At 40.5% G+C, this 144,179-nt stretch overlaps 1 protein-coding gene, 1 long non-coding RNA gene and 1 pseudogene across 12 annotated transcripts; 1 reads left to right on the top strand and 2 right to left on the bottom strand.

The window, feature by feature from the left end:
• Positions 1–61,814: 61,814 nt before the first annotated feature.
• LOC150007101 (heme oxygenase 1 pseudogene) lies at positions 61,815–63,158 on the bottom strand (annotated as a pseudogene).
• Positions 63,159–78,501: 15,343 nt separating this feature from the next.
• ADGRF1 (adhesion G protein-coupled receptor F1) lies at positions 78,502–125,284 on the top strand. Of its 11 annotated transcripts, none has more exons than XM_090282547.1 (19): positions 78,521–79,024; positions 82,101–82,368; positions 82,571–82,659; positions 84,765–84,843; positions 94,937–95,034; positions 97,406–97,463; positions 100,124–100,267; positions 101,032–101,205; positions 102,837–102,937; positions 103,698–103,756; positions 104,822–104,973; positions 108,756–108,919; positions 110,558–110,746; positions 113,600–114,973; positions 116,622–116,663; positions 117,634–117,693; positions 123,220–123,286; positions 124,520–124,594; positions 125,139–125,284. In XM_090282547.1, the coding sequence occupies exons 5-18, from the start codon at positions 94,966–94,968 to the stop codon at positions 124,591–124,593; spliced, it is 2,727 nt and encodes a 908-aa protein (XP_090138673.1). In that variant the 5' UTR covers positions 78,521–79,024; positions 82,101–82,368; positions 82,571–82,659; positions 84,765–84,843; positions 94,937–94,965; the 3' UTR covers position 124,594; positions 125,139–125,284. The 11 variants fall into 11 exon arrangements, with proteins under 11 accessions (XP_090138678.1, XP_090138679.1, XP_090138675.1 ...); XM_090282544.1 differs by having other exon boundaries at positions 94,878–95,034; XM_090282545.1 differs by having other exon boundaries at positions 82,101–82,394; positions 94,878–95,034.
• Positions 125,285–140,068: 14,784 nt separating this feature from the next.
• On the bottom strand, positions 140,069–143,591 carry LOC150007099 (uncharacterized). The gene is made up of 3 exons (XR_016511784.1): positions 143,533–143,591; positions 141,226–141,289; positions 140,069–140,168 (listed from the first exon to the last, which is right to left on the bottom strand). It is a non-coding gene; the product is annotated as an uncharacterized LOC150007099 (long non-coding RNA).
• Positions 143,592–144,179: the final 588 nt, after the last annotated feature.

The raw sequence follows: 144,179 nt of genomic DNA, 5'->3' as shown, positions 1-144,179 counted from the left end.
AGGGGGGAAAAGTGAAATAGTTTCATTTACAAACCATTTAAGTTTTTTTGACATGCCATGCTTAGCATCCATTACCCATTTTCCCTTCTCTTTGTGCTATCCTCAGAATTCCTCCTGATTGAGAAGCTAACTTTAATCTTCTGCTTTGTTTCAAGGACTGCATTAGATTAATGTCTTTTCCTTTCATTTGGGAATGACTGATTAGCAAGCAGAAATTAAATTAAAAAATTTAACTTCTCTGTACAGTGGATTTTCTCAAGCCTGCTAGACCTTGCTGGCAATATGAATAGGATCTCCAATAAAACCTGCACTTGGGGCTATGGTGTGCTAGCCAGAAAGACAAAACGTGGTTTGGACAAGCACTAAATAACAGGTACCAGGTGTTATAAATCTGTTCCTTTTTCCCCCTGCAGGGTGAGACTTCAGTGCTCTTGAATTCCAGGGTCTTGGAAAGAGGACAAGAAATTTCCGAAGTCAGAGAGACAAAAGAACTTGATAGAATGCTTCTGATGATTGTAGCATTCATTTTAAAGATTGGGAGGATGAGATGCAAAGTTAACTATGGGTGAAGCCTGCAGGTTTATACAGATCTGCTTAGATTTCCCTGTGAGTAGTTTTTTTAAATGCACCATCCTCTGAATACAAGCACTGGTCTGTACAATCCAGTTTCATTCAGCCTGTTCTGACTTCCAATTAACTCCTTCTTACAGGGTGTTCCCTCGAGTGTTCCCCCAATGCCACCGTTTGTTCCTTTCTGACCTCTGTTTTCTTCCATCATTTTTTCCTCCTGTCTTTTATTTTCCTTCTCTTTGGTTGCTTTTGTTTATTAGAAGCACTAATATTTAATTCAGGCAGAGGCCTGAATAAAGAGCAGGGTAATAGACTGGGTTCGTGATAATGATGTTGCTGCTGCTGCTGCTAACGCTTGCATCCTCACTATTCCTTCCAGCATGCGAAGTTCTCCAATTTCATTTTCTCCCTCCATCCTCACAATTCTGGAGATGAGGTCGGTATTATTATTATTTTTTAATCCTCACACAAGGATATGTTTATTGACGACAGAGAGAGAGAGAGAGACAGAGACAGAGTCATTGATATGAGAGAAAAACACCTGATTTGCTATCTCCCGGATGCCCCTGGAACTGGGATAGAATCCACAGCCTTTTTGTGTACAGGATGATGCTCCAATCAACTGAGCCACCTCGCCAGGGCTAGGTTGGTATTATTTTTGTCATCTTATATGGAAACCATGGCTTGGGTAAGTTGACTGATGTGCCCCTTTGGGAAAGGAGATGAAATCAGGTTTCAAAGGTATGTTTTAGACTCTGAGCCCGCGACTGTATTGCTTCTCTGGAGTGCTATATTGAATAGAGGCTGCATCAAAAGATACCTAGCTCCCAGGTAGGACAAGGGGATTAAATTATCACAAAGATTTGGGTAAAAGTAATGGGGAAACAAATGTTGACAGGTCAATAAAACATGGAAATAGTTCACAAAAGGAAGTTGTGTAAACTCCCCCATAATAGAGGATTTATTAGAAGCAGTAGGTTCCCATGTAATTCCTGAAGCATTCCAGAATGTCTTTCTAGAAGACAGTGTGGCAATATGTATCAAAAACGTTAGACATGACTAATGGTAATTCCGGGTTAGTTAATCAGTATCTTCTGTCAGTTTCTTCATCTGTAAATAATAGGGTTTGGGGGAGGATTAAATAAAGTAATCTGAGTACCCTGGCACAGAGAGTACACTGAATAAATATTGCCGATGTTTAATGATGATAATGTTTTCACTTGTACAAGGAAATAGCAAGCTCAGGTACTTAGTGATAAACACATTCTTAGCTTTGTTTTTATAAACAAGAGTGAAAAGTTGGAACAACCTAATGTCTATCAATAGAGAATTGGTAGAACAGGGCCTGCTGGTACATCTGGGTGCTAGATTATTAGACATTTATTTAAAATATTATAAAACAACCCTGACCAGTGTGGCTCAGTTAGGGTAATAGAGCGTTGTCCCTCAAAGCAAAAGGTCACCGGGTCAATTCCTGGTCAGGGCATGTGCCTGGGTTGTGGGTTCGGTCCTGGTTGAGGCACAAACGAGAGGCAACTGACTGATGTGTTTCTCTCTCACATTGATGTTTCTCTTCCTCTCTTTCTCCCTTGCTTCCCCTTTCTCTACAAAGTAAATAAAGAAAATCTTTTTAAAAAGATTATGATACCAAAGAAACCTCATAGACAACAGTATGGTTATTAACAGAGGGAAATGGGAGTGGGGGGAGGCAAGAGAATGTAAAGGGGGAATAAAAGGTGATGGAAAGAGACATGACCTGGGATGGTGAACACACAACGCAATGTACAAATTATGTATTATAGAATTGTACACCTTAAGCCTATATAATTTTATAAACCAATGTCATCCCAATAAATTCAATTTTAAAAAAGGATGCTAAGAGAAATAAAATAGAAAAAAATCATACAATATGGTGTTACCTGATAAGATGTTTGTGATTTATTGTATTTAAAAAGCAAGTTCTAAATTAAGGACAGTATAATTATTTTTGGTTAAAGTATATATATATATATATATATATATATATATATAGAGAGAGAGAGAGAGAGAGAGAGAGAGAGAGAGAGAGAGATGGATAGACATCTGAATGTGTTTATACCACTATATGAACAACAATTGGACTGGGGAGAGAATTATGAATGCTTTAAATTTTCTAATTTAAATGTTTTTCTAACAATGAACATGGAGTTTATGTGAAAAAACTTATTTTTATTTTTTAAATTCCTCCTCTTCCTTAATATTTCAGATCTGTGCTGCAGGGCACTAGAAAGAGACAACGTTCGCTAAACCCTTGGTTAACAAGTCTTTTCTGAGTATCCACTCTACAACAGACCCCGATCCTGGCACTGGATATAGAAGCAAACAAGATAGACAAAACTGCCCTCAAAGAGCTTGCATTTCAAAGGAAAACCCCAAGTAAATACATAAGGAAGGGGGAGTAGACCCCACATCCAGATGAGTTGGGCATACTTCTACACCTACTCTGCCACGCACCCTGCAGTCTGAGGTCCAACGTCAGTTATTAGGATAAGGGTTGCTTATCTCTTGTTAAAGTGCACAGTCTCCTTAGGAGTGCCATAGTGGTGACTTATGCCTTAGTGAGTCATTTTCTGAGACCAGATTATCTGACCCTGAAGGGGGAAAGAGGAAGGAGTGAAAGTACACTGACGGGAGATGGGGGGCGTGGGGAGGAATCTGATTTCACAGCCCTTCCGCCTTCAGAAAAGAAGCACCCTGAAGATGGGCAGGGCGGGGCTGGTGTGCCTTTGACATTAAAGTGGAGAGTGGGCCTGAGAGTGGGGTCAAACTTCGTGCACTTTTTTAGGTTTCCACCAACTGATGTCGGTTCTAGCAACTTTCCCAAAGATCGGAAAACAAATGTCACCTTCGCTTCTCTCTCTCCCTTTCCCCGTACTTCACCTTCTGTTGTTCAGAAGTGATTCATTTTTTAAAGTGAAGCTTAAACATTACCTGTGCCATAAGGCTTGATAAGTATTTATTAGGTGAATTGAATGAGTGAACACATGCATGTAAAATTTGCTGTGCGTAGGGGCTGCTCAGTCATCTACACTGAGATTTCATTCAATAGCAAATTGCCACGGCAATGGCCAGATGGGATCCCTTGCCATCATTGCCCTCCATTTGGGCCCTCACCTATGGGCCAGCGCACCTTGAAAAAGGCGGAGCCTGGAGCTGAACGATTGGAGCCAGGGGACTGGTGTTTAGCTAGATAGTGAAAGTGAGAATCTAGCTTTCAATCTAACTGAGTGGGTGGAGCCAGTACTGTGGTAATGGTAGGATACTCTTGTATAGATCAAAAGAATCTTTGACTTTTCTGAGGGAAGGGGAGAGCCAGGAGAAAACAAAATTTGCTTGGATGGCAAAAATTTCAAATACCAGCCCTGGCAGGTAGCTCGGACAGTTAGAGCATTGCTCCAATACACTCAGGTTTCTGGTTTGATCCCCGGTCAGGACACATATAAGTATTAACCAATGAATGCATCAATAAGTAGAACAACAAATCAATGTTTATCTTTCCCTCTCCTTTCTTCTTTTAATCATTCAGCATTTTTTGTGTATGAACTGTGTTCCTGGCACTGATCTAGGCCTTTGGAATAATGAACAGATGCAAACCTCTGCACATATTCTAGTTGGAGGAGAAACTATAATACATTAAGAAAATTACATGCTACGTCAGAAGGTGATGACTTCTGTGAAAAAAATCAAGTGGAGGTGAGGGGGAGATTGTGCGGGAGGCATAGCATTTTAATTTTAAACAGGGTTTGCAGGGTGGGCTACACCGAGAAAGTGACATTTGACCTAAGGGTTGAGGGAAATTCGGGGCAGAGCCCTTGTGAGATTTGTGCAAGGGCCTTCCGAGCACAGGAGGCTGACTCTAGCCAAGGTCCTTGGGGACAGTGTGGTTAGTGCGTCTGAGGAATGTGAGCAGGGGGCTGAGGCTCAGGCTGGAGCACAGAATGCACTGGAAAGAAGTTGGAGGTGGGGGGCTCAGATGAGGCAGGAGGGCAGGGCTTGTGGGGTACAATGAGGGCTTTGACTTTGAGGCAGAGGGGAATATTTAGATAATTTAGGCAAAGTAGGGACATGCATCCTTTGTTTTAAAAAATCCTAAAGAGCAAAGGAAGATCACTTAGAAGGGTACTCCAATAATTCAGGCCAGAGATGCTGATGCTCGGGCCAGGGTGGTGACCTTAGAGAGGGTGAGTGGTCAGATTCTGGATGTATTATGAAAGTACGGCTAATAGGGTTGGATGTGGAGTAAAATTTTTAAAAATCTCAATATGATACACATGTGCTTGCTTGGTTGGTTATACTGAAGCATAGTAGAGAGAATGCACACTGTCCCTGGCTGGTGTGGCTCAGGTGGTTGGAGCATTGTCCCGTGAATCGAAAGGTTGTGGGTTCGACTCCTGGTCAGGGCACATGTCTAGCTTGCAAGTTCGGTCCCTGTCAGGGAGCATAGAGGAGGCAGCCGGTTGGTGTTTCTCTCTTGTATTGATGTTTCTCTCTCTCTAAAAGCAATGAGAAAAATGTCTTCAGGTAAGGATAAAAAATAATAAACTGTTCATAATAGTTACCTGGAAGGCAGGGAAGGAGAGGAGGAGAGGTGAGCTTGGACTTTATAGGTGTGCATTTCAATACGGTTTGTCTTGTAGCAAATTACACTATTGCTTTTTGCAGTTTGAAAGAAAAAAACCAATAACTTATTCATACAAAGATTATCCCAGGTGCTCCTTTGACTTGCCCTCGTCTGTGTTTAAATATTGTTGGGGCTCACTGAGTCACTTGGCCCTGGTCCATCCCCCGATGCCTAAAGCAAGGCTTTGGCTGTCCACGTTGGGGTTTTTTCACCATTGCCAAGTGCTTGGCACTGCAGTAGTGTGTACCCTTTGGCCCCACATATGTTAAACACAAGTAAAGAGAAGAAAATATTATTCTTTAACATTTTTGCTCTCTCTGAGCGCACTGGGAGCTACAGGGCACTCCCTCAGGCAATTTGGTTGGTTTTATGTCAGTGGCTACACAGTTGCTCTTTGTAAAAAAAATTTGCTATTTAATGTCATTCTAGATAAAGGGAAATTAACATTTTACATTGTTAACATACAGGTTACCGTTATTTGTCTGTTTGTTTATTTATTTATTTATTTATTGTCTTACTATTACAGTTGTCCCACTCCTTCCCCCATTGCTTCCCCCCACCCCACCACACCCTCTCCCATCATGTTTTTTTAAATTGTACTTATTTTGTTTACCACTTATCCCCTTTATTCCCCCGTCCCCCACAATCACTACACTCTTGTCCATGTCCATGTGTCCTGTTTCCTTTTTGCTCCATCCCTTCACCCCTAACCACTCCCTGCCCCCTTAGCTGTCATCCTGCTATGAGTCTGTCTCTGTTTTGCTTGTTAGTTCAGTTTGTTCATTAGATTCCACGTATGAGTGAAATCATCACAGTTGCTTCTCATCTGGTGTCATTAACACAGAAAAAAGAATGAAGCACGATGCTCCCCAGCCTCTAAGCCAAGAGATGGGGGGGATGGGCTGCCAATGCCTTTTTCCCTTGAAATTTCTTTTTCCTTTCTCTCTCTTTTGAGCATTGCAGGTCTGATGAAGCAGAGATGATGACACAGGAGAGAGCTGCAGCTTTGTCCTGCGACTGCCCTCCACAGACATTCCTGTTCACAGAGTTATTATCATGGTGAAATGAAGGAATGCTTTCTGAGTGCAAGGAATTCTGTGCCCTTTGCTAATACTATTCCATGGCTGTGAGGGTGGAAGGTCAAGGAAGGCCAGGGTGCTATCCACGTTCTGCATAAAAATACCTCCAATGTGCTTCAAAATATCTGTCACCCACACAGAGAAACTTGTACCTCCTCACTGAGGAGCCTTGGAAAGGAGGACAGGAAAATGACTGCTGAGGAGGACTTCCTCTCACCTGTCTGCCCCAACAGCAATCCTAGAGGGGGAAGGTCCTTGTCTTCTAGGCCAAAATCTCGTATTTTGCATTTTGGCATCAGATTTTGCCTTGTGTTCTGCTTCCTCTGCCAAGTGCGACCTTGAAGGAAGCACTCAATGCCACTTCCCCATGATCCCAAGATTCTTCCTGGTATGGGCACATCATACCCTGGGGACAGTTCCAACTGCCCTTGTCAGGTGTGGCCTGGTCTCCATCACATTTGGTACACCCTCCCAGGTGCCACTCTGTTGTTGTCACTCTTCCAGTGTCTGGCTTAGGGTTCCCGACCGAGGTACTTTAGCACAGTGGTTCTCAACCTTCCTAATGCCGCGACCCTTAATACAGTTCCTCATGTTGTGGTGACCCCCAACCATAAAATTATTTTCATTGCTACTTCATAACTGTAATTTTGGTACTCTTATGGATTGTAATGTAAATATGTGATATGCAGGATGCATTTTCATTGTTACAAATTGAACATAATTAAAGCATAGTAATTAATCACAAAAACAATATGTAATTATATATGTGTTTTCCGATGGTCTTAGGCGACCCCTGTGAAAGGGTCATTTGACTCCCAAAGGAGTCGAGACTCACAGGTTGAGAACCGCTGCTTTAGCATGATTCTTTTCTCCAGCAGTAGAAACTCAGTTTGTGATGAATCAAAACATTTCATTCTATGATTGTAAATGACTTCTATTTATATTTGTGTGCCTTTTCAAAGAGGTTCCAGTTACTGGTTCTGAGGCAAGCGTTTTGGAAATCCTCAGAACTGTGTGTCTTCAGACTGGAGTTGACAGAGCAAGTTGCCTTTGCTCACCCTGAATTGTCTATGAAACCTGTAGCAGTGTGCTCTTTTCCTTTTTCCTTTCTCTCTTTCCACACATACAAAGTCAGTTGTGGCCAAATCCCTAAAAGCCACATTTCCTCAACTTCTCTGATGTGTGATGAGACTCCTAATTTCAACCCTCAGCTCTCTTTTGATGTTACTTCTGTTTTTATTTATTTTTTTCTTATTAATTGTAAACATTAAGAGAAACCAAAGGGCGGGTTCCTTCTCCCATCCAATCTGAGGGCATAATTCCCCTGTATAAAAAATAAAATTAAGCTGTGTTCCTAAAAACTTGCGAGTTTGAGTACTCAGGTACCCTCTCACACTGCCTTGGTTTATCCACTGATGAACTTTGAACTGTGCCCTGGGGCACACTTTATTTTATTTATTTATTTTTTAAAGTATATTTTATTGATTATGTTGTTACAGTAGTCCCAATTTTTCTTCCCTTTGCTCCTTTCTGCCCAGTAACCCCGTTCCCTCCAGCAATCCCACCTCCCTTAGTTCATGTCCATGGGTCATGCATGTAAGTTTTTTCCTATATTATTCTTAACTTCCCCCTGTCTATTTTGTGCCAAACAATTATACTTCTTTTTCCCGGCACCATTTCCTCATCTCTCCCCCCTCCCCCTCCCAGCTGATAACCCTCCAAATGATCCCCATACCTATGATTCTTTTCCTATTCTGGTTTGCTTAGTTGGATTTTGTTTTTATTTTTTAGATTCAGTTGTTGACAGTTGTGAGTCTTTTGTCATTTTAATATCCATAATTTTGATCTTTTTCTTAAGTAAGTCCTTTTGACATTTCATATAATAATAGCTTGGTGATGATGAACTCCTTAAGCTTTACCTTGTCTGGGAAGCACTTTATCTGCCCTTCCATTCTAAATGATAGCTTTGCTGGATAGAGTAATCTTGATTGTAAGTCCTTGCTTTTCATAGATTGAATACTTCTTGCCAGTCCCTTCTTGCCTGCAAAGTTCCTTTTGAGAAACCAGTTGATAGTCTTATAGGCACCCCTTTGTAGGAAACTCTCTGCTTTTCTCTTGCTGCTTTTAAGATTCTCTCTTTATCTTGAACCTTTGGCATTTTAATTATGATGTGTCTTGGTGTGGTCCTCTTTGGGCCTAGCTTGTTTGGGACTTCCTGTGCTTCCTGGACTTGTATGTCTATTTCCTTCACCAAATTTGGAAATTTTTCCTTCATTATTTTCTCACATAAACTTTTGATTTCTTGCTCTCTCTCTTCCCCTTCTGGCACCCCCATGATTCGGTTGTTGGCACATTTAAAGTTGTCCCAGAGGTTCCTAAGCCTCTCCTCATTTTTTTTTCAATTCTTGTTTCCTCATTCTGTACTGGTTGACTGTTTTTTTCTTCCTTATGTTCCAAATCATTGATTTGAACCTGGTTTCCTTCCCTTCACCATTGGTTTTGTGTGGATTTTCCTTCATTTCATTTAGCATAGCCTTCACTTCTTCCCTTATGTGTTTGCCCTACTTAAGCATATCTGTCAAGTCTGTGAGCATCTTTATCAGCAGTGTTTGGAATTCTGCATCTGTTAGGTTGTCTATCTCCTTGTCACTTAGTTCTCCCACTGGAACCTTGATCCATCCCCTCTTCTGGCCATATGTTTCTGTCTCCTCATCCTGACAGGCTCCTGTGTTTGTTTGCCTCTGTGTCTTAGGTAGAGCTGCTGCTCCTGTTACACTGTAAGGGGTGGAGCCTTAGGTATTCCTTAGTACAGGGCGACCTGTGTCACCACGTTGTGGTGCTGCATGTGAGGGAGGGATCAGAGAGGAAACAATGCCACTTGCTCAGCACTTTCCCCTTTTCCAGGTACTTCGCCCACTTTTGTATGGGACTGGTGCCTATCTAGTTGTTGCTCTGGCCATCGTTCCTAGAGTGGGTGGGTCTGCAGATGTTCTAGGACTGTGAGGGCTCTTTAAGTGGTCTCTGCTGAGAGACAGGCAGTTTCTTCCTATGCCCCAATCCCCACTGGTTTGCACAGTCAAAATAATGAGATTTTATTTTCCCTGGCACCGGGACAATGACCTCTGTGGTCTGGTCTGGTGCTGGGAGCACTCCCTAGGTGTCTCTTCCAACTTCTTAAAATGTGTGACTGCACTTTCCACCAGCCTGCCACTGCCGCTGCTGATGCCACCACCACACCGTGTCCTCTCTGCCCCAGCTCTGCCCTTCCTACCTCTCTGGTTGAGTATTTCTTCTTTATATCTTTGTTTGTTGGACTTCCATGCAGCTCAGTTTTCTGGAACTTCTTGTTGTCTCTAGTTTTGAGGTAGCTGTATTCTCTCTTAGTTGTGGAGGGAGATGCAGCATGTCTGTCTAGGCCTCCATCTTGGCTGGAAGGCCACACTTTATTTTGACTCCAGTGTTTACTTATTAATCAGTCTATTTTTATTTATCCAACTCTTATACCACATACCCCTGTGGTTCCTTCAGCTTACTGGGTTTTTTTTTTCCCCACACAAAATCTCAATTTAATAGACAGTGTTGAATCCAATGATTTGAGAATATATCTCTTTATATATCAGTGATTCTCAAGCTTTTTGGTCTCAGTTCTTCTTTACATTATTATGGTCTCCAAATAGCTTTTGTGTATATGAGTTATAACATACTGGTTATATGTGGGTATATATAGGTATATATTAGAACATGTGGGTATTAATATATCTATATTTACCATATTAGTAATTAAAATGATAATTTTAAATATACATGAACTTATTTTAAATATTAACTCATTAAATGTTAATAAAATATTTTATAAAAATAAATATATTTTAAAAACCAAAAAAATAGTAAAGAGTGACAATGTTTTGCATTTCCCAAATATTTTAAATGTCTGGCTTAGTAGAAGAAAAACATATTCTCATATTCTGCTTCTGCACTAAATCTGTTATGTTGTTTTTAGTCAAGGTATGTGAGAAAAATCCAGCCTCATATGTACAGCCTCATATGGGAAGGGAAGAATGTTTTAGTAGCCTTTTCAGACAATTGTGGAAATTCTTCTTTAATACTATATCAAAACTTGACAAGCAGAATATTCTTAAATGTTAGTTACAACATGGAATCTGAAACTATATCAATAAACCTTTCATACTCAGTTACACTAAAATCCACTAATTTTTAAAAACTCTTTGATTTATTTAGTTTTTCTATTGCAGTTGTCTAGCTTTTCCCCCCATTGTTCCCCCCCCAGCCCACCCCTTCTCCAACAGTCAATCCCCATATCGTTGTCCATGTCCATGTGTTATTTATACTAGTTCCTTTACTAAACCCTTCCCCTACTTAGCCCCCTTTTCTCCCTCCCCAACTTACTGGTTTTTAACCTTAACTCTGTAGTTAATCCTTTTAGTACTCCAGTTAGTAAAATGAGAATTGTTCCTTACTTGGTGGATATGTAGAAGATAGGTGTGAATTATAACATGTTATAATCCTCAGAACAAAGGGCCTACTAAAGTAAAAGTATCACTATGGTTATTATAATAAATATTAATAGGAATTTACATCACCAACATGAATATGCATAGCATATCCCCCACCAGTCTTTTAACTTTTGCTTGTAACCTTTAGCTGTACAGTTTTTCTGAACATCAACTTAATTCATACTCAGGTGGAAAAAACCCTGTAGGATCTAACTTGAATCCTGGCCCTGCCATTAATCTGTGTGAAGTCGGCCAGATTAATCACTCTTATTTTGCAAACTGTAGGTTTTACAATTCAGAACCCCAAATAAGAAGTTATTAGTGATCTGGATAACCAGGGTGAAAAAGAAGAATTAAAAATAGAGAGAGAGGGAAAGAGACTTTCACATGTAGAGAAATTTCACCTTTTGAGAGAAGAGATTTGAGGGCTAATACCCATATAGCTTCCATAATGTTAGGTAATTGTCAATTCATTACTCCTTTTTTTTTTTTTTTACAATATTGATAAGGATGGCATTAAGTAACTGTAAATTTATTTATAATATTTTTCTAAAAAATCATGCAAAAGAATTTAAATGGATGAAGATTATTTTTCTCATTTTAGAGACTTAGGAGTACAAAATGAAATTTTGAAAAAATCAGTCTTACCTGAAACTCATAAGTTCTCATCAAATAAAAGTCCTAAGTATAGAAGTTAAGAGCATGGGCTCTAAAGCCACAGTGCCTGGGTTCCAAGCCTGGCTATGCTGCTTGAGGGACCTTGGAGGAGTTGTTTAATGGCTGTTTTCTCACCTGTAAAATGGGTATGAGAACAGTAAGTAAGTCACAAGGCAGCTGAGAGGTTTTCATAACAATCTTTTTTTTTTAGCATGTCTTGCTTAGCAAACATTTTCTGTTTCTAAGAACTTAATTTCCACAACAACCCCAAGAGGGCTATCCATATAAGTAAATTAAGTCATGCACGTAAGCCCTAATGACTATGCCTGGCCAAACTAAGACTCAGCCAAGGCTACATAGTATTTTGTGTCCCCAAAGAGGGTGCAAAGTGAAATCAGCATGCCTTTGGAGCAAAATAAATAATTTAAAAGGAGGGAGGATATTTCAATATGAATCTGAATTATGAAGTGAGTTTATTTGAATTTGTCGACAAGCTTATGCTAAATGAGATCAGCTGGAGAGCTAAAATTGAAGGCTGTAATTAAAGGGTGAATTAAAAACAGTGCCAGCAGAGTAGGTGGTGCAGAGAGGCCTGGCCGAGTGCCAGACACACTAACTTTTGCTTCCCACCTTCCCAAATGTGACCTGAGAGGGCAATGGGTTACAATGGTGGAAAAGCAGAGAGTGACTCAGGGGTTTGTGGCCCATGTGTTTTATATGGAAAAGCAAAATGATGAAGGGGGATTGAAAACACTGGAGCAGTAACTTTCAAACTTTTAAGTTTTAGGACCCCTGTACTCTTAAAAAATCACCGAGGACCTCAAAGAGATTTTTTTTTTTAATGTGGCTATTTCTATTATATTTACCTTATTAAATATTAAAGCTTAGAACAATAAAAAATATTTATTATTTCTCTTAAAAATAATAAAAACCCACTCTGGCTGATGTGGCTCAGTGATTGGGCATGGGCCTCAAACCACAAGGTTGCAGGTTTGATTCCTGCTCAGGACACATGCCTGGGTTGTAGGCCAGGTCCCCAGTTAGGGGTGTGTGAGAGGCAACCAATCAATGCGTTTCTTGCACAAAGTTTCTCTCCCTTTCTTTCTCCTCCCCTTCTCCTCTCTATAAATAAATAAATAAATAAGTAAATAAAATCTTTAAAAAACTGAAATGATAAAAAAAAAAAATCCCCAAAGAAACAAACTACTAAATGGGAGAACATATTTGTCAATGATACATCTGATAAGGGGTTAATACCTAAAAGAAAGAAACAAACAATCCAATTAAAAAGTGGCAGAGGGCCATAGACACTTCTTCAAATAAGACATACAGATGGCCAATAGACATATGAAAAGATGCTCAATGTCACTAATAATCAGAGAGATGCAAACTAAAACTACAATGAGATATCATTTCATGCTTGTCAGAATGGCTATCATCAATAAATCAACAAACAACAAGTGTTGGCAAGGATGTGGAGAAAGGGGAACCCTAGTGCACTGTTGGTGGGAATGCAGACTGGTGCAACCACTGTGGAAATCAGTCTGGAGTTTCCTCAAAATATTAAAAATGGACCTGCATCAGGACCCAGTGATTTCACTTCTGGAGATTTATATGAAGAAACCTGAAACACTGATTCCAAAGAATATATGCACCCCTATGTTATTTGCAGTATTATTTACAGAAGTTAAGCTATGGAAGCAACTCAATGGCCTATCAATAGATGAGTGGATGAAAAAGCTGTAGTACATATATGCAATGGAATATTACGAAGCCATAAAAAATAATGAAATCTTACCATTTGCAACAGCATGGATAGACCTAGAGGGTATTATGTTCAGTGAAATCAGTCAGTCAGAGAAAGACAAATTGTGTTCGATTTCACTTATATGTGGAGTGTAAAAACCAAAACAAACAAACAAACTGAAACAGACTCATAGATAGAGAGAACTGGGGGTTGCCAGAGGGAGGAGGGTTGGGGGCTGGGTGAAAGAGGTGATGGGACTAAAAAGCACAAATTGATAGCTACAAAATAGTCATGGGGAAGTAAGTTAAGCATAGAAAATATAGTCAATAATATGGTGATAACTATGTATAGTGTCAGTTGGAGTAGTAGAAATATTGAGGGGAACACTAGTAAAGTATGTGATTGTCTAACCACTAAGCTGTACATTTGAAATCAATACACAATACAAAAAAAATTCCTTCTTAAAAAATTATAAAAACTTGTTTATTGATAGCATAAGTAACATGATTTTAAAGTGAAAATAGCTATATTTTCCAAAACAAAAAACTTAGTGAGAAGAGTGTTATTGTTTTACATTTTTACAAACCTCTTTACTGTGTGGTTTTTTAGTCAATAGCTGGATTCTTATATTCAGCTTCACAATTCAGTCTGTTGTGATGTATTTCTTTGGTTGAGAATCTAACTTTTTACAGATGCATTTAGTTGAAAAAGGCAGAAGTTATGGATATTCTTCTTTAATAATATGCCAGAATTTGACATGTGTTTGATACTTAAAGATTAGTTGCAATGTGAAATTTCAAACTCTGTCAATGAACTTTTTACACTCTGTACAAATGTGAGAGAATGAGAGTGAAAAGGGAAAATGATGTTCTTCTTCTTGTTCTTATTCTTCCTCTTATTATTATTGATAAAATAGTTTTGACTTCAAAATCACCCTGAAAAGATTTTTGGGGTCCATAGAGATTCATAGAACACATTTTGAGAACCATTGTCCTAGGTACATAATCTTCTCCTCTCTCTCTCTTTTCCCCCCCAGCTCTTGTGTTTGCATAGAATAAAGACTTGTTCAGATTATCTCAGAAAGGGAAGCTTTATTTTATGGATAGAAATGGCCTGAAGTTGACCTGTGTGATTCTCTCTGGCTCACTTTTATGGATTACACATTCTTTTCCTCATGACACTTTCATCTCCACTCTTTTCTCTCCTTTCTCATAATTTCCGCTTCCTCGGCTTCAAACTTAATAATGCTTCCTTTAGCCTCCTTCTTAACATTAAGATATTTTAGCCTAAGCTCCTATAGATAGTTGCACATTCTCTTGATGTTTTCAAGCTCAAATTTATAAGGGAAGAACCCTAATTGGTCATATTTTTGTGCCACTCATGGCATATTCAGCAGCAACACTGTGAATCAGCTGCCCTTGGACATGGTGCCCCTTCTGTACTAGGTGGAGTGGGTCACCTAGTACAAAGCATACTTCCCCTGTGTTCTTCTGACAGTTGCTGAGACTTTACCCCATTGTGGTCAAACTTGTACTTTCTTTTGAAACTCTTATGTATTCTCAGTATTCTCCGGGGGTTTCCCTTAAGACTCCAGCTTACTATGAAGTGAAGTGTAGCGATGAAACAAATACCCTATGAAGAGAGCTTATTGGATTGGAATCCTGTCCTGTCTTGGTTGCTTGCTGCCTATGTGACCTTGGGTAAATTATTTAACTTCTTAGTCCTAAAATCTAAAGTGAGAATGATAATTGTACCTACCCTTAGGGTTATTGTAGGATTTTGTGGTGTGGGGTGAGGGTAGGGGCTGGGGGACTCTATGTAAATCACTCTGCATAGAGTGGGTATCCACAGAAGTTATGATCATCCTTAAGTTTTTTTTTTTGTTTGTTTGTTTATTTTTGTTTTGCCCAGCATTGGAGAGACAGTTTTTCCAGAGAGGTTGGAGACCAGCTCCTGGGCCAGCTCACTAATACACCTCTTTTTCTCTTGTCCATGGCCTTGGCTGATTCAGGCAACTTTTCCTCATCACCAGATTTGCTTATTTGGAAACAGTCCCACCCTCAGTCACTTAAGCACTAGAAAGCGTAAGCCACTTCTTTATTTTCTCCTCAGTCTAATTCTTCTTCCTCAGCTTTCACATGTCTTCCTTCCCCTTTTCTGTTTTCTCACTCGCTTTCCCCTCTCAACATATACCCTTTTCCCTCTGTCTTTTCCTTAGAGTATATAATGAGCTGTTATAACAAGATACCACAAAATGTTGTCACTTAAAAGACGGAGAAGAATTTGTTTCACTCTGTTTAATTAGTCCAGAAGCAATGGTACAAGTGAAACCGAACAAGTGGGTTCAGCTGTCTGCTGCAACAAAAGCCAGACTTGTGAGACAGGTGCTGGTGAAAAGGGAAAAAGGTTTATTCAGGTGCCAAAACCTGGGAGAATGGTGCACTCCCATCTCAAAGACCAGCTCATCTCTCTGCTCAAGCCCATGGTTCTTACAGGGTTAGGGAAGGGAGGGCTTTTTTTTCTATCTAATTATCTTGTTAGTTTTTTAATATGCTTGAGCCCTGTACATTCATCTTTCTAGCCTTTGGCACAGTCAGTGTAAGAACCTCCCCCTGAGCCATCTTGGCCAATGGGGAAGGCTCCTGGGTGCTTCCTGAATGCCTTCCGCATCAGGGGCAGTGGGAAGCATGAGTTGCAGAACCTATCATCAGGAAGCTTAGAGGTGCTGCAGCCATAAGCCTGCCTCCTGACACTGGACACAATGCCCATACATCCAGGGGAACTGGCTGGGGTCTGCAGGGCAGCCCTGGGTCATGGCATGACTCTGTCCTCTGTGCAGCGTCTGTGTGGCCCAGCCCTCTGAGGTGGCCAGCCAGGCACACGTTCACCCTGCTGTCAGCAGCCCACATTCCAGATTATGTGCAGTAACAATTCTCCCCTTCAAAACTCTGGATCCTTGTAATTTTGCAAGTGTAAATGGATGGAAGTCTCACCTTCTGTAATCTCTTCCTACTGTCAAAGGATGTAGCCTTAGCTATCCCCAGATCCAGAGAGTCTTGCTATCTACTAAAGAAAGAAGGAGGTCAAGAATGAAGGGAAGCCTTTACGTGAGGGAGAAAGATTACTGCCTTCAGAGGGTGGCATACTTGGTGTCTAGAGGATGGCACTGCTGGACAAGCTAAGCTGGTGGACTGCTTCATATTTCAAGAGGCAGTGTTGCAGATGGGCTTCCAAAGTGAGACCTATTGTATAGGTAAGCAATCAAGTATTTAGTGAGTGGTATGCTTAGTAGTGCAGGGGGAATTGTAGTGAAATCAGAGACTGCAGAGACTAAAGGATCCCCATGATCTAATCCTGAGTGAGGCTTCGAATGGTGCACCCAACATAGAGATAAATTTGCCAAGGAAGCCACTGTCTGGGAAATGTGAAATTAAATAAAAAATAACGTTGTTACTTAGCTTTGGGAAGCACTGTCCCTTTTCGAAAGAGAAATTTTAAAGCTCTTTCAGGAGTGCAGGTCCAGTTTTCCTTTGCAGTTATCAACAGCAGCAGCAAGATCTGAGCCCCCCTTAGGCGGTGCCCACTTTTTCTGTGTGTGGTGGCTACGTCTTTAGTAAGACCGGGTCTCCCAGCTGGAATGGGTGTAAAAGCTCATCAGATAGATAGAGCTGCAATGAGCAAAGTTGTTAGTGTTTGCCCTAAGTATTGTACATATCATTTGACTTTTGATTTATGTCCTAAATGTAAAGGGGGTGTTCCTAAAACAGAAAGTTGGAAGGTCACCCAAAAACTATTTCAAAAGGACTTAATTTAAGCCTGCTTCAGAATGCTGTCCTAATTCAATGCAAGGCAGTAGGGAGTCCCTGGTCCCATCACAAATGTGTGTCCTGGCATATTTTCACCAGAACTTTTTTATTTTGTGGTTCATTTTCTCAGTCTTCCTTGTAGATTGGGGCCTCCAAGATGCATGCAGTTTCCACTGAATCTGTAGTGCCTGTCCTACCTTCTGGGAGTTTTCTGAAGTAAACGATGGTCCATTGTTGCTTTGAATACTGTAAGGAAGTCCAAACCTAGAGGTTATTTCTTTGAGTATAAAGTTTTGCTACCTCAATTGCATTCTCAGTTCTAATGGGGTTTGCCTCCACCCATCCAAAAAAAGTGTCTCCAAAAACTAATAAAACTTAACATTTCCTATGGTTTATGGTGTAAAATCAACGTGACACATCTCAAACAGGCATATCCCTTTATATTGTACTTCCTTTCCTCTTGGGGCACATTCTATCTTAGGATTGTTTTGAGGTCATACCTGTTAGGCTTGGATAATCTTCTGAATGGTCCTTTGTAAATAAGGGTCCTTCAAATGTGGTCTAATGAGATCCATTATAAGCATTCCTTCCATAATGGGTCCCTTCATGTAAGTGTTTAAAAATGGGGAATGTTAGAGCTTCAGGGAGTCAGATCATTCCATGAGTATTGATCTTCCAGACAGAATCAGGGTCAGTGCTAGAGTTTCACCGTTCATGGGTTCATTTCTCATCTTGTTCTGTGTGATGGGGTTTAAATTCTGACAAGCTAATATCGGGAATCAAAGCCTCAAGAAGTGGTGCCCCTCAGGTAGCTTGTCTTGCTGTGTTATCAGCAGTTTGGTTTCCCTGGCTTGTTTGGGAACTGCTTTTCTGGTATCTTGGGCTGCGCATTATGGCAATCTGGTTCAGTAGATTCATTGCCTCTGGAGATTTTAAAATCTCTTTTATACGTTTGATATCCTTATTCCCTGAAGTTAAGAGCCCTCTTTCTTTCCATATTGCCTCATGGGATGGACTACCATGCAGACACATTTAGAGTCAGTATAGATGTTAACCTTCTTTCCCTGGGATAATTCAAAGGCTCTGATGAGGGCCATCTGTTCAGCCTTCTGTGCTAACGTTCGTACAGCAAGGGCCTACACTTCTATTACCTTGTCTATGATGATTACCATGTACCTGGCTTGTTGCTGACCATTCTCCATGAAGCTGCTGCTCCCATCTCTATATAATTCAAGTCAGTTTCTGTCAGCAGCTGGTCCAATAGATCCAGTTTGCTAGAATAAACTTTGTTAATAATTTCTAAGCAATCATGTTGGAAATCTGAGCTTCCCTCTGCATCCAGGAATAGGGTGGCTGGGCTTAAGGTAGTGATTGTTTGTAAGGTACCATTTGGATTGTCTAATAAAATGGCTGGTATTTTCCCATGCACTCTGCATTCAACCAATACCCTCCTTTCTAATATTTCTTGGTGAGGATTTCTATCCTTTTTCTTTTTCTTTTTGAGTCCTGAGCAGTACTTTCTCTAATGGTCCTCCTCCCTGTGATAGGTGTATTGATTGTTGTCTCCTGGGTCTTCCCTTTCCCTTTTGGGTCCTGCCTCTCCTTCTGGTTTTCCCACCTGCTTTAATTTCCTTGTTTCCTGGGTATGGTAAACTTATCATATGTCCACCAGCTGGGAGGGATTCATTCCCAATGCCCTGTGTAAATGTTGGAGATTCCTTCCAATATCCAGGACACTTTGCCTGATAAAAGTCATTTTAGCATCTGGACATTTTTCTGGTGCCTATGGGTCAGCATCAGTATGCTTTCAATAGGACTGAAAAATATTCAGAAGAACCTTCATTTGAATGGCCTGTATCATATTCAGGTTTTGTTTTTTTTTACAGAAACTTTTCTTAAGCCCTTTCAATATGTACCTTTTATAATGTTCTAGGAAGGTGAGATTCCTGCCATTCAGGTCCCAGTTTGGGTTTGGCCAAACTGGGTGCCCTGCTAGGTCTTCAAGGGGGAGACCATTCCTTCATCATACAGGGGTGGGGCTGTTTCCCCTCTGGGTCCTATGTAATGGGTATCTAGCAGCAGGGTTGGTGGTGGGAGAAACCTTTCTCCTATTAATTCTGGGTCCCCCAGGTTCAGGGTGTTGAAGAGACACATCTCCTCATTTTCTTTTTCTTCCTGTGTCTTACTATAAGGGAGGGGATTTGAAGCCAATTTTTTTCTGTGTCTTTAGTTTGTTCCCTTTCTTTGCTAAATCCTTATTGTGTAAAGACAGAAATGCCTGGACATAAGGGATTTTGTCCCATTTCTCTGACTGTTGGCAAAATAATTCCAACTGCATGATGATGTAGTAATTTAGGGAACCATTTAGGGGACATTTTCCCCCATAGGCTGAAGTATGCATAGACCGAGCGATGTTGCAATAGAAAACCAATTCCTTCTTAGTCATTGGATTATAGCTGTACATGGACCAATCTGCTAAAATTTGGTTCAATGGATTCCCTTCAGGTGTTGAAACAGAACAACCCCTGATGACAAAAAATACACCCCCAAACCATAACCAGACAAGGTGGGAATATCTGAACAAAACTTGGATTCATAATTGCACTAGGCCAAATGAGCACTCATGAGTGCTCATAAGCAAGTCCTAGTGTCATAACTCCTGCCAAGTGATACTGCAAGTGGTCCTCACTGGACCCAAATGGCACAGAACCCAAGTGGCACAAAGCCCAAGTGGCATGAAGCCCAAATGGCACAAAGCCCAGTGGCACAAAGCCCAAAACTCAGGGATGTCTGGCTAATCAAAACTTTGCCAGCAGCTGTCCATGATCTCTCAGCTCCAACAATTTACAAAAGTTAGCAGTGTCCCAGACATTAATTTCACAAGGCCAGCTCATAAAAATCTTGCTGGCAGCTGCCAGAGGCACAAAGCCCAAGCAGTAGGAATGGAGGAGTCCTGCTGTGCATGCTAATCCGACTTACCCAGTCCTGGGGTATGTCTACTACCCCGAAACCTGTTTCCTTTCACCAGCCAAGCATTTCAGGAGGCTGACACCTTGAGGAGTGCAGGGAAATTCCCCAAGAAAATCTCTTAGCTGCTGCTGGGAGGTTCCCACAGTCCTGCTCCCTGGGTCGGCCTTCCACAGGCAGCTGGGATCCGAGCCTAGGCCTTCCGGAACTTACCAAGGCCCACGACCTCTTGGCTGGCTTGCCAAAAAACTGAAGATGAACAAATGGGTTTGGCTGCCTGCTGCAACAAAAGCCAGACTTATGAGACAGGTGCTGGTGCAAGAGGAAAGAAGTTTATTAAGGTGCCACATCTGTGAGAATATTGCACTTTTGTCTCAAAGACCATCTCATCTCTCTGCTTAAGCCCATGGTTCTTACAAGGATAGAGAGGAGAGGGCTTTTTTTTTTTTTCCTATCCATATATCTTGCTAGCTTTGGGGCCCTATCCATTTATCTTTCTAGCTTTCAGCTGGCTCAGTTTAAGAACCTCCCCCTGTGCCATCTTGGCCAATGGGGGAGACTTCTCAGCCCCCGCTGACTGTCTTTGGTATCAGGGTCAGTGGGGAGGGACCGGCTGTAAGACCCACCATCTGGAACCCTAGATATGTCACAGCCCTCAGCCCACCTCTCAGTGCTAGAAATGGTCCCTGTACATCAAGGGGAGCCCATTGGAGTCTGCATCCCTGGATTCCAGCATGCCTGCATCCTCTGCACAGCCCCAGTATCCTCTGCAGAGCCCCCATGCAGCCCACCCCTCCAAATGACTGTCTATGGTAACATGAGGAGTCTGTTCTCCACCAGGCTATTTGAAGAGCCAGATTTCCTCATGTTCTTCCATCTCCTAGGACATTATATTCATATGTGTGGTCAAAACTGTCTCACTCTGCACACCTACATATTCCAGAATACAAGAAGTGGAGGGAGAAGCAGCAGAAGATAAGCAAATATCTTTTTAAAAACTGTATTTTGGAAGTTGGTACATTGGTCAAAACTTAGTCACAAGGTTCAAGAAAATATGAGGGGTCATGTTCTCAGCTAAAACACAGAGGAGACCAGAGTCCTAGTCCTAAAGGGAAGAGGGGGTGAGTGAAAGACAATTTTTAGTTTCTGCCACAACCTCAGTGGAACTCAACAGGGCATGGAATTTAAGGTTTTTAGCAGCATATTTCCCAAACTTTATAGCAACTGAACATGCTACTTGTTCCTTCTGCCTGCAATACTTCCCCTACTCACCTTCCCACTTTTGGCTAATTCCTCCTTCTCCTTCAGATCTCAATCTAGAGGTCACATTCTTAACAGCTATGCTACCTACTAAGGCATCCCACAGCATTTATGACAACTCCTAAAATCATGCCCTTACTTCACTGCGGTACAATTGCTGGTTTGTCTCTCTTGCTCACTGGTCTGTAGATGGCGTCAGAGGTGGGACTTAGTTTTATTCGCCAATGTATTTCTAGCACTTAGCACAGTGCTGGAAGTTGACAAAGAATGATCATATAGAGTGTGTTTATAGCAAAGATCTAACAAAGGTCAAGCAAACATCTCCTGGATTACCAAAAATAGAAATGATAGCAGATGTTAGGTACTACTTAGCCAGTCTTATTCTAAGTGAGCACTGTCTATTATAACTCAATTATCATAACAAACATATGAGGTTGGTGCTATTCTCATTCCTATTTCATAAATAAGAAGACTAAACAACAGAGAGATTAAGAAAAATATTAACATGTCATTTGGACTCAGGCAGTAGGGGGGCCAGAGTCTACGTTCCCACCCACGGTGTTACTTGGCTCCTTGGATAACAGACCATAACAAACCACACACCCTACACACCTTCAGGACTCTATTGGAACGGGTTGAATTCAACCCCCTGTTCTTTGACAAATAGGTTTTCTTTTCCCATAGTAGTTTAGATTTCAGGGTTAATTAAGAGAAGGAATGTGGGACTTGGATGAACCCCTGTAATCTTACTGTCCAGTGTGCATATGAGATAGAGTGACCAACTCATTCCCATTTGCCTGGGACTTCCCCAGTTTTAGTACGGCATGTCCTATGTCCCAGACAACTTCTCGGTCCCTGGCTAATGGGCGTGATTAGTCACTGTAGTGTGAGGTTTCTGTGCATGAATCTGGAGTGTTCCTGCCACACCCAGGCCAGGTGGACCCCAGAGGGGTGGAGAAGAGTAATTCACCTGCAGTGGGTCTCCCACCTGGCCCTTTGCCCTCTTTCTGTGCCTGTGTTCAACTTTCTTACTGATCTTCTCAGGGCAGGTGGCCCCTGATGCCCTGCCCGTGAGAGGACTTGCCATAAGCCCACTGGCCTGGGAAGGCCTTGTCAGTCTCAGCAAGTTAAACCTTGTGACTACAAACAAGCCTGTTCCTTCTATGGAGACTAAAGGAGATAAGGGTGTGGGTTAGGCTGGAGATTGTTTCACTGAGGAAGTGTGACTATGCTTCAAGAATCCAGAATGAGGAAGAAACTCAAATTAATTCACTTGAAAAATATATTAGGTGAATATCAACATATTTATAAAGGTTTCTCTCTTCCTCTTCTATAATTATTCCAAATTTGCCACTCAATTTCTCCAGTTCTTTAGCTTATGCTCAAGGGGAAACATCATTTTAAGAGAAACATGGTATTTCAAATGGCCTCTTTTTATTACTCTATTTATATCAAGGACCAGAGTGATTCACATGGCCAATGCGACCATAAAATATTCATGAATTTCATTAAGTAATTATGATGTCACCACACTGCTGAAGTGTGAGTAGTGACCTCTTCTAACCAATTGTCAACATCTACTTTATGGATTCTCAACTCTCCCTTTAGCTTTAATCTTTGATCTGGGGCTAGAAAGTTATTATGAAATGAATCCAGATGGGAGCCTCAGGTTGAATAGTTGATTATTTTTGTATTCCAATTTGATAACATAGACATTTTTTTTCTATAATGAAATAGCTATTTCTATACTACTTCAATTCAGTGAAGTTCATCGAACAGGTATTACGAAAACAGTTTATAAAATTTTTAATGATTTATAAAATACAATGGCTTATATTCTAAGTAAATAAAACATACATTAACAATATAATCCCAAAGAAGCCAGTGTACAAGAAAGAAAATAACATTACATGCCACAGTGATCTTGATTCCTCACCCTCTCCAATTCAATATTTTTGTCAGGCACTGAAGAGGAATTTTAAGTGGCCTGATTATTAATTTGGGAATGATACAAAGCTGGGAAGCATGGCTAACAAAAAGTCAGAATCCAGATTCAAAGTAGTTTCATTAAGTTCTATGACAAGCACCTACAATTTATATGATATAATTTAACAAGGGAAAATTTTGCCTTTAGTTAGAAAAAATAAATAAAACAAGTAAATAAGGATAAAAAAGCATTTAAAAAAAAAAAAAGACAAGCTGAAATTAACTAATGAAGAGATAATACAACTCTGCCATACTGTTGCTCAAAATCCAATGTGACATTAGGAGAAATGTGGCCAGCACAAGGTGGGTGATAGGCCTGCTATTATTATTTTTTAGATCATTTTGTATTTAGAGACTTTAAAATTCTGGATGCTGCATTTTCAGAGGCACATAGACAAACTAAAATGAATTCAGGGGAGATTGAGTGTTAAGGACTTTGGAAACAATCATGTATGAAGAACATTTGATGGTACTAGGGCCGTTCTGCTGAAAACTAGAAGGCTTTTGAGAGACTTAAGAACTATTTTCAAATATTGAGATTAGTTGAGAACTCAGGCTCGACTTTGGGAGAAGGGAGCATCATTAGTTTTTCTATAACCTACCCCACAATTTCCTTTTTTCTTTGGAGACTACACTGGAAATAAAAGAAAGTTATTTTATTTTATGTATAAAGCTTAAGAAAACTTTGGTGTCATCTTGTAGCATCTCCTTCATATTCTTCCAGCTATTTCCTGTGACAAATCATAGCTTCCATAGCAAAACAGTCTCCCCACTTCATCTTCAGAAGTAGTTTTACTTACCAAATGAGTTTCATCCTTTCTGTATTTAGAATAAAGGTCTAAATGCCTTTAAAAATGACTCCTTGCCGAAGGAACCAACAAATCTGCTCTCTTTTCTTTCCCACACCCTCAAAGTTCTTCAACTTCTTGACTTGCTTATACTATCAGAGACCATGCTTTTAGTCATCTCAGCTCAAAACCAGAAAGTCACCTTTAAAGGATTTTAAAAATAATCTTTATTTATTGATGAGAGAGAGATTAATTTGTTGTCCCACTTATTCATGCACTCATTGGTTGTTTCTTGTACAAGCCGCGCTCTGGGGATGGAACCTGCAACCTTGGTGTAGTTGGATGATGCTCTAACCAGCTGAGCTACCTGGCCAGGGCTACACAAAGAAACCTGTAATAACTCATCTTCTCCCTCATACCTATGATATCATAAAGCTCCAAGTCCTGAGATGCAAGTAGGTTTTGTTCATCACACAGTGGCCTGGGCAACCCAAAAATATTGACTGGAAACTTGTGGTTTCTGTAATATGTGGCAATGATTTACGCATTATCAAAGGCTCCTATTATGAGCAAATCATAGATTGTGCACACGAGAGGGAGGCTAGGGAAAATTTGAGGGGGAGCTCCTCTCTTCTGACTCTATGTCAGAATGTCCCATCTGGTTTGTTATCTATGAAAGCTTCATCCTGGGAAGGGTCTGGAAGATGTGTAAAGAAAGTCAAACTCACAAAGCCATGAGCATGTCTCAAGATTTGAGTGTAGTTCCTAGGAGGTAGGGGTGGGTAAGCTGGATCCTCCCTAGAGTCCTTCCAAGTCTGAGAGATGTGACTGGGGAGCCTGGCACAGAGAACAGCTGCAGATGTGACAGGAAATTGTAGAACATGGGAATTCAGCACGAGACAAAAATGTCTTGTTTTGCTGTTCTCAGACTCCTGGGTCTCCAAGGGCTTAGGGCCAAATGTTGGAGACTGGGAAATTCAACGGAATGCTGTAGTATGTGTCTGCAGCTCTACTTATTCAGATTGAGGCTTAGATAATTGGTTTTTAACATTTATATTGTGAAAATTTTTTCTATAGGTCCATTGGGGTTAGAGAGTAACCAGATGTCATTCTTTGCTTCATTTCTCCCTCTGAGGGCTGAGGTACACTCCAGGACATTTGGAAGTGCATAAAGTTGGCTTCAGAGACATCGAAAGGTTTCTCCCTCCTCATTATAGGTGATCTACCTTGGGTATCTCAGCCAAAAAGTTATCTTTTCAACAGGCATGGTGAATTTGGTGCTGGCCCTCACACCTCCCTAAGGGTCTGTAAGAAGTTCCCAGACACTAGGAAGCCTGGCAGGAAACTCTGGGAGCTGAGTACATGTGTAACCCCTTGCTCCAAGTTCATGTGCTCCCAGCTCATGTGCTCCCAGCTTGTGGTTCAAGGACATAAGACCAAAGTTGTGGAGTCTGGAGAAATCTGGGTAATGCTGTGAAATGTGAGCTGCAGCCCCATCTTCCTCATCCTGCCTCAGATTATCTGCTCTGGATACCCATGTTGCTGGAACATTTCCCCCAAATGTGGGGAGTCTTCAGGGATGCTTCTCCATTCAGCCTCACTCCACCACTGACAGTGTGCTTTTCAGGAATTGTCAAGAAGGGCAGGTGAACTCCTACAACACTTTTGGCCCTGGGGGGTTCTATTTGGAGCAGCGGGCTAATCACTGAAGCTAAAGATTTTGAGGATCCATTATGGAACATTCACTAAGTCACATCTTCTTGGAGGTCCTCCTCATAGCTTCTAGTGACAGGACTGGCTTTTCTTTGATGGGAAATTCTTCGTGAGACTGGAAGTGAAGTTTGCCTTTGTTTTTCTGCTGGAGTCCTCTTTCCACCCAGGACCTCAGCTCTGACTTTTGTGGGTTTTTTTTTTTTCCTTTTCTGTTTAATCAGAAATTCTTTTAAAACGTATTTATTAATAGCGTTATTTAGTTCCTCATAGAGACAGATGTTACCGAAGCTGGAAAAGTCAGCATTCATGGTGCTCGTCACTACAAGAACCAATAAACAGAAACAAAGATTAAATCTTTATGGGCTCCTTATTCAAATGGCAAGTGATGTGAGAAGACAGTGGGTTATGTGCCCTAAAAGTCGGTCTTACATTTGATCTCAAACCGACCTTAGGGTTGTTCTTCTGGCACACAACACATCTAGCTATTACTTTTTACATGGCTTTAGAAATTTCAGGACCTGTGAGCCACAGTTTAATATCGGTAGTTAATGAATCCTTTCCGTATTGAGTGGCCTTATGCAAATGCTTCATGACTGTTCTACTAAATATTCAGGAAGCAGTATAATGCCTTTCTTATTGCTTCTCTACTATTAGAACTTTCCTTATCAAAGACCCAACTTTTAGTTTTCTCGAAGTCTGCAGTTGAATATTCAGGGTTGAATAGTGACAAGTCTAGAACAGGTGAGAAATGCATTATAAACGTTCCTTTAGCAGGCTCTTTCGCTGCTTGATAAGCCAGATTGTTTGTTTTAGCCACTTTAGTGTCCCTCTTTCTGACGCCTGGGACAGTGCTTAACTGCCACCTATAAAGGTACCTGGACAGCTTCTAATACTTCCAAAATTCCTGCTGCATGCTTGGCTTTTTTTGGAGGTTAATAGTCCTCTTTCCTTCCAGATGGAACTATGTGCATGCAAAATTTGGAAAGTGTACTTTGAGTCAGTGTACACATTCATTCTTTTTTTGTGCACTAATTCCAGTGCCCCTGTCAATGCAATCAGTTCAGCTTTCTGAGTAGAGGTTCCCTGCAGTAAGGCTGTGGCCTCTGCTATTCCTTCAAGAATCACAATCGCATACTCAGCCTTTCTGTTTCCTTTGTCCATAGAACTGCTTTCATCTACAAGTTAAGTACAGTCTGCCCCTTCTAAAGGATGGTCCTGTAAATCAATTTTGCTAGAATGAACTTCAATTATTTCAGCACAGTCATGAATTAGTGTGGCTGAGTTAGGCTCCTGGAGAAGGAAGGCAGGATTTAACTTACTTATAGTTTTGAGGGAGACATTGGGATTATCGAGAAGAATTGCTTGGTACCTGTTCATTCTTCCAGCAGTGAGCCACAAATTTCCTTTTTGCTCTAGTAAGCTCAACACTTGATAGGGTGCATAAATGGTGATAGGCTGTCCCAAGGAAAATGTTTCAGCTTCCTATAAAAGCTCACATGTGGCTGCTACTGCTCTCAAGCAGGCTGGCCACCCCTGGACAGTGTGATCTAGTTTTTTGGACAAGTATGCGATAGGTTGTGGAATGTCACAAAGCCTTTGGGTGAGGACTCTGAGGGCAATGCCCTGCCTTTCATGAACATACAATTGAAAGGGTGTTAGGAGGTTTGGAAATCCCAAGGCTGGTGCAGAAGCCAGATGCACCTTCAAGGACTCAAAAGCCTAGATGCACTCTTTCATCCACTCTAAAGGCTATATTTTGATCCTTTCAGAGATTCACACAGTGGCTTAGCAATGAGTCCAAAGTTTGGAATCTAAATGTGGCAGTAGCCTGCCATTACCAGGAATCGTCTTAACTGTTTCCTGGTATAGGGAACTCTCATTTGAATTACAGTTTTTTTTATGTTTCCAATAAGACTACTTTTGCCAGGTTCAAGCAGGAACCCAAAAAACCTTACTGCTTGTTGGCAAATCTGGGCCTTCTGTACTGATACTTTATAGCCACAAGATGCCAGGTGGTTCAAGGTGGCAATAGTGTTAGTTAAATGTTGCTGAAATAATGTCCTGGTAATTAAGAGGTCATCTACATATTGTAACAGAGTTTCTCCTTCTAGTTCTAGATCCTTTAAGTCCTGGCTCAGGGTCTTTTCCAAAATCATGGGGGAGTTTTTGAACCCTGTGGTAAGACTTTCCAGCAGAACTGAGTCTTGAGCCAAGATTCCAGATCCCGACATTCAAAAGCAAACAGTGATTGAAAGTCTTGTCTTGATCAACTGGAATGCAAATGAAAGCATCTTTTAAGTCCAATACTGAATACCAGAGGCTTTCCCTGGGTAACCTGTTCACCAAAGTATAAGGATTTGGGACAGTGGGGGTAGATATCCTGTATAATGTCACTTATGGCCCTTAAATCTTGTACAAATTGATACTCAGTTGAGGGGGTTTCTTAATGGGCAATATGGATGTGTTTTATGGGGAGCGGCAGGGCTGAATAAGTCTGTGTTCCTGACATTTCTGAATTATTGGGCCTCTTTCCGCAAGTGATAGTGTCTCTTATTGGGAGTTCCTGCCTTTGGTTTGAGGTCATCTTAACAGGGGAGGCTTGATGAGCCCTCCCTGGCTTTCCAGCAGCCCACGCAATGGGGTTTACCTGATTCTCAGTTTCTTGTGGCCATGGTTGCTTTTCCTCTTCTTCCTATGGTTTCATGAGAAGCTGCCAAACATGATCTGGAGGGACCTATTGATGGAGCAGTTGTTCTTTTGGAGAAAAAGTGATCTGAGCACAGAGTTTTGACAGCAAGTTCCTTCCCAGAAGAGGAATTTATGAGTTAAAACCATATCTCCCATAGCACATTCTAATGGTTTCAAGAAAAATTGACTTTCAGGACTTCCAGAAATTCCAGTTACAGTTACAGCCTGCTGCAGGGACTCAATTAGAGGTCTATTAACAATGGAATATGTTCCTCCAGTATCGATCAAAAAGTCTATAATTTGTCCTCCTACTGTTAGTGTTACCCAATGTTCATGGGGGTGACTTTAATAGGTTTTTGCAATGATAGAACTATGGGTCCCATCATTCATCATTGGAGCTTTTTTTTCTTTCCCAACATAACTCTTGAGTTCTCAGACTCTGACCTCCTTTTCCCTTGCTTGGGGTACTCATTTTTCCAGTGTCCATTTCCTTTGCAATATGAGCATTGATCAGTGGCAAGTATTTCAGATGGGGGTTGGGTGCCTCTTGCCTGATAATGGAATTTCCCTGAGGCTTGTTCCAAGAAAATAGTGGCCACTTGGGCATTTTCTGTTCTCTGTTATTATAAACATTGAAGACACTGTCTACTAATTGGGAAGGATTCATGCCTATTCCTCCCTCTAACTTCTGAAGTTTCTTTCTGGTGCCAGGTGCACTTTGAGGGATAAAGGTTATATTCACCGTTCTAATATTTTCAGGAGCTTGTGGATCCAAATCAGTATATTTCCTATAGGCCTGGTAGATTCTTTCAAGAGGTTCAGAGGGGTTCTTTGTGGGCTTTTATTGTAATATCTGTACTATATTCAAATTTCTCTGCTTAGGAACTCCTTTCTTTAGTCCTTTAAAGATGCACTTTTTATAATGCTCTAAGAGAGAAAGGCTATTCTTGTTAGGGTCCCAGATGGACTCAGTTAAAGGTATTGCCTTACTAGGGCCAGGTATCCCACCTGGATTTTCTTGGTGCAGTCTCTGAGGTTCTTCATTTATTTTATCCAATACCTCTACTCATCCTCTGTAAGTAAACTATTTAGTAAGGCCTTTATACTTGCCCAGTTGGATGGTGGGTGGCAAAAATTGATGCAATTAAGTCAATCATCTTAGTAGGATCATCTCCATAAGATGGATTTGAGCTTTTCCAGTTTAACAGATCTGGTGTAGGAAACAGACCATGTGCCCAATGATACCCACTGGGCTGACCCTCTGGCCCTACTCCCAAAGGAAGTCTTTGCAAAGTGTATTGCCTGTCCCTGGTAGGGGCTTTTTCTCCACCAAATTTGGTTCCCTGATGGTTTCAGGATGGAGAGACCAGTTCAGACTCACTTTCTTCAGCTCCCTCAGCTGAGTAAGGAGGAAGGTTCCCCAGAGCTACAGGGGCTGTGGGAATCTTGACCATGCTCACAGCAGCCGTGATATCCTGATCTTCCTGGTCCCTCTCTTCTAAGCTCCTGCTATTTGCCACAGGCAAATTCCCCTTTCTCTGGATCATTACTATATTTCTTTTAAATCCTGCATCTTTATTATATGAAGTCATAAAGGCTTATACATAAGGTATTTTATCCCATTTCCCTGACCTTTGACTAAACAACTCTAATTGCCATATAGCATTGGAATTTAAAGACTCATTCAGCAGACAGCACTCTTCTGAGTCCAGATTATATATAAACCAAGCAATATTACAATAAAAATTGTTTTCCTTTTAGTCATAGGGTTTATAAGCATAGGGTGACTGATCAGCCAAAATTTGCCCCAAAGGGCTGTTTCCTGGGAACAGAGGCTCTCCCCACCATTCTACCAGGCATCTCTGTCATAGCACACAAACCAAACCAAAAGGCACCTTAATTCCTGATGACTGATCAAAGTCCTAACCTGGGACTATAATCCTGAATCAGAAATTGCAGTGATTCAATTAAAAGTGAAGCCAATGGGGAGTGCAGAGAGTTGGAGGAGAGTCCCCAAATGAACTCACTGGACAGCTGTTAGAGAGTCTCCAAATTTACATTTCAGGGCCCCCAGTCCAGGCATCCAACAGGATTCCTTGCCAAATACCCAGACTTATCAGAGAGTCCCAAAGTTGTCTCTGAAGGACTCACTAAAATATGAAACAAAAAAAGCCAGCATTCATGCTTCCTGTCGCTACCAGAACCAATAAGTAGAGACAAGGATTGAATCTTTATGGGTGCCTATTCAGATGGCTGGTGATCTGAGGAGATGGCACCATCTGAAACACCATCTTACGTCTCATCTCAAACTGACCTTTTTTATAAGTAAAAAGAAAGTGTGGGTAAGGGGTTTGGAATTCAGGAAAAATTAGATAAGGGGCTTGAAATATAGGAAAAGTGTAATCAGATAAAAGTTGCAGTCAGAAAATTTTCTTAGCATCCTTTTATCTGCTAGCCAGTGATTATTTATGTGCATCCTGGGCAGCGGACATTCCCTCCCTGGAGTATAGTGGCTCAAATATGATCTTGATTGCTTGCAGTCCTCCCGGGGCACAAAGGTTGAATTGCTTGTGAGTCTCCTGGAATCACATGGGTCCAGTCATATATCCCAGCTTCTGAAACAATAGCTTTCTACGTGAATTAATTACTAAGCTTATTGATTATAATTTAAAGCTATAAATTTTTCAACTCTTGACTTCTCTCATATATTGGGTTGGTCAAAAAGTTTGTTTAGTTTTCTCTATAAAATAAAAGACACATTTTTTATTTTTACCAATAACTTTATTGATTTGGATATTTTGAGTATGTTGGCTATCTCCCACATGGTATAACATTGATTTTTCTTAATTAATGTTTTGATTTGATCACTATCAACTTCAGCTGGTCTCTCTGACCATGGAGCAATGTCCAGCCAGAAATCTCCAGCACAAAACTTCGCACATCACTTTTGTCACATTTGATCAGTCACAACACTTTCTCCATACATTGCACAAATCCTTTGTGTGTGTGTGTGTGTGTTTCAGTTGCATTTTACCTTTTTTTAAACAATAAAGCATAACATGCCAAAAATGTCACATATTTTCTTTCATTTTCAATATTAAAAAGGCTACACTGTGATGCATGCTGATATGACAGCTGTCACAATAAAATCTAACAAAATTGTTTTCAGTGAAAGACAATTAAGCACTATTAGAACCTTCTTATGAAAAACAACAAACTTTTCAGCCAACCCAATATATATTCATGCATGCCAGCCTAGTTTTTTCTAGGTGGCTTTATTGTTATGCCATTGACAAATTCAGTGTACACACAGTCAAGCTCATAAGCATTTCATGACCTCCAAAAGTTTCCTCCTGTAGGGAATCTGGCATGGAGGGGAACTCTTATAAGGCAATAATAATAATAACAACAACAACAACAATAACATAATGACAATAATTATTACTTATGTGCTTGCCTGGGGACAGTGAGTGTGCTAAGTTCTTGTTATGATTATCATCTGTAGTCCTTTACAACGAGGCTGTGAGCAGTATATTGGGTTGACCAAAATATTGTTTGTTGTTCTGTAAGATGGTTCGAGTAGTGCGTAGTTGCCTTTAACTTCATTCAAAACAATTTTGTTAGATTGTATCCTGACAGCTGTCATATCAGCATGCATTAAAAAAAAACAAACTTATCAAAATTGGTGAAATTTTGTGTTGTTTTATTATTGAAAATGGAGAGACTTTCGGCCAAGATGGAGGCCTAGACAGACATGCTGGGTCTCCCTCCATAACTAAGAAGGATTACAACTATCACAAAACTAGAGACAACCAAAAGTTCCAGAAAATCAAGCTGCATGGAAGTCCAACAAACAAAGATATAAAGAAGAAATACTCATCCAGACAGGTAGGAGGGGCGGACCCAGGGCAGAGAGGACGCGGTGTGGTGGTGGCAGCAATGGTGGCAGCGGCAGGTTTGTGGAAAGCCCACTCACACATTTTTAAAAGTGGGGAGGGACACTTGGGGAGCGTTCCTAGCTCCTGACCAGACCACTGCAACTCATGGTCCCAGTGCCAGGGAAAATTAAGCCTCATTGTTTCTGACTGTGCAAACCAGTGGGGGTTGGGGCAGAGGAAGAAACTGCCGGTCTCTCTTGAGAGTCCATTTGTTTAAAGGGCCTCACAGTCCTAGAATATCCACAGACCCACCCACCCTGGGAACAATGGCCAGGGTAACAACTAGGTAGGTGCCAGTCCCGTATGAAAGTGGGAGAAGTGCCTGGAAAAGGGGAAAGTGCTGAGCAAGTGGCATTGTTCCCTCTCTGATCCCTCTCCCACATACAGCGCCACAACGTGGTGAAACAGGTCACCCTGTACTGATGAATACCTAAGGCTCTGCCCCTTACAATGTAACAGGAGCAAGAACTCTACCTAAGACACAGAGGTAAAAATTATAGGAGCCTGTCAAGATGAAGAGACAGAGAACTATGGCCCAAAAGAGGGAACAGATCAAGGTTCCAGTGGGAGAACTAAGTGATGAGGAGATAGCCTACCTAACAGATGCAGAATTCCAAACATTGGTGATAAAGATGCTCACAGGCTTGATGGATATGCTTGAGTATGGCAAAAGCATAAGGAAAAAAGTGAAGGCTATGCTAAGTGAAATGAAGAAAAATCCACACAAAACCAATGGTGAAGGGAAGGAAATCGGGCTTCAAATCAATGATTTGGAACATAAGGAAGAAAAAAACAGTCAGCCAGTACAGAATGAGGGAACAAGAATTGAACAAAATGAGGAGAGGCTTAGGAACCTCTGGGACAACTTTAAACATGCCAACATCTGAATCATTGGGGTGCCATAAGGAGAACAGGAAGAGCAAGAAATTGAAAGCTTATGTGAAAAAATAATGAAGGAAAACTTCCCAAATCTGGTGAAAGAAATAGACATACAAGTCCAGGAAGCACAGAGAGCCCCCAAAAAACTAGACCCAAAGAGGACCACACAAAGACACATCATAATTAAAATGCCAAAGGTTCAAGATAAAGAGAGAATCTTAAAAGCAGCAAGAGAAAAGCAGAGAGTTTCCTACAAAGGGGTGCCTATAAGACTATCAGCTGGTTTCTCAAAAAAATACTTTGCAGGCAAGAAGGGACTGGCAAGAAGTATTCAATCTAATGAAAAGCAAGGACCTACAACCAAGATTACTCTATCCAGCAAAGCTATCATTTAGAATGGAAGGGTAGATAAAGTGCTTCCCAGACAAGGTAAAGATAAAAGAGTTCATTATCACCAAGACATTATTATATGAAATGTTAAATGGACTTACATAAGAAAAAGAAGATCAAAACTATGAACACTAAAATGACAACAAACTCACAACTATCGACAATTGAACCTAAAAAGTAAAAACAAAATCCAACTAAGCAAATGAGAATAGGAACAGAATTATAGGTACAGGGATCATTTGGAGGGTTATCAGCTGGAAGGGAGAAAGGGGAGAAATGGGGGAAATGGTGCGGAGATTAAGGAGCATAATTGGTTCGTACAAAATTGACAGGGAGAAGTTAAGAAAAATACAGGAAAGGGTAAAGCCAAAGAACTTATATGCACGACCCATGAACATGAACTAAGGGAGGTGGGATTGCTGGAGGAAGTGGGATATTGGGCAGAGGGGAGCAAAGGGGATAAAATTGGGACTACTGTAACAACATGATCAATAAAATATACTTAATAAATAAATAAATTAAAACTAAATGTAAATTAAAAAAAGAAAATGGAAGAAAATAAGCAACATTTTTAGCGTATTATGCTTTATTTTTTCAAGAACAGTAAACATTCAACTGAAACAACACAAAATTTTTTTTTTGCCATATATGGAAATGGTGCTGTGACTGAATAAATGTGTCGGAAGTGGTTTATAAAGTTTTGTAATGGAGATCTCTCTCTGGATGATGCTCCATGGTCGGGTAGACCAGTTAAAATTGATAGTGATCAAATCGAGACATTAATTGAGAACAATCAATGTTATACCATGTGGGAGATAGCCCAATACTCAAAATATTTAAATCAACAAAGTTATTGGTGAAAATGAAAAACGTGCCTTTTATGGAAAAAAACCCAAACAAACTTTTTGACCAAGCTAATACTATATAATATTAGCCTCATTTTTCTGATTAAAAAAACTAAGGCTTCAGTAGGATGAGGCACCTTTCTAGAGTCACAGAGCCATAAAATAACAAAGGGAGCGAGTACCTAAATATAGGTTATCTTTCCTTTAAGTACTATTCTATGTGTCCTGTTCTCCTGATCTTGCCTTTGATACTCAGCTATGAAAACACCAGAAATGATGAGTTTTTTTACACAAGTGATTTGAAATTTTAAGGGATAGAAATTTTAATCTTTTTTCTTAAGCAATTTTTTCATATCACTTACCTCAAAATTCATTGAAGAAAAGGTAGGAAATTCAGCAAATTAGAAGAAGGAAGGAAGAAAGGAAAGGAAGAGAAAGAAAGAAGGGAGAAAGAAGGGAAGAAGGAAGAGAGGAAGGGAAGGGAAAGAGTTAACACTAAACCACCAATATTTTGAGTTTATTTTTTCTGTAGTATATAACTAAGATCCGCTGTTTGAAGGATAAAGATCCAAGTAAAAATCTAAAAGCTTGAATCTTTATTTGAAACTCAAATAGCTTCCCTAACTGGCTGAGCATGTACAGCTTGTTTACAAATTCCAAAGAGGGCAAAGCTAAACAGGTTACAGGGACTAAGATTAGAAAACGTGTGTGAAATAGAGGTCTTGGGATCGGAATTATGCAAGCTGGCCTCATCTGGCTCAGGACTGTGAGCAGCTGAACGTCCTGAAAACACGTGTGGCTCTGGAATGCAGGTGGCGTCCTGGAGCTGGAGCTTGCACTGGCGCCTTGGCATTTCTTCCTAGGATCTCACAGTTCTGATCATCATACAAACAAAAATAGTGGCTATTGGTTGTTCCTGTCAGTGACAGAGGGAATCATAATTTAGGAAGTTAGATCCAGAATATAGCTAGAGAGAGAGGAGTCAAGATAGAACAGAAAATCTTAAACTACTTTATGATAAATCATTGGCTCCAGCCCTTTAGCAATGTCATTAGCAATGCACTTTGGGGGTTAGGTGGAAATGAGAACTAATAGGACTGACTGTTGTTGTTTTTTTCTTTTATAGTTTGCACAATATCTCTTCTCTGAGAAACTTTCACATTTTGGTGTAGAACTTAATGGACACTTTTGGCATCTGGTTATCTTCTATAATTTGTTTTATGAAATTTCATGTAAAAAACAGAACAATCTGTTTCTTAAATTTTCTGCAACTATAAATTCAATTACACCTAAAAACAATTTTTGAGAGCTCTTTTGTTTCCACCACTCTGTTAGACAATTGTGTAAGATTCTAAGAAAGCATACAACTTAAAAAAAAAAAAAGGATTTTATTTATTTATTTTTAGAGAAAGGGGAAGAGAAGGAGAAAGAGAAGGAGAGAAATATCGATGTGCAAGAGAAACATGATTGCCTGCCTGAAACATTGATCAAGAACACCCCCACTGGGAACCTGGCCAGATGACTTTTTGGTTTGCAGAACAATGCCAATCCACTGAGCCACACTGGTCAGGACACAATTTTATATTGACTTCAAAAAATATAGTCAAGGATGCAATACATAAAACAAATAATTAAATGTGTTATAGGTCTCAAAATTGCAAAGAATAGTTGTATTAGAGATAAGAGACATTGTGCCTCAGGACTTTCAATTTGATGGCCCCAAGGTGCATGTTTTTCAAACTGTGAACCTCTGACCCTTAGTGGGTTGTAAAATTAATTGAGTGAATTATGCTGTAGACAAAAAGTGGGCCACATACTAAACCTGACAAGCTCAGGGAGGGCAGCATGGAGGCCTTACAAACTCAGAGAACGAAGATAATCACATAGGATGGTCTCAAATTAAAACTTTCTAACTAAAAGCAGTTTATAGTGGGTAGTCATGCTCTAGGGCAGTATTTTTCCCTAACAAAGGTCAACTTTCACCTTTACAGAGCCTGTCTGTTGTCTTTTTGCATCTAAGATAACATACTTGTCCTGGCAGGGTGGGTGAGTTGGTTGGAGCATTGCCCCTAAACCAAAAGACTGAGGGTTCAATTCTCGGTCAGGGCACATACTTAGGTTGTAGATTTGATCCCTGGTCGAGGTGTGTATGTGAGGCAACCAATCTATGTTTTTGTCTCACATCAATGTTTTTCTCTCTCTGTGTCTCTCCCTTACTCTCTCTCTAAAAATTGAATAAAAAACAAAACAAAAAAAAGACATATCCTTTGTTGAGGGTTAAAAAAAAAAAACCTTTGGAATATCAAAGTAGTTTCTCCCCTCTAACCCCTCAAAGTGCAACCACCACACCAGAGCAGAAACCACAAATCACCTCTGTTATTATTATCATGTTAATTGTTATTAACTACCCTATGCCCACAAACATAAAAGAAGTATGTGTCTATTGGTTTCCTTTTTAGCCAATCCCAGGGATCCCCCTCCTTTGCTTTCTCCTGCCTCCCTAATCTATTACCAGTGAATCTCCTGTAAATCCTTTATGTCTTCCCCTTTGATTCTGATATATAAAATAAGTGATAAAACTGCCCTTTCCTGGAGCATTTTCTCAATTCATTGAGATTTTGCTTTCCAGCAATTGTCATCAGTTTGGCTCAAATAAACTCATGAAAATTCTTACAGGTTTGGACATTTATTATGGTGACAATGTCCACTTAAAAATATAGTAGAAAACATGAAAGTGCACTACATGTAGGAAGATTATCCATTATTTCCTGAATATTGACTTCAGTTATAAGCACACATGCAAGTTTATGTGATGGGTTCATTATAAGATGTAGTCCTTCTTATGGATTCAATTAAACAAGTTTCAAAGATGCCTCCATTAGCCAAAGCAATCTGAAACCCAGATCTTTATTGCTACCACTTATTAGATGCCTAAAAACTTCCAGGCCCATTAATAATAATGCTTAGAAAAACTTTTTAGAAAATTACCATGACAGGAGTTAGTCAGAAGTCTTCATTATAATAAGAGCTAACATTTACTGAACACTGTTCATCTGTTAGGCATTGTGCTAAGTATTTTTCATACATTATTCAATCTACTTCTCATAACAACCCTATGAGGTGGCTACTATTACCCTTTCTGTTTTTCAGATGATTAAGTTGAGGTTATAAGAGGTAAAGTAACTTGTACCAGGTGACTCAGCTAGTAGAACTCAGCTAGTTTGGTTGCAGAGACAAAATATTTCACCATCAGACGACATTATTTTTCAAGAACAAATCCCTAATAGAAAGGTTGATTTGTAAAACCTCCTTTTGTTGTCTAACTTTCTGGAAGTGTTCCTCAGTGAGCACTAGGATAATTCAACCCCTTTTGATACCTATAGAAAATTAATATGGGATGTTGCTGTAGTTATGGGTGTGGAAGGTGGGGTGATACTGGAAAAAGCTGATTCCTGATTTGACTCTAAGGAACCTGTTCTATTCACCCCCTATAGCTTCTGTCCAGAGAGGCTCAAATCCTTAGATTCTGAGGCCAATTTGTCTACCACACTGAATAGTGGGGTTTCTTCCACCAAGAATGAAGTTTTCTGCCTACCAGAAACCCTAAATTTGGGAGTTTCTGGAACTAGAATAAATTTCTCTAGGTCAGAGAGCAGAAAACTTTCTACAAAGGACCAGGTAGTAAATATTTTAAGCTTTGAAAACCATATGGACTCTGACACACTGTTTCACTTAACCACTGTACTGGGCAAATAATATGGCTAATACTTAAAACAAATGAGTGTGGTTGGATTTCACCTGTGGGCTGTGGTTTGCTAAGCCAAGTTCAGGAGACTAAAACTGACTCTTCTTTTATGGCCAGTTCAGGGAAAGAAAAGCATAATTTTGTTATTTTTTTTTTAAGTTTTATAGTCACATAATACTTTCACTGTGTGTCCTTATCTTCTAACATTCAAACGGCCTCCTACCAGCCATTCTGCAACAAGACCTAGTAATCTTCAGAGCATGGAGTATACCTGGGTTTTGTTTAAGAGATCCTTACATCTTTCTAGGCTCACCTGTCATCAGATCATAAAGTCTGGGAAGCTCTACCCATTCAATTCCAAAGAAAGGACCCCTGTGGGGCACTGTGTCCTTCAGGATCTCATCCTCATCTACTCAAGAACAGAACCTCAGAACAGTCCTCACCAAATGAAACCAACATCTTCTACAAATACCTGGTAGTAAAAATGACCGCGCATACCTAGTCACTGGTAAAATCCCTGTTAAATGAAGCCTGTGCTCTCGCACAGGAAGTTTCCTTAGACTAAGAGAGTCCTCTGCACCTCAAATCCCATCAACACCAGAGGGCTGCTGTTTGCATTTTCACTCTCTGTAATCCCATGCCTTTAACTTACAGTTTAGCTTCTAATTAAAAAGATGATAGCTATCCCAATATAGTGTTAAGCTTAAAAATAAGAATGCAAAATTTAGTTAATGTGACCTTATAGTTTGCTAAAATTGTGTATATTTATCTCCTTCCTTCCTTCCTTCCATCTTTTTTCTCTCTCTTACTGTCTCTTTCTCTTTCTTTCTTTCTTTCTTTCTTTCTTTCTTTCTTTCTTTCTTTCTTTCTTTCTTTCTTTCTTTCTCTTCCTCTCTCTTTTTTGTACTAATGTATTAATAATCTCCTACCATTTTCTGAGACGGTCTAGCCAAGGAACTGGAGGGTTCTTTTCTGACCTAATTAGAGGGTAGATGGGGAAATATGGCCTTGAAGGAGTGAAAGGTAAGCTAAATTGCTCTACCAGGACAGGAAACCTGGAAAGGCTGGGTGAAAGATCTGGGCACAGGGAGGCTGTTGCCAAAGTAAATGAAGTTGGGTAGAGTGTTGAGACGGACGCTGAGGCAAGGAGACATACTGAGGTGAGGACAATGACCGTGAGAGCTGCAGGTGAGCAAGGTGAGAACCCTTTTCCCTCTCCTCTTTAGTATCTTCAGGAACATTTTCAGGCTAATGCATTCTGGGGTTGAGTTTTTATTCTTTGAGTATATAAAGGAGCAAGTTAGCACAGAGTAAAGACAGATCTCCCTACCATGCGACAGTCATTATGTGCTTTCTTCTTTCTCTTTCTCTCCCATACACGCACAAGTTATGCCTACTTATGAGAACATTTTTTATAGGTATGTAATGGATGACAAAACGTAAAAATCTCAACAGTTGTTAATCTTTATTTTTATTTTTAATGCTACCCCTTTTTTAGTATTTTCTAAATTCTGTATAAGACACATATATTAATTTTATTCTCAGAAAAGTTAAAACAAATAACCCTTTATCAGTTATTTTCATCTTAGTATTCATATGGTCGGAGAAGAGAGGAAGAAAGTCTTTTGAGGACATTGAGCATTTGAGAAGAGCTACATGGGGGCGCTAGAAGGGGAAAATATGAGTCCAACATCTTCCCATACTCCATTTTTCCTGAGCGAAGGTTGGTTAAGAACAGCAGAGAAGTGTAAATATAGTACTGTATTTCCTTCCTGAAACCCCTCATGGGAAAAGACATGGAGTGGGTGTAGGAGACATGTCAGGCTGACGAGACTTTCCCACGTTCTGTGTTCAGAAGGAGAAAAGAGATTGCTTTATGTATTAGAAGGCGGAAAAATGGATATTTAAAATATCCACTTTTGCATTTTTGTTTTACCTTCTTTAAAAATATTATTAACATACATTTACATCCCCTAGCCTATACTGATTTTGGGTAGTCTAATTCTCTAAACCTCAAATTGGCATTTTACAAAGGATTTGGTTCATGGTTTCTCGTTTTCTTTTCTTTTTGAGAGGTGGAAATGTTAAATGAGAAGATGTTAGGAGAAAAGCAGAGGACAGACAGAGGGTCTGGGGTCCTTCATTAAGTTCAGTGAACATTTATTAAGGGCTTACTTGAGGCCAGCCACTGTTCAGGGGAGGGCAGGTCAAGGACTGAGGTGGAAACCCTATCCTTTGGGAGTGTTGTGTAATAAAGCGGTTCTCATCCTTAGGAGCATGTTAGAATCACCTGGGGATCTATTGAAAAACATTGATGCCAGAGCCCTAGCCCAGACCACCCGATCAGAATCTCAGGGATAGGGTCTGAATATCAGTATTTTAAAAAATCACATCAGGTGACGTGAATATACAGCGAAGACTGAGAACAGCAGTCTCAAAGCAAAGGCAGGGCAGGCAGGGAGTTGCAACGCACATACTGTGCTGTGAGAAGAATGTGTGTGTCCCAGGTGGGCATGGAAGATGAGAAAGATTAATTTTGCCTTGGGAAGGGAGGTTCCATGAAAGAGTCACAGAAGAAGGGACATTCAAGCTAAATCTTAAAGGTCAAATAGAAATTTATCAGATCAGACAAAGGGAATAGGGTGCATTCTATGCAAGGACATCAGCCAGTGCCAAGGCACGGAGGTATGAAATGTGGGGTGTATCCTGGAGCCACGTAGGGACATACAGGCAGTGTGTTAGTTTGCTAGGGCTGCAGTAACGTAACAGCACAACTGGGTGGCTTAAACAACGCAAGCTTCTTGTCTCCTATGCAGTGAGCGTGCAGCATGAAATGTGAGAAGGGGACCGGAGGCAGTGGATTGTTCTCTGGCGCTCCAGGCCGAAGATGTCAGCCTTGAAAGAAAGACTTGGTAAGACTTGGGGACCAACTGATATGCCAGATGGTAGTGGGAAAGGAGGACTGGATCAAAAAGAAACTCAGAATAGTAGTGTTTTGTGTGTGTGTGTGTGTGTGTGTGTGTGTGTGTGTGCTTTTAAACAGAAATGGAGAAACCCATCTTTCAAGGAGACGAATGAGCTCAGTTTCAGGTTTGGTGAATATGTGGGGATAGAGCACATCCAAGCGGAAACAGCAGCGGATGGCCTGGAGTTAGGGCTGGAGACCTTGGGAGGCAGCCAACCGCCGACAGAGAATGGTTGAAACTTTGAGATGTTCACAGCCCAGAGGCAACAGTAACAACGGCAAAAGGGGGAAAGGGGCCCCTCCCTTTTGCTCTCCTTGTACACGTCCCCTCTCCTGCCTGGTCAGTACACAGGGTCTAGTTCTGGAGGCCAGGAGGACATGGTGTCTTGGCTTCTACGGGGCCAGCTAGGACGGCTGTGACCACTGGAGGCGCTGGCTCTCTCAAAGGTGCCGCGGGCTCTGCGCCAGTGTTGGGGACCAGCAGAACAGGGCTGGCAGGTGTGCTGTCGCTGGAGGAAATAATGTGCCAAGAACATCTTAGAGTTTGTGATGAAGTTTGGGTTGCCATCAAACACATGGCCATTTAGTTTCCCCCAAAATCTACTTCAACATTCTGCTGGGTCTCCAAGAGAAGACAAGTATGGCCTCCAGAAGTGCTGGGTTCCCCGCAGGGACAGAATAACTTGGAGGCTTCCTTAGGAGTTTCCTATAAAAGCCATTCTACTGTTCCCCTCTTTTCCCAAAGTGGATTTAGCCTAAAGCCTGTGCGTCATAATTTAGGACATTAGCCCAGATATGCCCCCTGAATGACACGTGGTAAGAGTACTGGCTTAGCTATTAGGAGACTCGCACTCTAATTCCAAATCAGTTTCTGAGATTCAGCAAGTCACTTTACAGACATTGACAATGAAAACGGTAGACGATATCATCTCTGGAGCTTCTTGAAGCTCCAAAATTCCCCAGTTTTTGTGTCTTAATTGGAGCTCAGACCAAGAATATTTAGTGCTTGTTAAACACCCACCTGAAATTGGTGGGCCAGTCTGAAAGCTATATATTTCTCAGAATGTTGGGACATGTTGGTTCTTTTCATACTTTTTTGCCTCTTCTGGCCATAAAGCTGGTATTCTTCCCTGCTATCTCTGTCACTTAATGTCTACTCAGAGAACTATAATCAACAAAAACTGCTCAAGGCAAGCAGTTTTGGCTACATTGACTTCTCAGCAATGAAACCAAACAGTTGCTCTAAGGCTACGTGTGCCCTTCCTAGCCACTGCGTGGCACCATGGACAAGCTTCTCCCACAGCATTGGGCCCCAGCTGTAAGTTCATTCGAGTAACAAGCTGTCCTTTCCCCTGGCACTGGAGATTTTCCTGTTATGGCATGAACAGAAGGCATGGTCCGTTTCATTACTATTTGTTAATGAAAATGTTTTGAATCATTTATTTTATGACTTGTCCCCCAGAACTGGGTGGGGTGATGTTAAGTTAAGAGAAGGTCTTACAGGGCAAGTGAGGCCTCTTGCTAGTCATGGGAGGACTTAAAAATTTTTTTAAACAGAAAGTAGGTTCTATTTGCTTGACAAATTCTAAGTAGTCAAGGGACAACCATTTCATGTTCCCTCATTGAATTTTGGTTCTTGTGATGTGAACATGACATTAGAGGATAACAGACCCATTTTTGTAGGAGGAAGTACAATAATGAGAGTGAAATAATGTGCAAAGAACATCTTAGAGTTTGTGATGAAAGAGATAAAATTAGAACCTCAGGGGCCCAAACTTAACTCAAGATGGCATCTTCTTCATATGGGAATATATGCATTTGGTATCTTGTAGAAGATGCTGGGTACCTGGCTGCACCCTGGCTTTCAGCATGGTTTTCCTCCTAATATTTCATAGCTTCTCATTAAGTAAAGCAAAGGCGTGTCTCGAGAGACAGGTACTCGATAACGGAGTGTGGATATTTAAGGGTACAAGTACTTCCAAAGACCAGAAATAATACTATATTTTTAAAACTCTGAATTCCATTTTTCCTATTTCTTCATTTCTCCTAGACAGTAGATGGTTTCACTTCTGTATAACACTCCAACAAAAAAACAAGCCATAAAAGCGATTAGACCTAATTGTGAACGTATGAACACCATATCTTAAACATTATAAAGTTGTAAGAGGAAGATGGAGAAATATAGTGTTTCTTAATCCTGAGGTTAGATAGAAATTTGAGAACCCGAAACGTTTATTATTCTGCCTCAGGCAGGAGCACATGTAAACTAACTAAATTGTGCTAATTGTAGAGATCACAGACTGGTTATTTCCTAATTCCCTCAGAACAGCTTTGCAAGTAACCTTCATAGGCATTTTTTTTTTCGTTATCCATCCTAAATCTCCTTTTCTCTAATCAGAGCTATATAGTCTCCAAAAAATAATAAATATCTGGAAAGCATGATCTAATCATTCATCAGACTTATTTCTAAATTAAAGAGCACACATTTCTTAATATTTTTATAAATCTTCAAAAATATTTTTAGACATCAGTTTATTGTTAATTCCTAGAAATTTCTCATTTCATAACTTCCTTTAAATTGTGAAGATTCCTCTCGGGTCAGCTTCTGTATCACTCAGGGTATAAGGATACATTTGTATAAAGCCCTGACAGGCCCCCGCCCTTGTCAGACAGGGCTTTGTTGGCAACTTCACCTTTGGGAACAAGCCTCCTGGTAGCAGCAAGCCACAATCAGCCATAGAGGTGACAGAAAAGCCATAAAGAGCAGACAAAGGACCAACCAAATGCATTAGGCTTGGATCCAGTTAAAGAAGGAGCAACTTGCTCTCTCTACCTTCTTGGCTCCCAGGCAGTCACAGGGCTCAAAATACCATAAAATCAGCAATGATTTTTATAATAATGATCAGGGATCATTCAGAAAAGATGCTATTCACAAAGGATGTGAGCAGTACAATCTGTTTCAAGAATTGGAGAAGTGTGTTTCTTAACCTAGAATGTGTTTCAACCAAATTTATTCAAGTAAATTTAGTCTTGGCATAACAGAGGTAAATTGGATAGAAATTTTTACCCTTGTATACTGTCATAAAAATGTGAGCCAAGAGATTTTTCTGTTAGCAACTCAAACAATAAGGATAGTGGAGAACTAAGGGAAAGGACAAGTCTCTCTAGGTAAATAGGAGCTGCTGAGGAGGTAGGACTAGGTACGGGATAGGAAGGACCTGTCTGGCTACAGCCTTTTATTTTCCATGGAACTATATTTTGAGCACTCAGTTTGTAATATACAGCAACCTCTGGGTTAAAAATGGCACCGTGAGTGCTTGGACTGTGCGTAATAGTGTGGAGTAGGGGAAAGTTCAGACTGCCGTTTTGTGTCCCTTCATGGCCTCGATGGATATCTACACTTGTTTCCTGACTTGTAGCATAAGCCATCCTGTCTAGTGCCATGTACACCAGGGTTTGAAGGACAGGTGGGGAAAAATTCCAGAAAAGCCAATAGTTTGAAAGTTTACCTATATTCAGCAACTTACCTAGCTTGGATGACCAATTCACCTTTCTCTGTCAGGATCGCTTTTTGTTTGTTTGGTTTTCAATCAAATATGGAGCTTAGTCATCCCTTCCTGGAGGTCACAAACTTGAACTAATCTAAGCCTTGCAAAGTTCTGCAAAGTTCTTAATAAATTATTGATTCAACCTTCACTTGGATATTGATTGAGTGCCAACTACATGCCAGGTAATGCTAGACCCCCCCAAAAAATAGACCAAAATTCCTATCCTTAGAGAAATCAGCTTTATGGAGGATATACATAGTTTTTTGTATGTGCCGTATTTGTTCTGTCTCTAACCAACATGAAATCGTAGACAGTGAAATGTGAAGCAAGAACAGCAAACTGATGAGGACATAGGGCCCAACTGCACCAGGGGCCCCAGAGTGACGAGTGACCTCTTCCCCGATGGCTGTGCAGCAGAATTAGCTGTTAGAAGTACAGAATGCCAGGCCTCTCCAGGGGTGAGGTCCAGGCATCTATATTTTTAAAAAGCTCCCTAAGTGATTCTGATGTGGCCAATGCAGAAATTTTCCCAAATTTATGTTTGGAAATCACTGGTTCTCTTGATATTTGTATCTGTCAGCGTTCCAGCAGAAAACAAAAGGAACATTCATTCGGATAAATTGAGGAGTTTACAAAAGGATGATTTATAAATGTGTGGTCAGGCTGTTGCGAACCCCCAAAGGATGATGCAGAACCTTGAGGTCAGTTGCAGGGGGCAATCATCAACATGTCTAAGCTTGAAGGAGTGGGACCTCCAAATCTGGAGGAGAGGGCCTCTTAACAGGAGCTGTGGCCTTCCCTGGAGCGAAGCAGCCAGCTGGTTGCACCAAATCCAGTCAAAACCCAGAGGGCCAGGAATGATACAAATTGTATAGGCCAGGCTCCGAGTACATAGGGAAGGATGGGAAAAAAAGGTAGAGGGAAAAACCGGAGGAGCAAATGAAGATATTCAGCCCAAGGCCTTTTTCAGCTATGGGAACACATGAAAATACAATGGTGTCCAAAACTGATGTAAAATTATATTCCTAATATTTCATGACAAAATTGTTTTTATGAGCTGTCTGACTCTTAGACCCTTATTAACTCTACTTGGTACCCCCAAGACAATGAAATGAAAGGTTTTTGTTCTTGCTTTTGTTTTTTCAACAGCAATTAATATTTATTAAGTAGTCACATTCCATGTACTGTGATAATTGTATTTTTAATTTATGGACCAGCCCTTAAAAGTCGGAACTATTTTACAGAAAAGGAAGTCGATGCACACAGAGGTTAAGAAATTTCCCTTGGGTCACACAGGGTGTAAGAAGCCTAAAGCCATGATTTGAGGTCAGATCTATCTTATATCAAAGCCCATGCTGTTAACCTTTATGCTTTTTGTTCAGCCTCTCCAGGAAAATGTAGATCCCAGTCAATCTCAGTAACTTGTAAGGCTATGCTCTAATTTTGTCAAGAACAAGAAACCATAATTTCTTGTATTCTTGAATATTCTTGAAGATGGTCTCATACTCGTTCATTACTTATTGATACTTGTGTTTCCTGAATATTATGTATCTTTCCATTTATACTCAGGAAGCAACTTCGGCCTTGTGGATTGTGATTTTCTGCATTTATGACTCAGAGCCGAAGCACTAGGTAGGCAAGCTTCTCTGGGTTCTGCTGGTATTGCTGTGTTCAGAACACAGCTAGGCTAGGATGACCACCTGTTCCAGTGTGTCTTGGATGGAGGGGTTTCCCAGATTGTGAAACTTTCAGTGTTAAAACTGGACAGCCCCAGACAAAGCAGGATGGTGGGTGAGTGACAGTTGTTGTTATTAAAGATAGCTTTAGTTTTATAACGAGAGCCTCAGAATAAACTTAAAAACACATTTTTATTTCTTTTTATTTATTTATTTTTGTTGTTACAAAATAGTCACAGAGATGTCAAGTATAGCATAGGGATATACTCAATAATATTGTAATATGTATGTATGGTGTCAGATGGGTACTTGAATTATTGGGGGTATCACTTTGTACATTATATAATTGTCTAACCACTATATTATACACCTGAAACTAATAAAAAATAATACTGAATGTCAAATGTAATTGAAAAATAAAATTAAAAAAGAACAAAAAATGTAAAAACCCCACATTTAAAAAAATTAGAGTCTAATTTTTTTCCTCACACTTTTACTCTTCTTAGGTCCTGGTTAGATCTATTCCTGCAGTATCTTCGCTCCAGTTTCTGACCCTTCCTTAAGACAAATAAGCTGAGGCACAGAAGTCACATGATAGAACAGGGACAGGGCATTCACAGAAGGTTCAGCCCAGACAAGTCATTGTGGTGACCAAAGGTGGCAAGTGATGAGGATGTGAGTCCTCCACAAAATAGCCCCAATGCCCGTCTCTTATTATTTCAGTCCTAGACAAGTGATACTTGGTTAAAAGTGCATAGAGCTTATTGCATGATGCTGTCATGGCTTGTTTATTGCTTGTCTCCTTTGGTAGACACATTATTGAGGACAAGGGCCCAGCAGTCTCAGGATTTAGAACTGCACCTGCTTCATGGCAGCAGCTCAGTGACTTGTTGGGGGGCATCTGGGATACAAGGGGGAGGTAAATATACTCAAGAGTTGTTTCTAAACTTTCTCTGTTCATTATGAAACTTACAAAGCACTTGAGGCAGGGAATATTATCATTGAAACATCAAGGCACTTGAGGTGGGGGAGAAAGAGCAAGGTACCTCACATTACTGGAGAATTTCCTGCTGAGTCCATTTCCAATCTCATTCCTCAAAGACTGATCTCTCTTGGGGATTCTGCCAACTGTCCGAAACTGCACAGGCATCTGGGTACAGACGTAAGGTTGGCCCCAGGGCCTCGAGGTTAGCTGGCTTTCTGACACTCCCGTGGCCTTCACTCCCCCTGGTTGTTTGGGGGATACCAGATAACAAAAAAATGTTTATTATTTTTTTGTGAGGGGGCAAGAATTGTGTTCATTAAGATACCAGGGCTCTTTTTAGGAAAATTTTCAGAGATTTGTTCATCCTGTATGATATTATTAAAAGTAGAAAGAAGGAAGGAGGGTGGAGAAGGAACTAATACTTAGACAAAGCACTTATTTTGTGCCAGGCAGAGTGCTAGCTTTTACATGTCCTAGAGAATTTATTCTATGCCAAAAAATTATGAAATTAATTGCCATTTCCATTTACAATAAGGCTGAGATGTGGTTTCATAACTTACCCAGTCATATAGCTAGTAAGAGCCAGAGGTGGGATCTGAAACCAGGTCTGCTCAACTCTCAAACCTCAGTCCTTGTTTGCTAGCAGGCAGTCCTGAAGCATCACAGCTGCCTCCTGGTGGCCACCAAAATCTCTGCACTGGCTCCTGGATCACCAGGTCTCTTTCAGTTTCTGATGTTACCCAGATACTAAACATGACCAGAAAATATTGGGTTATTTCCAGAGAAAGCCTACGAGGCACACGGAGCTAACAGTGGGGGCTAAAAGGAAGACATGAAGAGTAGCAGAAACCATGGCTTTCGGACTGCCTTACATTATCTGGGGGAAGATACACCATTTATAAGTGTAAATAAAGTTTCTGGTTTAATTTCACCAGTATCAATTATTCACAGGAATGAACAGCTGCTGAGGATCTCTCCTCCCTGCAGGGTAAACAGCAGGCAATGTGCGGGACTGGTCTTGGTGTTTGGGTTCAGTCTTTTGAAGATCAGTGCCCTCTGGAGGTTGAAGTTAGAGAAGCAAATGCAGGAGAAAAGAAGAACAAAATATTCTGCACCTGCTCTTTCTTATCTAAGTCCCTGCCTCAAAGTACATTAGAACCAAGGCTGGGGAACACTGGAAGACCATTAAAAAAAAAAAAAGTGATCCTGTGCTTGACATATCATGGCACCACTGGGCAAGTGATAAGAAACTCACGTGATTCCTCAACTCTATGCCCATGGGGCTGTTTGGTGCTCCATGGTGGATCCTCCCATGTGTTCTATCCCGTTTACCTGTCTCAAGCTGATGGGGCTTGGGAAGAACCCTTCACCAAGGGGGTGAGAATCCCAGTGAAAAAGAAGTGCCACCTCACATGGAGGACTCAGTGTCACCATCTTTGTTTTCTTGGTTAAGATACGACAAGGCCCAGAAGGCAGATCTAGATCAGCCCTATGGATTTGCTCCTGCAGAAGCCAGAAGCTGGAAGCCGGAAGCCAGCAGTGCGGAAGGCACTGGGGAGAAACTGGTCTAACATTTGTTGAGCATGTACTGTGTGCCAGGCACTATTTTACTCACTGATTTCCCTAAGAAGAGGAGCACTATCCTTTGGTTTTCTTTAAGTCCTTGGCTGAGTTAATTTTAAATGACTGACCTGTCCCCTAAATAGGATGGCCCACAGTAGACAGAGCTGCTTCAGGTGAGAGCCAGCAGCAAGGGAATGAAGCAGGAACCCAGTCCCAGCAGGGTGAGCCTGGTGAAGCCTGTGCCTTGGGTAGGGCTGAAACGGAGGGGAGGGAACCCCAATCTCCAAGCCTCCTCCTTTTTCTTCCTAGCAAGATTGATTTGAGAAACTCAGACTTAGCATCAGGTCTAGAAAGTCTTTGTTACTAAGTCTCAATCACCGTCTTGTAGCCACAATTCTGATGACCAGATCCCTGTCTTGCTCGTGCGTCTGAGGCCTTGGTTTCTAACTGAAGCAAACAGTCGGTGTCCCCGCCCGTATCCTCTCAGCCAATCCCATGGCCGAGCTCACTGGTTCACCTGCATCCACCGGCACCTGTGTCCGCTTGCCTCTGGGCTTTCTCTGCAGCAGGAACCTACTCCTACCATGAAGTGCCAGGGAGTCGATGTTCACCTCTCTAGCAGCCTTCAACCAACAACCAATAGGACATTCAACATATCGCCTACACAAGGAAGGACAATGTTAAAGCCAGGACATTTGAAAGAGCATGCTCAGAAGTAATGCTTAGAAGGCTTGTTTCTTTAGAATGCCCACAGTTTTTGAAAGCACTTCAAAATCCAGTGCCAATTTCAGGTAATAGTTTTCTAAAAATTTTGGTGTGGTATGGGGCAAGATGGTATAGCCGTCTTTGAAATCTAGTGCTCAGTCTAAAGAGCTTCAAGCTCGGTTGGCTTAGCAGACTATAGTCCCTTCCATTCAATTCCCTGAATAGATTTTGTATTATCTCTTGCTGTGCAAAAATTTACCCCAAACTTGGTGCTTAAAACAATAATCGTTTATTATCTCTCACGGTAGTGAGAAATTCAGGAGTGGCTTCTCTGGGCTTCTCAGTACCTCTCAGCAGGTGGAAGTCACATGTTGGCCAGTGCCGCAGTCATTGGAAGGCTTACTGGGCCCGAGGATCCACTTCCAAGGTTGCTTGCTTACACACCTGGCTATAGGTGAGATTCTGGGGTCAGCTGCTCTTCATGTGAGCCTTTCTGCAGAGCTCCTTGACGTCATTATGGCAGGTGGCTTACTTCCCTCAGTGAGGTAGCAGTCCAGGAGGTTAAGGTGGAAGCTGCGATCCTTTTTCTTAGCCTCCAAAATCACATTTCTGCTCTAAGCTATTGGTCACATAAATCAGCCTTGGTTCAGTGTGAAGGGGGCTACATAATGGCAAGAAGAGCATGAGCTGAGGATCAATAGGGGCCGTCTTGGAGCCTGGTTACCGCAGGTTTCTAAGGAAAAGTTCATTCCATATAAGGTTTTAGGTGAGAAGAATAGCAGATTCAAATTACATTGGAAAATGCCTGTTGGTTGGACAACCCAAAATATTTTTTAAAAAAATTTAATTATGTGCTTTCCCATAAAGCTATTTATCACAATGATCTGTAACCTTTTTGTCCAATATTCTCTAACGCACGGGTTTGTGCTGATATCAAAGAGAAAACTCCTTAGAAACATATATGTTGAGTCACAACTGAGCAAAACAGAGAGTTTTGCTTCTGATGAGAACGAGTCAGCTCTTCGATGACTGGCTTTCTTCTCAAAATCTACAACCCATGGATTCTCAGAGATGTAGGTCAGGATCTTGAGCCCAAGTGTCAGGCTGGGGCATGGCCTGGATATTGCTACCTGAGGGTGTTTTTCTGGGCCAGGATGTGGCTGCACAGTGGAGCCCTTTGTGTGCTCAGGGCAGAGAGAGTCCACTGGCCTGATGGTTTCAGGGCTCGTTTCCTGAATGGGAAGGTTCCACCACCTGGTGGATGGATCTCTCCAAAACAAACAGGCCTCATGCCTCTAAGCCTTGAGCCCAGGGCTGAGGCCCCTTGCACTGGGAAACAGAGACAAAACATGGACTCGTCATCAGTGACATCAAATACCAGTGCTTCTAAGATGTTTTTATATTTATTAAGTTCCTGCTACCAGAAGTCAAGTTCCTACTGCAGAACAGGGAAAAAAACAAAACAAAACAAAAAACAAACAAACAAAAAAACACTCGAGAAGGCAGCACTGAAAGAAACCAGGTAATGTGAAATGGCAGAGTTGGTGCACTGAGATTTATTCTGTCTTTTTAAATCCTCACCCTAGGATATTTTATTATTGATTTTAGAGAGAAAAGAAGGGAGGTGGGGCAGAGGGAGAGAGAGAGACATCAATGAGAGACAGAAACATCAATCAGTTGCCTCCTGTACACCCCCCAACTGGGGCCTGAACCCGCAGCCTAGGTATGTGCCCTAACAGGGGATGAAACCCCAAACTTTTGGTGTATGGGATGACACTCCAACCAACTAGTCACCCAGCCAGAGCACGCTGAGCTTTATTTCTCAGTTTTGGAAGTAGCCTGAAAACTCTACTCTTATGGGAAATAGTCCTTTTAGCCACTCAAAAACAACAATAACAACAATAAGAAAAAACCCAACAGTGCTATGGTAACATGTTTTAACATATGATATAATGTGTGAAAATACATTACTTTTTACCTTTCTCACAACAACTTCGAGGTTGATATTATTTGCCTCTGGCCACTCTAACTAAAGTGGCAAGTCCCCTCCCTTCCCTCATCCTGCTTTCTTTCTTTCATCATAGAGCTTGCTGCTCTCTGACATTATATCCTTGTCTACATATTTGTCTAGTTTCTTATCACCTATCTCCCTTTCTAAAAGGTAAGGGCCATAAGGGCAGGGCTTTGATGTGTTTTGCTTTTTGCTACATTCTCAGAGCCTAGTAAATGCTCCATAAATAATCGCTGAAAAATAACTTTTGCATTGAGTCAGGCCTTAGAGTCCCAGTTTGATGCATTTTTCAGCATGTTGTGCTGCCTCTCTGTTTTCTGTATTAAGAACCCCAAAGCCCAGATTTTTGCAAACTGAGGCCACAAAGTTGCAAAGCTGGATAATGCAAGAGCTCACACTGGAACCCAGGTCTTCTGGTATTTAGTTACTGAACCTGGTTTTGCTGCCACGGACAACATAAGGATTTTGCCCCAGTTTATGAAGTTAATGCTTAGGTGAGAAACTGTCCTCTTACTTTTTTTTAAAACATCATTAAAAAAAAAATTTTTTTTTTAAAGATTTTATTTATTTCTTTATAGACAGGGGAAGGGAAGGAGAAAAAGAGGGTGAGAAACATCAAAGTGTAGTTGCCTCTCACATGCTCCCAACTGGGGACCTGGCCTGCAACCCAGGCATGTGGCCTGACTAGGAATTGAACCAGTGACCCTTTAGTTTGCAGACTGGCACTCAATCCCTGAGCCACATCAGCCAGGGCTCCTCTTGTTTTTTTCACCATGGTGGTTGGCCTCTTGGTCCATGGTTCTATAAATGCACTTTGGGTATAACTCAGCATTGCTAAATTCCTCCTTATGCCCATTGCACCTGCATTATCAGTAGGACCTACAAGGTAATAGCCTGAAAGCAGTTACACATAGCTGCTCAGATGTACATGTCTAAGTTTCTACATGGGAAGAGCTTACGACTAAAGCTCTAGCAAAACATTTGAATCAGTATAAGGGTTAAGTTCCATGGAAGTCCAGAACAGATCTCATTTGTCTTTATGTATTTTCAGGGTCATTTGACAATTCCTTATCCATCTTTGTTTGACTTGACCTAGGCCTTGCCGCTTTTGCTATTGTCTCTCCTGAGAGCTGAGAGTAGCTGTCAGGACTGAACATGCCTAGTAAACACCCAGAACCTCTGGTTGCCAAGTTGGGGAAGCCACAGCAATCACTTGCTTATGGTTATTTGCTTGTAGAGCCAAGAACAGCCAAAATACGTCAGCTGGAAATTGACCCTCATAAGCAAACAGACTGGTCCAGCTTGTATCTCTGAAACAGCTCATTGGAGGGGTCTGGTTCTATTGAGAAGAAACACATGTTTATAACCAAACAACTCAGTTCAGCATGTTCCTCCTGAAAACTGCCTTGGAGCCCACAAGCCTTTGACACTCTTGGTGGGTTTGTTGCCCTGGACCCACCATGTCCATCCCCGCTGGGGTGAGCTGCCTTCCCAGGCCCGCCCTCTGCTCTGCGCCTCGGGGCTGGACAGCACCAGCCCTGCCTGGGAAGCTGCTTGAGAACTGCGGTGATGACGCAGAAAACAGACGAGGAACTCTGTCCCCTGAATATATGGCATCAAGTAATTGTACCGTGCAATGTTTTCCAATAATTTGTCACATTTCCATGCTATTTTTTTCCTTTGGAAAGATAGCATAAAGGGCAAAGAGTCAATGGGAAGAGCATAAGTCTTGGAATGCGGATTCCAATCCTAGATCTGCCGTTTACTGATTGTGAGCCCGTGAGGGAGTCAGCTAACTTTTCAAAATAACCTTCTTTTTGTTTTGTTTTCATCTGTAATGCAGGTATAATAAATATCTAACAGAGCAGTTAATGTTCGCATAATGTGAGTATAGAAACTGACAGTGCCCAGGGTCTTCATACATGACAGTGAATATTAATATTATTTGTTAAGTATCTACCGTGTGTTTTATCATTAGGGTAGCCACAGTCTAGCAGAAAGGCACTGGAAAGGAAGCCGAGGGAAATCTTTGTCATTGCCAGTTTTTGTGTTCCTTGGACAAGTCTACCTGACTGGGCCTTAGTTTTTACATCTTAAAAAATAGACAAAGATGTCACTCTCCTCCTCACTTAAAAACCAATGAATTAGTATTTTGGAGAGCACACTGGACCAGACATGGTAGAGCAGTCCCTCTTTGTCTGCAGAGGACATGTTCCAAGATCCCCAGTGGATGTTTGAAACTGCAGATAGTACGGAACCCTATATATACTATTTTTTTTTCTATACATACATAACCATGATAGAGTTTAATTTATAAATTAGGCACAACAAGAGATTTAATAACAATCATAAAATAAAACAATTATAACAATATACTGTAATACAAGTTACAGAGTCTCTCCCCAGTTCTCTCGAAATGTCTTATTTTACTCTACCAACAGCGTACTTATGCTGGACAAAGGGACGATTCACCCCCTCAGTGGGACAGAGCAGGACGACTCAAAATTTCATCACGCCACTTCATTGCAATTTAAAACTTATGAATTGTTTATTTCTGAAATTTTCCATTTAATATTTTTGGACGGCGGTGGACCACAGGTAACTGAAAGTGCGGGAAGAGAAAGGGGTGGATGAGGGAGGACTGCTGTACTAGGTTTTTCTTGAAGTACAACCTCACTTCTCACAACCCTGGCTGGTTGCTCAGGTTCTATGTATGAGGAAGCTGAACCCCAATGAGATTCAGTAATTTGGCCAAACTCATGACTCTAGAGAGTGGCAGGGTTGGAACTTGAACGTCGATTTTTCAACATCTGTTTATACATCATTTGTAAACTGAGATATTGTATTAAAACTTAATTAGTGCACTTCCTGTTATTATTTCTGTCAAGTGCTGACTATGTTATAAATACAAGGCCAGATGATTGGGATGCATAGAAAATAAAAAACAATCCCTGACATTGAGGGGCTGATCAACTCTTAGGGGTCTTTTGTTCTTTGGCATATAAAAATTGCATTCCCATTTTATTCCTAAAATAGAAATAATGTTCTGGTTTAAAAAAAAGACATTTAATCATGGACATGGACAATGGGGTGGGGATTGACTGTGGGAGAGGGGGTGGGCTGGGTTGGGGGAGAAGCAATGTCGGAAAGAGTGGGACAACTGTAATAGAAAAACAATTAAAAAAAACCAAAAAGACATTTAAAAAATATAATTAGTATTTCATTCGGAGAAGGAGAAAGGAAGATGATGGGCGACTCCAAAGTGTGTAGATCACGTGAAATAATGACTAAAAAATAAGCTTGGACAATAAAAGACATGCTTGAAATAGAAGAATTGTTATTATTATATTTATTATTATTAGACACCACTGCTGCATCTAAGGTGCTACAATTTTTGCATCGAGACTGAAAGGTTATGTGTACGCTGGAAGACAGTCTGTGAGACATGCTGAGTAAGGGTTAGAACGAGAGGAGCCACTGTGGTTCAGAGAAGGACATATGCGGGGTAAGGTTTGCAGGTTGCCTGAAACTCAGAGCTTTCTAAATTCAAACAAAAGACCCTGGAGAGGATTCATCCTTAGTGTTTCCAGTGTACACCTGATGTGTTTGAAGGGTCCTTAAATCATGGAAGGGTGGGGTTGGGTATTACCTTTACAGACAAGGAAATTTAAGTTTCTTGATGTGTTCAGAACTAGACAGGAAGGGTGAGGTATAGAAAGGAAGGATGAGGTAGAGACCAGGTATTTCCAAGTTTGGTTAACAGAAATGAAAAGAAACCATAGTTTAAAACCAAGTCCTCCCTTTCTCTCCTGGCAATATTACTTCAAACAAGTTGCATTTAACAGTTCAAGGCCTCATTTTCCTCATCTGTAAAAGGGTGAAGAACAGAACATCAGTGAGAGTATAAGGTTGGTATGGGGGGAAAAGTGAAATAGCAGAAGCAAGGATATACCTGGTAGAGAACTGTGTTTCTTTTTACCCATCCTTGTCAGATGTGATAATGAATTTAACCCCTTCCTTTCCCAGCTGAAGCCAATAAAGTGGCCACATTTTGCAGGCCAGAAGGAAGGATTTTCTTTTTCTCTTAACTAGAATGAAAGTGTGAACTGTTTCAAAGGAAGGGCTGGTGGACTTTATTTATCTTTGTATTCTCATTAACTGTCACAGTGCCTAGAACTTAGAAGGCACTCCAAAAATATTTATGAAGCTGAAAATATCACCAGGTTGTTAATAAAACTTTAGGTGTCCCCTCTCACTTACCCCTCCCATCTTGATGTTAGAAGAAATATCAAACCAACAGAGTTGAGAGAGTTCACTTTTGGTCAAGTAGCATCGATTGAGCCAGCCCTTATAAAGATAAAAACTATGAACTCTGAACAAAACATATTTAAAAAACCCAATTACTTGAAGGGACTAGAGAGTGAATAAAAGCTCAGGAATACTGGGAAAGAATTGATTCATGGATCATGGACACTGTGTACATTTCCCCCTCCCCTCTTTTTTTACAGCTTTCAGTCTGAGGGTAGGCCCCAATCTGTGGCTTGTGGGGGTGGATAAAGCCAGTGGAAAGTGGTATCTCCAAAAGACAATTCAGGGCAACCCAAACTGCTGGAAAAGGGAAGGAAAATCCTGAAAAGGAAAAAATCAGAGAAGGAAAGCTCCAAATTCTTTCTAAACTCTGCCTAAATCTCTGATTGGTTTCTGAATCATGAATGCGTAAGAAATTAACAACAATAACAAAAAAATCAATACTTTTCAGAGGAACATAACAGAACCCAAAGTTTGTATAACATATTTTTTCACAATGTCTGGGATATAATTCAGAATGAATTGATATGTAAAGAGACAGAAAAACACCATCTATACATAAGAAAAAACCAAAAGTTACATTATTATAATATGGACTTTATAATGTATGTAGAAGTAATAGATGAGTATATTAGAACTATAGCATAAATGATGTGGGTATCTATGTATCACATGCAGTAATACAATATGAACTCTAAATTGTCTGTGAAATATTAAGATTGTATATTGTAATTTCCAGAGCAAGCATTAAAAACATAATGCAGTAGGTATGGCTAAAAATTTAATAAATACATTAAAAGAGAAGTCCAAATTATCTTCATTTGATTCAGAGAGAAATCCCACTACAGATTTTTAGGCCCACCCAAAGCAGTCTCAGATTATAACCACAGAATGAAAGGGTAGCCGATCCAGATGTGAGCATCCAGAAGGGCTACCCAGTGACCACTTTAGCCTTAATGAGAACAAGAAGAAAAGAAATAGAATTCAGAAGGGACCTCCCCGATTTAGGGATGGGAGCAAGAGTGGGGGGACACATAAACAGAAAAGGGCCGGTACTGGAGTGGAAGAATGGGAAACAAGCCAGAAGCTCAGGAGGCTGGATGTTATTAAGCCTACTTCCTGCAGCTGGTTGCCCAGGACTGAGAAGAAGCTGGTAAGGCTGAGGGTTGAGAGTGCCCGCCACCACCAACCACATTCAACGTTTTAGACTGATTTGGATAAACAAGTGGCTAAGCATGTTGCTAATTACACTTCCAAGATATTACAGAAGGAAGGAAAAGAGCAAAACAATGGTTGTCCTGTTTCAACCCGGTGTTTTGCACTTGTTTTGGTGCGTCACAAAGCAGGGGAAGTTGCATAACTAATTGCCATCAATCCTCAGTTTGTTCACCTACCACCTACTCCCTTAGGAAGTCGGTGTTGACTAAGTCAAAATCAAGAGCTGTGAGGGAATGAAGGTGCCTGAAAAGTCCCTTCTGTCAGCCCCAAATCCACGTTAATTTTTCTAAAGAAAAACTTGAAAAGACTGAAGAAATTTTAGGGATACCAATTAAGTTGGGAACTCCAAATCATCTACGAACACCATGGAAAAACATCTTCATGCAGTTTTCCGGAACCTGCGTATCTGACTCAGTCTCAAAGGCAAAGTTCCGATTCAGCCCCTGTGGGAGGAGAAATTGCTAGAAGGAGTAAGAACATATCAGTTTCCAAGAGGGATTATGATTTGAGGGAGAACTCCTAATTTGGAGCTGGGTGTAAGAACAGGGCTGAGATAAATAATAATATAAAAATATGGGCCTTTAGGATTCTGAAGGATGACACAGGAGGTAAAATACTGTCTGGCTATGTGCGCTATTGTACCTTTGGGTTCTATAATTGATGAGACAGGGCCTGGGGAAGCTCTGTGGTGGGAGGAGCTGTCGGGCTGCAGTGAGCAGCAGCACTGGGAATAGGGTCAGGTGAGTGAGGCACAAAATTTAAGGGAGTGTACCCAAATACTCAGTAATCGAGATTCTTTTTTAAAAATAAAAAATCAACATTTGTCCTGGCAGAGTAGCTCAGCTGGTTGGCGCGTCACCCTGTACACCAAGTGTTTTGGGTTCGATTCCCGGTCAGGGCACATACTGAGGTTGCAGGGTCAATTGATGTTTCTCTATCACATGCATTTTTTCCCTCCCTGTCTCTTTAAAAATCAATAAACATATCCTCATATGAGGATTTAAAAAATGAAAAATTCATGATGAATAAAATGTAAAAATTTTCCATAAAAGCAAGCTGTTGCTGTTCGTTTCTGACCCTGTGTCATTGTGCCGAGTGAGGTACGGCTGTTTCCCAATCAGCCCTTGGTTCTTGGGGCTGCAGTGCTGTCAGAACCCCTGGGGGCGGTTGTATGATGGGTGATAACAGTGAGCAAACAAATCACACATCACAGAACTTTCTATTCAGATAAGTTTTCTTTCATTTTTTTTTAAATTGTAGAGCTTTCACTAATGTTTCCATGTGGTTCAAAATCTGGAAGGATGCTTTGGTAAGTATACAAAGGTACACACATTTATCCTTTGCCTCGGGCTCCAGCAAGGCTCAGCCCACCCGCCACTGAGTAGGATGTGTTGTGAATGAGGCAGAGTAGGGAAAAGCCAGGAACACTTGCTGAAAGCTTATTTCACAGAGGAGCGTTTGAGAATTCAGGGTGAGTTAATTCACAGATAGGGTCTGAGGAATAGCTGGCTGCAAATTCATATAAGAATAAGGGTCTGGAACAAAGGAAACAGCAGGACTGGGTGTGGTAATGGAGCCCAAACGGTGGAGAGAACTTTGGTTGAGGAGGAGTCAGTTAGTTACCAGAGTCCTTCCACTAACTTCTCATGTGATCCAGCTACATCAAGCTCTCTCTGAGCCTTTGTTTCCACACCAGTCAAATGAAGTAGTTCTCAGACCTGTTCTTGCTCGGAGTGCTTTCTCCCAACAGATCTAATGTGGAAGCCATAGATAGAGGTACCTACTGCTGATCTGGTTGAACTTGGTGTGTGAAATCAAGACCTACCTGATCACCTGCAGGTGCCTCTACGGAAACCTCCTCCACCATCACAGGGCTCCTCAGAGTGCAATTTGAAAACTGTATTAGGAAATCTCTGATGTCAGTTTTAGTTCTGGCATTCTGTTCTAGCCCAGAAGAAAGCCCTGCCTGTATCTGCATGTTGACAATTTGACAATGAAGTGTTTACTCCTGTCCAAAACCCGGAGGAGCCTCCAGCCTTTGGATTGCCCTTTTGGGTGTGCCCTGTTCTGTTTCCGGGCTCTTCTAGCCTGCAGGCCCATGGAATTAGCAGAAGCATCAAAAGGATTTAGTCAGCCTTGCTATGACCAGGGCAATTATACAGTGGAATGAGGCACGCTGCCAGGATTTTAACACGAAGCAGGCACCACTGGGGAATATTGACAAATGACCAGGGGCTGTCTGCACATGGCCCGGAGCCAGCAGCAGCCAGCTGGGCCTTGCTTCCTGATGAATGTGTCAGTTCCAAGCCTGTGAATAAATATTCCTGGACCTAGTGGTATTCAAAACAACAACGATGTCTTCTTTCTCTTTATTAGGGTTATTAACCTCTCAATTATGGTGACTGTTATTTAATTGTTATGGATCTTCAAGGACATAACAGCCTATTCTTAAAACACAGGTGGAAGTGAAGCAACAGGAGCAATAGAAAGGGCAGGGACTCCAGGGTCTGACAGGTCCAGGTTGGAACTCCAGTCTACCTCTCACTAGTCAGTGTAGTCAGTGATCTTGGTCTGGACTTTACACTTGTCTGAGCTTCAAGTTTCTTCGCTATACAATGGAAATTTCCTGATAGAGCAACTGTGAGGACTATAAATGTGATTATGTGAATGAAATACATATAGTAGGTACTCTGTACATGTCCCTTTCCTTACTTTTTTCTGCCACTCTCATCTCTTTTAAGAAACAGGCCAAGAAAAGTTTTCTGCATAAATCAACATTCAGATCCCTTCTGTGGGATTACATTGATTATTTTTCTTTTTCCATTTTCTGAATTTTTTATAGTAAACCTGTACCAGAATGTTTGAAATAATCTAATATCTGAACACAATTTGGATTTAGAAGCAGAATGGTACTCGTATATGCTCAACAAAGGGTTAATTTCTCTAACATATAAAGAGCTCCTAGAAATTAATCAAAAGACCAATGATCAAATAGGATTATGAGTTAAGAAAAAGAATAGGCAATCAGAAAATAGGAAATGCAAATATCTCTTAAACATGTAAAATGTTGCTCATCATCATTCCAAAAATATTTAAATATATAAATATAAAATCAAATTACACAAAGGTATCATATTTTTTGTTTGTTTTACCAATCAGATATGCAAATATACAAAAGTTTGGAACATATTCTGTTGACAAGGCTTTATGGCGAGTAATCCAAAATGTTTAAATGTATCACAGACACATCCATATCTATGTGGAGAGATCTCCAAGGGATAAAATAATAAAGATAAGGTGTGTAAAAGAGTGTGGAAAATTAACTACCCTTTTTTTTTTTTTTTTTTGTAGATAGGAGACAAAAAGGAAAACTTGTATCTGTATTTGCTTGCTATGTAACAAATTTGGGAAATTATGCTAAGAGAAGTGATGGGAACTGGCAGACGACAGAGGTGGAAAGATCTTCGCTGTATGTATTTTTTATACTTTATTCTTTTAAATGTAGTCCTAACTTTAAAATTCTTTAAATAAAAAGAATAAAGTATTCTTGAAAAGAAAAGATAGGGAACTTTGTGGAGGCAATAGTGACTGCTGTAGCATGTGTTAATTTCTGATAAGGTAAAAAAACAATAAAAACAATTTTTTAAGGTAACCATCTCCCAACATAGGGAACTTTAGTCCTGAAATACAGTAGGTGGAGCAACCTTTTAGTTATAATTCAGAATCTTTTTGAGAGTTTAAGCATTACTTTATCAATGCCACATCCCTATCAGTGTAGTTTATTTATTTCTTTATCCTCACCCAAGAACAATTTTTTTCATTGCTTTTAGAGAAGGAGGAAGGGAAAAAGGAAGGGAGAGAGAGAAACTTCGGTGAGGGAGAGAAGCATCCGTTGGTTGCCTCCTGTACCCACCCGGACAGAGGATCAAACCAGCAACCTAGGTATATGCCCCACCTGCAACCCTGTGGTTATGGGATAACACTCCAATCAACCAAGCCACACTGGCTAGGGCAGTGCATTATTTTTAGAATATGCTTTTTCTAAATCTGTGCACTCCATATAATACACAATCTATCTATAAGACTTCATATTGATATTAAAATTATAGAGCATTTGTAACTCCATCACCCAGAGACAGTGGTGGCTTCAGAATGTTTGTGTAGAAAGAGCTTAAGGACATCCATCTAGTTGAAAGGTGACAACTAGGAAGACATGTTAAATTTTTATTTGCAAAATATTTTATTTAAATTGAGATTTGTGCTTATTAAAGATTATGGGGTAGAACACTGAAGTAGATATTTGTGTCTAAGGCAAACTGTATTTTCCAAAGATGGTCCCACAATACATCCCATCCTGTGTACTCTTTTTATTTTTATTTTTATTTATTTATTTATTTTTTCAGGCAATGCAGTTTATTATTTCACACAAACGTTAGAGACCAAGGCCACAGTGTGGTTAAACATCTCCCTCGGCACCTAATCACCCCCTCAAAACCCACCCCAACCCTGCTATAAAAACAGAACAGAATACAACAAAATACCATAGTCAGGCCAAGCCGGCAACAAAAAGCGGCTCCAACAAAAACAAGACAAACACAAGACACAACATCTTCGCACATTTATGTGAAAATCACCATGGCCCACCGGGAAGTGGTCATGGCCCGTCAGCAAGGAGGCGGCCAACTCAGGGCATGTGGAGGTTCAGGACAGCTGCTACCTCTGGCCACGTCTTCTGGGCTCTGATGCAGGAACAGGGGAGGGGGTGTTCTGAGGGCTGGGCAGGATCCCTCGTCCCACTCTGGAAGTTCAGGTCATTGGCTGGATGTGCTTTTTGATTGGGAAGATGCCACAGACTCCTTCCTTGCCAGAGAGAGGGGGACGTGGGGTGGGGGGGAGCTCACCGCTCCCCCTGCCCAAGGGAAGGACGCCAGGCAAGATTCTCCCTCTCTAGAAAGAGGGCCTCCCCGGGAGAGTCCATGGCCCCGGGAGCCGACGCAGGTGCATTCACATGGCGTAAAACCCCACCGCAACCGTGGCCACCAGAAAGCTGAGTGTGAGCACCCATCGGACCAGGGGTGCCTGGGAAAGGACGCTGAGCTGGGGCTTCCTGCTGGGAGTCTCCGTGGGAGTCGAGGCTTGTGTCCCGCTGCCAGCCCGCCGGCGAAGCCCGTGTGCCTGCCAGGCGCTCCGGTCCTCCGCTTTCTGGCTCAGCAGCTCCTGCAGCTCCTCAAACATCTGAATGTTAAGCAGGAATGAGGTCTTGGCCTCTTCGATGACCCTTTGCCTGACCTCAGGGGTCATCTCCAGAGAGTTCATGCGGGAGCGATACAGCTGCTTGAACTTGGTGGCACTGGCGATGTTGGGGAAGGTGAAGAAGGCCAGGCCCTCACCAGAGCTGGGCAGGTCCAAGGCCTTCTGGGCAATCTTCTTGAGGACCTGGCCCCCAGACAGGTCACCCAGGTGGCGGGTGTAGGTGTGGGCCACCAGCAGCTCGGGCTCCCTGAGCCCCACCTCTTGGAGTCGGCCCACATAGCGCCTGGTGGCCTGCGTGTAGGGGATGGCCTCCTGCCAGCGGGGCCCGAACCAGAAGGCCATGTCCTGCTCCAGGGCAGCCCTGCGGTGCAGCTCTTCCGGGAAGTAGAGAGGAGCGTAGACCGGGTTCTCCTTGTTGCGCTCAATCTCCTCCTCCAGGGCCTTGTAGACGTGGTACAGGGAGGCCATCACCAGCTTAAAGCCTTCCCGAGTCACCTGGCCCTTCTGAAAATTCCTCATGAACTCGGCGTTCTCTGCCTGGGCGTGCACCTCCTTGGTGGCCTCCTTCAGGGCCTCTGACAAATCCTGGGACATGCTGTCGAGCTGCGGGTGCTCCATCTCGCAGGCGGTAGGCTCGCTCGTTCTGGCTCGGGGCTGGCTCCGGCGTCTGGACACAGGCGGAAGGAGGTAAGCGAGTGACTGTCCTGTGTACTCTTTTTAGATGTGACATTGTTCCTTGGCCCATTGATGGTGGTTTCTGTTTTCCTTCCTGCCTGTTGTAGATTGAATCATTTTCCCCTCCCCAACCAATTCATATGTTAAAGTCCTAACATCCAGTACCTCAGAATGTAACCTTATTAGAAACACAGTTTTTAAAGAGATAATTACCTAATTTAAAATGAAGTCTTTAAGATGGGCCCTAACCCCAAATGACTGGTGTCCTTACAAGAAAAGGAAATTTTGACACAGGGAGAGACATCAGACACACACACACACACACACACACAACCGTGGGAGGACACAGTGAGAAGGTGGTCACCTGCTAACCAAGGAGAGAGGCCTCAGAAGAAAGCAACCTGCCAACATCTTGATCTTGGACTTCCAGCCCCCAGAACTGTGAGACAATAGATGTCTGTTGTTTAAACCATTGTTTTTGTAGTATTTTCTCATGGAAACCCGAGCAAGCTAATACATCTCTCATTTTAGCTCAGGCTGTATAGCAAAATACCATAGACTGCATAACTTAAACAACAGACTTTGTATTTTTCACAATTTTGGAGGCTGAGAAGTCCAAGACCAGGGTGCCAGTACTGTGGGGTTCTGATGAGAACTCTCTTCCTAGGTTGGAGATGGCTGCCTTTTTTTATGTATGCTCACATAGGAGAGAGAGAGAGAGAGAGAGAGAGAGAGAGAGAGAGAGAGAGAGAGAGAGAGAGAGAGAGAGAGAGAGAGAGAAAGTTGCACTCTTCTTATAAGGCACTAATCCCATTGTGGGGCTCCATCCTCTTGACCTCATCTAAACCTAATTACCTTCCAAAGCCCTCACCTCCAAACATAATCACAGTAGGCATTAGGGCTTCAATGTTCAGCTCATAGCACTTCCTTTTGAACTAGAGTGGACCTTTATGAGCACCTCAATAAATAGATGAATAGAGTATGGCAGAACTGATGATTTGTGACTTCCATAAAAATGCCAAGCCTTTCTTCTCCTGAAATGCTTGTGCTCGGAATCCAGAGCCACAAGGAGGTTCAGCAGCCCCATGGAGAAGCCAGGTGTAGGTGTTCCAGTGGACGGCCAGCACCAACTGCCAGCTGTGAGTCTTCAGATGATTCCAGAACCCAGGCAAGGTACCCTTAGTTTTTAAGCTACTCCATGTAACACGGAAACAATTTATCTAGATAAATCTTGCTCAAATTGTACATTTCAAAGGAAAATGATTGTTACTGTTTTCGCCACTAAGTTTGGGCTGGCTTGCTGGCAGAGCCCGGATTCCTTTACCAAGCCAGTGTGTATCCATCCTGCAGCTGCTCTGAGTGTGGGCTGCTAAGAGCTCATAGCTGCTCCCTGCCCTGGGTGGCTGCAGTCACAAAGAAGGATGCATCCACCATCCCCAACCCAAGGGCAGCCTGCAGCCAATGACTGATGGGTACAATAAATGGTTCCCTTGCCTCAGGGCAGAATCAACTCTATGGTACAATTCACATTCCCATGCTCCCATGGGCTTAGGCTAAAGCTCTATTCCTAGTAAGAACACATCCTTATTTAGCTCCTTTCCTGCCCCATCCTCTTCTCTCTCTTTCTCCTGAGAGCTCCCTGTGCTGGAATCCCTGTCTCAAGCTCTGCATGTAGGTAACTGACCTGGAACAGGCATTAATGAAAGTTTTGGGCAGTGTAGGGGAGAAATTTTTCCAAGTCATCTCTTGGTGCCTCCGCTACCCAGAGATATCTTTGTTAATATTTTGGTGTACATAAAATTATATAATGCTTGTACAATATTTAGTACATTCCCAGGAAAATAGTAAGCACTCCATAAATGTTAGGCATTATTATCATATCTCCCTGTACTTTCTCTTTATTTAATAATCATATCTATTTATTGAGCACATACTATGTGTCAGGCACTGTTCTAACACAATTCATGTAGAACTCAGTCCTCACAACAATCCTATCTAGTGGGCACTATCATGCAAACAAGGCACTTGAGGCTCAGAGAGGCTAAATAATTGGTCCAAGGATATAGAGCTGTAGGGGTTAAGAACAAGTCACCCCAGGATGTGCCTCTGTGGTATGCAGATTAGTTTGCACTAAAGGCAACCAAGACCCTGCAGGCTCAACAAAAACTTCTTACCCATCCCCTTAACTACACAGAAGAACTCAAATTAGGTTATCAGAGATAAACGTATGTCGACCCATGTATAATGATGGGGCAAACTCCTGATTACTGGGCATCTGCTCTTCTTACACCCTGCAATGACTCTCTGAAGCCCCAAGGTGCCTTACTTCCTCCTTAGCTCAGAATGTCATACTACTTTATTTTCCCTTTCTATCTCTGACTCGCTCATGTGTGTGGGCTTTCTGTGTGCATGAAATTAAATTTGAGTTTCTCCAGTCAACCCGTCTCATGTACATTTGATTATTCAAACAGTCAAAAAGAACCAGAGAAAGGAAGGGAGATTTTTTTCCCCTTTCCCTATAGAGAAAATAAGTGACAGAGCTGGGAGAATTATGCATACGTCTGCGTTATATTTTAGTCGTCATTTGGTTTGGTGTGGGGTCCTATCCTTTGCTGCACTTTAAAAGACCGTGAGTATGCATAGTAATCCCCTCCAGCTGTGGCTGTCTCTTCTCTGTCCTGGGAAGTACCCTACTCATAATCTTAAGGGGTCTTCCTGGAATGGCCTCACCTCTTTCCTGTAATTTTCCAAATCCTAACCTTTATTGAAGAGTCACATCAAATCTTATCGCTCCATGTAGTTTCCCCTGGTCTTGGTTGCCTTTGTTCATCTCTTCTGCAATGAACTCCTATAGCATTTACTGAATGTCCAAGTTATTTCTGCCCCTAACAGTGTCCCACCACCACTGGCCCTGACCTGTTCCCCATCAATGGAGCTTATGTTTACTGATGGGTTTGTTTCCATCTGCCAGACTGCAAGCTTTTCAAGGACAGGTCCAAGCCTTATTTATTTGATATTTTTCCAATATCTTGTACAGTGCCTGGCACAAAGTAGATACTTCTAAAGAAATTGTTGATTGAATTAATTAATCAGCAAACTATTTCATAAGTGCGTGTATTTCCTGTCTTTTGTCTGTATTGTGAATTCCTTGAAGCCCATCCCTGGTTTTCTGTTTTCTTGTTTGTTTGTTTGTTTGTTTTGTTTTGTGACCCTCATGTTTAGAAGATGGTAGGTCCAGGGCAAAATTTTCATGGAACTGAACTGGAATTTTCTGTCCTAAAGCACTGGTCACACATTGGTCTTGCCCTGGGAAAAGAATAGCATTCTGTCAAAGGGAAACAGTCCCATGTGAACCCTACATGGAATTGGAGGAATTTTTAATCTCTGAGTTTGTTGCATGATTGGTCCTACATGTGCTGTTTCCATAACTTCATGTGACCAAATGTCCTTGACTTGACCTTGTGGGAATATGTAAACCACAAGACTCAAGGAGGGATGCGTGTGGGAGGAGAGGATCGTGTGATGTGGAGCAAACTTTATTTGCAATGCCCTGACTCAGGAGTAAGTTCTGGGAAGTGGCAAGAGGTGACTCCACAAAGAGCCTTGCTGGCTTCTACAAAGACAAGACTTTTTATAGGGATGGCGCTCTGCCAGCCTAGCAAGAAGTGGAAAACAAAGGGACAGCTGACTCCAGGTCCCATCCTGACTGGTACCAACTTTTTTTCAGGCTAGTTCTTAGCGTAAAGCTTCTCCTTCAGGAGTTGAAAGCTGAGCTAAAGAAATACTGGTATGCCCCTTTGTACTGGAAGAACAAATGAATTTATTTAAGTAAAAACTAGTTTTTAAACCTTATTAAGGAGCTTGTAATTCAAAGTATCCCAATGCACACTTTTTCAGTGTGGACTATCTGATTTTCCCTCGCCCAAGTTGATCTCTTTCATAAGCATACCTGATCAATGTTGGGTTTTGTTCAAAGAAATACATATTTATCTTCAAAGAATAGGAACAGTGCCGCAACATGCAAGGGGTTAGGAAAGTTTATTATGTTTTTAAAAATATTTTAATAATTATTTTAATATTGGCTCCTAAAGAGGGCACCCAGATAACTTTAAGTTCAACCTCAAGGTCACTATGTGTATGTGCTGTTTTAAGCCAGAAAGGATGAGGGATCCTTGGGTTGGGGTCAGGGTTGGGATAGGGTAGGGAGAAATTCTGGGCATCCGCAGCTGTAGGAAGTGCTTGTTCTTTCTTAATTTTGTTTACTTAAGAAGAGAAAAAAGAAGTCCACATGTCTCTTTGAAGCCCTGTGGGACTGTTTTCACTGTGAGCACACAGAGAAAGCTTGTGATTGTTCCTGGAATGCTGGCCTCACCATTTATTGTCCTTGGATTTAATGCCTGCTTTGCATTAGGGATAAAGATTTATTCATTCCTGTGCCAAAAAAAATAAAGAATTCTATTGTCTTCCTGCCCAAATTGTTCCAGAACCGTCTTTTTTTCTGAGGCTGACCAGTGCAGATAGTATCTTGCTCAGCCCTGTGGTCTGGTCACCAAAGGAGACCTTGTGCCTTTTTGTCAGAGCTTCTCCATCACAATACTGTTACAGAGCAGGCCCGCCCCCAGTACCATGAACCTTGTCTGCTTCACAAGGATCCTTAACACCCTCTACGATCGCCACCCGAGACCTGCTGTAATTCTCCACCATACAGAGCTGTGTCGCTGGGATAGACGGAGTGCTGATGTGACCTTGGTGGCTGCTAACTTGATCCGCAGGGAAAAATGAGTGTAGCTGTTTGGCATGCTGTGACATGCTTCATCCAGACCATTCCTTGATTATTTACAAGAATAAAAGACAATTTAATTAAAATGAACGCAGAAGTTGAAAAAATAAAGGGCAAAAGAAGTTCCAAGTAAGTTGATTATCTCTTCAGAGGAAAGTCACCTCTAGGGCCTGCAGCCTGAACAAATTCCTTTTCCATTCTGAACAGAATGTTCTCACTCTTTAGGGGGTTTCATTCCAATCATCATGACAATAGTCATGCTGTCTTCCACATCTGCCCTCCTGACCCTTCCCCACTCCCTGCAAGCCTTCTCTGTCTGCAGACCTACTGCCTCCAACCCACCAGAGGAGGCTGAGGACCTCCCACCCCACACTTCCCTCTTTTCCTCCAGTTTCAGACAAAGACAGCCTTTCTCTAGTTGACTGCTGGACCCTTCTTTTGTGTTCTTCATCCAAATGTCTCCTCCAGGAGCTTGTTCCAAGTTATTTCTGTTCTGTATTGTATTGTCCTTTTCTTTATCAACTGGCTTAATTGTCATGTCCAATAAAAATGCTCAGGTCTCCCTAATCTTGTATAAACTCCCCCCCTTAACCTGTGTCTTTACCCCCTTCTTCCCCAAAACTTCCCTTCTCTTCACAGATAAGATCCTTCAAAGGATACTTTATATTTGATATCTCCAGTTCAATCCAAACTCTAAATGCTACACTTTTTATAAGTAACTTCCTCTTTAATCCCTCTACCAGGTGCTTCTAGTGCTTGTTAATATTTTGTAGATAAAATTACATTTTTTTTTTTTTTGGTTAGAGAACACTTTAGCAATTTGAATTTATAAGTTTTGCAGATGGATTTGTATTTGACTTTTATGTACTAACAACACAACTAATTTGAATGTGTGGTCTGCTATTTTACTTTTTGCAAGCATAGTTCACTGCTTGGTAGCTGTGAGGAACATATTCTCAGGTCCACGTATTTAGAATATTTGCCTAGAAGGTCAGAGAAATAAGAGAGATTATTATTATTTGACTTTCTCAAATGACTTTGGCAGTTGTTTTTTGTTGCTCCTACAACACATTACTACAAGTCTAGTGACCTGTATGGGTCTCATTGGGTTAAATTCAAGGTGTTGACAGAGCTGTGGTTCTTAATGAAGGCTCTGGGGAAGAACTCACTTCCAAACTTATTTAGGTTGTTGGTCGAATTCCCTTTCTTGTGGTTGTAGGACTTGGCTATGAGCCAGGGGCTGGTGTGACAGTCCCTCTCTCACCTCACATTGCTCTCACTTCCTGTTCTGCTGCTCTCTCTTGCTTCCTCTTCTGGAGAATGTTCTCTGATTTTAACGGTTTGTGTAATTAGATTGAGCCCACTCAGATAATTTATGAAAATCTCCTTATTTTAAGGTCAGCTGTAAAGCTGAGCTTAAATTTAATGACCTCTGCAAAGTTTCTTTGGTCATGTAAAAGGTAGTACATTCACAGGTTCTGTAGATTAGGGCATGGACATCTTCAGATTGGGAGGGGGAGTAATTCTGCCAATCACAGCAATCAACTAGGAAGGAAAATAGAACTCAGGTATGCTAGTTCTCAGCATTTGTGCCTGCTAATTTCTGTGGACAGAACTAAATGACCTCTTCAGGTTCTTTCTGCTCAACCTTTCTTAAATCCACCCTTCTGATATTTTCTGCCATCTCCCAGAATGACCTGCCATTAACCCCAAGGCAAAAAAGAAAAAAAAGAAAAAGAATAAAATCCTGTATTCTAAATACAAAGACTTTCTTCTCTGTGGCTTCCTTCCATTTTTACCTGTCCACTTCTTTCCAGAATATTTCTGAGGATTTAGGGAGAATCTGCCCATCCAGCATTTGACTATAGATAGGGACCAAGGAAGAGGAGAAAGGGAGAGGATAAAAAGGAAGGCATGGGAAAGGGGATGAGGAAGTGGAGAATGACTGGGAAGCGGGGGAGGAAGAACAAAAGAAGGAGAGGTAAGTCATGGCACCAGGAGGCAAGGATGCAGGAGGGCAGCTGGTTTAAGGATGATCTTCTATTTGCAAAACTACCTGCATGACAGTTAGGAGGCACAGACACATGAGTGCACACAGGGCCCATGCCACCCCTTATGGAGCATTTGTGAGAATCAGAAAAGGTAGTCCCTTTGGGCAGATGTGGCACATGGTTTGGCAAGTGGATACTGGGCTGGGTATCAGCCTTGACTGGCCAGAAGGCCTTAGGAAGGCACAACCTGATAAAGACCTCCATGCACAGCTACCTTCCCACTATGTGTGAGGGACAGCATTGGCCTTGGCCTTCTGGTCACTCTCACCAAGGATCTTCTCCTACAATGTTTAGGGGAGACCTGGAAGCAGACAGACCTTGCCTGGTTACACACTGGGTCAGGGCTCTTCGATCAAAAATCTTCAACTCTTCTTCAGCTGAAGGAAGTCTGCAGTCCCCTGTTTTGTCTGTTTCTCATTTCTCCTTGAGATTAGTCACCAGACCAGTATTGAAGTGGAGAAGCTGGCTATCTCACCCAGAACCCTCCCCATTTACAAGAAGTCTAAATGACAGGGGCTATCCGGTCCTTGCTGGTTAATTCCTTTGAGACAGTGGCCAGAGAGAGGGGTGAGAGTCCAGGGAGGAAGGAAGAATACTGTTGTTGTTTAACACTGCCTGGCTCAGCAGATGACAGCCTGTAGGCTTTTGGCCGAAGGTAGCACAGAAAGGGACAGGCAGAGCCAAACTTCAATCATTCCTCATCAGTGTTGACATCAGTGAGCCCTGGGCACTGCCCTGCTGGCAGCCTGGGTGCTAGTAGCTATTGGCTCATGGCCTGATTACAGAGAGATTCCAGATTTTGGAGGGAGTGCAGGGAAATAAGAACAACATGTCCTGTTCACCCGGAGGGAATGGACGGCTAGTGTAGCCAGATATACAGGTCACCTGGGCAGGGGCTCAGGGTGATGGACTCTCCCACTCCCAGGGCCACACGTTCCAGGAGAATCTCAGAGGTGGAGCTGGAAGAGGTCTTACATTAGGATATGGTCTATCTCTGTGACTTTAGGGATAATGGGATCCAACCCATTTTATAGATAAAGTGACAAAGCCTGATCTTACCTTAGGTTATACAGCTAGAAAGGAGGTTGAGGGGGAAGGAGGCTAAAGTAGAAATGCAGTCTCTGGTTCTCTCTGGTCCCCTCTTTGTGACACTCTGGCAATCTGGCCAGCCTGGACCAGCGTGAGCAACACTGTGGAAATAGTGCTTGCCTGTCTGCCTCTTACCCAACTCAGTGCACCCACGTGCCACCACCTCCTTTGCAGGAATTACTGGGGTCTAATGTCTATAATCCAACACTTAAGTGTGTGGTGTTGATTATTTCAAGGAAGTCATTCTCATAAGAGCTGAAATAGCCAGGGAGAAAGTAGCCATGGGACAGATAACTTGATTTGGGCTTTAAAGTCTCCCTAAGATTTGATGAGATGGAGATAAGGGAAATGGACATTCCAGGAAACTAACTTTTTTTTTCTTTTTTTTTTTTTTTAAAGGAAAGCACTCTACATATAGTATCCCATTTAATCTTCACAGCAAACCTATGAGGGAGGCATGAATTGATCTAGATTTATGAATGAGGTTTGAGAGGTGAAATACGTTGTTCAGTATCATCAGCTGATTAAGTGAAATTGGATTCAAACCTAAGTAGTTCCTTTAGCTCTGATTCTTAACTCCTACACTATACTGCTTCTCATGGTGGAATAGGAGAGCCAAAAGGGTGTTCTGAGAAGAAATAGCGAGTAGAGTTTGATTGGCAAAGTGCGTGCAATTAATCTATATTTCCTGTGGTCAGATGTGGGTTAGGTGGTCAGTGCTCTGTGTGCATCTGCTGATCTATCACTTAGCCATTCTGTTAATGTTAGAAAAAAATGTGCTGTAATGAAACCTGCCATACTAATCTGTATGTTCCTTGAGAGTGGGAATTACTAGTATTTAGCCCAGTTAAGTCCATCACTAATAGAAGAAACTCTCTCCAATTCCCTACTCCTCTTCATTGGCTCTCAAGTTCTGTTAATTAAATAAAATTATTTTGTGGGAATCATTTCACTATATATGTAAAAAATCATCACACTATATACTTTAAACTTATGCAATGTTATATGTCAATATATCTCAATAAAGCTGGAAAAAATAAAAAATGAAAAATTTATTTTCAGCCTTATGACTGAAGAGTCAAAAAGAAACTAGACATAAAGGCCTCCATTGCATCCTTTTCAAATGGCTGAACTCCTTTTAATATTCTAAGGCAATAATTAAAATTTATATTCTGAGATCCAAATAAAACCTTTGATGTGGCATTTCTTTTAACTGATAGGTCCAGTGGGCATATGGTGGTGGTGCTGGGGACTTCATGCTTTGAAAAGTCACAAACTTCTTATAAATTTTTCTTTAAACCATACACTTAAGCTGATTTATAAATGTGGTCAAAAAGACACTAAGGCATAATTTAAAGATAAGTGAACAGACCTGTTTTCCAGAGACAGTTTTTCCACTATTTGTGTGACCCTGGGTGAGCCAACTAACTTTCAAAGCCTTAGTTTCATCATCTGCAAAATGATAAAAAAACAAAAGAAAAAAATACAAAACAAAACAAAAACCCATCATAGGTGGTTGTTGTGAAATTTAATTGAGAAAATATATGCAAAGTTCCTGGCACTACTATGTGTTCCATAAATGCGAAGTTAGGAGGTGAAGTAAATTATTGGAACTGTCTCATTTATTTTCATTCAAGGCTATTTGTGTCTCCTAAGAAGGAGTAGGTAGCAAAGCGGATGAGTGGGTGGAAGAAACATTGTGGTGTGTTTGCTGTGGGACAACGACATGGAAAAGCTGTGTCAGCAGGTTCAATAAGTTGGTGGCAGAACTGCACAGGTATTGTTATGCCTGAAGAAAATTCACTGCCCCTCTTTTCCCATAGGAAAAGATGAATCTTCACATTTTCTCTGAAAGGCAGTTCTCCTTGTTTCTTAGTATAGAAACTTGTTCTGTGAATCATAACACCTCCTTCCCAAAGACCACCCAAAACAGTCTACTACTAGCAAAATCTCCCTTTATTTTCTTCGGATTTTGTTTCCTGTATCTAGTATGCAAGCCAACACCTTAAAGTGCCCTAATGACTAGAAGAACTTATGTTAGTAACTCTCAGTGTATCCCCCATTCCTAAGTGTTCACTGAATAGATGCTGCCCTTGGAGACCTCATGAGACGTTGGGTCATGGTAAACCAGTAGTGATGCTTGCTGAGTGAGTCCGAAGGGTCTGTACATTGTTTTAGCTAGTCAAGGTTGTTGGGGGCTGTTGGGCTTAGTATGGGGTTCTTCATGTGCTGTATGTTCAACTACTTGACATCTACCAAGGACTAGGAGTCATCTGTGATATAAGGATAGACAAGATGATCTAGGTGAAGTTCTAGAAAGTTTCCACACCATTGAGAAAGAATGGCAGGCTTTTGACCCACTAGTGGCTTCTCTGTAATGCCTAACACCTCATTGATTTTTCTCTGTGATTGGTTAAATAGATAGGTTTCAAAAATGGTACAATGTTATGATTTTCAAAGACAGTGGTGAAAATTACATGGAGCCCTGAAGAGCAGCATTGAAAAAAAGGCTATAACTATAGATTAGAGAACTCTGGGCTGGACAGTCTATGGCTAGTTAGCTCGGTATCATGGGTAATTTAGGTGTCAAATTGATTGGGCCATAGGATGCCCAGATATTTCGGTAAACATTATTCTGGGTATGTCTGTGGGGTGTTTGGGTTGAAATTAACATCTGAGTTCATGAACTGAATAAAGCAGATTGCCCTTCCTAATGTGAGTGGCCCTCAGCCAATCAGTTAAAAGGCCAAGAACAGAACAAAAAGGCTGACCAGCCTGTGAAGAGAGAATATCAGCTGCCTGATTGAGTGAGCTGGGACATTGGTGTTTTCCAGCTTTCAGGTCTGGACTGAAACATCAGCTTCTCCTGGTTCTTAGGCCTTCAGACTCCAGCTGAAACTTACACATTGGCTCCCCTGGCTCTTCAGTTTGCTGGTCTCCATAATCATGTGAGCCAATCCCTCATAATAAATCTCTATCTATATACATATATGCATATATTTTATTGATCTTATTTCTCTGAAGAACCCTGACTAATACACTTGGTAAATTAAACGTACTGCTTTGCTCAGGCATTTGATGGGCCATTTAATTTGTTTTCCCATGTTTATGTATCTTATTCCAACCCTGGCCTGCTGCCTAACTGTAAGCTGTTGTGTGAGGGAACCAGAAGAAAAAAACATATAGATTTAAAAAGATAAAATTTATACCTTCTTTTTAAATTCACTACATTTAAGTGAATTTTTGTTTAAAAGTTTTTATAAAAAAGGTTTTATGTATGATAAATTACAAATTAGACATCTAGTTTGCAAAATGTAGGTGTGAGAATGTGTTTGATCAAATTTATGAATAAAGGCTTACAGAATATGTGAAAGAAGTACTAAGTTTGATACTATTGCAAATAAGAGTCTGCTTTGAGGTCTGAAAATTAAAGTTAAGTCAAATTAAAGGAAGTTTTTAAAGAGATTAGAATAACTTACATGAGATGCTCCTCCATGGTGAAGAAAAAGAAAGTTCAGCAAAGGGTTAAATATTTAATATGTGATAGCACCACAATGGTTTATTAAGTAAGATAAGCAGGAAAGTCAAATATAGAGCCCTAATCTCTGAAATTTGACATCAGAGGACAAATGGGCTATCCCATTACATGTCCCTTTGTGCCAATTACGAAAGTGAGAAAGGATCAGAAAGTGCGACACATCTTAAGCTTTTACTGAAGTCCTTATGTTATTATGGTTATTCTTCTTATTGTTTTTATTGAATGTAAGCAGGTATTAGGCATTGAAAATGTTTATTTTAATATCTAATATTTTTCTCATTTAAAAAAGTGTATTATTGCTGTTTCCCATGAAAAGTGTCAGCTCCTTATATCTTGGAACCTGGTGTACTTATTGGGTCTCTGACAGTACTTAACATAGTGCTTATCTAGTCGTTGAATAAAATTGCAGTTATCATCTGCTAAAACAGCACTGAGGCACTGTAACCCAAAGCAGTGAGCAATGGAGAACTTGTAGGAAGAGTAAAGATTAAAACCAAGGAACTTCATACATCGAATTTGTACAACATTGTTCTTCTATAGAGCATAATGTCCTTATAGCTTACAGGCCCAGGTGTCTTGATAAGAATGTTATCTGTCTTCCAGAGTAGTAGTCCATTGTATGGCTATATCTCAATTTGTTTGTCCCTGTTGATGGACATTTGGATTGTTTCCAGATTTTGGCTATTATGAATAAAGCTGCTATAAACATTGCATTCACCTCTTCATGTGGATATATTATTTTTGTTTTCTTTGGAAAAATATCTAGAAGTGTAATTGCTGGGGCACGTGGTGTTTAATTTTATAAGAAATCACCAAACTGCTTTCTAAAGTGGTTGTACCATTTTACATCTCCACCAACAATGTAGGAATGTTCTAGTTGCTCAGCATCCATGTTAGTGTTCCATATTGTTAGTTTGAAAGTTCTGGACTACATAAGCAGAAGATGATGCCACATGGTTAAAAATCTATAAACTAGGTACACACATATACCTTGATAAGTTTTACTTGATCAGAATTCCGTATATATGTGTTAATAACTCATGTGTAATATTATACCTTACAGAAGTTGGACTCCAATTCATTAGTCACAAATGCTATATTGGGTGTTTCTTCAAAAAATATATTTTTCACTTTTGCTCATCTCATTGTTTGTCCTCCTTTATCAATTATCAGTAACAATGCTTACTTAGGAACTGAACATATGAGGTCTGTCTGGAAGAAGTCCAACCATTGTTAATATAACGAGAATGGTTTGTGTGACATCAATGTAACCTGGCAGCCAAGGAGAGTGGACTGGAATGTACATGCATGAAAAATGATGACTTCACTGTACTAGTCAGTGGGAGTGGTAGACGCCATTGAGTGAACATGTGTACTGTGTGGCCATGAAAAATAATATTTTATCAATTATTTATTCTTCATTTTTCAAGTTACACTAGATGTCTTCTTGCTTTGTATAGATTTTAGAACTATTTTTATTTTTTATTTTGTTTATTCATATCCCTTTGTCCATATGTCTCTTCGGTTGTGTTAAAAGTGATTAAAGAAGGCAAACTTTATTTAACACTTCATGATGCACACAGTCTTTATTCAGAGAACTTCAAAATGGGGCCAAAGATAAGATGCTTTCATAAGATAAAGAATAAAGAACAAGGAAGAGAAAAATATAAATTATCTGATATGGCTGGGGCCACATAGTCGACCGTGTCTGGGGTAAGAAGGAACAAGGAAATAAGCACTGAGCCAAGGTTGCCTTGGTGTCTGGGAATTGACTGACTGAATATAGTGCATTTCTGATCAAGTGGAGCATTTACAGGGATATAAAAGCTACCTAAAAAGTTTTGGTTTGCTGACATGGCACCCAAGCCTAGAAAATTATTTCAGCAATTGTGTCATTTTCTTACTGATTTATAAAAACTATTTTCGTATTTAAGAAAAGAATCATTAATGATATAAATTGAAAATATTTTCCCAGGTAATTATATATATTTGGATACTGCTCATTGTATATAAATATATTTTTTACCATGAAGACTTTTTCCTCCTTTTTATGTAGTCAAAACTTTTTTCAATTTTGACAGATTTTTTTTTTTTTTTGGCTATGTTTGGGTTATGGTTTTACTTTAGAAAGGTTTTGTTTTAAATCAGCGAATTATTTAAGGAATGCAACAGCAACAACTCCCTTGTTTCCTTGTATCTTCGTAGTTTTATATTTTGTTTTAAAATTTGTAATTCAGATGAAACTAATATTAGTGTAAGGTGTGAGAGAAGGATATATATTTATACAATTTCTAACTGGTAGCAGCGGGTGCCTTTGTAGATGATGATGTGTTGGCTGCAGAACAAGAGTAGGAAGAGACTTAAGTTTTCTTTCTTTCTTTTTATTTAAATTATACTTTCTTGATTATGCTATTACAGTTATCCTGATTTATCCCCCTTTTGCCCCTGTTGACCCATCACCTCCCACTCCCTCAGGCAATCCTCACATCTTTGTTCATGCCCATGGGTAATGCATATAAATTCTTTGACTACTCCATTTCCTATACTGTACCTTACATCCCCATAGCTATTCTGTAACTCCCTATATGTACTTCTTAATCCCCTCACCTCTTCACCCATTCCCCAACCCTGCTCCCATCTGGCAATCATCAAAATACTCTCTGTATCCATGATTCTGTGTCTCTTTTTGTTTACCTAATTTGTTTTTTAGATTTAATTGTTGATAGATATGTACTTTTTGCCACCTTATTATTCACAGTTTTGATTTTCTTTTTCTTAAATAAGTCCCTTTAACATTTCATATTATAATGATTTGGTGAGTAGAGCAATTTTGGCTGCAGGTTCCGGCTTTTCATGACTTTGAATATTTCTTGCCAATCCCTTCTAGCCCGAAAAGTGTCTTTTGAGAAAGCAACTAACAGCCTTAGGGGAACTCCCCTGTAGGAAACTAACTTTTCTCTTGCTGATTTTAAGATCCTTTCTTTATCTTTAACCTTTGGCATTTTAATTATAACGTGTCTTGGAGTGGACTTCTTTGCATCCATCTTGTTTGGGACTCTCTGTGCTTCCTGGACTTATATGTCTATTTCCTTCACCAAATTAAGGAAGTATTCTTTCACTATTTTTTTTCAGATATATTTCCAATTTCCTATTCTTTCTCTTCTCCTTCTGGCACCCTTATGAGGCAAATGTTAGACCTCTTGAAATTGTCCCAGAGGCTGCTTACACTATCCTTGTTTTTGGATTCTTTTTTTTTTTCCTTCTTGTTCAGATTGGTTGTTTTTTGCTTCCTTATGTTCTAAATCATTGATTTGATTCTCAGCTTCATCCATGCTACTGTCATTTCCCTATAAATTGTTCTTTATGTCAATTAATGTATTCTTTATTTCTGACTGGATCTTTTTTACACTGTTGAGGTCCTCACTAAGTTCCCTGAACATCCTTATAACAAGTGTTTTGAACTGTGCATTTGATAGATTGCTTATCTCTATTTTGTTTAGCTCTTTTTCTGGAGTTTTGATCTGTTCTTTCATCTGGACCATGTTTCTTTGTCTCCTCATTTTGGCAGCCTCCCTGTGTTGTTTCTATGTATTAGGTAGAGCTGCTTTGACTCCGTGTCTTGGTAGCATGTCCTAATGTAGTAGGTGTTCTGTAGGGTCCAGTGGCATTGTCTCCCCTTTCACCCAGGCTGGGTACTCAAGGTGTGCCCTTTGTGTGAGCTGAGTACAGCCTCCTCTTGTAGTTGAGCCTTGGTTGCTCTTGGCAGATCAATGGGAGATAGTCACCCAGGCCAGTCATCTGCTAGGACTGGCTGTGACCACTTACCACCAATGTCCGCCCTCTGTGGAGGATCAGCTGTGCAGGTGCAGGGTGGTGGTGTTCCAAAGTGGTCTGTCCACTGGGTGCGCTGGTCCTGGGGTTTCTTTGGTGGTGCAGCCAAGTTTAGCCCCCAACCTGTGTTTTGCCTGGGGCACCTTTCCTGAACTATAAAGCAATCTGAGATGGCTGCTACTGGCGTTGGGCTTGGAGGTTCCCAGGTGAAACAAAGCTGTGAATCTAAATTGGCTGCTGCTAATACCTGGCTTGGGGCTCACTGACGCCAGCTATTGCATGTTTGATAGGTTTTAGGAAGCTGTGAAGCATGAGCCAAGACCAGCCATTCATATGGAAAAGCAGCTTGGGTGGGCCCATAAGTTGGGTGGGGTGGAGTCGCTGGGGATTTCCAAGGTGGGTAAAATAGTATTAGCCAGGTTGATGGAGTCTCAGATATGGCACAAGCTTGCTGGTTCTTTGGGGGAGGGTTTAAAAAAGGGACAATGGCTTCTGCTCACCTTGATACCAGACACTTCAGTTTCTCCCTGTATACCACTGGTGCCTTTCAAGCTGCTACCCTGGTGCTGGAGCTCAGAAGGAGTGAGTCTGAGTAGGTAAGTCTGTGTGGGCTCCTTAAGAGGAACTGCTTGGGGCTCTAGCAGTTTCTTCCACCTACTCAATCCCTACTGGCTTTTGCAGCCATAAATTGTGGGGACTCATCTTCCTGGCACTGGAACCCTGGGCTGGGGAGGCCTTGCTCCAGAGATATCCCTCCTGAATTTTTATCCACCACAGATGGACGAGGGACCAACCCATTCCTAGTCTGTGCCCCCCTGACATACCAATCTGGATGGATGTGTTTTCTTTAATCCCGTAGTTGTCAGACATCCATTCAGCTCGATATTTGATGGTTCTAGCTGACGGTTGTTCTCTATTTTAATTGTGATATAGATGTGGTTGTGCAAAGAGGTAAGTCATCTGATTATGTGACCATCTTTACCAGAAGTCTTACTATGTTTTCAATAAATATATTTTTGTAATTTGAGTTTTGTACCTTGTTCATGTGAAATTTGCCCCAAATTCATTGACATAAGTAAATTTTGGGCAAGACAATGGAAACTGTGTTGTCAGATCTTCCCATTTTTCAAAAGAAGCGGAAATCTGGATTTTCATGTGAAATCCCCCAATGTTTAAATGTTAAGAACTAATTCAGAGTTTAAAAAATATTGCATGGGCCAAGAAAAACACATCTGCATGCCAGATGGGGCCCATAGGGTGCCAGTTTGAGACCTGTGGTTTAGATATTTCTTTCGCTCATTCTCAAAGATTCATTTATATGCCTTTTTTATGGGCTGCTATACTATAATGTGGTCAGTTCTTATCACAATGTATTTTAATTGATTGTTGGTGGCGTAGTCTTTCTGTTAAGCTTTAAGATCCTTGAAGGTAGTATTTATAGATTTTTGAGGTTCCCGGGGCTTAGCAGTGTTTTGCACCTAGTAGACATTTAATATAAATGAATGTTTGTTGAGTGATAAATGGATGAATAAATGAATTCCATTGAAAGTTGAATCTCTACCAAACATATGAACAAAGTAGCTCAGGGTCTCAGCGGTTATCTGGTTTAGAGCACTGTGGGACTTGGAAGGTAATGGTCTACTGGAGGACTTGGCAGGTAGGATGAGTGATTTAGTTAACAGTTGACCTCTTTCTTCCATGTTGTGAATCTTCGCCACTAGATGTCTCCCTTTGCTTAAAGGACATTCCGAGGCCCTGGGGTTAATTGGTGGTTTGCTAAAAAAAAAAAAACAATACTTAAGTAAAAGGAATGTCTTAATCTCAGGCCACATCTTCTTCAGATTTTTGTCCTTCCGAGGAATTTGAGTACAGCCACAATGTCAAAGAAAAAGTGCCCAGGGACAGAATCAGATTTACTTTGTTCCGGTGAGCTTCTCATCCACAGGAATGCACCCTTGGGGCACTGAGTGACACACTCTGCTGGGTTTTAGAGTCTAATCCAGCAGGCCTATGACTGTTCTCCAGAAGTTTCATTTGTGTTACTTTTCTCTGCTGCCTTAGGCCAGCTGTGGAGAAATGCATCTTGCTTTTAAGGCTCTGGAACTCTAGAACCTGTGTGGTAGAAGCAGGTATATCAGACTGAACTTCTCCACTGAGGCTGCCCTGACCCCATGTGAATTCTGTGCCTCATTTGAACATGGGGAATGTATTCAGTTGACTGTGGTTGTGAACTTCATGCCACCCACCCCAGGAAGGTCAAAGGAGCGTGGAGGGGTGTGCTTTTTCATGCTGTATAAAATTCTTATTGTAAAGACAGGTAAAATGAAAAAACAAACAAACAAACAAACAAAACTCATTACTTTCATAGTCCATGGCTTTCTCCTCTCGTTATCTCTGACATTTAAATACTATACATTTGGCCTCCCTTTGTTAAATTGACCCATGGTCTTGAGTTGAGTGACTTTTGAAGCTTACTTGTTGAATGAAATGGAAATGTGGATTCTGTAGGGTTTTGATGGCTCTCCAAATCGTTATGAAAAGTTCAGATGATAATAATGCTGTGCCTTGTTAATACCTGAGTCACAGCCTTGCCTTTGACTTTTCTTTGGTTATTTCATGTGGGTTGGATATTTCTATTTGTATTTCCCATCTGACTTGGAGAAGCAATAGAGATTAGGTTAAGAACACAGACTCTGAAGTCAGGCTGCATTGGTGCCTTGATCTTGATTTCCTCATCTATAAAGTGAGGATGATAGTGGTAACTGTCTCATAGGTTGCCAGGAGTATAAAAGCATGTGGAAACTGCTCAGAACACTACTTGGAACACAATAAGTGCTCAGTAAATGTGAGTTGATAGGAAGTGCTTGGTAGTTCACTTCTTTCTCTAATTTGCCGTCCAGGCCAGCTCTCGTGTTTGTATATTGTTACACTTATCTCTGATACAGATAAGAATAGATGTTCTACATTTTGTGAACTCTCCCTTTGTTCATTTGGATGTCCTTTATTTTAATGCTAAATAGCAATATAATTATTATGCAATAATAATTGCGTTATTATTATTATCACCTCCCCACCCCCAAGAGTTTCTATGTTACATTGACCAAGCTTTGCCCTCAAATAGTCTAATAATTTGCTACTCACCTCTTTAAATCCTAATTAAGTCCTGTGTGTTAAGAGATTACATCAGTTTTGACGGTCTTATCATATTAGTTAGGAAAACCTTCTCACTATAACTTACGTTTTACACTTAACTGTTCCCCTCTTTACTCCTCCTTTCAGGTTTCTTAAAATCTTTACCTGAAATATTTTTTAATTGAATTTAATCATTTCACAATTTTGGAATAAAGCCATCTGAAACAGTTCAGGGCCTATTGCACCCTTGAATCATCATATCATTCAAGGTGGCCATTTGTTTTTGCAGCTCCTGAAATAGCACTTCTCTAAGGCCAAAATCAAAGAATGTCCAGCATTTTCAAGGACAGGCAGTGCCACCCGGGTCCATCTCCCCAGGTCGGCTCATGTCCTCCCCTGGGTCACTGGCTGATCTGTCTCATTCAGATATTGCCTCACACGCAGTAGTCTGTCAGGGAAACTTGGCTGACATGAGAAGATTCAGAAAACTAGTTCCAATAACATATTTATGTTTGCCTTTTCCTTACTGCTGGGCCTCAGGTTTGTTGTGGTTTATTCCTGTGACTCTGCTCTTTTGCTGGGAAATCAAGTGATCAGACCGTTCAGGAATCCAACACAAACAGATGAAGTTGGAAGTTATGAAGTTTTCCTCAGCCCCAGGTCTTCCTTCTTGTTCTTCTGTGGCATCTGTCAGGTGCTGGGCCTGGCCTCGGCAAGGAAGCTCTGTGGTCAGGATAACCAGAGAAAGAGATGGGAAGGAGACCAGATGGACCCAAACGCATTGATTTAGCTGCCTTCACGTGCTCAGGTGTGCACTGTGCTCTTGCTTCACAGGTTAGTGTATGAGGGTTTCTGTGACAGAAGGAGCTTTACAATTGCACCAGAGGAGCAATGTTTTATCAGCTCTGCCATGGCAGAAGGTTAGCCTTCCTTGGGCTCTTTGCAACATGTCACAATGTTCCATAGTGCTCAAACCCATGCTGCTTTCCTGTGCTCTCTGTCTTCTGCAGGGACTGGGGAGCCCCAAAACCTAACCAGGAAATATTAAGAAATTCAGCATTGCAAGCATTAACAGATTATCAGGAGGAAACTAGAAGGGGTGAGTAAGAAGCTTTGGTGAGTCACCAGTAATGCAAAAGCACACCCTATTTGTGAAAGAACCTAAATATTGGACATGCTATGGTCTCTTTTTATTAAATATGGAATTAGCAAACTATTAAATGCATTCATTTGTTTGGCTTTAGATTGTCATCCCAACCAGTATACTCATGAAAACATTGATGTTTACTGGTTGCCTCATTTTCTAGTATCTGCTACACTTTTTTGGTCTAATAAGAAACTGTAGGGATCCTTTTGGTTCTGTGGGCCATATGCCAGTCCTTAAGACATTGCTGGGCTTCACAACACAGTGAGCTGGAGATGAGTAACAGAGTTTTCATCTGAGTTTCAAGCTCTTGGCACCTTAAGCTCCACACTGATTAGCCATTTTGTCTGCCCCACTACCGCCTTACTCCTCCGCCAGCCCCATTCAGTTCCACAGCCACTTTTCTTCCCGAGTCAGTACTAAATTATTAGTTACATTTTATAAACACACTCCCACTAAGGTGTCAGTGACTTCTGTGCTTCTACATGAACTTGCATTTTAATAGAGACCACAGGAAAAGGGCAGCACTGCACTGAAAAGATGGCATCTGATCCTTGAATTTTAGGCACTGGATCGGTTGCGTGAGAGTATATATTTCTAGAAGCCCTTGACCCTTGGTATTGAATGAAAATTTGGTCTCCACTTACAATTGGTGGATTCTGAAAACAGGCAAAACCCAGCAGCAAAGGCACATGAGGAGAATGGAGTTAACTTGACTAAACTATGAGATCAACTCTATTTTGCCCGGGCTGGTTGATGGACAAAGATGCAATGGTTGACACCCGTGAACATTAGGAGTTGGCAAGTAGGCTTTGCTCTCTTGAAAACTTTCCACTGGACCAGATCCAGACCTGATTATGAAGAGCTATGATATAGACAAAGTGGCCCTGGTGTTGAAAATAAGAGGGTCATATTGTGTTAAAGGCTACTTGGCATTAAATGTCTTCAACATGAAATTATGGGCTCCAGTCTTATTAGCTGTTCACTCTAAAAAAAAGCAATTTCGATTAGAATTTTGTTCTCCAAGGACCATTTTCTCCTTATCTTATATGAACAATATACCTGATCAGCTTCCCCTTTTATTTGACTGCTAGGAAGCTCAAACCCTAGAGTTAAGTTTCAAATTTATAAAACACTATAGCTATCTCATAGGTTTTTATGTGCATTCTTTTTTTTAATTGACTCTCCACTTTTATAGTTTCCCTCTTTATAATTTGTTTTTTATCTAGAACTTTTATGGCTTGTGTTCCTTTATTTCTATTCTAATCTAATTTTATTTTATTTATTAGCTTGTAAGCTGCCTCAGGTCATTTGTAAAATTGGAGTGTTACTTTTCAAATTGGTTGACTCCTTAGAAAGGAAGATGCCTTTAACTAAAGAAGTGAATAAGATTTAGCTTGAGGTTTTCTAAGGATAAAGAACATACTGAAAACATTCACGCTGGGCAAATGTGCACACTGCTGCTCTCTTTTGCCTGCCTTTATCCCATATTAGCCCACCAGGAAGTTTGAGGTTCCTTTGTTTGAAAAAGTAGCAAGTTGATTCTTTAGCCTTGAGTAGTAAGAAGGTCAGAAAAGAAAAAATAATAGCTATCGCTACCCTCACCCCAGTGGAACTACCCACTTCTCCTCTTTGGAATCATGGATTAAGGGCTGCATTTCCTTTGCTTTATGGGGTGTGACCCCAGGTATCCAAGGCTGGACATGAAGCTCAACAGAATAGCATTTTGTAGAAAACTGTTTGAGGACAGAAGTGTTCCTCATTCTCCTAGAGCATTTTCCTTCTATGGTTTCAGAAATTTGTCTGTGTCTGCTAGGAGAATCATCAAGTCTTGAGCTCTGAACTGCTTCCTCTTACCTGGCTGATGTTGACTCAAAGGGGGAGGGGGAGTCAGCAGAAAGTACATTTCTCTTTTCCTTGTCTAAGGGGGTGTGTCCTGCGCTGTTGGCCTGGAAGGAGGGCAGCAGCCCATGCACTACGAATTGCTCATGAATCAGTGGACCTGTATGCATGCCAGAGAGCTGCTGAGGTTCAGATAGTAAGATTGTCTTTCCAAACAGCTTAAGAAGTGATTGAGCCACAAGTACACTGGAGGAAGGGCTCCCTCGGGCTGTGATGTGAAGAGAGGAAAATCACCAGGTAAGCCCAACAGATGTGATTTGATTCTTCGGAACGTGTATTTACTATCACAGATACTACCTGTTAATCTGAGATTACTTTTCCCTCCCCATGGGGAGGACTCTGATTTCAATACCTCATTTCCTGAAGAAGGTTAAATAAAGGAACAGAGAGTAGAAAAAGCTATGAACAGAGATAACAGTCTCTTGGTAACTATATAAATTGAGTACTTGCTGAGACTCAAACTCCAGCTTTTCTGACTCAAAGCGCAGTCTTCTCTCTATCTACTGTAACACAGCACCTCCTATTCTTTAGATGTGCCTGGAAGGTAGAGCGACGGAAATAAAGAATGCTCCATTCAGGATACTTGTTAAAAACATCAATCTTCAGTTCGTAGGCTGGCGACAGCTATAAGAGGGGAGGAGAAAGGTGGGGACTGATGAAAGAAGGCAAAGGGATTAGTCAAAAAGCCTACATGAAGGACCACGCACGTGGACAACGGTGTGGGGATTGGCTATGGAAGTGGGAGTCAGGAGGGTGGAGGGGGGCAAAGGGGGAAAATGGGACAACTGTAATAGCATAAACAATAAAACATGAAAAAATAAAAATAAAACCACTAATTAGAAATATATTAGTTTTAGCAATCTTCTAAAAAAATGTGCTTGAGAGAATTACATTTGTTTTCACTTTAGGATGGATTTATTTAAGCTTTGACTGAACCACTATATATCTGGGAAGTATTTCCCCGTTTAACTCCCTCCCTGGACTCTGAAAAACCCCAAAATTGATCCTTATAACCCATTTCCCCTGCTATTCCCTCTAAAAAATATGAAGTGACACATTATAATTTTTGACTGACAGGCCTTGAAAATTCATAATTTTTCTCTTGTTCTTTTTTTGTTCATGAAAAATCCATTTATGTAAATCTCACATCCTATGTAATCCACTCATGCTAGAAACTAAATGATAGGAAGTTACTTAGGAGGTATAGAAAGAAGGTCCAGGTGAAAGAGGAGTGGAGAAAGGAAGATTTTGAGTTTTTCATGGTGATATTTATTAAACTAAACCTGATAACAACACACATAGACTGGAGATCACAGACATAAGAGAACAAAAAATAGACAAAAATATATTCGATAATTTGTCAGAATATTAACACAAGCCTTTTATTATGTTCCTTTTTCTATAAAAAAACACTACTAATTATTTATAACCATAACCAAAACTAAAAACAGTTTTACAATAATGGCCACATAATACTTTATTCAACCATTAACAAGTAGTATAGCTTTAAGCAAATTATTTCACTCTTCTTCCTCTGGTTAATTAATTTGCAACAAGCAGGAAGATATAAAATGGGAACGTATACATGTTGAATCTTAGAAGCTTGACTTGCAAACACTCCTACTTTATGCATGTTGAGTTGTTGCTGACATACCTCAGAGCTATGTATGTCTGGCTTCTCTAAATAGATGGTAAATTCTTTTAATTTTTAAAAAAATAGGAACAGAGTCCACATTACAGGGTTTATCTCTTGCTGTGCTGAGTGGGGGTAAGGGAAGCATCATACATTTGCACCCATATGCCCTCTGATGTCATTCATTCCACAACTTAATAAATGCAAATATCGTCCTTGGAAAATAAATAAATGGGCACATCCATTAAAACTAGTGTATAACTGGTTTTAGCACTTTGGTTGGGGACAAATATAAACGGGAAGAAGTAAGAGGGTACTGGGTGTCCAAGGGCATTAGCAATGCTTGGGGTGTGTGTCACAGGGGTGAATGACTCAGAAAGTAGAGGAGGGGCATCCCCTGGAAAAATGTCACTGAGTTCCCAGTTTTGCCTAAGGCCACTCCTTATAAAATCACATTCCACCCAGTCTAAACCTATATACTTGCAACTTTGAAAATATCTCATCTTGTTGTCTTCTAGTTCTTTGGCAGGGAATGCCCATAGCTGCAGAGAAGGAGAAACCCTGTTCCCAAACACATAACGGTTTTCTCCTAGATTGTGTTTGAGCAGCAAAGTGTTCATGGGATGTCAAGGTCTTCACAATTCTGGACTGGATAGATGCACAGTCGCAATAGCTATGAAAATAATCTAGAAATCTGGAGGGAGAGTGAAAAAGGTCTATAGCATCATGGCCGAAAACGAACTCTCAAAGGCACAAAAGCCGTGAGGAGCCGAGGCCCTCTTACCATCTCACTCGCAGCCAGTCACAGATAATCTCACAAAGGCTCCTGTTCAGTGGCAGATGGTTGGGCTCTGACAAGCTAAGAAGGAAAATCCCTAAGAATTAGTAAGTGTGAAAATGTGCTGGCATGCCACAGAACTATAGCAAATTCCCTGTGCACAGTTGAGCAAATAAGATACAAAGAGGTGAGCAGCAGCAATGAGATTTGTAGCCTTAAAACTGTGCAAAACATAGTTATATCTTGTTGATGAGGGTTATTAATTCCTCATGGGCCTCTGGGTCCTCAGTGCCAATGTCAGTCTTTATCTCCAGAGGCCTGCAAACCTTAGAAACTCTAGTTTTTTGTTTGTTTAAAAAAAGCCTTTTAAAATAAAGACTTTAAATGAAATCTTTCAGGTAATTTGTTTATTCTCATAAGATAAAAATTTTTAAATGTGAGTTCCTTTATTGTTTAAGGATAAATAGGCATTTACTATAAATGTGTGGTGTTAGAATAGCCTGTCAAAACAGAACAGATTCACACTGACAAAGTTTTGGGTAAAAAGACTTTGTATTGAGCAGATAATATTTTCCATGAAAGCCTTGCATAATTGTGTTCATACTTCAGCCAAATTTTGCTTGAAGTCTTCCCTATGCTTAATCTCATAGAGAATAAGACTAATTATTTCTAATAAGAAACTTAATGATATATCTCTTAGAAACAGAACATTCTTCTATGTATTGACCAAGACACCAATTAAGCTATTAACTAGCAAAAGAAATGGCACAGATAGCAGTAGCAATGAAAGACTAAAGATTTAAATACATTAAAAAGAACTTGAAGAAGTGTTAGAAGAAAATACGGGAGAATTTTTTACAATTTTGTTATAGAAAAAATTTTTAATTCACATAGAAAAATTGACAGGTGTGATTTCATGAATATTTTAAACTTTTGTGCAGAACAAGATAACATTCCCCAAGCAACATTCCACGAGAAATATTAGATTCTTTGGGGAAAGAAATTTAGGGAAATAAATTCAAGATTTTCCTTCCTGTTTTCTGAAGTGTAAAAAGGAAATAATTCCCATGTAATTTACAAGATTGCCAAAATAATAGAACCAAGACACATGAAAGCATTTTGTAAATTAGAAATAATTATTCTTATTTCTTCTTATTATATAACTATCACCACTCTTGAGTTGCTGTTCGGTACTTTTTCAGGCAAACAATGCAAAAGGAAGCTCAAATTCTCTGGGTTTTACCCACTCTAAGTAAGCAAAGTAGTGGGGGAAGATGAGAACTAAGCCTGGCCTGGGAATTCCAGGACGGCTGGGTCCCCAATATTGAGCGGAAGGGTTGGCTGGAAGAAAGAGCTTGGCACCTTCTCTGGAATGCCATTAATTATCCTTTAGGGCTTGGTGGTAACTTCTGCTCTACTGAACCGTGACAGGAGAAAATCTTCAGTTACCGGGGGTTGGAAAAGAGCCAACCCTCGAAGCTGGCAGGCAGGCTTTCAGGAAAGGAACTGAGTGGGACTTGTTGAGACATGAACTCTACTAAGATACTAGAAGAAGGACTGGGCAATGAGCTAAGAACAAAATACCATCCTGGGTCTCTTCTAAGCTACAAAGCACAGGCTAAATAGATTTTTTAGGGTTGGGGGAACAGACAGCTGTGCTAGGCTGCCAGCACCAGCAGCAAAGGAAATGCGCTGGAGCTGACGTTCCAATGAGTGACAGAGGACACATAGACTTATAAAATACGTATCTCAGTTTTGGGATTAAAAAGGATCAGATGAAGAGGTAGGGTCACAAACTGGATTCCGAGGGAGATTCATTGAATGAAACATCAGATAGTATACAGGGACCTTAGAACAAAAAGATTTCAGCAACCAGCACTTGTTTTCAAAAGTGGGTCTGGATCACTGCTTTAGGGGGCGTTTCTTAATGGGTGGAGCATGACTATGGGCCTGACACAGCGCACAGGAGCGTAAAGCTCTCATTATATAGTGTTTGAACAAATTAAAGGTCAGCAAATTGGTAAAGTGTCCCGAGGAAGGGATGAGTGAGCTAAATAATTCCTTTGGTTTCTTTCAGCCTTGTAATTCTAGAATTCTTAAAAATCATACCTATATTCTCAAACCAAGGACTTAATTCCCAATAGGTTCTTAGCCGATCTCAAAAGATGTTCAAGAATTATAATAGTCATAGACTCATAGACACAGAGAACAGATTAACAGTTGTCAGAGGGGAGGTGGGAAGTTGGGGAGATGGGTAAAAAACATGAAAGGATTAAGCAAAAAAAAACCCAAAAAACTAATAACCCACATAGACACAGACAACAATATGGTGATACCAGAGGGAAAGGGGGTGGAAAGAGGCAGAAGAGGGTGAAAGGGGGAATAAATGGTGTTGAAAGGAGACTTGGCTTGAGGTGGTGAACACACAGTACAACATACAGATGATGGATTATAGAACTGTACACCTGAAACCTGTATAATTTTATTAACCAATGTCACCCCAATAAATCCAATAAAAATACCCTCGGAAAAAGAATTGTAATAACCAATTTGAGGACAAAACAGGAGTAAAGTCCAGTAAAACATTTTAATCTGTCTAGCTTTAGATTTGATGATGGACTCGTCGGCAGCCGTCCGTCTCAAGAGACGATGGTGTAGCTTCTTAAGAGTCTATCTGCACCGCCGAGAATGGTTGTGCAGTCCGACTCGGGAGTGACACGGTATCTGTCTCCTCCCGTGTTGATGATGGACTAACACTAATGAAAAATACAATTAAATAATATATAAAGAGAAACTGAGAAATGACATACAATAATGGAATCTGAATATGAATGGATCTGAGCTCACCTTATTTTTTAGAGGAAGAATCTGAGTTCTGTGAGTTTTTTTCTTTTTCAACTTTCATAAACTCTAATAGATAAGGGGAAGGCAGACTTGGAGTTAGAGTCTATGCACAAATGTTTATAAACACACCCACGGAGATTTTAAATAGCTTTAAATTATAGTCCTTCCAGAAGAAGTTTGTCTAGCTCATGAAATTTACCAAACTTCCAAAAAAATTTTCAGATATAAAATTGGTTATCTTTTCTGCTTTCCACCTATATTTCCATGTGTCTTCTCACTGTATGTGCCTACTTTAAAAAAACTCTTCTCAAAGGCAAATGGCCCAAGGATTTCTATACAAATACAGATCCCAATGCAAAGGTTACCAAAAGCGTATAAAATAAGAGGTAAAATGAAACCAAGGTTTTACATGCCATCTGCCTCTGAAACAATCAGCTCTGTTTGAGTCATGATTTTTTTCACATCCTAGCTGGAGACCTGCTCTTTCCATTTGTGTGTATATGTGTGTGTTTATGTGTGTGTTATGTACATGTACACATGTGAGTCCAAGACAAAGAGGAGGGAGACAACGCTATCGGAAATTCTTCTCTTTAGAGAGGAAGAAACATGATCCCATAAATATTGATGCCAACAACGTAACCCAAGAGTTCAACTGTGCCTAAATTAGGTTGTTGCTAAAATCGCTGGGAAGTGTAGGTGTGAGCAGTTCCAACTAAGCACCACTGTTGATACGGAGACTGCTGTTGACATAAATAAGTGATATTTAGAGTCCATAAATGCGTAACTGGAAGAATGGGGAGATAATGCCAGCCATTTCCAGAGTCTTAATAGCAAATGTTAATGATTGTTCTCTGTAAACTGAAGGACAGGGATTATCAGGAGCGAATTTACTTGAATGAATTCAAGGAAGTGTTGAGGGGGATGTTGCTGCCCGGGCCAAGCCTTCCCAGGAAGCCAGCGCCAACACAGCTGTAGGTCAGCCATCACTGGCCTGGGGCTGCCTCAGGGCAGGCTGTGGTGTAAACACGCTTACTCTGATGACAACAACAGCTCCTCATCTGTGGCAAGGACACACAGATTCTGGGAATTTTAAAAAATAATTAAGACCCTTCCAACTTGAAAGGGAAGTGCTGAAGGTACCATGGGGTTTGCATCCACCCAGAAGCAGCTTTTATTTGATAAGTTAATTTGACACAAAATTATAGCCAAATTCTGATACAATCCAACGAGTAACTATAAAAACTGTTGGGGAGGGTGAAATGCTAGTAATGCTAATATTAATAGCAATCAGGTGTTGTTCTGAGTACTTTATATGAATTTCAGAAGAATAACAAATAATTCTGGATGATGACTAGCATAACACTAAAAAATTACTCATTACCTATTTGAAAATCTGTCTTCCAACCCTATCCCAGAGGGAGCTGTATGCATCAAAGAAATGAGGAAAAAGTTTTGATTAGTACAGGCTCAGGTCCCAAACTCCAAATGAGAATTCAAATCATGGAATCAACTTAGGTGTAGAACTCCTTTCTCCTATCTCCCAGTCTAGAATCATGACTCTCAAAGCTTCCTAAAGGTCAGCATCACTTGGGTAGCTTTAGTGATGCATGAGGCTGGGCCTGGGCTGTCTAAGATTTGGTGGGCTTAGGGTGGGATGGGGACACCTATATTGTCTAATGAGCTCCTCAATGTCTTCTTTTCTGCTCCTCCTCCTCCTCCTGGTCTATCCTCTCTGCTTTCCAAAAGTGGTGGTTATTTGTCTCTAGAGCAGTATTTTTCAAATAGTTTTGACCAGGTCCCATGGAAATAAATATGTATTTACACATGTACACATATACATAATAAAACATGCATGTATCATGAAATAGTTTAGCTATTTATGATAGGCCTACAGAGCAGTGCCTGGGAATCACTGGTCTGAAACCCTGGTTGTAAATTCAGGTTTCCCATTTCTACCCAGTCCAATGAGACAGCACAGAAGATGCCCTCCAGTGTGGGAGGAAGAGGGCCGGAGAGGCTGAGAGTATGGGAGAGTTTCCTCACCATGCCCAAAGCTGTCACCAGGCCTTCTGGAGTTGGGTTTGCAGCCTCAGGCCTGGACTGCATGTAGGAGAAAGAAGATTTTTCAGAGAGCAAGATATCAAGGGAAAGAGCCATATGAGGGCCAGGCATCCATTTGGAAGTAGGGCCTGGCACAGAGAGAGGACAGATCACACCTAGATGCACCGAGACTGCTTTACCCTCTCTGAAAGCTCCAGCACCAAGACCACAGCCCAAACAGGACCCAGAAATTCACATTAAAATTTCCCCCTGCAAGTGGAAGAAATGTGGGGAAGGGGCTGGGAAAAGCACAAGCTCCCTCTGCAATGTGGTTGCACTCCAAGAAGGTATTGGGAAATCAATTTAGTTGGATGTGATAATTTATTATAAATAAATAAATAAAACCCCAATAGAAAATATACAAGGGCCTGTCTCAGAGAAAGAATTAAATTATGTATATATACACATTTTATGATATGTATATATACATATGCAAACATGTATTATTATGTACACATGTGGGTGTATATACATATGTACATGTTTTGTTATGTGTGTATAAATTTTTTTTTTTTCCTGTGGGGCCTGGTAGAAAATGTTGGAAAAATACTGCCCTAGAGAGAAAGAGCCATCACTTTTGGGAAGCAGAAAGCATAGATCAGAGGGAACAGGACACAGACCAGTTAAGTTTTGGGACACAGATCCAGGGGAATGAGGTCTGGAGCACAGGTTGCTGCCCAAAGAAAATTAAAGCAATTGATTCAGGAGGAGTCTTGGCAAGCAGTGAGGTGGGACGTGAGTGGATTGTGGGCCTTAGGGGAAAAGGTAAACACAAGTGATATGTGTCCCATTGCTTATTTTCCATGCTTCCCTAGAAAGGCCTAGAAAAGGTCTCTGCTGACATGTAGGCCATGTCTCTGGAAGTCAGTACTCAGTCTCCAATGTTTTTTCCCTCTCTTTTCTTGTAGATCAGAAAGCAAGGTGTAGGGCAGCATTGTTGGAAATGGCAGGTTTTGTATGACATTTAAAGCACTCCTAGGAAGCAAGGTGAGGGCTGGAAGGGAGGGCCCAACTCTGCATTTCATACTGTCAATCAAAGTCACTTATTCTAATGGTGGTTTGTTGAATTTGGCTATCACAGTTTTTTATCTTTTCCTATGGAGATGTGAAAAGAACATTGGGAGGTCATAGGGAAATGATTCTTCATGTCCAATGAAACCTTTTTTTGAGTCATGCTAAAAAATGCACTTAACATAAAATGTACCATCGTAACCATTTTTAAATGTTCAAGCTCAGTGGCATTAAGTATATTCACATCGTTGTGCAACAGATTTCTGAAACTTTTTCATCTGACAAAACGAAACTCATACTCATTGGATCAACAACCCCCCATTATTGTTTCTCCAAAACCTTAGCAACAAACATTCCACAATATTTTCTCTTCCTGTTAGTTTGACTTTTTTAGATACTTTATATATGTGGAATCAAACTATTTGTCTTTTTGTGATTGGCTTATTTCACTTAACAGAATGTCCTCAAGGTTTACCCACGTTGTAGTATGTGAAAGGACGTCCTAATTTTTTAAAGGCTGATGAATGGTCCATGCCCGATCAAACTTCTGGCAGCGATGGAAGAGATTCGTGTCTGTGTTGTCTAACATGGTAGCCGCCAGCCTCACGTGGCTACTGAGCCCTTGAAATGTGGCTAGAGAGACTGAGAAATGGAATTCTTAATTTTACTTTCTTTTTTAAAAAAGATTTTATTTATTTATTTTTAGAGAGGGGGAAGGGAGAGAGAAAGAGAGGGAGAGAAATATCAATGTGTAAGAGAAACATCGCTTGGTTGCCTCTTTGCACGCCCCTAACTGGGCACCTGGTCCACAACCCTGGCATGTGCCCTGACTGGGAATCAAACTGGCGACCTTTTGGTCTGCAGGCCTGCACTCAATCCACTGAGTCATGCCAGCCAGGATAAATTTCACTTTCTTATAATTAAAATAAAAATTTAGATAGTCACATGTGCCTAGTGGATACTATGTTGGATAAAACAGGATTTTTTTCATTCGCACAAAATAACTTGGGTATAAGTGACTAATTTTGTGGCCATGACTATGTGCTCAGTTTTGTCTAAATTATTCTAAAATAACCATAAACTTGAGGAAAGTTGTGTTTTTTGTTTTTTGGTTTTTTTTTTTTTGCAAATTACATTAACTATAAAGAAAGAAATTTGTTGGATTGGTTCACAATTATTTTTATGCTTGAACACTCATATTCTATTTTTATATTAATAGTTCTAAGGGTCCTTGGTTATTTTACTGTGTGTGTGTTTATGTTTTAATGAGATTAAAAGGAAGCCTCAGTGAAATATAAAAGGCTGAATATTCAATACACTTAGTTGCATAGTTAAGCAAGTCATGATTTTAAAATAGTGTAAACCTATATGAATGTCTATCCACTGTGCTGTGCACCTGAAACTAATGCAAAAGAAATTTTGAATGCAAACTAATAAAAAAATAAAGTAAAAATTATTATAAGTGATATTTATAGACATCTCAGATTTGTAAGTATGCAACATATAAATAGTAATTTTTATGGGTTTTAGAATTATGAATTGAGTTTTATTATCTTATTTTGGTTTATTCCTATTTTCTGTTTTATACTAAATATGTATTAATTTGCAATAAGCAACAAAGTTATTTTTTTGAAAAAAAAATTGACCCAGAAAAAAATAAATGAAATAGCTTGGGTTTAGTCACATTTGATCACCTAAGAGAGAGCGCTTGAGGAATTTTCTAGTAAGTTTGTAAAGACAGAAATTTACTACTTTTTAACAGGAGTGGACATTGCAGTGTCTCAGACTAGGTACATGAAGTGGAAAAGTAATCAAACACCTAGGGCTTGTGATTGGCTCAGTTAGGCACTACCATTTTATGCATTTAAGGAATTTTAGTTTGACTTACTTGTTTTTGTGTCTCAGCCTTGCATGGTACCACACTGGTCTAGTCCTAGACTGTGAACCCAGCTGTTTGTGTTCAGTGCAGGGACAGGAGAGGGACCTGCTGAAGATGAGAGTTCAAGTGTTGTGGCTCATCTCGCTCTTCGCAGCCACTGAAGGTGGTGACAGCGTCCTGGAGGTGAGTTGGCTTATGTCCCGTTTTTCCTGCCCGCCACCCCTCCTCCCTCCTCTGGCACTTCTAGGATCCATCACTCTCTAGGCAACTGCAACTACAGGTATCCTCCGTATAACATGGTACTTCTATAACACGGTTTCGCTCTAACATGGTGAGAGAATTGGGGAAAACTCCTGTATAACACGAAATTAGGGAAATCCCCGTACAATACAAAACATGATAAAATTTTGGACTAGATTAATCTAATAAACTCATCTATCAAAGAAATAAAACCAACAATATTAAATGCTTGTTGGAAAAATATATGGCAGAGTCAATTCAAAGTGAAAATCTAATCGAGCCAGCAGAAAACGGGATGGATGCAATAGCAGAACTTGCTAAGTCTTTAGGAGGGGAAGGTTTTAACGATGTGACTGTAAAAGATATCCAGGAGCTGCTGGTAGAAGAAAAAACTGATGAGGCTATTTTGGTGGAAATGACATCTGGAATGTGCCAAGATAACTTAGGAGGTGATAGCACTGATGAAGACAAAGGCGTTAAACAGTTTACTCTAAAAAGCGTGAAGAAAGGCTTAGACTTAGCCAAACAGTTAGAGTTGTATTTCTTAAATGAAGATCCTTGCACTGAAAGGAGCACAAAGTTTAAGAGGGAACTTCAAAAGTGCTTAACACTATATAATGAAATTTATAAACATCTCTCAGCTAAAAACAAACAATCTAAAATAACAGATTTTTTGCAAAAAGTAGAGCATAGAAATCAAGATAATGCAGCAGAAAGTTCAGAGGATGAAGATATCTTGTCAAAAAGGAAACGCATTCGATTAATGGAGCTTAGTAGTGATGACGAAGAAAATACTACTTAATTCATATTAATATGTAATACTTCTGATGAAAATTGCTTTAATCAAGATATTTCTCTTAATTATAAAAATATAATAGTATGTTTTTAAAATTTTTGGAACCTAACCCCCCTTTCTGTACTAGTTCTTTGTTTTGTATAACACAGATTCGCATAACACGGCATTTGTTACGAACCTAACAACCATGTTATATGGGGATTACCTATACATGTGTAACAGACATGGAATCACAAGTTCTGGGTTTTTGTCTCAACATTAGCAGCATTAATGAACTGTGTGGCCTTGGAGCTTAGATGACCTAACTGCAAAATACGGATCTTGGACTAAACCATCTTGGAAATCTCTTCTAGCTCAACACATTCACTCCTAGGGCCTCTTTGATGGAGGACAAACAAGCATATGGATTGGCATGAACAATCTTTGGACTGTCTCTTCCCTATCTATGCATACTTTCTTGATGCTGATGTCTCCAAAATTTGTATTTTCATCTCAGACCTCTCCCTTGCACTCCACACTCGTATATATACTACCTACTTGGTATCTCCAGTTGAGTGCTCAGTAGGCCCCTCAAATTAATATGTCTCAAATTAAACTCTTGATTCTTCTTCTCACCAAACCTACTCCTCCTTTTCTATCTCAGCAAGTGGTATCATCATCTCAACAGCTGCTTAGGCACAACATTTATTTTTATGCTTGATACTTCCCATAATCCATAGCTAAACCATTGGCTCTTTTTCTTTGTTTGTTTGTTTGTTTTGGCTTTATCTTTAAAATATATCCAGAATTTAAATACTTCTCACTACCTCCATGACTAATACCTTGATCCACATTTTATTATTTCTTTTAAAAAATTATTTTAAAAATTTTTTCAAATTTTTATTGTATTTTTCCCATTACCATTTATCCCCTTTGTCCCCCACAATCACCACACTGTTGTCCTTTCTCCATTTTGCTTGCTCCCTCCACCCCCTCATTATCTTTCACTGATATTATTTCAATAACTCCTGAAATAATGCTGTCATTGCTTCTGTGCTTGCCTATTCCCAATATGGCTGCAGGATTGAGCCTTCTAAAAAATAAAGTAGAGCACACCTTTCCTCTGTTCAGAACTCTCCAGCGGGTTCCCATCTCACTCAAATAAAAGCTAAGCCCTTGCCACAGCCTGTAATGATCTATACAACCTGCCTCCCCAGAGATACTCTGGGACCTCACTTCCTGCCCTCTCCCTTCACCCACTCCACTTAGCTGCTCTGGCCTCCTCGCTCTGTCTTCACATGCTGAGCATGTTCTTATTCCAGGGCCTTTGCAGGTGCTGTCCTCTTGGCCTAGAAAATTCTTTTTCCAGAAATCCTCACTTTCTACCTCATCAGGTTTGTGTTCAAAATTTGCCTTAGTGAGACCTTCTCTTGCCACCTCTCTGACTTGGATTTTAGATGCATAATTTAAATTTATCTGGGAAATCCAACAACACATTACAAAGCCCTGCTACAATTATTCTTTTTTTCTTTTTAACAGAGAAATGATGGCAACAGAACAAAAAGAAGACTCATCGTGAATAAGAAAAAGCATCCAGGTGAGACACTGGTGCTAAGAGAAGGGGGTTCAAACCCCAACAGTGCTTCTGACTGGTTGTATGATTTTTGGCACATCTGTAAAATGACAATAACAACAATCCCTACTAGCAAACATTTGTGAGGATTAAACAATATAATAAAGGCATAGTATCTTGCGCCAGACCTGTCAAGTAGCTGTTCCAGATTATTCCTTTCCTTCCTTATCTTGATCCCAGCAATGTAATTAATGCACACAGCCCTCTGTGGTCTGACATTTAACTTGTGGGTCTGATGTTTCAATCACTGAATGCGTTTTCTCATGGAAACAGTGATGCACATAGACAGTTGTTAAGTTCCTGGTTCAGTTCACAAGCTTTTCTTTAATGAATTTGCCAAACAATGATGTGCCGACAGTGCCATAGAACTTAGTACCATGCAAGGCTACATACAGTTCTTTAGGAAAATGAAATAAAAATGTAATTTAGAATGCTGTGAATACGTTTTCCCTGATAGTAATACTACAGCTAGTATTTATTGACTTGTTACTATGTGCCAGACATCATTTTAAATACATTAGATGAATTAAGTCCTCACACTGACCCTCTGAGTTAAGTACAATGGTAACCTATTTCACAGATAGTGAAATTAAGGTATAGAGCTAAGGGGCAAGAGGCATGATTCAGACCCGGTCAATCAATCTGGCTCCAGAATCACTGCAATTAGCCCCTGACAATGTGACTAGGGTCAACATTTCCCTCATTTCCCACTTCATACCTGCCTGGGTAGTGGGAATGGAATCCTGTCAGCTCCTGCCACTTGGGGTCACTCCCAAGGCCTGGGTGGAGATTCCAGTCTGCAAAGGGATGGGGACAATAAGTGGTTGCGCTGAGGCTCTATGGTGTGAAGTGGTGGGTGTTACAGCAGACAGGGGTCTCTTCTAAAAGTCCTGGAACATGCGTCAGCCTCAGCCAGCTTCCTGTCGCCCTCTTGATTGCCATATGAGAAGCTTAGGAATTGTTTCAGCTGCTTTTCTTCACCATAAATCTCCTTTCTGCCTAGTCCCACAGGAACCCCAAGAAATGGGACAGTCTCATAAAAGCTTCCCATGTCATCTGCCCTGCAAAAGCACAGTGACGTCCTGAGAAATGTTAGATTTTGCTGCAAATGGCAATAAAATGAGACCAGGATGTTCACCTTTTGCCTCTTTTTCTCTACGGTCCTTCACATTCTTAATCTGGGGTCTAGAGATGGGCTTCTGAGGATCTTGAAATCCCATGGACTTTCATGCTAATTTCATGTGAATGTGTCTAAATAAATTCTGAGTGGGAGAAGGCTCACAGGATTCTTCTTTTCTCCTTGCCAAAAACACTTAACAGCCTTTCCTTATGGAAGCAAAAGGTGCTGCTCAGAAATGATAAGGTGGACCTGGAGGGTATTATGAAGAGTGAAATGAGGCAGACAGGGGAAGACAAATACCATGTAATTTCATTTCTATGTGAAATATAAAAAACAAAATAAATAAACAAACAAAATAAAAACAGGCTCATAGAAACAGAGAACAAACTGATAGTTAGTTACCTGATGAGGGGAGTTGAAGGACTGGGTGAAAAGGTGAAGGGATTAGGAAATATGAATTGTCAGCTACAAAATCATCATGGGGATGTAAAGCACAGCTTAGGAAATACAGCCAATAATGTAATAATTATCCCTGGCTGGTGTGGCTCATTTGGTTGGAGCAACATCCCGCAAACTGAAAGGTCACGGGTTTGATTTCTGGTCAGGACACATACCTATGCTGCGGGTTCAGAGCCCAGTCACGGTGTGTGTGCGAGAGGTGACAAATCGGTTTCTCTCTCACATCAATATTTTGCTCTCTCTCTCCCCCTTGGCCTCCTCCCTCTAAAATCCTCAGGTGAGGATAAAAAACAATTAAAAAAAAAAAACACACTCTAGTATATGATGTCAGATGGGTACAAGACTTATTGGGGGGATCATTATGTAAGTTATACAAATGTCTAACTAATTACCATGCCATACACCTGAAACTAATATAATATTAAATGTCAACTGTTAATTGAACAGTTTTTTTAATCATTAAAAAAACCCTAAAAAATGACAAAGTACAGATAAGGTTATATAAGGGCTCAAGTAAGGTTTGGTTTGTTTTGCTTTTGCACTTGATATCATACTCAAACTCAGCTAATTAATGCAACAGTTTTACAGAACAAAGGGCTCTTTGAAGAGGGAAGTGTGAGGCTGCGGGTTTTATATGAAAAATACTCCAAGTGTGGGGAGCAGTGAAGATAAGTGACTAGGATTTTCTTACCTCTTCTCCTTTCAGTCTTGACACCTGAAACTTTCCTCTGGATGCGTCCTGGGGAAGTGTGTCAGGTCAGGAGGGTGATGCAGGGGTGAGTCAGAGAGCGTGGGAGCAGCTGGTATGGCAGAAGTTAGAGGGAGGACATATGTCAGGCATGTGCGGGACTGTCTGCATAAGCTTGTCCTGGATGCTCATTTTTTAATCAATGTCTGGAGAAGCAGAAGTCAGTGAGAAGCAGTGTGGCATCATCCATGACCTCCAGGCTGAATCTGGTGATTGCCCCATGGTCCCTTTCTCTGCAGTATTTCCCTCCTATACTGAAAAAGGAGGCTTCTGACTGTCTTCTCTCTTTTGACCCAGTGCAGGAATATGAACTGCTACTTCAGGTGGCTTATAGAGATTCCAAGGAGAAAAGAGAGCTGAGGAATTTTCTGAAGCTTCTGAAGCCTCCATCATTATGGCTGCATGGGCCAATGAAGATTATCAGAGCAAAGGCAACCACATGTAAGTCAGCTCTCTGGGGACTGAGAGTGGAAATGCGGAAGGTGGGCGTTATCAGTCGGGATAGGTTAGGTTATACTATGAAAACAATTGTTCCTGCAACAGCTGTGGCTTACAAGAATAAATGTTTTATTTCTTCTTCATGCTACATGTCCAGTGCAGGTTACAGAGGGGCTGAGATTGTGGTCGCTGATGAATCGAACACTATTTCAAATATACCTATTTAGAGACAAAAGGAAAGAAAAAGGAGCACTGGAAGGCTTGACATTGGCAGTTGAATTTTCTTTTTTTGTGTGTGTGTGGTTGCCTCTCACTTGCGCCCCCAACTGGGGACCTGACGTGCAACCTAGTAATGTGCCCTGACTGGGAATCGAACCAGCGACACTTGGCTCGCAGGCTGACGCTCAATCCACTGAGCCACAGCAGCCAGGGCTAGCAGTTGAATTTTCTAACTCAGGATTTATTGGTCAGAACTGGTTTCATGGCCCCAATCAACCTCAGAGGCCAGATTATGCAATCCTGGAAAAGAATTTGTGTATCTGGCAAACAGCACTAATGACCAGAGAAGTTCAGTGATTTGTTGAAAGCAAGTGTTCTCAAAGGGTGCTGCCCACTCTGGCAGGAGCCGCAGCATCAGGGCTCCATCCTTCCAGGTTTTCCTGAGAAACCCTTGGTTCAGATTCTACGTCAGAGCCAAGGATCAGAATTCAGCAGTAGTTAATTTATTAACCAGTTCCCATGAAACCAAGTTCCGTTTTTTTGTGCAGACTGTGGCAACCAGAATGGGGTCCTTCGGTGTGCCTGTGAGGATGGCTATTCCTGGTTTCCTCCTTCCTGCCTGGACCCCCAGAAGTGCTACCTCCACACGGCTGGATCACTCCAGACTTGTGATTGTCATCTCGGTAACCTCACCCAGAGTGTCAATTTCTGTGAGAGAACAAGTAAGCACATGGGATACCAGGAGGGGAGCCCTGGGCTGGAGCCTCTCCCACCCCAACATGTGACAGAATGGGGACTCGAACTCTTTGTCCATGTGTTTCTTTGTTTTCCTGAGCAGAGCTAGTGTTTTCAGGGAGATGGAAGGGCAGAGATGACATACCCTACTAGGCTCGGCTGGACACAGTGAAAGCTGTGTAGAAAATTCAGCAATGCAACTCGATCTTTGGGCACCACTTCAACCTTGCTACAACTCAGCTCTGCAAATCTATGCTGCTTTTGAGATTTAGCAAGATTCACTGAAATCCCAGGTTGGGAAACTGCTTGAATAAATATAATTTTTCTTCCTACCTTCTTTTCAACTCTTTCGTCAACATCAATTTTCAGAAAAGAGAAGTCTAGCAGTATAAAAGCAGGGAGGAGTGCATTGTGATTATATTGAAAGTAATGCTCCAAATTGCCAACAAATATGTGTACTGAATAAAATGCCAAAACAAAACAAAAGTTACAGTCTAGCTTTAGAAACCAGTGGAAGCTGAGATAGCTCCAGTGGACTTAAGTTTATGTTCATTGAATGATGGGGTGAGCTCAATGACGTGGGCTCCAGGGCTTGAAAACTTTTAAGAAGTTTTCCAAAAACTAGTGCAGTTATTCTGAAGCTCTGGATTTTGGTAGAGCTGAGCAAAGAATGAGGGAGGACCTGAAATAGCCCAGTTTTCCTGGGCATCGCTGGATCCCCTTCCCAAGAACACAGCAATTCAGGTTAAGGCAACACGTATTTATAAGCATCATCTTTATAGCCAGATCAGGGAAAATTCCTAGAGGTCACAATGAACCATTTCTCTTGCTATTGATGAATTAGCAGGCTACGTGGGAAGGCCAGGATGTTAACACAAGAAAGAAGACAATGTAATTTCTTGAGCAATGTTGATGAAAGCCTGCCGTTTGAAAGGTAGTCCATGTCTGATCCATCTTCCAGAGTTACAAAATGGAGCAGACAGGAATCACATTCATAAAGAGCAGGGGCAGACATACATGAGACACGTTCACAAATAGGAAGAGGCTGTAAGGCAGCTATGGATCAAGTACTGCAGGAGTTTAAAGGAGGAAGAGGCTCTTTGTATACAGGAATCAGGGGAGGTCTTGGAGAGGAGGTGCTTTGACTAGGCCCCGAATGAAGGATAAAGAAGATATGTCTGTGCGGAGATGGGGAATGACCTGTCCCAGTGCAAAAAAGCACCAGTGATAGGTAAGCAGGGGGTATGTTGGAGTTAGCAAGTGGTGATTTTTTTGTTATTTTAAAAAAATTTTAATAGGGTGATGTTTAAGCTCAGTGCCTAGATGTGGATATATTTCAGTGTTAAGTGACTGCCTTTTAAAAATCACATATGAGTGGCCATATGTTTTCCTACTTATAAGGTTGTCTGGTTGCCAGCCCTTCCCCATAATGTTCTGAATCCACAATTGAAATTTCTGGTTGTGTGCTTCCTATATTACTTCAGGTGAATATTCATTATAAAAATAAATGGAAAGACTGATGTTGAATAGATGAGTTCCAAGTTATACTTTTCTAATTTTATGCTATAATAAAATCAAGTGAGTAATTTTTATAACTATATATTTTTATTTCCCATAGAAGTTTGGGGCACTTTCAAAATTAATGAAAGGTTTACAAAAGACCTTTTGAATTCATCTTCTGCTATATACTCCAAATATACCACTGAAATTGAAATTCAAGTAAGCTCCTTCTACTTATGGCATAAGAAATTGTTGGCTACACATAAGTTCAAATGTTTTCAATTCAACATGTTTACTTAATACATACTCTTAATTATTTCTTTTCAACGGTTATTCACTCTGACCATAACTGATGTACTTTTCTAGGCAAGTTTAGCAGTTGAATCCTTTTCATTTCTTTTGTGTTCAGTTTTGTTCATTTACTTAGGTAATATTATGCCAAGACCTCTTGATTATTTTCTATTTTATTATTTGTCAAGAGAAATTTCTCATGATCTAAGCTCAATTGTCAGCATCTGGAATTTCTTCTATAAAGAAGCCTCTCTTGTTAGAGGCCAAAGAGTTACTGGGCAAAATTCTGGACTCCAAAATGAAGTCACATGAAACTAGACCAGTGTGTTTCAGCCTAGGATGATGGTTCAGGTGCAGGTCTAACTGAAGACATGCACAGATACTCTTTGCAGACAGATTCCATTTAAGCATCTATTTAAAAAGGCTTCTTTGGGGGAATGATAAATTAAATTTTGGGTGAATTTATTGTTTTATTTGGCATGCAATTCATTTTTGAGTCCAAAATAAATTATGTATGTGCGTACATTCTCAATTGTCATTTGATAATGTGCAACTACCTCCTGCTGTATATTTTTTCCTATGCTCAGTGTTTTTGTTGGTTTATTTATTGTCTGAGTCCGTGTTTTGCTCAAATGTTTTTCTTGTGTAAGGACAAAGATCGACATATTGCCCCTCTTTTTTTTGTAAGCTTAAAGAAGCATACAAAAGAATTCAAGGTTTTGAGTCAGTTCGTGTCACTCAATTTCGGTAAGTAACACAATACCCAAGTCAAGGGCATTCCCAGATTTGTGCATCAGTCCCACAGAATGCCTTGTGCAGTCGCCAAGTGTCTTTGACAGAAAATAGGTCAGACCTGGTCTTTGTAGTAGGATTCTTACCAAAACTGGACACAAGTCTGTGATGCTTTAAAAAGTATGAAAAGGAAAGCCTATATTCTCATGTAAATGAGTTTAGAAACTTAAATATTAAATGACATTCTCAAAGCTATGGATCAGAGAATAGGATAGAAAACCCCCAGTAGTGGGGTAGAACTTGGAAGGAAGCAGATCGTGGTGTGTGGGAAGGAGTGAGGAGTGGGGATGAGGGTTGTAGAGGGATAGATTTTCTTCTTCCATAACCACTGCGAGTATTATGTGTATCTTGGAGGCTTTGGATAAAATAGTGTATTTTTGTGTAGATATCATGTATACAGCATAGTTCAAAACCCTGTAGTCATTGTCTACAGCAAATAAAGAAATATTTAGTAAATCATCCTTTTGTTTATACTTTAATTCCAAAGCTATTTGGTTAGTTAATCATGTGTGCATTGATTACCAACTGTTTATAGTCTGCTTCACAGAGGAAGTGGCTTAGAGGTCAGAGAACTTGACTTGTTGTATGATTTTTTCAGAGTTAACTTGTGCCACAACTACAGGAAATTTTTAACATCATTTGCTATAAATATGTTGCCCTGGCCTTTTCTTCTCATTGTTCAGGCCTCAGCTGCAAAGACCCTCTGCATAGAGAAGCCTTTTCTGACTAGTCTTATTTAAAGTGGGCCCCATATCTACCTGCTATTCTTATCATGGCACCTGTCTCCCATAACACTTAACAAAACATAATGTATATGTTATATAATTATATAAATACTTATTCACAGAGGTTACTTGTTTCTTATTTGCCTTGCCTTCTCTGCCAGAATGTAAACTGCATGAAAGCGGGGACCAAATATGTTTACTATTCATTTATGGACCAAATGCCATATACACACAGAGTAGGCTCTGAGTGACTGACTGACGGAATCTCACGTTGCTTTCCACATAATCATTATAGAGATGGAAGCATCATTGCTGGGTATGAAGTTGTTGGCTCCAGCAGCACGTCTGAGCTGCTGTCAGCCATCGAACAGGTGGCTGAGAAGGCTCAGGAAGGCCTTCAGAAGCTGTTTCCACTAGAAGACGACTCTTTCAGAGTATTCGGAAAAGGTAACACTAAATTTCCATCCTTTGCTTAGATTAGGGGAGTCCTTTCATTGGTAGCTCATTCCTATCTTTAGGAGGTAAATTGGAGAGGTGTCTGATACAGAATTATTCTAAGACTGACTTTCAGTAGAAACGGGCAGCTGTTTAAGATAAAACTCAATTTCAGCTGACTAGTTCAGACCCTTGCTAATCAATGATATGATCTCCCCTATAAATGTTGCGGAAGATTGATTTCACTGCAGGCTATGATGGAAATGACTCAGCAGTAGTTTACTGGTATACATGTTGAAATATATCTGAGGCTGACAATATCCCTAAGAAACCAAGGAAAGAATGCATATATTCACATCTTTAACTCTCACACAGACACACAAACACACAGAGACATAAACACCCACACACACTGCTTCCTTTCTTCAGGTATCTTTTTTCCCTTTTACTTCCTTACGTTTGATCTTAAACCTCTCTTATGAAAATTTGTGTCACTTTCAACAACACTTATTCAACAAATATTTACTAAATGTTTAAAGTGTCTAGGCACTTAGGATGCAGCAACGGGAAAACACACAAAACCCAGCTCTTGTGCGTCTTCCATTCAAGATCTCCTCCCAGTCCCAATCATGGGAAGACCGTATTATCAAGGGTCAGCTGCAAGAGTAACTAGTGTATGGTCACAATGTGAGAAGCTTTGAAGGGATACAATGTAGGACATGTCATCCCCAAATGACAACTGTTCATCTTTTAACCATATTGTTACTGCTTTGTTCCAAAATGTTTGGAAGACTTTTTGATTTTCTAGCACTCCCTTAAAGAGTAAAAATATCTTCTGGGAGTAGTCAAACCCTGTTTTATTTTCACCTAATATTAACATATATTAGTTGATAGCCCCCTAAAAGTAAGATAGCACAGATCAGACACCTGGAGAGAGAAGGGCCAGCCTCAGAGAGAGCAAGGCATGAGGAAGGAGAAGAGGATGCTGATAGGGAGGAAGCTGGGCATCAAAGATAAGCTTTTCTTACTCTTCAGTTTTCATGGGTATTGTATCTGGAAATATGATTTCTGTTTTTTATGTTCTATAATAGTTTCTTTTTTTATTGTTGTTCTGTTACAGTTGTCCTAATTTTCCCCCATTGCTCTCCCCTGCCCCACCCATGCCCCTCTCCCACAGTCAGTCCCCACCCAGTTGTCCATGTCCGTGGGTCATTTATACCTGTTCCTTGACTAGACCCTTCCCCTTCCTTCCCTCCTTATCCACCTCTCCCCTTCCCTCTGGCCACTATCAGTCTGTTCCTTGTTCCCATATCTCTGGTTCTATTTTGCTTGTTTGTTTTGTTCATTAGGTTACTCTTACAGGTGAGATCATATGGTATTTGTCTTTTACCACCTGGTTTATTTCATTTAGCATAATACTCTCCAGTTCCACCCAGGCTGTCGCAAAAGGTAGAAGTTCCTTCTTTCTTTCTGCTGCATAGTATTCCACTGTATAAATATACCATGGTTTTTTGATCCACTGATTTACTGATGGGCACTTAGGCTGTTTCCAATACTTGGCTATTGTTAATAATGCTGCTATGCACATAGTGGTGCATAGGTTCTTTTGAATCAGTGTTTCAGGATTCTTAGGGTATAATCCCAGCAATGGAATCATTGGATTAAAAGGCAGTTCCATTTTTAGTTTTTCTAGGAAATTCTATACTGTTTTCCACAATGGTTACATGAGTCTTCATTCCCACCAAGAACATGCTAGGGTTCCTTTTCTCCACATCCTCGCCAGCACTTGCTATTTGTTGATTTGTTAATGATGGCTATTCTGACTGATGTGAGGTTGTATCTCATTGTGGTTTTAATTCCAACTCTCTGATGGCTAATGATATTGAGCATCCTCTCATATGCCTATGGACCATCTGTGTATCCTCCTAAACAGAAGTGTCGTTTAGGTCCTTTGCCTGTTTTTTAATTGGATTGTTTGTCTTCCTGGTGTTGAGTTGTATGAGTTTTTTATATATTTTGGAGATCAAACACTTGTCCAAGATATCATTTGCAAATATGTTTTCCCATACTGTTGGTTCCCTCTTCATTTTGATGATGGTTTCTTTAGCCATGCAGAAGCTTTTTAGTTTGATGCAGTCCTATTTGTTTATTCTTTCCTTTATTTCCCTTATCTAGGAGATATATTGGTGAAAATATTGCTGCATGGGATATCTGAAATTTTACTATGTTTTCCTCTAAGACTTTATGATGTCATGACTTATGTTTAAGTCCTTTATCCATTTTGAGTTTATTCTAGTGTATGGTGTAATTTGGTGGTCTAGAAGAAACAGAAATCTTGAATAGATTGATAACAACTAGTAAAATTGAAGCAGTAATCAAAAAACTCCCAGCACACAAAAGTCATGGACCAGACAGCTTCATAGGTAAATTTTACCAAACATTTAAGGAAGAGCTAAGTCCTATCCTCCTCAAACTATTCCAAAATATACAAGAAGAGCAAAGACTCCCAAACTCTTTCTGTGAGGCCAGTGTTATTCTAATTCTAAAACCATGTCAAAACACAACAAAGAAAGAAAACTACAGGCCAATATCACTGATGAATATAGATGCTAAAATCCTAAAAAAAATATTGACAATACATTAAAAAGACTGTACACCATGATCAAGTGGAATTCATCCCAGGGATGCAAGGCTGGTATAATATTCACAAATCAATAAATGTAATATACCACATAAACAAAATGAAAGGTAAAAGTCACATGATCATATCAATAGATGCTGAAAAAGCATTTGATAAAGTACAGCATCCATTTATGATAAAAATTCTCAGTGGGAGGGAAGGGAGCATACTTCAAAATAATAAAGGCTATATATGAGAAACCTACATCCAACATTGTACTCAATGGACAAAAACTAAAAGCTTTCCCCCTAAGATCAGGAACAAGATAAAGGTGTCTGATTTCACCACTTTTATTCAACACAGTAGTGGATGTTCTAGCCACAGCAATCAGACAAGGAAAAGAAATAAAAGACATCCAAGCTGGAAAGGAGGAAGTAAAACTGTCACTATTTGCAGATGACACGATAGTGTGTACATAAAAAACCCTATAGGTTCCACCAAAAAACAGAAACTAAGGGGAAAAAATCTCATTTACTATAGCAACACAAAAAATAAAGTACCTAGGAATAACCATAACCAAGGAGGGAAAAGACCTGTACTCAGAAAACTACAGAACACTGAAGAAAGAAATTAAGGAAGATACAAATAAGTGGAAACATATACCGTGTTCATGGATTGGAAGAATTAACATTATTAAAATGTCTACACTATTCAAAGCACTCTATAGATTCAATGTAATCCCAATGACATATTTCACAGATTTTGAACAAATATTTCAAAAATTTATATGGAACCAAAAAACACCCCAAATAGTCTCAGCAATCTTGAGAAAGAAGAACAAAATAGGAGGGATCACAATACATAATATCAAACTATATTACAAGGCCACCGTAACCAAGACAGTCTGGTACTGGCATAAGAACAGACACATAGATCAATGGAACAGAATAGAGAGCCCAGAAATAAACCCAGGTCTCTATGGTCAATTAATATTTGACAAAGGGATCAAGAGCATAAAACGGAGTAAAAATAACCTCTTCAACAAATGGTGTTGGGAGAACGAGATTGGTACATGCAAAAAATAGAAATATGATTTCTAAAGCACAGCTATATGATTTATAGAGAGTGCCAGGATATTAGGAGACATTTTTCTTCTGTTTTCATTCTTTTCCAGTTCAATGTAACAGCATTGCTTTTGGATTTGGATTTAAGAATGATGAGTATACTCTTCCATGCAGCAGTGGCTACACTGGGAACATCACGGCCAAGTGCCAGCCCTCTGGGTGGCAGGTCACTGGGGAGACATGTGTGCTCACTCAGCTGGAAGAACTGGAGAAGGTAAAGCATTTCCACCTTGCAGACTTGCCCTGGTTTTGAGTTTCACACTGGGTACCTCCCACTGTGCACGGCTTGGTGGCAGGTAAAATACATCAATTTGTCTCATTTATAAATATGCTGAACACGAGGAAGACATCAGACCCTTGTAAACCAAGGAGTATGGGCGTGAGTGAAAGAGTCTAGGTGGCAGCTGACGTCAGAAAGTGTCAGAGTTGATGGTTTTGGTGGGAAGAGGTGCTGCCGTTGAGTGAGTCAATGCTGAAGAAGTCTATAATAGATGGGACAAGAGCAACTTAGCTGGTCTCAGAAGTTCAGAAAGCTTGGGAAGCAAAGATCCATGTGAAGATGTGAGTCAAAAGTTATAGACTTAGTACTAGTGAGAGTGTACACACGTCAGAAACCAGGGCAGGGGTTGGAGCCAGTCAAAGGAGAGCCATATAGGATGATAAAACTACAGTGGATCTTAAGGGTCACCTATTTTATTAAAATCCTTTTACAGATTAGGAGATGAAAGACTAAGTGGCTAACAAGTTGGTCCCTCTGGTAGCAATCATGTTGAATTAGAAACACAGTCATTTGATTTCCAATCCAGTGCTGTGACCTTCACATGATGCTCTCTTTGGAAGGTTCAAGTACTTAAGACAAGGCAGATTGATTGACGCAAATGGTGAGGAATTAGAACTCAAGTTGTAGAAAAGACTAATTCACAGCACTGTTCTGCAAATAGATCTTCATGTTGAGCAGAACTTCTGTCCCAGCCAGAGGCTCTGCTATTGCAGTATGGAACCTCAGAATGGCATTCGCTAAAGGACTGTGGAATGTTCACTTCTCCCTCTTTGGACTTCAGTTTCCTCCTCTGTAAACTGGGCAGGGAGATTGGACCAGATGACTTCTGAGGTCCATCCTTGCTCTTGCCTTCTCTGCCTCAGTTATAGTCATGGAGCACCAGGTCTGTTGAAGGCATGAGGGTGAGGGCAGGCAGATTCCAGGTACCCTGGGCAGTGAGTGGCATTATCAGCCAAGAAGAGCCAAAAGAAAACCATATAGGATCTGGGTTAATTCCTTGACTGACTTGTTTTGACTGAAAAGGAATTTCCCTTTTTGACTGCCTTCCAAGCTCTCCCAGAGAAGAAGGAGATGGGAGCTTCAAGGAAGAAGTAAAATTCCAAACCCAGTGACAAAATGTAGTCATATCTTCATGTGTGTTCCTCTATCTTCCCATCCTGCAAGGATTTCTCAGCATAGTAGTGTGAATATAACAGGATTTAGTGCCACTTCTTAGTTGAGTACTATTTGGAAGGTCACTGAATCTCACTGAACATCAGTCTCCATATAATTCGTACAATAATTTATATGAAAATGCCTTTAAATAAATCTCTTCAAGTTTCAATTTCTTTAATGGCACCTTCCTCAAATGGCGGTATAAGGATTAAATCAAGGAATCCATGGTAAAGCATTTAGCAGAGTACCAGCTCTGAAATACAGAAAGCATTGAGTAACAACCATTGCTGTTATCATTATATAATATTCTACATTATAATGCACTATACAAATTTAGTGATGTGGCCCAGAAATCTGACTTAAATTTGATAAACAAAAGGCAATTTTTTTTAAGAACTGAACCATTTTTATTCCTAGAATTTCAGTGTGATTGCAAGCAGTGCCACCGAGGCAGATATGTCATCCTTGGTGCGAAATCTTTCAGTCGTCATCCAACAAAACCCATCAACCACAGCTGGGAATCTAGCTTCTGTGGTGTCAATTCTGGGCAATGTCTCATCTCTGTCACTGGCAAGCCATTTCAGGATGTCCAGTTCGACAATGGAGGTATGGTCTGCCTGTACTTGAAGGGCCCACTTTGTTAATCATTATTATTATTATTTAAAATTTTGTTTTAATTATTTAATTACAGTTGACATTCAACATTATATTAGTTTCAGATGTACAGTGTAGTAGTTAGAAATCTCTAGAACTTATTAAGTGATTTCCCTCAGAAGTCTAGTACCCTTCTGACACTGTATATAGTTATAATATGATTAACTATATTCCCTATGCTGTATTTTATGTACCTGTGACTATTTTGTAACTGTTAATTTGTACTTCTCAATTCCTTCACATTTTTGACCAGGTTACTCAAACCCCTTCTATCTGGCAACCATCAGTGTGTTCCCTGTATCTATGAGTTTGTTTCTGTTTTGTTTGTGAATTTATTTTGCTTTTTAGATTCCACAAATAAGTGAAATCATATGGTATTTGTCTTTCTCTGTCTGACCTATCTCACTTAGCAGAATACCTTCTAAGTCCATCCATGTTGTTGCAAATGGTAATATTTCATTCTTTTTTATGGCTAAGTAATATTCCATTTTCTATATGTACCACCTCTTCTTTATCCAACTGTCTCTCAATGGACACTTAGGTTGCTTCCATAGCTTGACTATTGTAAATAATGTTACAGTGAACATAGGGATGCACATGTCTTTTAAATTAATGTTTTGGATTTCTTTGGATATATATTTAGAAGTGGTATTGCTGGGTCATATGGTAGTTCTGTTGTTAATATTTTGAGGAACTTCCATACTGCTTTCTATGGTGGCTGCACCAGTTTGCAATCCCACCAACAGTGCACGAGGGTTTTGAAGGGCCCACTTTAATGCTCCACCTCATGGGAGGAATGACAAAAAGCCTGAGTTGGGGGTAAACTGTTGAAAAAGATTTAAGAGCCATGTAACAGTCTTGTATGATTTTTTACTGTGTCCTCTGTATGTACAAGGAACTCATGAGATCTATTTTGTAAGCTCAAAGTAACAGGGAGCATCCTCTAGGCAGGCTGGCTGGGCAGCACCTGGCTCAGAGAAAAAGATGAGTCTCTGCACCTGAGTCTCTGCAGACTGTTTGCAGTCTGCAGTTATTCTTTCCTGTGGCCACAAACTCTGATTTTAGTCATGTATGTATATTTTACAACTTCCTCTTTTTTTTTTTTTTTTTTTTTTTTTTGACTGGGAACTGTATACTTGGCTTGAATTTTTAAAAATTAACTTAAAATCACAAAACTAAGACTTGGTCACTAAATAAGCAAATAAGCAAAAAGAAAAAAATTTGTAATCTGGTCACTCTAGAATAGACACTGCTTATGTTTTAGATACTCCATCAGTGCCTAGAAGAATGACAAGTGACATGCAGCATGTACTCAATAAACACTTATTAAATGCCCTGGCTGCATGGCTCAGTGGATTGAGTGTCAGCCTGTGAATTGAAAGGTTGCTGGTCCAATTCCCAGTCAGGGCACATGCCTGGGTTGCCATCCAGGTTCCCAGTTGGGGGCGTGTGAGAAGCAACCAATTGATGTATCTTTTACATGTTTCTCTCCCTCTATTTCTCACTCTTTTCCCCTCTCTCTAAAAGTAAATAAATACATTAAAAAGAAACAAATGCATTAAATGCTTATTAAATGAATGTTCTTCAAAACATTTTGGATGTATGCATTTTATGTTAAAGTATATAATATTTTGCCCTGACCATCGTGGCTCAGTTGGTTGGGCATCACCCCACAAAATGAAAGGTTGTGGGTTCAATTTCTAATCAGGGCACATGCTTAGGTCATGAGTTCAGTCCCTGGTTGGGTTATGTATATGAGGCAACAGATTGATGTTTCTCTTTCACATCGATGTTTCTCTCCCTATTTTCGCCCTCCCTTCTCCTCTCTAAAAAGTATATAATATTTTACCAAGTTAAATTATATAATGTCAGAGATGACATTAAATATGATCAGTTAAACTCCCTGAATCAAAGAAAAGATGCTCAGATTATTTTTTAAAAGAGTTCAACCACATGTTGTTTGCAAGAGACCAACTAAAAAAAAGGCATAAAAAAGACTAAAATTAGTTAAAGGCTGAAACAGAGCAGGCAGACACAAACCAAAGGAAAGCAGAGGTTCCTGAAGGCAGTAGAAGAAGTGAGCTATGGGATTCTGGGCCAGAAGTCGCAGAGGGCTTGGTTAGGGTAATGTGGGGCCAGAGTGACAGACACTTGTGGTAGAATACCAGACTCCTAAGAAAGACAGAGGGTCGTGAGGGACAAAGGGGACATTTTCAAGCACTGGTTTGGAAAAGGAATCTCTCAAACTAAGACTGACCTTTAAAACTGTCAACAATTCAATACTTTCTTGTTGCTTGCCTCCAGTTTCTAAGGATTTTTACTTTATATTCTCTTCTCTATTAAACAAAAATAATAAATACACTGAATTAAAACTTGAGCATCCATGACGTGAATTTAGAGCTCCTGATGTTAGCAAAACTAACCTAACAGGGAAAGCCACAAGCAATAATGTCGTGTGCTCTTTGAGCTGAGGAGTAATGCTGCCACGCTTGCCATCTCAGGAGGAGGAAACGCACACTCCTGCAGCCCAACCGCAGGATGCCTTTTCATCCATGTTGAAACCCCAGTGTGCACACACACGCCCTGGGGTAATCACCTGGGAACTTACATGATCCTGTTGACCCCAGTTTCTTAACCCAAAGCTTCCACTGTACAGAGCAACTGAGCTGAATTTCACTGATGAGTTTTAATGCGACCCTCAACTGAGCTGATTCTCAGGGCAATTTTCCTATACTTAGTACTAGTGACTACCCACTTCTTACCCATTAATCAAAATACAAACTGACTCTTATCCTTGCATTTCAGGATGTCATCAGTATAGCTGACCATATCCTTAATTCAACATCAGTAACCAACTGGACGGTACTATTGCAGGAAGAAAAGCACGCCAGCTCACAGTTACTAGAGACATTGGAAAACATCAGCGTTCTGGTACCTCCAACAGCTCTGCCTCTGAATTTTTCTCGGGAATTCATTAACTGGAAAGGGATTCCAATGTCTGAAAGCCAACATAAGACAGGTTACAACTATCAGACTGAAATGTTCCTCCAAAATACTTCCATTCCCATCAGAGGCCACGTATTAATTGGGTCGGACCAATTCCATGGGTCCCTTCCAGAAACTATCATCAGCATGGCCTCGCTGACCCTGGGGAACATTCTACCCATTACCAAAATTGGAAATGCTCAAGTCAATGGGCCCGTGATCTCCACAGTTATCCAAAACTATTCCATAAATGAAGTTTTCCTGAGTTTTTCTAAGATAGAGTCAAACCTGAGCCAGCCTCACTGTGTGTTTTGGGACTTCAGTCATTTGCAGTGGAATGATGCAGGCTGCCACTTAGTGAATGAAACTCCAGATATGGTGATGTGCCGGTGTACTCACCTGACTTCGTTCTCCATGCTGATGTCACCATCTGTCCCCCCTGCCATCATTCCAGTTGTGAAATGGATCACCTTTGTGGGGCTGGGCGTCTCCATTGGAAGTCTCATCTTATGCCTGATCATCGAGGCTCTGTTTTGGAAGCAGGTCAGGAAAAACCAAACCTCGCACACACGTCATATTTGCATGGTGAACATAGCCCTGTGCCTCCTGATTGCAGATGTTTGGTTTATTGTCGCTGCCACTGTGGACACCACAGTAAACCCTTCTGGAGTCTGCATAGCTGCAGTGTTCTTGACACACTTTTTCTACCTCTCCCTGTTCTTTTGGATGCTCATGCTGGGCATCCTGCTGGCTTATCGGATTGTCCTCGTGTTTCATCACATGGCCACGCCGTTGATGATGGCAGTCGGATTCTGCCTAGGCTATGGGTGTCCTCTCATTATATCTGTCATCACCATTGTGGTCACACAACCTAGCAATGGCTACAAAAGGAAAGACATGTGTTGGCTCAACTGGTCCAGTGGGAGCAAACCCCTCTTGGCCCTTGCTGTTCCCGCACTGACTGTTGTGGCTGTGAATTCAGTTGTGGTGCTCTTAGTTCTCACCAAGCTCTGGAGGCCGGCTGTCGGAGAGAGACTGAGTCAGGACCACAAGGCCACTGTTGTCCGCATGGGGAAGAGCCTCCTCATTCTGACCCCTCTGCTGGGGCTCACCTGGGGCTTTGGCATAGGAATAATGGTGGACAGCCAGAATCTGGCATGGCATGTTATTTTTGCATTGCTCAATGCATTCCAGGTGAGGACAATAAGAATAACCTATTATCACACCATCAGGTAACTGGAATCATTGTAGAGAACTGAGGTTTGTAAAACAACTCTTGAGGTTATCTTATCTCCCTGCCTCCAGGGGACTGTAACCAAAATTACCTGGCAACAGTGAATAGAAAACAAACAAACAACAACAACAACAACAACAGAACAGATCCATTCTCCCAACAGTTATTCTCATACTGAAATAAAATATTGGCCTTCTTCAGTAATCCATTCCAGGGTTTTAAATCTGCTAGGCTTCATTCACATAGCTAACGTTAATCTCCCTTGCTGCTGACTCACTCCTCCTTCTCTAGGGCAGACTTCTGGGAAAGCACACAGGGAAAGGGAAAAAAATCAAGAGGACTTGTTGAATCTGAATGGTGCAAAGGCAGTCCCCAGAGTGCAATAGAGCAGAAGCTGGTAGACTACAGCTAGTGCTGTGTTTGTAAATAAAGTTCTATTGGAACAGAGCCACACCCACTTGTTATATGATCTGTGGCTGCTTTCCTTACACCAGCGGAGTGGAAGAGTTGCAACAGAGACTGTATGACCTTTAAAACCTAAATATTTACTACCAGGATTTTTACAGAAAAGTTTGCCAACCCCTGCTACAACGAATGGGTTTTATGTGCCACAATCAGAGAGTGTTTTGAGAGTAGGTAGATAAAGTAATCTTTAGGTTTTGTTGAGTCTGGAAGAGAGCCTTCAGTCCTGGTTCAATAATGGTTTGCTGGGTCACTTCTGCACAATGACTCAGAGGGCTGGTGGTTAAACCGTTGAGGTCAGGACTTAAATAGGTCTGGGCTCAAATATGTCAGGTTATCAATCTGTGACCTTTAATTACTTAATCACTCATCTGTTAGGGAGGGATAATGCTATTACTTGTATCAGGGTAAATATAAGGATTAAATAAGATAATTCAGCATTTACCACAGTGCCTGACACATAGCAAATGCTCAGTAGTTGTCTCCTAAAAGTGCTTAGTACTTCACCCACATCAGCATACCAGGAAATGCTCATATGTGACACAGATGGCAACTAAGCACAGCACGCACCTAATGGTGACAGGTTTCGGGAGCTTCTGTTGAAGGCAAGCCCACGGTGATACCCTGTCGGAGCAGGCACCAACTGAGCGTGTCTGACAGGGAGGAGGATTTCAAGGTATAAGAAGCCTCTGCCAAGGATTCCCCAAAGGCTAGAAAGGGTGCTGATAGAGGTCAACTCCCTCCACTTGGCTTAGACCTCAGTGCCTCTCCCATCACAGATGCTTAGTAAAAGTGTTTATTTAATGCCTGTCCTAAAGAAAGGCTAAGATATAGAAGCAAATGGAGTTTATCTGTTTGGGGTTTAGCATGACACAAAGGGGAAAATGAATTTCTGAATGCATTTAAAATGTTTTTCACTCAATAATCTACTTATACATTCAATGAAAAAAAATTTTGAGTACTTTGTGTCATGCCAGGCATTAATTATAGAGGTCATGTGGTATCCTTGGCTTCAAGGAACCCACCGTCCAGTAGGGAGAAAGCAAGAAAACAACTTCAATGTTGGGTGATAGAACAGAATAGTATTACATATAAATGCTTTCTTTTCTGGAAAAGATAAAACATGTGATTTATTCCTTTTTAAAGGGTTTTTTCATCTTATGTTTTGGAATACTCTTGGATAGTAAGGTATGTGTATTCATTTCTCTCTTTATTCCCTAACCCAGGCATCTAACCTTTCCCATTCAGTTCTGGGGGCTTTGTTCATATGGAAGAGGCTAGATTATCAGTACTTTTGTAATAAAATTCTATAATTTTACAAGAGGCAATCTCAGGAGACAAAGGGAAGAAACACTGCTGGTAACAAGCTATACAGAACTATATAGAAAGAAAATGAAAAGTGTTTTTACTTTTAATTTTTCTACCTTAAGTTATGGTTTGCCAATAATAAAAGAGCAAAAGTACTTTCCTTAGGGGTGAATTGCTTTTGTTCCTTTAATTTATCCATTTACTTAGAATATACTGAAAGAGGTGCTTACTTCTATACTTCTACAGTTTTATGTAGTAAATAGCTTCTAAAATTAAATTCCTAAAAAGGATGAACAATGTAAATATAAGATAATTGAAAACATTTAAATAAACTGATTTTATTATTTTTTCCAAGCATTGAGCAATTCTGTTGAGAGAGGTGAAGGCAATAAGCTAATAGATGTAGGCTTTGTTTTAATAAGAACATAGAATATTTTATAATTAGCACAATTGTTGTACATGCACAAGACCCTGATTACAAAGAAGCAATTTGCTGTTCTTGATTGGCCTAAATAATTCTCTTATTTGTACAAGTCACATGGTTAGGAAAATCTTCACTTCAAAGATAAACTTTAATTTAGCAATTATTGGCAATTACTAATGTCTAGAATATGAATTATTATGGCTTTTGGTACTGCTGTTTTTCATTTAATTCTAGATTTGTTTATAGGTAAAGAAAAGAAAAGAAAAAAATAATAAATCCTTTCATCAGATACCCATACTTACAGTCTATTTAAACTTACAGGAAATACTATTGTTAAATAACAGATTCAGTCTGCAGTTTTGCTCTGGAATGCCATGAATGATTGAATATGTATTTAATCTCAATATTTCTCTGTTGCCTTTACAGCTGCGACAACTGCTTTTCAACAAGTTGTCTTCTTTAAGCTCTTTGAAGCAACCAGCAGAGGTAATTATCTCACACTGCCATGCATCCAAGGCATGAAGTTACAGTCTTCCATTTTTATTTTTATACAGCTCCACAGAAAGACCACTTTTGTATAAAGCCCTTGGGTTTCTGTTGCCATTATATTCTGGTCATCTGTCACAGTGCTCAGCACATGGTCAATACTCAGTGAAGAGTTGAGTAAGGGAATGAATGAATGAACGAATAAGAAAGCATTGAAAGCTTCAAGGACACTCAAGCATCCAAGTATGTGGGTGCTATTATGAGCCAATACCTTTTAACAAAACTTGCTTTACTCTGACTTGTTGTCCAATAGCTAGAGTTGGTAAGGCCCTTTTCTCTGCCTGACTTTTTTGGTTCTCCTATAGACCATTTTTCCTTCTCCAGAAAACTTCTAATATATAAAATACAGTCTCTGAATTTTCTCTCTTAAGCTGGTGTAAATGACTTTGTTCTGTGCAGTTTTAGCTTTTAAGTCTTCAAAGCTGTCATTTGTATAAAAACAGAGGGATCCTGTTTCATTCTTCTCCACTAAAGTGCAATTCATATAAGAAGAGTACAGTTAGAAACAAAAGTAGTTGCATTCATAGTTTGTATTTTTGACATGAATTTAGAATTTTCTCTTCCAGCAAAACAATGAGGGACTTTCAGAAAGGTTTTTTAAAAAAGGATTTCTGTGTTTGATAGAAGTCTACTGACTTAAGTGCATGAAAACCTACATGGGTGTTTAGAGATTTTTACAATGGACAACATAAGCTTTTGAAATGAAAAACAGTGAGAAAACTAACCTCTGATAGTAAAAAAATTTTCCTGAGTGTGCAATTCACAGTAGAGAGCACTGCTCTAAATTAGGGTTCAGTAGCCCATGAGCCACCAGACCTACCCTGAATTTCTTTGTTTTTCCCTCTTTTGTTTTGATTATTATTAAAGTTAAAAATATTTAGTTAATAACATTATATAGGTTCCAAGTGTACAGTTCTATAATACATTGTCTGTGTATTGCATTGTGTGCCCACTGCTCAGGGGGGTTCAAATATATGGTGACGGAAGGAGACTAGACTTTGGGTGGCGTGCCCTGTTTTGACTCAGTAACCAACTGAAGTGTGATTTCAGGAAAGTCACTTAGTTCCTTTCAGTTTCAGTTTTCTCAACTGTTAAAATGAAGTGTTGGAGTAGATACTCAAAGCAGATGTTCTAACATTCTGTAATTTTTTAAAAGTATATTTTATTGATTATGTTGTTACAGTAGTCCTAATTTTTCCCCCTTTGGTTCCCTCCACCCAGTACACCCCCTTCCCTCCAGCAATCACATCCCCCTTAGTTCATGTCCATGGGTCATGCATATAAGATTTTTGGTCTCACCCTTTCCTATATTTTTCTTAACTTCCTCCTGTCTATTTTGTATGAACCAATTATGCTTCTTAATCCCTGCACCATTTCCCCAATTCTCCCCCTTTCCCCTCTCAGCTGATAACCCTCCAAATAATCCCCATACCTATGATTCTGTTCCTATTCTGGTTTGCTTAGTTGGATTTTGTTTTTATTTTTTAGATTCAGTTGTTGATAGTTGTGAATTTGTTGTTACTTTAATGTTCATAATTTTAATCTTCTTTTTCTTAAGAAATTCCCTTTGACATTTCATATAATAATGGCTTGGTGATGATGAGCTCCTTTAGCTTTACCTTGTCTGGAAAGCACTTTATCTGCCCTTCCATTCTAAATGATAGCTTTGCTCGATAGAGTAATCTTGGTTGTAGGTCCTTGCTTTTCATCACATTGAATACTTCTTGCCAGTCCCTTCTTGCCTGCAAACTTTCTTTTGAGAAATCAGATGACTGTCTTATAGGTGCCCCTTTGTTGGTAACGCTCTGCTTTTATCTTGTTGCTTTTAAGATTCTTTATCTTTAATCTTTGGCATTTTAATTATGATGTGTCTTGGTGTGGTCCTTTTTGGGTCTAGCTTGTTTGGGACTCCCGTTCTTCCTGAACTTGTGTGTCTATTTCCTTTGCCAAATTAGGGAAGTTTTTCTTCATTATTTTTTCACATAAGCTTTCAATTTCTTGCTCTTCCTGTTCTCCTTCTGGCACCCCTATGGTTCAGATATTGGCATGTTTAAAGTTGTCCCAGAGGTTTCTAAGCCTCTCCTCATTTTTTTCATTTTTGTTTCCTCATTCTGTACTGGTTGACTGTCTTTTCCTTCCTTATGTTTCAAATCATTGATTTGAACCCCAGTTTTCTTCCCTTCACTGTTGGTTTTGTGTGGATTTTCCTTCATTTCATTTAGCATAACCTTCGTTTCTTCCCTTATGCGTTTGCCACACATAAGCATATCCATCAAGCCTGTGAGCATCTTTATCACCAGTGTTTTGAACTCTTCTTCTGTTAGGTTGGCTATCTCCTCGTTTGTTAAGTCATCTATCTCCCTGTCACTTAGTTCTCCCACTGGAGAACTGGGCCATACTTCTCTGTCTCCTCATCTTGATAGGCTCTTGTGTTTGTTTGCTTCTGTGGCTTAGGTAGAGCTGTCACTCCAGTTACGTTGTAAGGGGCACAACCTTAGGTATTCGTCAGTACAGGGCAACCCGTTTCACAATGTTGTGGCGCTGTGTGTGGAGAAGTGGTCTGAGAGGGAATAATGCCACCTGCTCAGCACTCGCCTCTTTCCCAGGCACTTCTCCCACTTCCGTATGGGACTGGCATCTCTCTACCTGCTGCCCTGGCTGTTGTTTCCAGAGTGGGTGGGTCTGCAGACATTCTAGGACCATGGGGGCCCTTTAAACAAGCAGACTCTGCTGAGAGACCGGAAGTTTCTTCCTCTGCCCAACCCCCACTGATTTGCACAGTCAAAAGCAATGAGGCTTTATTTTCCCCTGCACTGGGACCGTGAGCTACGTGGTCTGGTCTGGTGCTGGGAGTGCTCCCCAGGTGTCCCTCCCGACTTTTTACAATGTGTGACCATACTTTTTGCCAGCCTGCCACTGCTGCCACTACCGCACTGCGTCCTCTCTGCCCTGGCTCTGCCTCTCCTACCTGTCTGGATGAGTATTTCTTCTTTATGTCTTTGTTTGTTAGACTTCCATGCAGCTTAATTTTCTGGAACTTCTGGTTGTCTCTAGTTTGGAGGTAGTTGTATTGCTTCTTAGTTGTGGAGAGAGATGCAGCATATCTGTCTAGGCCTCCATCTTGGTCAGAAGTCCTAACATTCTGTGATTTTGAGTTTATGTCTTAAAGAACTAAAACTCCTTGAACCAGAGAATGTGAAACTAATAAATAGTTCACTACTCTTAAGAAAAGGAGGGAGCTACAGCATATGTGCCTGCATTACAGGAAAACCTTACTTAATAAAATGAGATAGGACACTCTTCACTCTGCAAAGCAGAATGTCAGAATTTTTCTCATTTGAAAACCAAAGAGAGAAAGACACCCAAAAGTAAACAAAACCAAACAAAAGCAGAAGCAAAGAAGCATGACAATGTCTTTTCTCCCCATTTCTAATGCAGTGTTGACACTTTTCAAGAAGACCACAGGGGTCAGTGAGGAGTCTTCATCTTCTGGATGTGTCCCTTATCTTCCATTGAATTTTCAAACCAAACGATAAAATGGCTTTTTGTTGGCTGGTTATGTGGCTCATTTGCTTTAAAACAGAAGTATATTTGGCAGAAGAAAAGATGAGTATTTTTAATTTCCTGAGGGAGTTTGAATGAAGAAGCAGGAACCCAGATTACAGTGGCTGAGGAATGATGAGAAGTAGAAGAGAGAGAACAGGATGAATACTCCTGTGAAAATTCTCTCTTGTGAGATAACAGAGAGCAAGGGTGGTAACCAGGAGCACACACAGGATCAGGAGTGACAGGGTAGAGCTGAGCTGCCAGGGTGTGAGCAAGTTCATATGTTGGAAGGGGGGAGCCAGCAAGGAGAAAGCCTGAAAACAGGTGAGAGAGGGAGGATCATTGATGGTAGAGGGTTCCTGGGAAGTCAAGTTGAATGGCTGGATTGCAGGTGGAGGAATCAGCCTCTTCCCTGGACACAGGAAGTTTCAGGCTGGTGCAGACAAAGCAACATGCTCAGATTGGGGACATGATGTGGGTGCAGATCTGGATGCATTTTTTTTTTTTTTAAGTAGAAGACAAGACCATCCACCGAGCAATTGGCAAAGGGGTGGTGAAGTAGGTATCTTGAAAACAGCAGTGAACATTTGGATAGTTGGCTGAAGGGAATAGATGCATAAACCAACGATGTTCTCAGCAAGTACCAGCCCTCAAGCCACCATAACCCTGTGGGGACTCACGATGAGGTTTCTCTCAAAATCCTCTCCCTGCTGAGGGCTCAGGGCCACTCCTTGGCCTTCCATTGTCCCTAGCCACATTCTTTACAATTCTGAACCAAGAGGCAGACTCTAGTGACCTCTACAGACTCCCCCACCACAAAATAGGGTTTATTTGTTCTTATTTCCAATGCAGCTTAAATGCATATAACTGGACATGGCTAAGAGGCTTTTTTTCCATACTATGTCAAGTCCTTGAGGATGTTGCAACCTATGACTTTTCTTTCCAAATGGGGCAAGATGTGGTTTAAATGGCAATAATCTTGACCTTGGAATTTTTCTTAAGGGTTATAGAAGTATATGTTTATGAATCCTGAATTCTAGAAAATCGATTCTTTGCTTTGGAATGTTTTCAGACATTTCTCATTCCTGGCTCTTTGATAATCTTTTTTCAGAGCTCGAAATGGGTTAGCCACTTTTATATTTCAATGAAAATCAGGAGACTGTCATTGGCCATCTACTGCAGATAATAAGAGCCTATATCTCCCATCTTGGTTTAGTTTCCTCATGACATGAAGGAAGAAACAAAACTTATTCCTTTCAATGTTTGTGGTGTATGAAATAGTGTCTGGCACACAACAGCATTCAGTATGATATGTTAAATTAAAGAATAAATTAATTAATGAGTGAGAAAAGGACAAAATATGTATATTTTAGCACTCTTATCTTTCCCAAGTAAGTGCATATTGTTTATTTTAAGTATTGTATTTCATTTTGATAACATAGTTTTCAAAATTTTAAATTCTGTTTAGGCTCTGAACCAATGACGAAAGGTTTATTCACAAAGAGATTTGACTACTAAGAGGAAACAGAATAAAGCAAAGCTTTACTGGAGACCAATTTTATTAGAAGTATTGTTTTTCCTCCATAGGTTCTTCTAGTGATAAATGTGTGAACCAAGAAATGTAAGCACAGGCATGAAAAAGGATAGCTCATTTACAACTGTTTTTTTTTTTTTAGTTTGTTGTTAGAAGTTGTAAGAATATATAGGAACACAAGATTCACTTAGAAATAAGTTCTTAGACATTTAAAACTGATTAAAGCAGAAGAATAAGAAAGTGATTAATATAATTTCTTGAAAGGAGAATAGCACACTATGTAGATAGAATAAAGGATTGTTAATGACATCAAGAAGTCAGGAAATGTACACCATCATCAAAAGGACACTATTAATGTCCAAATGACCTGTTTTTCTTAGGTGCAGCAAAACTCATCAGAATTATCCGCTAAACCCAAATTTGTCAAGTCTTTCAACCCACTGCAAAACAAAGGTGAGTCACAATAAACAAAAGGATATTAAAGGTAGGGAGAGACACTATGAATACATCATATAAGGAAAACTCAATGGCAACTTTAAAAAAATTCATGTGATAAGTGTGAGAGTATCAGCCAGCTGTGTCTGGAGTTCATCTGAATGGTGCTCAAGGATGACACAATAATGTTGGGGAGTTGATACTCATGCAAATCAGCAAGTATCACTTTTAATTTTATCACAAATTACCAGCATTTTCTCAAGTAGACAGTATATAAATCTGTGACAGTGATCATTGAGGTCATGAGGCGAAGGAGTGTGGTTAGACTAATATCATTGTGTCCTTACCAGAGAGTCACACCTTTTGTAACAGCTGCTGAGCAGAGGCCATGGCCAGGGGCTTATGCCTAGTGTTGGGTGTATCCTCCCCTCTAAAGTGTTCCTGGAAAAGGAGGAGACACCATCTGCCATGGGGAAGAGAGCACTGTCTCCACTGCCTATGGCATGCTTTGTTCCTATGCTCATGTATTGGCTGTTGCTAATGTTAATGATACTCAGCTACCAGAAGAATGATATGTAAGCACTGCAAATAGTTTCTGTATTCCTGGAGCAGAAGGGAGCATATAGCATAGAGGCTGAGGAAGAGACATTGCATTACAAGTTAAGTTGAAGTCATATTTAAGAATTCCATTTCATGTTATGTTAATACCTTATTAAGGTGGGAAAACAGGCAACCCATTTTAGATTCCAATCAAAATTATTTGAATTCCAGATAAAGTTCAAGTGTCTGAACTTGAAAAAACACTTCTCTCCCAAAATGTTTCATGTGCTCATCCACACGCCTTGGGTCCTGTTTTCCCGGCCACCAACAAGCCTGAGCGCTTTTCACAAATCTCTTTACCTTTTTGGAGGTTGCTCCTCATCAGTAAAAGTAAAAGAAAACTAAGAGATCACTAAGGTTCCTTTCAGCAATAACATTCTGTGATCTCAAGTCTACCTCATCTCATTTCCCAGCAATAACTGAAAAATATGGTGCTTCTCTTCTCAAATGAGAAGTTGTCTGACAAATGCAAGTTTCTGTGACATGAATGAAATGCTGTTCCTGTTGACCAGCTGCATTCTAGATCTTTGACTGCTGTCTTCCTAAAACTGTCCAGAGTTGTAAGGAATTGCACATGCTTATTTTCATTTTGATCTCATGCTTGATTCCAACACAGTAGCCAGAATTCTAATCTTCTTTTTCCTCTCTTAGGCACGTATGCATTTTCTTCTACTGGAGAGTCCTCAAATGACATCAGAATAACTCAGTTTTTATCAACTGAATAAGGCTGGAAAAACCCTGGCTGGTTTAGCTCAGTGGATTGAGCGTCGGCCTGCGAGCTAAGTGTCGCTGGTTCGATCTTCCAGTCAGGGTACATCAGAGAAGGAAAACTCTGACTCCAAAAAACCTCCGCTGCCTTGCGGCATACCTCTTCAGGGGAAAGGCTAAGGGAGTAAACCCCGACAGAAAATCCGGAGCCGGAGTCCCTAAGGCGGTTTGACGTTGTAGTCAACACCGGCAACTCCTGCGGCGCACCTGAACCCAAGCTGTATCGACTCCGTCTTTCCCTTGGACCCTTCAGCTGCGAAGAGAGGGGGGGTCTGCTGCATGGGCAACAGCAGACCCTCCATATCACCCTGCCCAGGCTCTGTAGCTTCAGCTCCACTGGAGAGGACACTCCAGCGTCATCGCAAGATGTCGATTCAACACGGGAGGAGACAGATGCCGTGTCACTCCCGAGTCGGACTGCACAGCCATTCTCGGCGGTGCAGATAGACACTTAAGAAGCTACACCATCGTCTCTCGAGACGGACGGCTGCCGACGACGAAGGCTGGAAACCATAAAATCAAGAAAAAAAATTTTTGGAGCAAGTTGACATTTAGAGCTAAATGTCAGTGAAGAAATTAGCTCAATATTAGATGAAATTTTCTGATTTAAAAGTTTGGGAATAAAAGAAGGAGTTTTCAGTGGCTTCATCTCTGCCCTCTTTATGTTCAATTAAATGGAAAGATTGATTTTCATGTGGTTTGATTCAAAAGAATTGCTACATAAATGTAGAAGAGTAGGTTTCATCGGAAATTATGTCAATTGTACCAGCTTCTCACTGCCGCAAACTGTGGTCTCCTTTTTCATAAACTAGATTATTCATATGTCATTTCCAATCATCAGAATTAGAGTAAGAAAACTTCATGAACTTTCCTTAAATAGATTGATGAGCCATGTTCACTTTCTTATCAGAAAGTTATTGGTATAAATTTCCTAAGAAAAAGTCATTTCCCTCCACAATTTGCCAGTTGGATCTTATGCTTATTTTTGCTTTTTAGGTTTAGTTACTTAACTTTGAAAGGTAATGAGAAATAAAGTGAAAATTTCCATTTCATATCTAACGCAGTATTTTTGAGTTTACAAGGCAGCTTCGTCTGGTCCCCAATGCAGTGAAGTGAGGTGTGCCATCAGACCTAGTGCAGAGATGAGGACGTGGAGGCTTGGAGAGGTGGAGGGGCTCACCAAAGACTATAAAGCCAATAACAGATCATTGGGGACTTCTAGGACTTTGGGTTCCTAATCCATTTCTACAGCCTCATGATAGCCTTAAAAATAAGCTGAAATCCTGAGAAAGCTTTATGAAGTTTACACGAGGTTCGTTACTCCCAGAATTCTCTCTGTGCAAGTGGCAAAGTGAGGGAGAGTTTGGTAGTCGGCTTGCAGGGAACTGCTCTAAAACAGGATTTGTTTCATAATACATTGTAGGTACTCTCTGGAAGTTATTTACATGCATAGTCAGTGCCGTTTTCAGGTGAAATACACAGCAGCAGGCAAATAGACACTGTGTGAAGACATTTTAATTCCATACTGCCATCCTTTTTGAGTATTAGCCCTGACTACAGTGCCCAGAACAGCCAAGGCCTTTGATTGCTCCTTGTTTCCAGTGTCTCCTAGGGATTTACCCTGGTAGGTTTTAAGGCCACTTGGTATGCTAATCTACTGGTCAAGGGAAGATCTGGGCTAGAGGTACACTTAAGGTCATCATAATTCTAATAGACTATGACAAAGTCATGGGTTATTGCTCCCCTGATTACCTTGTACAAGACTGTCTTAAAAGCAGGCTGGAGTAAGAGACTCCTCCGGCAGGCTTAATAACACAAGTGGCCATGTTGGAGACTCCCATGTGACAGGGCAGTCTAGCTGGCCACATGGGTCTCAGGTAGCCTCTAACCAATAGTCAGCAAAAATCCAAGGTTCTTGTTCCCACAACTGCAAAGAAATGAATTCTGCCAACAACCTGAGTGAGCTGTACGTGGATTCTTCCCCAGCTTAGCTTCTAGCTGGAGAAGATGGTGCTTAAAGTCATGGGACTAGATATGACGTAGTGAATACAGGGAGAGAAATAAGGGGCTCAAAGCACTGAGCCAGGGCACCCCATCCTCATGAGGTAGGGAGAGGAGGAGGATCCAGTAAAGGGATGAGAAGGAGCAGTTGCTGAAGTAGGTCGGAAACCAGGAGAACGTGCTGTCCCATTGGCTAAGAAGAGCATTTTAAGAAGAATTTCAGAGAAGATCAACACTATGAACATTAAAATGACAACAAATTCACAACTATCAACAAATGAACGTAAAAAACAAAAGCAAACTAAGCAAACAAGCAGAACAGGAACAGAACCACAGGTATGGAGATCATTTGGAGGGTTATCAGTTGGGAGGGGAAGGGGGAGAATGGGGGAAATGGTGCAGGGATCAAGAATCACAACTGGTAGGTACAAAATAGACAGGGGAATGTTACAAATAGTAAAATAAATGGAGAAACCGAAGAACTTATATGCATGACCCATGGACATAAACTAAGCAGGGGACATTGCTGGAGGGAAAGGAGGTATCGGGAGGAGGGGGGCAAAGGAGGAAAAAAGAAAATTGGGGCAGCTGTAATAGCATAATCAATAAAATATACTTTAAAAGAAAAAAAAAGGGTTTTCAGGATAGAACCTGAGTTAAATGCTGCCGAGAGTCAGGAAAGATCAGGTACCTGACCTGCCCATCTCAATTTGAAACGTGAAGATCTTTGCTATATGAATAACAGGCACTCAGAGTAAGAAATCTCACTGTTGAAATGTTTCACAATAGAATGGAATCATGTTCAGACTTTGTCTGGCCGTATATCAGATAAGCCCTTCCAGATCTGTAACTAGCTCTTCTAGAGAGACTAATTTCAAGTTTTTCTCATGCTTCCAGAACAAATAAAGGGGATGAAGCATAATCATTCAGTAGCACGTAGAATGTTTTTTAGACTGATGCAGATTTTCATAAGAGCCCCAAATCCATTTCCTTCTGAATGATTCTTAAATAGAAAAGACAATTGCCTTTTGTTAAGAAGGCAGCAGGGCTGTGCTGTACTTACCTTTATCAAACTTCAGGGGGCGGACTCTGACCAAGAAACAAGTCCTGGACAAGTTGTGGGCAGCTGAAACACACCTGAGGTCCACTCGGGAATTTGGAGGTTTGAAAGGCATTTTAATCCGCCTGGGCAGCTGAAACACACCTGAGATCCACTAGGGAATTTGGAGGTTTGAAAGGCATTTTAATCCGACTGCTCTAATTAGGAACAATTTGCAGTGTTCCTGCTGTGTTTTGTATAGTAAAAAAGATTTGGGAGTTAAGAACATAATAGCTCTGTTTCAAAACAGCAAGTAAGACCTCTGTTTCCTGGGTTTATGCCCAGGGTGCTGGTGAGCAGGAAAGGCTGTTTGTTTCTAAGCAAGGCAGGAATTAGCCACGGTTGGTATGGAATTCTCATCTGCCAGAAAACCTGTTAACTCAAGTACGGGGTGCAAAATAGATTGGGAGCTTTCCGGGATCTGTTTTTCCCTTCTTTCTTCCCTTCTTTCTTCCTTCCTTCCTTCCTTCTTTCCTTCCTCCCTCCCTCTCTCCCTCTCTCCCTCTCTCTTTCTCTCTTTCTCTCTTTCTCTCTTTCTCTCTTTCTCTCTTTCTCTCTTTCTTTCTTTCTTTCTTTCTTTTCTTTCTTTCTTTTTCTTTCCTTCTCTCCTCTCTCTCTCTCTCTCTCTCTCTCTCTCTCTCTCTCTCTCTCTCTCTCTCTCTCTCTCTCTCTCTCTCTCCTCTCTCTCTCTCTCTCTCTCTTTCTTTCTTTCCTTTCTTTCTTTTCTTTCTTTCTTTCTTTCTCTCCCTCTCTCTCTTTCTTTCTTTTTTTTTTTAGAATTCTCTCTTCCTTCGGGAAATAATTTGACAAATTTTATACAGTTTTGTCAGACATGAGTCACACATCAATGACTGAGTTACCCAGACTCTTTAGAAATTCCATCTTGTACCCAAGGTCTTAAGAACGGAGAGAACAAAACAAAAAACATAAATCAGTGACTGCACTTAGAGCAGAGACTCAGGTGCTCAAAGGTGGACAGGAAGGATCAGGGCTACTTGCAGTTTGCTCCACGGCCCTCATTATATGAAGAGCCCCACAGTTGACTGATTACCACAGATTTTCCTAGAATTGGTCTGTATTTCAGCTGGCTTAATACTAACCTGGTGTGCCTCAATGGCCTCCTGTGGGGCTAATGTGGAGGGCTCTCTCCAGGATGGAGTCCTTGGGAGGTCAGCCTCTGCCTTGCCTCAGTCATTTCTCTGCTTTTCAGTTTCCCATCAGTAAAACCACAGACCTGCATTCATTAGATAAGCTCAGAGATCCCTTCCAGTCCTGGCTCTCTCTGATTCCGTGTCTCTTCATAGGTAACACCCTGGGAGAAGAGAGATTTATCACCAAAGAGTACCAGCCCAAGTAGATTTGGCAAGACCTTATCTTGCTGGGTAGGAGTCATAGATAAAGCATTGCCAACAGCTACATTTATGCCAACCAGATGGGAGGCAACACCCCTTTGGAAATCGGACCTGATGCTTGAAACCAGAGCCAAGGAGCGCCCCAGTGTGATGTGTTGCCAAGGGACACATTACTTTTGTGGATAAAGTTTCCTGGTTCTTAGATTGCATCTCTGCCCCCCAACAGGGCATGGGCAAGGCAGCAGTGAATTCCATGACAACACGAGCCAGGCACTGCCAAGGACAATGCTTTGTGGCATGAAAGCTTCTCCTGGCACTGGTGATAATGAGCTTTTGTTTTTCTGCAAACGCCTGGGCAGGGAAGCCAGCCCCACCTGTCCTCTATTTCACCTGATTGAGGAAAATATTATACAGCTGCTCTCCCCATCAATTTAAAAAATAAAAATGAAGTTGTATTCATGGAATCACTCCAAGAATTTATGTTGACGATTGTTTACATAGTAAACTGCGCCACATGAAGTGCTCATGCCCTGCTTTTCCCTTAGAGAAAGGCAAACATTCTCTAAGTGTACCCTCCCGCTCCCACAGCCCCCACTAGCAGCAGCGACCTGACCTGGAACTGGTTAGAAATGCCAATTCTTGAGCCCCACCCCAGACCTCCTAAATCAGAAACACAGGAGTGAGGCCCAGGGACACCTGTTTAAACAAGCCCTCCAGTTGTCTCTAAAGCAGCCATTTTCAGTTGGTGTGCTGCAAGAGTTTTCTTATTTATTTATATTGATTTGAGAGAGAGAGATCAATTTGTTATTCCACTTATTTATGTGTTCATTAGTTGATTTGTGTATGTGCCCTGACCAGCAATTGAACCTGCAACCTTGGTGTATTGGGATGATGCTCTAACCAACTGAACTACATGGCCAAAAAGAACTAAAAAACATTTTTTTAAAAGATTTTATTTATTTATTTTTAGAGAGAGGAGAAGGGAGGGAGAAAGAGAGGGAGAGAAGCATCAATGTGTGATTGCCTCTCACAGGCCCCCAACTGGGGACCTGGCCTGCAACCCGCGCATGTGCCCTGACTGGGAACCGAACTGGGGACCCTTTGGTTCACAGGCTGGCACTCAATCCTCTGAGCCACACCAGCCAGGGCCAGGAAGAATTTTTAAAACATGCAACATCTGACTATTTAGTCAGGGATACTGAGCTCTTTCCCTTAGATTATCAAATTTAAAAAATGACAACAGCCAACACAACACTAGCTATCCGGTATGACTGAATCAAATTACATTTATTTTTTTCTCAGGTTGGCAAAAAAATTGGTTATGCATGCCTTGAGATGAAAATGGTTGAAAGTCGCTGCTCTAATTCATGCTCACATTTGGGAAACTGCTGACATAGAGATTCAGAGAGGGACCATTTCAGTTCAAGGGCAGGTGATTCAGATCACAGGCCCTTACATGGGAGGGGAAGGAGGAGTGGGTGTGAGGACCTTTTTTAGTTTCATTTTCTATTGTCAACACTTCTGTGAGCCTCAGGAACCAAGAAAGTCTACGTAAAGGTGTGAGCAGAGAAGTGTTCAAAGCCGGATGGGTATTCTGGGCAATGCAATGCAACTGTTAAGAAAGAAAGGGTTTGAGGCCTGGCTCCAACACTTACTAAATGTGATCAGCTGGTTGCATTACCAAACCTTAGTCACTTCATCTGTCAGCAAAGGTAAGAACTCCTTGCAAAGTCATTTTCAGGAAAAAATGAGAGGAGCCTGAATATTCTTCGCATACTGCCTGGTATTTGCTAAGCACCCAACAAATGGTGGCCAATAATGATATTCAAAATGTTAATAATGAAGCATGAATTCTACAGGACAGTTTTACTGTTTCAAAGCAGAGAGCTTAAGGAAAAGATGCAATCTTCAGGGACCAGAGACAAGGGTTCAAATCTCAGTTCTGCTACTGACCATCTCAGATGGGCTACCTTTTCCCCCTCAATCTTCGGGCTCATTGGGAGGCTTAAACGGAGAAGTAAATAAACCATCTTGTGTGGTGCCTAAATACCATAAGAGTTCGATACTTTTTCTTTTCTCTTCCTCTTTTTCAGTGGGAAAATACAGCCACATTTTCAGGAGTATAGAGGTCAATGTGCTAGGGATTTAATGAAGCAAACTATATTGGGATATTTTATCCAAATGGCTTAGAAAATACCTGTTGAAAAGTGAGGGGAATGATTATAAGGGGCTGTGAAGGAGCCCTTTTATTTTGTTCATTATATATAGAATAGTTTAAGGACCCTTGACAAGTAGAAAAGTAGCCCAGGCAAAATAAGTTTTTAAAAGGAAGAACACTGAAGAGTGACAAACCAAAAGAAACTTCTAATTATTTTTTCCTTATTAATGTGAAAGAGACTTTAAAGTACATAAAAAAGCATTGCTATAACTTCCACTGAGGGCATTTCCAGCTGTCCAGCTCTCTCAGGTTCCTGAATTACAATCCCTTTCTGGCCCCTGTCTTCCTCTGCCTTTGTTTTCTACTTTAAGGAAGACCAGCCACCTGCCTGAGATGTCTTTTTCTGGCCTCTCTTCCTTTCTCCCTGCCTCCCTCCACTGTGTATACATTTCCTCATCCTGGCCTTGCAGCAGCTGGGAGCGGTTGTGTAGTGCAGTCATATACATTTGATTGAGTGTTTAAATGAACCAAAGTTTACATTCCAAGTGTACGCACAAGATGTATATGAGGTGTGACTATGAGTAGTAAGATTGACTCTTTGTTTCTTAAAAAGAAATTTTAAGTTTTATTTATTTATTCGTTTGAGGAAGTTTAATACAGTGACCAGACATATGGAATCTGGATGCTGCACTTGCATTGCAGTCCTTGCAGTCAGGCTAATGTCCTCTGGCAAGTGACTGAGTTCCTCCAAGGCTTCAGTTTCCTCAATGGTAAAATTGAGATAGTGACAGTTTTTGCCCACAGGGTGGTTATGAAAATTAAATCAAATAGTGCATGGGGCAAAATTCTCAGAACATAGTATGTGCTCAATATATCTTAGCTATTATTACTTTTTACTTTTCTTGTATTATAAATATAAAAGTATATAATATAGAAATTAAAAATTCCCTTTTTATTATCCTTTTTCCTCCTCAGTTTCCCTCTACCAATAAATAATCATTAAACATTTAAAATATATCTTTCCGGACTTTATCCTTCCACATAAATGGGACCCACTTTGAACATGTCTGTATTCTCCCTTGCAAACTTACATTTGATATTTACTTCAAAAATTTGGAAATTTGGAAATTCTTTTTTGAGATTGAACCAGATATGAAGTAGAGAGGTAAGAGATCTCACAACTTTAGGGCATTCTACCTAATTTTCAAAATAAAAACTTCCTTGTTTTATAGGGCTATTTCGCGCTCGCACGTGCGCGCGCACACACACGCACACACAAATGGGTCTGGATACATTTTATTTTCTCAAAAAATTTGCGAGTCTCTCAAAGTTACTGATAGTGTCACCATAGATGATATTCAGAAGATGGTGACACTGGTCCTGAAGGTCACTAGAAGATTATTACTGATTTTGCACACACACACCCTCTCTGCTCCCATCTCCCTGCCAGTTCAGTAGTGTCAAATCTCAGTGTTAACTCTGGGATTCTGCCCCCAGTGCAGCCAATCAAACCATCCTCGTGTGCAAAAATACACAGTAGACACAGATGTGGGCAATGAGCAACTCTGTTCTGAAACTGACATTATCTGCACCTTGGTGTAGGAATCAGCACCTTCTACTGCCAAGAGGTGAGACTTCACTACTGAATTTCAGCTTTATCTTTGCAAATGCTTCTTCCTGCTAAACAAAAGTACATTACAACATATATTTCCTATACAGGCTCAGTTATCTTAAAACTTTCCCAGGAGGAGGAATGGTAGCAAGGAGTCTAAGAGTTAATATCCATATATATCACCTTAAGACACTGTCCTGGTTCCTGGTTAAATGTTGGCATAGCTACAGATACATTTTCCTTGTGCCGCCACTGAATACATGCTCATGTTTATCATTTCCACCTTGTTCAGAAGTCCACTCAAGGCACATTTATTGAAAACCAATGCCTTTTATGCTCAACAAGCCTTCTATTATAAATCTTTTGTGTCCCAGCTACATGTCTCAGTACTAGATTCTTCACAGAGAGAATGTCACTGAATCTTCTTTATAATTACCCTCTCAGTTCTACTGAAATGGAACCAGAGGCCAAGTTCACCTAGAAAGAGACAAAAGTGAGTAAACCCATGTGTCTCACTCCAAAGCCCATGTTATTTCTGCTCCAAAAACTACTCAAGACCCAAGAATCACTGAAAGACTGCTTGCTGCTGACGGAGACATTTCCAAGATTCCTCCTGGCATTTATCACAGTGTTCTACGTTAATTTATTCCTCTCTGTTAATTTAGCCCTACCAGGAAATGTCATCACTAAGCCACTAAAATACAGGTAAGGGAGTTCATGGTTGACAGGTCTGCTGCTGGGTCTGCCTACATCCTCCACAGGTGGTGTAGCTATTTCAGGCATCAGAGGCTCCAATCTTTGCTTTCCCAACCTTGACTCCCACAATCTATGGACAGACAAGAATGTCAAGAATGTTGAACAACCTCCTAAGAGGGTGAGTACACACTTGCAGGAAGTCGAGCTTCCAGGCTGAATTTCTTGAATGGGAAGATAATTGCTGTTTGTTCTCACACAGTGGAGAAGTCAAAAGTCAGATCTCATGACAAGCAGCTAAGAAATCCTCCATTTTCATTCTCAGCCCATCTGCAGGGTAAATGGAGACAGGGAAGACCTATCCAACAAATAAACAAATAAGTAAGAAAAAAAAAAAGAAAGAAAGAAACTTTATTGGATGTTGGAAAGCATGAGGGCATGAGGGAGAGAAAAAAAGTAAAAATCAAAAGAAAGAAATAATTTGTATTTCTTCAGTTACTGAAAGCATGTTGTGGAGAAATTACAAAGGGTTTTATATTCTTAGAAAGAAAACAAAGTGCAGACAGTAAGGATTACTGTAGGAAGGACATTGACCTTTCTTTTTTCCTGAAATGCTTATGAGACCACACAAAGGTAAAAGAGATGCGTACAGATGAGAATCTCTTTAATTTCTTCTATTTGTCTGAAGTAAAAGGTCAAGATGGAAGAGGTGGAATGCACGAGAAGGAAGAGCCACTTTCAGAAAAAACTGAAATATCACAGTTACCCCTGATTATAGGTTAAAGAAAAGAACATACACTCCTTTTTATTTTCATCATATGAAATGACATCTCAACTCATTCCATTTTTTGCTTAGCTGGAACATTTTCTCCTCCTGGATACATGCTATCAATCCTGGGGCAGTTCCTTTCTTTGTATTTAGTTGAAACTAAATTAAGGGTTTGCCTAGATTTGAAGCCATTATGCACAATAGGCTCTGCCACACCTCGTCAGTCTTCAGAGTGCACATATGAGGCAGGCAAAATAAATACCTGGCTTGTTTGTAAAGGGCTGCACATGTTAGTGACCTTTAACATTGGTAGTCATGCAAACTTTGGAATGAGCAATCACACTTCATGTTTCTAGGCCTGGGCAGGGAGCAGCTGGGCTTAGAAAAGAACATTGCCCTCACGCACTTCTGAAGGGAAGAAAACATTCCTTGAGTTCTTTCACCTTTACTCTAATGGGGAAAAGGGCTTGTGTTTTTAGCAAACACCACTGGAGACCAACTCATTCAGGAAAACAAACATATCATTAGCTCTGCAGGTCTCTGAAATGGTTCTCCTGGGAAATATATAAGCCTGGGTTTCATTCGGAGCCTTTCCAAGATTCAGTCATCTACCAAAACAAAAATCTATTAGGTACCTACTAATGGGCCGGGCACTGTTCTAGGTACTGGGGGTACAGTGGTGAACAAGGTGAACAAGGCAGATGAGGTTCCTGCCCATAGGGAACCTATGTGTCTCTCACCCATTGTGCGTGCCCATGTGGTTACAAACCCATCACAAATCTACAACTTTTCAGCTTGCCCAGTCAGTTGCTTTCTCCTCTCTCCTGACCTCTGCTATCTTTCTGGGGGGAATTTTTATTTCCTTGGAGCACTTAGCTCCTGTCAATAAATACCTTGATAGTCTATATAACTGTTAAATAATTCTTTTTCTTTTCACTAAACTCTGGTATTGAGAGTTATAATTTTGGCGGCGGGCAATCGGGCCCCTAACTAAAGAGCCCGAGGGTTTGTTTTCAATTGGAGCAGCCGAGGGGTTCTGTAACACCTTTGCTTAATGTTTTTTCATAATTATCATAGAATTCCTGTTAAATATTAACTTCAGTCACCAAGTTTGAATTTAAAAATGTGCATAAAAGTTGAACAGGAAAAGTTTTTTCTAAGACTCTCCTTACCTTTCTCAAGCCTGCATTTAGTCGTAGATGTCTGTAAACTGCTTTCTCACAAATTCAATTATTGGGCTTTTTTACTTTTTTCCTGGAAATATTGAGTTTGCTCTTTGTCACCTACAAGGGAATTAGTATGTTATGTAAGGTAAATATTGCTTTTATTTTTCAGCAATAGTTTTTATCTCAGAAAAAATATCATTAGCTTTTCTTGATTGTTCTTGCGTTATACAGATAAGTACTTGAAATGAAACGTGACTTGTTCTTAGATTGTAAGTTTCCTTATGTTTTTCCAAAATAAATCTAATCTGTGTACACATAATTGCAGTTTGAAAAAACTATGTGCAACACTTATAATTGCTTGGGTATAATTTTGTCTTTGTTTAAAGTATATTTTACTGATTATGTTGTTATAGTAGTCCCGATTTTCTCCCCTTTGCTCCCCTCTGCCCAGTAACCCCTTCCCCCAGCAATCCCACCCTCTTTAGTTCATGTCCATGGGTTTTGCATGTAAGTTATTTGGCTTCACCTTTCCTATATTATTCTTAACTTCCCCCTGTCTATTTTGTACCAACCAATTATGCTTCTTAATCCCTGCACCATTTCCCCATTTCTCCCCCCTCCCCCTCCCAGCTGATATGTCTCCAAATGATCCCTGTACCTGTGATTCTGTTCCTTTTCAGATTTGCGTAGTTGAATTTTGTTTTTATTTTTTAGATTCAGTTGTTGATAGTTGTGAGTTTGTTGTTATTTTAGTGTTCATAGTTTTGATCTTCTTTTTCTTAAGTGAGTCCCTTTGACATTTCATATAATAATGGCTTGGTGATGGTGAACTCCTCACCTTGTCTGGGAAGCACTTCATCTGCCCTTCCATTCTAAATGGTAGCTTTGATGGATAGAGTATTCTTGGTTGTAGGTTGCCTTCCATCACATTGAATACTGCTTGCCAGTCCCTTCCTTTCTGCAAAGTGTCCTCTGAGAAATCAGCTGATAGTCCTATAGGCACCCCCCTGTAGGCAACTCTCTGCCTCTCTCTTGCTGCCCCCAGGACTCTGTCTTTATCTTTCACCTTTGGCTTCTCAATCATGATGTGTCCTGGTGTGGTCCCCTCTGGGCCAGCCTGCCTGGGACCCTCAGTGCTTCCCGGACCTGTATGTCCATCTCCTTGGCAAAATTTGGGAAGTTTTCCTCATTTGTTTCAATTATTGCTTCCTCATTCTGCACTTGTTGACTGTTTTCCTCTTCCTTATGTTCCAAGTCATTTATTTGAAACCCGGTTTCCTTCCCTTCACCATTGGTTTGGTGTGGATTTTCCTTTGTTTCACTTAGCATAGCCTTCACTTCTTCTCTTATGTGTTTGCCATACTCAAGCATATCTGTCAAACCTGTGAGCATCTTTATCATCAGTGTTTTGAATTCTGCATCTATTAAGTTGCCTATCTCCTCATCTGTTAGGTTGGCTATCTCCTTGTCACTTAGTTCTCCCACTGGAACCTTGATCCGGTTCTCCTTTTGGGCCATACTTCAATGTCTCCTCATTCTGACAGGTTCCTGTGTTTGTTTGCCTCCGCATCCCAAGCAGAGCTGTCGCTCCTGTTATGTTGTAAGGGGCGGAGCCTTAGGGACTCCGAAGTACAGGGCGACCTGTTTCACCACGTTGTGTCACTGTATGTAGGGGAGGAGTCTAAGAGAGAACAATGCCACCTGCCCAGCACTCACCGCCCCCCCTCCGGGCACCTCTCCCACCTCCGCACCAGACTGGCGCCCCTCTAGCTGCTGCCCTGGCCGTTGTTTCCAGAGTGGGTGGGTCTGAGAATGTTCTAGGACCGTGGGGGCCCTTTAAGCAGGCAGACTCTCCTGAGACTGGCAGTTTCCGCCTCCACCCCAAACCCCACTGGTCTGCACAGTCAGAAGCAATGAGGCTTGATTTTCCCCCATGCTGGGGCTGTGGGTTGCAATGTCCGGTGAGGAGCTGGGAATGCTCCCAAGGTGTCCCTCTTGACTTTTCAAACGGCCGCTGTCCCTGCTGCCACCGCCACCACACTGTATCCTCTCCGCCCTGGCTCCACGCCTCCTACCTGTCTGGATGAGCACTTCTTCTTTATATCTTTGTTTGCTGAACTTCCATGCAGTTTGATTTTCTGGAACTTCTGGTTGTTTCTAGTTTTGAGGTAGTTGTGTTCCTTCTTAGTTGTGGAGGGAGACACAGTCTATGCCTCCATCTTCATCGAAAGTCCTCACTGAGCATCTTTACATCTGGATGTGTGATAGTCCCTGACCACGGCCACCACACTTGGCTCCTTCTGTCTTTGTTATGTCACTTTGCCTCCAGCGGTTTTAGTTCTTTTCCTATGGGCAACTGTTGCCTCCTCCCTGAAGTCGTGTTTTTTGCTGATATGCTGCTCCCTCTTTAATAGTCTCTAAGAAATTTCTGCTAGATCCTGCCAGGCATCCTAACACCAAGGAAATTCTTGAAAAAAATTAATACTTTTTGTCATCAACAAGGTCGAATGACCTTAGTCCTCCTTGGTAGGGACAGACCACTTACTGTATGATAGGAAAGAAACCAGATTGTAGCTCTCTCCAAAAGTATTAAACTTGGAAGACAGAGACCTCATGTATTATGGGATGAACATGTCTTCCTCATAAACTCACTAATCATATAAGCTATGCTTATCTAATGGGTAGAAGGAAATTAGGAGGACTACTCCAACAAAAATGCTTCCACATTGAAAGATAGGTCAGAAAAATGAGGTCCTTAACAAAAATCTGGCATAAAATAAATGTCTTATATATAGTTACCAAAAAGTGACAATTATTTGGTTTTCCTAACACATCCCATCCAGTGCATTTTCCAGCATCTGGCCCTCCTTTCTCACATTGTGCCCCTGGGCTGAATCAAGACCCAGAGGTCTTCATTCTATGCCCAGCTGACCCTTAGGTTACTGCCTAAATCCCATTTTCTGTTCTGTTAACTTGTGTACCAACCTATTGAATCTCATGATCTTGAGGCCAGGTTCTCCATGCTTCCATGAGTGAAAACTTATAAAATAGGTAAAGCAATAACTGTAGATGTCTTTTCACTAAAGAGAGAGATAACAAGAATCTCTTCTTTCCCCATTCCAAACAGTCTACATCTATACTGGGAATGTAAAACTATCCCATTGAACTTGAGAATTACTTGAATTATCCAATAGTGGTAAATTTTTCTAATTTTAAGAAGCAAATGAATCTGATAAATCAAATTTTATACTTTTAACTTTTTTTCTTGAAACTGCTAAGTATGCGTCATGATCTAGTGAGCAATGGTATCTCATTTGGCATAAAATCTTTGGTATTGTAAGTTCATGGTTACTATTGATCGAATTCATAGTGTTGCACAATGAGCATAATGACTTCTATGTCTTTTATCAGAATATATTTGATAAATAAATGAAGTGATGTACATAGAAGTGATATTAGGGATGGGAATTTAGATTATGTAAGAAAATATATAGGACTAGTTCTCTGGTGAAGATTCTGAGGAATGAGCATACATTGTAGAGGAGCCTCATAAATCACAAACTTGAATAGTCACTAACTTTAAGTTCACCCTGGCTCTGACTGTAATACTATTTTATGCTCCTCTCTCCCAGGCAATTAAAATTCCAGCAATTACATGGCATTCCGGTTGGCTATTTTTGCTACCTGTGTAAAAGCAGGCAATCATCTTAGAGGCACAGGATTTGGAAGGGAGGTGAGCACAGTACAAACTCCTCTTAATTAAATATAATGCATTTATTTTGTTAAGCTTCATAAGGAGAAAAAATGTATATTTATGTCATGGAACTATCAAGATTCTAGGATGAATTCCAAAATATTTGTGGATATTGGTATGAATATTAAAAAAATATTTTGTTCTTGATGCATTTATGCAAAGTGCCTGTGAAATACTATGGGGTCTTTGACATGTTATTTAACTTCTCCGTGACTCAGCTTTTTCATCTGAGACATGGGATCATGATATCATAGGGTTTTTTGAGTATTAATTGAGGCTCTCCCCCCTTTTCTCAATCTCTTTCTCTCCCCCCCCACACACACTGTTTAGAATAGTCCCAAACACATAAAACTATATAAACTATTGCTGTTATTTTTTAATACTATTTATTTATTTATTTATTTTTTAAAGTATATTTTATTGATTATATTGTTACAATAGTTCCAATTTTTTCCCCTTTGCTCCCCTCCGCCCAGAACCACCCCTCCTCCAGCAATCCCCCCCCTCAAGTTCATGCCCATGGGTCATACATACAAAGCTCTCCTGCTTCACCCTTTCATATATTCTTCTTTTTTTAAAATAATTAATTAATTATTTTAACAATAAAAAATAACAACCCCTCCCTCTCAGACTTAAGACCCTTTATAACCTTATAAAGGACAATGAGCAAAGGTCTTGAGCTCCTCTAGATGCTTCAGGCTGGGCATGGTTGTTGTCCTACCTACCCTTGGGTCCAGAAATCCCTAATAAGAGTGGGGGTGTGGAGGGGAGGGTTGCCTTCCCACATGGGGAAGGACTGTGCAGACTCCAGGTCAGTTGGCTGTCCCTGGACAGCAGCGTGCTTGGTTTAACAGGCTGGCATCCTTGTTGTATTCTGGGGCAACAGATTTGGCAACAGGGTTAAAAGACATCATTCAGTCCATAACCACTAGAAGAAAAAAGGCAGGTATTAATTTTTCAATGTCCCACATTAGGGAAAAGAAGGGCTTCTTTGGAGGAAGGTGTGCCAGGCACGTCTCACCTGTCCAAAACCCTTTTGCCCATTATACTTAGTTTGGGCTGAGGGAAATATTTTAGGTGCCCCCGCCCTGCCCCACCCCTGACCTCTGGGCTCTTTCTGTCCAAGCCATTAGGACAGAAAAGAGAAACCAGTTTTAAAGTGAACCCCACAGACCAATTTTTTCAATACTATTTAAATTAAATTACTTATTCTGTGACAATATTAACTTAGTATTTCCAGTACTTCCTGTTTGTGAAATGCTTTTATAGTTTACAGACTTAATCCTGTCTTGTAATACTATAACCAAGAGAGGTAGAATTATATGAATTTAATATGTAAAAAAATAAAATAAGAAATTATAAGATTTTTAAAAGTCAGATTTGAGATTAAAACTTGTGTTTTCAACTTCCAACCAGAATTATTTTTATTATATAGCTATAATTAAAACTATATAGAGTTTAGAAAAAATGTTTTGATTTTTTCACCTTCTACACAGAAATTATTCTCAGAATAGTAAATATATAATAATTTTCAAAAGAGAAAAATTTAATTTGATTTCAATTTGGTATGAAAATATTTCACTCCCAGTAATCTTTATTTTTGATATATTAAAAGGAAACACAGGTTTATGTGTTCTCTGAGATGCTGAAGCAGTAAGCATTTATTTTCAGCTTATATTAGGATTCCTTGGCAAGTGGTTGCTAATGACATATGTTTACCACTTCCCATGCTTAGAGGAAGGATTCCTTCGAGGGGCAGAATTTAAGTTGTCTCTGTAGAGAAACTGACCTTTGCAAAATGCTCTAAAGTTGATTATAAGAAGCTAGACCTGTTGACAAAATAAATAAACAAGCTTTAAATAGTAACAAGAAATTCACCAGAAAGCACGGGCAAATCAGAGCAAACTGTATATTGAATGCCAAAGAAATCTCATATTGCTGAAGAAATCAATGGGTGAGGTAAATATGAATGAAATATGACATACATTATGAGACAGAGACCCATTCATATATGGCTCTTTTCCTTCATAGTCAAATGGTTCCTTGATCCTGTTGAGCAGAAATCTATTTAGTTTGTAAAAAATGCTAATTTCTAGGCTTCTCTCATGCTTTAATTTTGACCTAGTGTGGTCTCTGAGACCACACTTTTAACATATACCATTTCAGACTCTAAGGATACTAAGTTTAAGAATAGCTGCTCTAGCTCTGACTGGAGTGGCTCAGTGGGTTGAGTGTCGGCCTATGAACTGAAAGGTCACTGGTTTGATTCCCAGTCAGGGCACATGGCTAGGTTGTGGGCCAGGTCTCCAGCTGGGGGCCTGTGAGAGGCAACCAGTTGGTTCTCTCACATATTGATGTTTCTATCCCTTTCTTTGTCCCTCCCTTCTACTCTATCTAAAAATGAATAAATAAAATCTTTTAAAAAATTAAAAAGCCTTCATTAAAAATAAAAAAAGAATAGCTGCTCTAGCTTTGGCTTAAATTTTCTCCTAATAATTTTTGTATTTTAGGGGTAGGTTCTCAGTTGGAAAAACAGAGACATAAGGCATTGTGGTTCTTGGGGCTGTGGTTGGGGGAGGAACGCACACTGGGAACATAGAAGATAGTTTCACTAAATGGGGAAGTAGAATTAGGCAGTGTTGGCTTGGAGGGAGTTTGGACACCGAGGGGGAAAAAAATGATTAAATAATGCCTGGGTCAGTACTAACCACATTTATTCCTCTCAAGCATTAGAATCAAGCTCTGGCTATCCTAAGCCAAAAAAGCAATTTTATTGGAACCTTACAAAATTCATGATAGCCTGGAGAATTTGATTTGAAAAATTGGGAAAAACCAAGTCTGCTCTGGAAGGTTAGTTAATGTATGACAATGTTTATGTAGCAATAAGAGGCTGGTCCAGTCTGCCACTTCAGAGAATACCGACTCTAACTAGTGAATGACATCATCAAAATTCAGTCTCAGGAGCCACAATGTCAACTGGCCATTTCCATGTTATATGTTATCTCCTGTCTATGCAGATATGGAATGAGAAACACCCTCCCCTTTGATATTTATGGAGCTGGGCATTACCTTTCATAAACAATACATAGAAAGGGAATTTTAACAACAGGGAGATAAGATGCTAATAGGAAGTAGGAACTTGGGTGCTAACAACAACAGCAACAAAAACAATGTCAGACATCTGCTATGGGCTCCATCAAGGGTGGTCATTGGGTTGACCTATATTCCTTTCAGCTGAGTTTAATAATGATTGATGGTAGAGGATATTTTCCCTGCCTCTTTTTAATTTACCCCTCCTCCCATTTGCATTAGTACTTATTGTACATATTTCTGACATACTCTTCTTATCAGAACTTTCTCCTTTCTTGTGCTCAGAGCTTGCCAAATACAGCCATTCAGTATTTTCAATTTATAACCTACTTAGGATTATGTAACTTTCTGAAAATATTTGAACAGATTGAATGGAACCTCACTCACTTCTTTTACTGAATGCTATAAGCTTTTGGTAGAAGTACATTATATGAGCAAATAGTTTCCAAAAAGAAATTGTCAAAATGATCAATTTTACTTCCTCAGTTATTGCAATAGCTATAGTTTTTAGCAATAGTGCAACACATTTTAAGAATAACACAACATTACACTCTATGAAAGTGTTGGTAAACGTAAGATAAATATTCATATAAGATGTGGAACTTAACTTTAATTTTAAAGAACAAAGGAGATCTCTATTATTGAAAGAGGGTAAGTCAGAATTGGGGAAGTTATGCTAATTTCTCTACTTAAATACAGAGTTGCTCTGGTTAGTATCTTTTTAATCAGGCTTTTTGGCCTTTTTTACTTTTCTTAGCCTTTTTATTGTCTTGTTCAGTAAGCTGGTTCACCCAGTAGTAATTGGAACTTCCTCTATTTTAGATTTTTTTCCTTTCAGCTTTACCTACTTTTTTGTAGAACTTTGGAATGTTTGGTAGTCATTTGATCTACTGATGTCAGATGTGGAATACTCTGCAGGCAAGACCTTTAGGGGTAATATGTCAGGGGAACAGAGGTCTACCTAGAATCATTTTAATGATTATTAGCAGATACTACAAGCCCCTTTATCCAGAATGCATAATGTTTTTCCAGAACCTATCTCTGAAGTAGGAGCAACAGTGGAATTGATATGCCATCTTCTTCCTTCTTCCTTTTCCATTGAGAAAAAAGATCAGTCTTGACATGGAAATCAGATGTTAAGCCCCTACTAAAATCCTCCAATGGCCTCCTATTTTACTTTCAATAGAATGAAAATTCCATACCTTGATCCACGAGGTCCTGAATGATTGGTTTCTGTCTTCTTTTCTACATCTACTTGTACCATTTTCCCCCTTCCTCACTACACTGCAACCTCACCGAACCCTCTGATTATCCAGATACCAATGTCCTTCCAAACTCAGGATTCTTGTTTCTGTTGATCCCACTACCTGGAATACTCTTTCCCACGCTCTTGAAATACTGCACCTTTATCAGGGTTTAATTCACATCGCACAACATCAGAAAATCTGCCCTGATGACTCACTCAATCTATAGTTGTTTCTTTTTTTTACAATTTACTGCCATATCATTCTGTTTATGTGATAGCACTTATAGCCTTGAAATTATCTTCTTTATGTATTGATTTTTTTGTTTCTTTCCACTGAAATTTATGCTCTAAAAGGGCAGGAATCAAGTTTATCTTGATTACCATTAAATCTTTGTACCTTGAAGATCACCTGACATATAAAATATGTCGATGAATAAATGCTTTGAATGACTAATGCTGACTCTGTAATAGATGAGACATGCTGGTGGCAATTACAGAGGGCTCACTTGTGTCACTTGTAATGGCAATGAGGAAAAATTAATTTTATGTATCTTATAAGGGTGTATTTGAGCTATAGTTAGGCCCTAGCACCAAATGCATTAC

The sequence above is a fragment of the Furipterus horrens genome, unplaced genomic scaffold (assembly GCF_987537825.1).
Source record: "Furipterus horrens unplaced genomic scaffold, mFurHor1.1.pri manual_scaffold_6, whole genome shotgun sequence".
Taxonomy (NCBI): domain Eukaryota; kingdom Metazoa; phylum Chordata; class Mammalia; order Chiroptera; family Furipteridae; genus Furipterus; species Furipterus horrens.
Note: the sequence above shows the minus strand (reverse complement) of the source record. Positions and strands in the feature narration are given on the sequence as shown.

Excerpts from the sequence above, each read along its gene's own strand:
- ADGRF1 (XM_090282546.1), top strand. The coding sequence starts at position 94,966 with ATGAGAGTTCAAGTGTTGTGGCTCATCTCGCTCTTCGCAGCCACTGAA. Across the intron at positions 110,747-113,599 it reads TGTCCAGTTCGACAATGGAG|GATGTCATCAGTATAGCTGA; the intron begins GTATGGTCTGCC and ends CTTGCATTTCAG. Across the intron at positions 114,974-116,621 it reads CATTGCTCAATGCATTCCAG|GGTTTTTTCATCTTATGTTT; the intron begins GTGAGGACAATA and ends TCCTTTTTAAAG.